The 107495-nt window shown below is 41.4% G+C and overlaps 2 protein-coding genes and 1 pseudogene across 9 annotated transcripts; 2 read left to right on the top strand and 1 right to left on the bottom strand.

Moving 5' to 3' along the window:
* Nucleotides 1-15525: 15525 nt before the first annotated feature.
* Nucleotides 15526-87054, top strand: Rnf111 (ring finger protein 111). Of its 8 annotated transcripts, none has more exons than XM_038321985.1 (15): nucleotides 18773-18834; nucleotides 19271-19350; nucleotides 48170-49059; nucleotides 54548-54674; nucleotides 58270-58433; nucleotides 59454-59648; nucleotides 64900-65219; nucleotides 67222-67474; nucleotides 70993-71341; nucleotides 73401-73553; nucleotides 75188-75314; nucleotides 79197-79289; nucleotides 81016-81111; nucleotides 82803-82930; nucleotides 85398-87054. In XM_038321985.1, exons 2-15 carry the CDS (start codon nucleotides 19277-19279, stop codon nucleotides 85513-85515), a joined length of 3087 nt encoding a protein of 1028 aa, XP_038177913.1. In that variant the 5' UTR covers nucleotides 18773-18834; nucleotides 19271-19276; the 3' UTR covers nucleotides 85516-87054. The 8 variants fall into 8 exon arrangements, with proteins under 8 accessions (XP_038177918.1, XP_038177919.1, XP_038177913.1 ...); XM_038321983.1 differs by having other exon boundaries at nucleotides 18778-18834; nucleotides 67219-67474; XM_038321986.1 differs by having other exon boundaries at nucleotides 18780-18834; nucleotides 67219-67474; nucleotides 82827-82930.
* Nucleotides 68217-68563, bottom strand: LOC119808837 (annotated as a pseudogene).
* A 3938-nt stretch (nucleotides 87055-90992) lies between the features above and the next one.
* Nucleotides 90993-106602, top strand: Ccnb2 (cyclin B2). The gene is made up of 9 exons (XM_038323003.1): nucleotides 90993-91110; nucleotides 93010-93138; nucleotides 93232-93345; nucleotides 100695-100865; nucleotides 100970-101128; nucleotides 103803-104039; nucleotides 104178-104318; nucleotides 105033-105143; nucleotides 106311-106602. The coding sequence occupies exons 1-9, from the start codon at nucleotides 91087-91089 to the stop codon at nucleotides 106419-106421; spliced, it is 1197 nt and encodes a 398-aa protein (XP_038178931.1). The 5' UTR covers nucleotides 90993-91086; the 3' UTR covers nucleotides 106422-106602.
* The last annotated feature ends 893 nt before the right edge of the window (nucleotides 106603-107495 follow it).

Raw genomic sequence — 107495 nt, 5'->3', positions numbered from 1 at the left:
ACTCAGAGAGTAAAGGTCCTTGCTGCACAAGCCTGGTAACCTAAATTCAATCCCTGGAACCCACATAAAGGTGGAAGGTGAGAACTGACCCACAAAGGAGTCCTTTGGTCCACATGTCTAATATGGCACATGCACTAACCTCCCATTATGCACACACAGAATAAATGATTTTTATTTGCCAGGCGGTGGAGGCACACACCTTTAATCCCAGCACTGAGAGGCAGAGGCAGGTGAATCTGTTGAGTTCGAGGCCAGCCTGGTCTACAAAGAGAGTTCCAGGACAGTGAGGCTGTTACACAGAGAAAGAAAACCTGTCTCAAGAAGGCAAAACAAAGCTGGGTGGTGGTGGTGGTGGTGCATACCTTTAATCTCAGCACTGGGAAGGCAGAAACAGGTGAAATTCCTGTGAGTTTGAGACCAGCCTGGTCTACATAGTGAGTTCCAGGACAGGCTCCAAAGTTACAGAGAAACCCTGTCTTGAAAAAACAAAAAAACAAAACAAACAAACAACAAACAAAACCCCCCAAAACAAAAAAGAATTTTGTTTATTTATTTACTTATTTAGACAGGGTCTTACCATACAGTGCTAAATGACCCGGAACTCACTAAGTAGACCAGGCTAGCCACAAACTCTTGGTAATCTGCCTGCCTCTGCCACCCTGATGTTGATATTAAAGGCAGATACCGCCCGGCAGTGGTGGCACACGCCTTTAATCCCAGCATTCGGGAGACAGAGGGAGGCGGATCTCTGTGAGTTCGAGGCCAGCCCGGTCTACAAGAGCTAGTTCCAGGACAGGCTCCAAAAAAAAGCTGCAGAGAAACCCTGTCTCGAAAAACCAAAAAAAAAAAAAAAAAAAAAAGAAAAAAAAGAAAAAAGAAATAAAGGCAGATACCAGCACACTTGGCTATAAACATATTTTAAAATAAAAATAGAAACAAAACAAAAGAAAAATCAGAGGTATAGAAAGCAATGGAGGCCCGGTGGTGGTGGCACATGCCTTTAATCCCAGCACTTGGGAGGCAGAGGCAGGCAGATCTCTGTGAATTTGAGGCCAGCCTGGTCTACAAGAGCTAGTTCCAGGACAGGCTCCAAAACTACAGAGAAACCCTGTCTCGAACTCCCTCCCCCCCCCCAAAAAAAAGAAGAAAAGAAAAGAAAGCAATGGAACACAAAGAAATAATAATTATAGCTGAGCCTAGTGGCCCAGTCCTATAATCTCAGCCACTCAGGAATTTGAGGCAGGAGGATGGTAAATTTAAAACTTGCCTAGGCTATAGAGCAAGGTTGAAGCTAGCCTGGCTAATTTAAAGAGTTGGAGGGGATAGAGAGGGATAGTGAATAAGAATAGATCTAAATCATATTGTGTATGGAATCATATTGATTGTAAGCATTGTAGCTTGGACGGAAAGGATCCTGGCAGTCGGGAGCCAACGAATACCACAGTCATTACAGCTCTGCTCTAGAGAAAGGTTATAATTTCAATTCCTAAACACCCTACCTTGACTTCTTCATGACTTCTTGATTTGTTTTGTTTTGTCTTTGTTTGTTTGTTTGTTTGTTTCAAGACAGAGTTTCTCTGTAGCTTTGTAGCCTGTCCTAGAACTCACTCTGTCACCCAGGCTGACATGAACTCACAGAGATCTGCCTGCCTCTGCCTCCGGAGTGCTGGGATTAAAGGCATGTACCACTACCACCCAGCACTCTTCATGACCTTTTGTCCCTCTTTTTTTTGTTTTTTGTTTTTTGAGACAGAGTTTCTCTGTGGCTTTGGAGCCTGTCCTGGAACTAGCTCTTGTAGACCAGGCTGGCCTCGAACTCAGAGATCTGCCTGCCTCTGCCTCCCGAGTGCTAGGATTAAAGGCGTGCGCCACCACCGCCCGGCTCAAACAAATTTTAAAGACTGCTGCATGTCTGAGTATATCAAAGAATTTAAAATATTTTCCTTCTATTCATTGACTTACCTCCACCCATTCAAAAATATTTACCTATGTCTCTTTCATGTTACAAGCTTCTCATAAAACTGGCATTTCTAGCTGTCAATAAACATTTACAAATATTGTAGCTGAAAAACCAAGCCTGAAGTCTGCACAAATGGATGCCACCTACTGAAAGGCAGGTGTGGGCAGGTGGGGCCCCTGAGCATTAGAATGTCAAGTATTTGTCACAGCTTGTCACACCAGCTGCTCTGGTTCTCCACAACTAGTTTAATCGGGTTCTCTGCTCAACTCCCTGCCCCAACTGCTAGCCAGTATTCAAAGGCCCAGGTACTATATTCTTTCCGTGTGGAGAGGTCTGTCCCCACCACAGAGAGACTTACAACTGCCCCCTTCCACTGTTTTGCGTCTTGGTCTGAGTCCCAATCCTCTCCCATGCAGCCAGGCAGCTACCAGGCCTTCTCTGGCAGGAATCTGCTGCTGACTTTCCCACCGCACTGCAGTTCACACGTGCTGCACCTCTTCTCTGAGTTCTCTTCCAGACATTCAACAGAGGAACTGGCTTCCTGATGACCTGAGCCCATCTCCTTGTGTTAGGTTGGTGCCTATTTAATACCCTTGTCAGGGTGGCACTGGGGATGATAAACACCTGTGGACAGTCGTCTGCCTTTGACTGAAGGGAAAGATTAAGTTAAATCACAGAATATTTGCTGTATGAAGATCCTTTTAGATGTACGTTTCTCAATTGTTCACAGGGGAAGCCATACCATGCACATGGGGAAAGTCAGAGAACAACTTTTAGGAACTGGCTCTTGCCTTTCACCATGCGGGACTTGAACTCAGGTCATCAGTTTTGGTGTTGAACACCTTTACCTGCGGAGTCATCTCACAGGCCCCTAGAGGTACACTTTGGCGAAAATAAACACCTCGCATTCTTCGAAAGGAACTGGTTGTTGAGACCAATAGCTTTGCTTCAGTAGGTGGCACCATTTCCCGGTTCAGCACTCCCACGTTGGAGACTGAGCTGTACCAACCTGTACAATTGAAATGAATAGGTTTCAGTGTTCACCATTATCAACATAAACACAAATCTCAAATCAACTGAAATCTCCAAACCGGTTCAAGTTTCTGAAGCATTGGTATAATGGTGACTTGTGCTCTGTAGGCTGGCTGTTCACTGATAGAACACTTCCCAAGCCTGCATTAAGATCCTGGGGCTCCTGTGTTGGATCCCCAGCACCTCAAAACATATTACCAGCTGCACTCAATACTAGAGGCATTCAGATTGAAGCTGTTAAGTAGTTCTTAAATCCCTATTGAGGGGGCTTGGGGGAGATGACTCTGTGGTTAAGAGTTTGGTCTAGTCTTGCAGAGAATCTGAATTCAGTTTCCAGCACTCATGTGGGCCGGTTTCTAACAACCTGTTACTCCAGCTCCAGGGGCATCTGATGCCTCTGGCCTCATGAACACTGCACATACAAAAATCCTTTTTTTTTAAATCCCCTTTTAGTAATTGTACATGGACAATTACAGTTCACTGTTCTTTCTCTTTTAACCTATTGCCCCAAGTCAGTCAAGATGTACTTTACATAATTAAATCAATACTAAGGCAATAACTTTTAATGTTTTTAGAATATTTTGCCTGGTCTATGAATAATAATAAGAAAATGCATAGGGGCATCTTTACTTCCTATTCGGAATTAAAAAAATTAATCAGTATGTTGATCACATGTGAAACTATAATCTTGACAGGGTTCATATAAACCTGACTAGTAAACACAAAATGTTAGAACTCTGAGGGCCTTTGCCATGTATGGAGCCTTATTTTTCAGTAATCAGAACCTCATTTTCTTCTAGTGAGCAGAGATGAAGACTTCAGAAATTATGGGTTTCAAAACCAGCATTGAAGAGCATGGAAAAGCACATAAAGCAACCTAAAGTCAAAGCTCAGAGTGAAACCTGTGTTGTTTTTGACTGACTTTAGGAAAAGCCACAGTGACTAACAGACTAAGCCACCTCTGAGAATGGTTTTCGGTCACCTGAGACTCTTCAGTCATGATTCTGGGCATTTGTCACCAATTGTGGGACTCTGCTGTTCTCTTTCATCTTTTGACAACCTTGCTTAAAAACACTTTCCTGGAACCAGCTGTCCTCATCTGCGCACAGAACAGCTTAATAACCAGAAATGTCTGGGGATGCATGAACTTTCAAATGCTTGTCTTCAAAGTTCCAGGCAGGCTTTTTGTCTAAAGGATGGGTGGAATAAGTGGGTAAGACAGTTTCACTATGCAATGTAGGCTGGCCTTGATCAGGATAGGATCTTCCAGCCCCTATTGCTTGACTACAGGGGTCACAAGTGTGTGCCACCATGTGCAACTAAAATTCCAGGTATTCTGTATCATTTCATTAGACCATCATTTGTGATGTTAGTTTTTCACCTGCCAAGCCACACAGTATTAGTTACTAATGAGTCATAATATCTTGAAGGCCATATTCAATGCAATTAGAGAGACCTAAAATATAGTAAATATTCTTAAAAATTTTATGTTGATCCACATTTGTGGCGCATGCCTTTAGCCCCAGTACTTGGGAAACAGAGGTAGGTGAATCTCTGAGTTCGATGCCAGCCTGGTATACAGAGTGAGTTCCAGTATAGCCTGAGCTAACAGAGAGACCCTATCTCAAAAATCAAAACAAAACTTCTATTTTGAGGTTATCATTATATCAAGCAGCTTCTTAATACAATTTACTAGAAGAAAATGAAAGACTGCCTTTGTCTCTATCTCTTTGTATTTACAATAAAGACCGTGTAGTGCTACATGAACTACATGGTCTCTGCAGTTAAGTAACCTAAATAAAATCTCATTTCTATATAAACAAACTTTTAGGGCCCAAGTAGAGAGCTCATTCAAATAAAGCACTTGCCATGCAAATATGAGGTCCTGAGTTCAATTTCCCAGCACCCATGTAAAAAGCCAGGTGACGTGGCACTGCCTGTAACCCCAGTATAGAGAAGACAGGCCAAAGGATCCCGGGACTCACTTGCCAGTCAGCCTAGCCTAATGGATGAACCCAGGATCGATGAGAGACCTGATTTATAAAAACAAGAAGGATGGCTCCTTCAAGGTTGAGCTCTGGCCTCCATGAGCACCTGCGTATACATGGACCCACACACACATGCCTAAGCGTCCATGTGCATACTTGTGTGTATACACAAAGGAGCTGGACTGCATTAGCTAAACTTGCAGTTATGGGGTCTATAATGTTCTTCTCAGCTTCAATTTCCAGTGCATCCATAAGGAATTTGTTGTGAATCACCGGCTATGTTCAGAAGCCCTTTGAGATCCTTCCCATCCTGTCCAAAGATTTCATGGGGAAAGTAGTTCTGTAAATACTCTTGGCAGTCTCCCAGGATCTTCCTATATCATTGCCTTGAATCACTAAGTTTGGCTTCACTGTCTTCATTAGAAATCTGACCACGTTTTTGGTTAATCTCAGCTGTAAAGTTATAAAGTATGCAGTGGACTTTGGGTACTCCCCCTGCCCCCATTCACTTTCTGGTTTTTGTTCATTTGTAGAAACTATTCATTCCTTTATTTCTAGTGACTCAGTATGTCCATGTTTATTTTTACATTAAGATTTTGTAATTGTTTGTATGTGTTTGGGTGTTTTGTCTGCATGTGTGTGCCTGCTGTCCAGAGGCCAGAAGAGAGCATCAGCTCCTATGAACTAGAGTTACAGAAGGTTTAGAGACACCATGTTGGTCCTGGGAATTGAACCCAGGACCCTTGGAAGAAGAGCAAGTTCTCTTAACCACTGGGCTATCACTCTAGCTCCATGTTTTTGCTTGTTTGTTTGTTTGCTTGGTTGGTTGGTTGGTTCTGTTTTTTTCAAGACAGGATTTCTCTGTGTAGCCCTGGCTGTCCTAGAATGCGCTCTGTAGACCAGGCTGGCCTTGAACTCACAGAGATCTGCCTGCCTCTGCCTCCCCGAGTGCCGGGATTAAAGGCATATGCCACCACTGCCCAGTTTTGCTCCACATTTTTTATTAATAATTTTTAATTTTGATTTTTACATTTATTCTGGGGAGGCATCACATGTGTAGGTCAGAGAACACTACTCAGAAATCAGCATCCCCCCCAAAAAAAAAGAAATCAGCATCCTCACCTCCATGTGGGCTCCAGGAATGAAACTTCCATTATGAGGCTCAGTGGCAAACCCCTGGGCCCACACGACACTGAGTCATCTCACTCCCTCCCCGATATTTCCATGTTTAGACCAAGCTCCTAAAACTCCTGCCTGAAATTAGACAAAGAATTAGATACTTATGGCCCATGAACTCAGGCTAATGTGTTAAACTTCTTTTTGCTGCAGTTCAAAGAATGAAGATTAGGGGGTTGGAGAGACAGCTCAGTGGTTAAGAACATTGGTTGCTCTTCCAGAAGACCCTAGTTCAATTTTCAGCAGCCACATAGCAGCTTACAACTGCCTGTATCAACAGTTCCCGGGGATCTGGACTTTGCAGACACTGCACACACATGCTGCACAGACATAAAAGTAGGCCAAACACCCGTGCACATAAAGATAGATAGAAAGATAGATAGAAAGATAGATAGATAGAAAGATAGATAGATAGATAGATAGATAGATAGATAGATAGATCATAGAGATAGATAGATAGATAGATAGATAGATAGATAGATAGATAGATAGATAGATGGATGGATGGATGGATGGATGGATGGATGGATGGATGGATGGATAGATAGATAGATAGATAGATAGATAGATAGATAGATAGATAGGGAAAGCAATCGGATTTGGCCTGGAGTGTATACAAATGATCCTGACCCTCCCACAGGCGATAACTTCAATTAATTGCAAGAGATTTCAAGTGATTTGGTCAAAATTATAGACTTGTAGTATCTTAGTAAAAACGATACTAGAATCCAAAGCTTATTTCTCATTACAGTTCAATAAATACTTGTGGAATACCAGCTTTGTGCCAAAGAAAGATATTTTCATCGAGTTTAGTGTCTTGGAAGACAGGTGAGCTCATATAAAGACTCTAATGAGTAACGCATGAACACAGACGGAAGAGACTGCAACAGAAGGAATGGTTACTGCCGGGGTATGCAGAGAGGAAGTGTAGTGCACGGATTCTAATTGGTATTAATAAATAAAACCTGGAGTCAGATATTAGGGGGTGAAAGCTGAAGCATCAGAGAAGCAGTGTGGCCAGCCACCAGAGAGATCCTTTACCTCTACCAATGCTCAGACCTAAAGGGCGATCCTGTCCTCAGACTGCAACTGTCGCCACCAAACCTCAGACTGCTCTGAGTTCCTGTCTTATTCCTCCTTATATTCCTCTCTGCCCAGCCATATCCCTCCTGCCTCCACCTCCCTAGTGCTGGGATTAGAGGCATGGGATCCCAAGTGCTGGCATCACCTTTGTGTGAGCTCTGTTTCTCTTTTAGATGGATTCAATCTCATGTAGCCCAGGGTGGTCTTATCTAACAGAGATCCCTTTGCCTCTGTCTCCTAAGTACTGGAATTACAGCTGTGTACCACCACTCTCTGTCCTCTAGTGGCTTAGCTCTGCCCTCTGGTCTTCAGGCAAGCTTTATTTTGTTAAAGCACAAACAAAGAATCACTACATAAGGGTGTGCTTTAGGGAGGAGGGCTTCGGAGATGGCAGAGGCAGATGACACATGGTGGCAGTGTGGAGGGAAGGGAAGGGTGTTTTCAGACCAAAGGGACGGCAGGTGCAAAGATAGAGGGATAGGAAATAAAGGCAGACATCCAGCAGGTCTGGAGTCAGGGAAGGGCAAAGCTTGAGTCTTCTTGGTTTGTTGAAGGGAAAGTGTCAGCTGAAAAAGAGGCAAAATCTCCTGGGGGAAAGTTTCCATGGAGACAAGTGGTTACTGATGAAATGAATTAGCCTTGGGTAGGAAAAGGGATACTCCTTGCACTCCAACCGGCAAACGTAACTGTACAAACAGAAGGTTGTTCATTTCAGGGAGCAAACCCAAGGCTGGGACTGGAATGCTGCGATATACATTGTGTTCACCTGTTTTGTTCTGAAAGACTTACAAGAAGTTTAAGAAGAGCACTGAAATCTAAATGGGGTTCTGGGTAGGATGGTAAGACCTGACATGAAAAAACACCAGAGAATCTGGACTTTGTTTGTCAAACTGGGGATTTAGGACCTGAAGATGATGAAGGGTTATTAGAGGATTTTAAGCAGTTTATTGTATCAGTTTTTGCTATGTCCTGACAGTTATTTAGTGTATAACTGATGGTGGCATGGGAGTATAGAGGAAAACCCAGAAAACCAGAAGGTGGCTATTGAATTTCAGGTGCGAGCTCTCTCCTTCCTTACTGGCGGTGGTGGTGGCGCACACCTTTTTTCTTTTCTTTTTTTGGTTTTTCGAGACAGGGTTTCCCTGTAGACCAGGCTGGCCTCGAACTCAGAGATCCGCCTGCCTCTGCCTCCCGAATGCTGGGATTAAAGGCGTGCGCCACCACCGCCCGGCCAGTGGCGCACACCTTTAATCCCAGCATTCCGGAGGCAGAGGCAGAAGGATCTCTGTGAGTCTGAGGCCAGCCTGGTCTACAGAGTGAGTTCCAGGACAGGCTCCAAAGCTACAGAGAAACCCTGTCTTGAAAGCAAACAAGCAAAACAAAACAAAAAAAGAAAGAAACAAACAAACAGCAACAAAACCCAAGCTGAAGCACCAGACCTCTGGTCTCAAGCGTTTTCTAATGGGGCATTCTGTTTCCTTTGTCTTCGTTATCTCTGCCACCACATCAGGGGCTATTCTGACGTGTGTGACTTTTGTTTGTTCTTTGTTTTTCAAGACAGGCTTTCTCCGTGTAGCCCTGGTTGTCCTGGGACTCACAGAGATCCACCTGCTTCTGCATCCCGAGTGCTGGGATTAAAGGCGTGCGCCACTATTTTGATGGGTTTTTTTTTCCCCTGTTTTTTGTTTGTTTGTTTGTTTGTTTGTTTTCATTCTTTGAGACAAGGTTTCTCTGTCTAACAGCCCTGACTGTCCCGGAACTTGCTTTGTAGGCCAGGCTGGCCTCGAATTCACAGTGATCGGCCTCCTCTGCCTTCTGAGTAATGGAATTAATGACATGCGCCAACAACCACCCAATTTATTCTGATGCTTTTAATCTGTGTTCGAATCACTTTATCCAGTCCGTCACTTCCAAACTTTCTACCGTGGTAAATGGCACTACCTCGTGATTCATAGAGAAATCAAGGACATTCAATGGGCAGGCTTACTTTACCCCCATAAGCAAACAAACCTAATTTCATTTATCTTATCACTTCCTCTCACCCGTTTCAGCAGAATGTCTAATTTTATGTATCTGAGAACCCATTATTCTCCAAGAATTATTGGGTCCATTTTCATTTGCTTCTTTTTTTTTTTACTTTCTCCATCAACATACCAAAAGGATTTTTTTTTTGACTCTCTATCCTGCTAGATTTTTCTTTTTCATTCACTATTAATTTAATGAAATAGTACCAATTCTGGTGTAACTAATGTTCAATACTTTGTATACTAGGAATTCTCAGCTGAGATGCTGACATCTTAGTCCAGATGACTCTTTGCTGTGTGAGGTACCCTGCCCACTGTTCAGTGCTTTGCACCTCTTACTAGATAATCAGTAGCATTTCCCCAGTTGTGACAACCAAAACCATCACTCAGTTTTGTCAAGTAATACCTGAGTGTCAAAACCACCTTTATCAAGATAATTTATGAAACTGGTCATGTTTACAGATCTCTTTTGTTGTTGAACCAACAGGCATCTCATGAATCCTTGATCACACATTTCATTGTTAAATTCCACTGCCTGTGTATCTCGAGCTTTCTCCCTTCATCCTAACGCATTCATTTCCTCTTGGAGTTTCTTTTCATCCTTCATTCTGTTTCCTCTCCCTTCTACTCTGGTCAAACTCATCAAAGGTATTGCTTCAGCTGTCAGATGCACATGCTAATGGATCCAAAGCTCCAACATTAGCCCAGTGGTCACCTGAATTTCAGACCTATGCACACAACAACCGAATGGAATCAACCCTTTAGGTAAACATTAGACACTTCAAAACTCTACTGGACAGAAGAGACAAATCTGCCTCTAATCTAAATTCCCCAACCCAAGAAACTGAGTTTTGTAAACCTGTCTTTCTTGAATGGCACGAGCACTAACCACACACCCATCACCTTAAACTCAGAAGAAGAGACTTCTGCATCCTTACCTACCATTGGCCACCATCTTTCTTCTCATTCTTATTTATCTATTTAGTCGCAGATCTTGTTTATATCGCTCTTCATAAAAACACAAACTTTTGTCAGAGAATTCATATTTTGTAAAATAGTGTGAATTATGTAATTAAAACCTTCCACTTTAAGGCTTCAGGCTTGGTTTCTTTTATTGATTAATCAATTAATTTTTTTCACAGCCTGATCAGTTTCCCCTTGTTCCAGTTCCTCCTCCCACACCGCCTTCATATACTTCCTCTCCCTTCCATTTAGAAAAATGCACGCTTCTCATGGATACGAGTCAGCCATGGCATATCAAGCTTTGGCAAGGCTAGGCATTTCCTCTCCTATTAGGGCTGAACTAGGCAACCAAGTAGGACGAAAGGGTCCTAAGAGCAGGGAACAGAGTCAGAAACAGCCCCTGCTCTCTCTGCCAGAAGTCCCACAAGAGGACCAAGCCACACAACTGCAACACATATGCAGAGGGCCCAGGTCAGTCCCATGCAAGTTCTCTGGTTGGTGGTTCAGTCTCCTTGAGCCCCCACGAGCCCAGGTCAGTTGACTCTGTGTGTCTCCCATAATCCTTCCTCCTCCAGTTCCACAGGATTTCCCAAGGTCTACCTAATGTTTGGCTGTGGGTCTCTGCATCTGTCTCCTTCTGTTGCTGGTTGAAGCTTCTCTGATGACAATTGGGGTAGGCAATGATCTCAGGTCCATAGATCTGGCCTGGACTCCAGTGAAGGAGCTGGAAGTGTGGGCTGGGATAGAGCCAGGGGAGGGGATCCCCATTCTCATTTCTATCATCCTCATCCATACTTGGTTGTAATCCTGGCTTGTCTCCTACCACTGCCCTTCCCTCCGTCCAGCCCACCCTCTACTCTCCACTGCGTTGTTATCTCTAGGACTCAATTCTGATCACCAGTGCTCAGATTATGCTTTTCTTTTTTGAGACAGGATCTCACTATTCAGACCAACTTTCCTTAATGGCTTTCCATAATTTTAAGTAAAAATTACACATATTAGTATTTTTCCTTTTTTTTTTAAATTTCAGATGTCCTCAATCTGCTTTTCTCTGTTCTTCTCACTCATCTTTGAGTTACTCCACAGTAAGTCAGTCAGTAGATCTTGGGAAGAAATTTGCTTGGTGCTGTTTCCAACACAGAATTCTCTATCTTTTTTTTTAAAAAAAAAAAAAAATATATATATATATATATATATATTCTTTAACTTTATTTTATGTACATTGGTGTGAAGGTATCAGATCTCCCGGTACTAGAGTTACAGACAGTTGTGAGCTGCCATGTGGGTGCTGGGAATTGAACCTGGGTCCTCTGGAAGATCAGCCAGTGCTCCTAACCACTGAACCATCTCTCCAGCCCCAGAATTCTCTATCTTACTACATGTGACTCTCTGCCCAGAGGTCTCTATTTGCTTCATGTAGCCATCCTTTCTCGTGCTGTAAAGTTTGTTTTAAAACTTACTTCCTCCAGGTTTCTCTGTCTTGTTCCCTCCTCTTGTTCTTACAGCAATCTAACACTCTCTAAGCATTTCCATGATAAGTATAAATGATGGACTTCCTTCTTGGAGCCTATGGAAACAGGGCAAGTTGGGTAGTGGTAATGTAGTTAGTACCTGCAGGGTCTATCATATAGCAAACATCAGAGACACCGGAAGTTTAGACATGCGAAAAATATGCAGAGGGTAAGGGTGGGTTTGAAATAAGACAGAGGCAGAACTGGAAGGATTTACCACTCAATTACAGGTAGGAAATCAGGAAGACATATGACAGCCAAAGATGAGCTCAGGTTTTTATTTGGTGCTATTGACAGACAGGAGAGGATGAGACAGTTGGGGAGCAGATACTATAACAAAGTATATTCACTCCTTTGGGGTATGATGCCTGTTTCCAAAACATATAATCATGAGGTAAAATTACTTTTTGAGTTACTGGAAGCGATAGTGAAGAGTTTCTTTTTAAAAGCAGGTGAATAATATTTAATAGTGTATTTTCTTGTTCTGGCTGTCCTGGAACTTGATCTGTAGACCAGGCTGGCCTCAAAATCAGAGATCCACCTGCCTCGGCTTCCAAGTCCTCGGATTAAAGGTGTGCACCACCACTGCCTGGCTAATAGTGCATTTTCTTTAACCAGTATCTTATGGTTTTGATGTGGGAAACACATGCATATGTGTTGCTTTTATTTTTTATTTTTAAATTTATTTTGCCTTCAAAAATTTCTCTATTCTTTAGCTGAACACGGGGTGAGGAGTATGGTTTCACCAGCTATAGTTAAAAATAGCAACAGCAACACCAAAAAAATTATTGTCAGTTTTTGTGCCCCACTATGATTGAATTTTCAACTGTGGCTCTGGGGATTGAGCCATGGACTATGCATACTAGAAAAGGTTCTACCACTGAGCCAAACCCAGGCCCAAAGCCATTGTTTTAAACCTGATGTCTGTGGCCAAAAGCTTGGGATCATTCTGTTTGATACTCAGGTGAATAAGTTTGTCCCTCTGTAGTTATGTCTCAGCTAAGGGTCACTCAGTCTTGATTGCTGCATTGGAAATTTTACCAAGGAGTTTCTTATAATTTATAAATATTTTTCCTAATTACTTTGTAGTTAATACAAACGAACATTTTTCAGTTGGGGGACAATTGTAAGTTATTCTCTACTTGGAAGACAGTAATTTTTGACATGTCTTTAGATGAAGCAACTGAAGTTAGAGAGAGAAACCTCTTTTTGTATCTGTGTAGTTTAGATGGTGTCAGTGTCCTTAACTGGAAACAGAATTCTGTGGTTGGGACTGTAACTCAGTGGTAGAGAGCACTTACCTCTCTGGGGTTCAATTTCCAGCACCATGTGTTGCTTTTATCTGTTAATGAATAAAGCTGCTTTGGACAATGACTTAGCAGAATATAGCCAGGCTGGCATATATATGGAGAGAGTAGGCAGAGTTAAAGAGATGCCATGTTGCTGCCAATGCCAGATGGAACCTTACCAGTACTAGGCCACAGCTTCGTGGCAATACATAGATTAATATAAATGGGTTAATTCAAGATGTAAGAGTTAGCAAGAAATACACCTGAGACATCAGCTAAACAGTGTTGTAATTAATATAGTTTCTGGGTGATTATTTGGGTCTGGGCGGCTGAGAAAGGAACGAGCAGTCTCTGTCTACAGGGTTACTATTGCTGTGAAGAGACACCATGATCATAGCAAGTTTATAAAGGAAAAACATTTAACTGGCTTGCTTACATTTTCAGAGGTTTAGTCCATTACCATCATGGTGCGACATGGTGGTGTGCAGGAAGACACGGTGCTGGAGAAGGAGCTGAGAGTCCCCTATCTTGATGCAATGGAAACAGGAAGTGGTCTGTTTCACTAGGTGTGGATTTAGCATATATGAGACCTCAAAGCTCTCTTCCACAGTGACACACTTCCTCCAACAAGACCACACCTGCTCCAACAAGTTCACACCTCCCATTAGTGCCACTCCCTTTGGGGCACCATTTTCTTTCAAAGCACCATAGCCAGAGTTTCTCAGCCATGATAACACGTTAGGCCCAGGCAGGACACACGTTTCAGTGGTAGCATGCATGAGGCCCTCAGTTTGATTCCAAGCACCACAAAAAGAAAAAAAATCAAACAAATGAAGAAACAGTTTTGGTATAGAGAATTTCACTAAAGGCAATCCTGTGCATATAGGTGGCATTGGCTGTATCCCTTTTTCCTGCTTAGATGACCACTCCCTTCATGTTATGACACAAAACATTTCCAGATTTCATTGGCCAGTGGGAAGGGGTTAGGCCTTTTGTATCTTGGCATGTGAGTGTTTCTGTGATGTGTAGCCAGAGTTCCTAGCTATTAAATACTGTGTTGGACTTGATTTCAGAATCAATTCACCTGAGCATTGAGTTCTTCTGATTTTTATTTAGTATCATGTGTGATTTGGGAATCATTTGTTGTGAAAACACCACAGACAATCTTGGTATCCATTAGTTTAACCCAACAAAGCAAAAACATTCCTTGAACATACAATCAAAAGTAAAAAGTGTTGGGCTTTTCACATATTTGGACTGTCGCTTTAAAAGTTGATGTAGCTGATACAAATGCAATGGTGCTTTATTTCAAGAGTTCAAGAGCCATACGTGGCACGTGTCTCTACCTCATTAAAGAATACAGGTCAAAAGCTTTAGGAAAGCCGGGCGGTGGTGGTGCACGCCTTTAATCCCAGCACTCGGGAGGCAGAGGCAGGCGGATCTCTGAGTTCGAGGCCAGCCTGGTCTACAAGAGCTAGTTCCAGGACAGACTCTAGAAACTATAGGGAAACCCTGTCTCGAAAAACAAAACAAAACAAAACAAACAAAAAAAAAGCTTTAGGAAGAAAAGGAGAGGGATGGAAATAGAGGTTTGAGATATCGTGAGTCAACAAGTCAAGGGCTCAATAGGCCAGGTGGCATTCTATGTTTTAAAGAGAAGCAATTAGGGGGACTTAGGAAATCTAGAACCAAAGCTCATTCATTTTCCCTCGTTTTTAATTTAAAAACATCTTCTTCGCTGAATATAGAGAACATGAGTGAATAGAATTATTGAAAAGCCGGCGTCTAAGAACTTTATATGAATTGTCATATTTGACCTTACAAGATCTTTTTTTTAATAGCATGTAAGGTTATCCTGGTTTATAAAGGAGGAAACTGAGAGTTAAAACGGTGTACTAAATCAGCTCTCTGACCGAAAGTCTGTCTGACTGCAGAGCGCACACTCTGTCCTTGTATCTTGTCCTCTGTAGGGCACACAATGAAACATTGGGATCTTCTTGCTTTGTGAGGCAAGGAAGAAGACTTCTTAGTATAAGCTCCCAGGCTATCAAATAGCACTCTTGAACTGATTCTGGAAACAATTCACTTGAACATCGAGATGTGATCTTTGGTTTTGGTATCATTTGCTGGGAAAGATACTCATGTTTTTGCTTTAAGAGAGCTGCAAGTGCAGTCAAGAAGGCGAAATTGTAATTTCCAGTAGAGAAAAAGTAACCACGATGTGGACAGAATTACGTTGAAGTGTTGTTGAGCCTGAAATCGCCGAAGAAAATTAACCCAACGAGCTTTTTTTTTTAACAGCGCTCATCTGGGCCAACAGTGCGAAAGCCAGCGCAAAGGGGAAAAGGCTGGGACACGGCAGGGGGCGGGTCCGGTAGCCGCAGGTCAGCGCACGCGCAGACAGACCGAAGTGAGAGGGCGTGTAGGTCCGGCGCGCTTGCTTTCCGAACTGTCGTAAAAGGCCCCGGTGTCGCGCTCGCGCAGTCGGGGAGGGCCGGGCCAGGCTGCGGCGGCGGCGATGGTGGCGGGGCGCCGGGACTGCGCGGCGTAGAGACGCCGGCCGTTCAGGGTCGCGAGGGCGCGTGGGCCACGATCAGGTGTTCCGAGCCGTGTCGGGCCGAGCCGGGCTCAGCCGCACGCTCGGCCGCGGCGTTGACAGACGCCCTCCTAAGGAGAGCCACCCGGCCCGTCTCAGCCAAGCCTTACTTGGCCGAGCGGTGTTTGCCGGCCCGCGCCAGCGAGCCCCGGACCTGGCCGCACGGGGGCTGCGGACTCGGGTGAGGGCGCCGGCGGAAAAGGGGGTGCGGGGGGAGGGGAGCGGCGCGGCGGCGCTTGCGCGCTGCGGGGGAGGGGCCGAGCCGTGGGGGGGGGAGAAAGAGGAAGGGCCGCGGCCGGCGGCCAGGGTCGGCGGCAGGGGGATGACCGCGGGTCCCGGGCGGCGCGGAGCGGCTCATTGTGTCGGGGTGAGAGTCCGCCCGCGGACACACCCACAGCCTCCTGTGCGAGAGTGGGTGAGGGGATCGCGCCCTGTCTCCGCTGCTCGCCGGCAGGACGGGGGCTGAAGGCCGAGGCGTGGGGGTGACAATGGAGTGAAGAAGGTAACCCGGGCAGATGCCGGGAGCCGCCCGGGGCGGGCGAGCACGCGCAGTCCGTGGAGCAGGAGACAGACGCGTCTGATATTGTGTGGAGTTGGCTGGTTAGTCATTAAAAAAAGATGTTTTCTTTATCCTGCCTAGATAATTGATCGCAGTCAGCAGTGGTGCGGTGGAAGCATCGGTTTTTGTACTGAGAAATAGAGGTTTGTCACCACACTTACTAGATTATAGGGCTTTTTGATAACGTCTCAAAGCAAGTGTGAGTTTTAGCGTTCGAAAAACAAAAAAAGAACAACCAGGAAGTTATAGCGCCTTCATCTAATTTGCTCATGTCTGTAGTTTGGGGTGACTCCATTGTACTGTTGAGAGCTTTCCTGTTCTTTGATTTACGTACAGAGTGAGTTTAGAACTCCCGAGTAGCGGCGAGCCAGCTGACAGAGGCTTCATTGTAAGAGTTCTGATAGCTCTTGAACCAAACTTCGTTTTGTCTTTAATTTTCGGTACCTCTTTCACCAAAACGAACAGAATGGGAAAAAGATGAACATCTCCTTGCCCGTTTGTGTTTGCAAAAACTATCTTGTGATCTTGAGTTTGTGTAGGCCTTCTTTCCATAATTCTTACTTTACTAGGCTTTATTAGAATCGGGATCTACATAAAAAAAAAAAAAGTCATTCGTATGAGTGTATGTCAGTGTGTGGGTCCGTGCGTGTGCGTGCAGGTGCCTTTGGAGGTCAGAAGAGGATCTAAGAGCAGCAGTTAAGGGAGGTTTTGCACTGTGTAGGTGCTGGAACCCCCATGTTGGGTCCTCTGCAAGAATAGTAAGCACTCTTGAACCCAAACCATTTCTCCAGCTTCGGATCTATATTTTGATAGTTTCTTACTATGTGCTTTTTGTTTTTGCTTTTTCTTTTACTAAAAACGTTTCTATACAAACTGGTAATTGTAGTATTTTGTTACATTGTGACATAGGTTGTAAGGAAACTCTTACTCTGAAGAGAGAAAGAAACAAGTTAGCTTTAAATATTACCTTTGTAGCAGGAGTGCTGGGATGGCTCAAGCCTTTAATCCCAATATTCAGAAGGCAGAGGAAGAGCTATCTCTGTGAGTTCAAAGGCTATCCTGGTCTACCTAATGGGTTCTAGGATAGCCCCAGCTACGTAAAGAGACCCTACCCTGTCTTAAATACCTACCCTGAAAATGTGTATTACTTTTGCTATTCCCTTAGGGTTTAACCATGGACAAGTTATTTCATTGTATTCTGATTGCTTGTCACCTAAGAAGAGTCTCTGTAGTATTTGAAAAAAAAAATAGGATATTTGTGAATTAGCCTGAATGACATTGGGAAATATTAACAAGACTAGCCAGGGCTGGGCGTCATATGTGTGTGGTTTCTTTTGTTACCTTTCCCCTTGGTCTCTGTCTTTTGGTCACTGTATCTTAGATGTTTCCCGAGAACTAATTGTCCTTCAGCTCCTAGACTCAGGGATCTTCCCGCTCTGGCTTTCTGAGGAGCTTAGACTGCAGGTTTCTAATTCTGTATTTGGGTCTAGATTTTGTGTTTTCACAAAAGCTTTTGATGAAGAGTGCATGGTAGCTGAGGTTATGTTCAGCAGGAACTTCATGTTTGTGAGAAATTGACATGTTTCTACTGATGTTCCAGGAGAACAGCAGTTACTTGCATGAAGCAAAGGAACAGTAAATTATTCTGCAGGTGCATCTGTGTATGTTTTTTCTTTCAAGTTGAAAATATGGAATAGAAAACTCATTCCATCAAGACAGCACTTTAAGTGTTTATTTTATATATGTATGTCATGGTAGGGAAGGGCTTTGGTATTATATTTTAGTTATGGCTTAGTTGTATGTACCCCTGCTTTGACCCTAACCTGGTGGGCTAGAACTGACAGTACAAAAATAATAATAATTAAGATTTGTTAGAATATGGCATTCATATCCTGAGCGTGACATTATCTTTAAAGAAGAAAACCCAAAACTGGTCTAGCCAGTGTTGGTGGCATATGCCTTTAATCCCAGCACTCAGGAGGCAGAGGCAGTTGGATCTTTGAGTTCCAGACCAGCCTGGTCTACAGAGTGAGTTCCAGGACAGGTCCAAAGCTACACAGAGAGACACCCTGTCTCGAAAAACAAAACAAAATCAACCAACCAAACAAACAAGAAAACAGGTCTAGAGACAGTAATGTGGGTTTTCGGTGTAGTGTGGTTGTTGTACATTGGATCTTTAAGTGTATAGTTAACTTCTTTGAGTTTATAGCTTTCTCAGTTAGTAAAATGAGTGTAAGATTGATAAGTGTTCATTTCTGGCCTCTGTTTTGGGGTGTGTGCGTGCCACACATAATAGCTTCTATTTTTATTTCTTTTGGTATTCACTGTTGGATCCCAGATCTCCAGAAATGCTCTATGGGGAGTATAAATGCAGTCATGATACATGTATGCAAATAAAAACCATACATATGCATTAACCTATGATGAAGCCATATTTGTTCTAGATGGTAATGATTTCTATTGGAGAAATTACTATAAGTTTTTTGTTTGTTTTCTGTTTTCCTGAAATTGGGGATTATAAGATTGCTTTAACCTGATTCTCATATATCTCAGGCTGGCCTCTAAGTCATGACACACTCCTGCTTTAGTCCCCAAAGTGACGGAGATTGAAGTATGAACTGCTATCCAGCTTTACCAATTTTTGCAATTTTCAGTAAGTTCTAAATACATGAATGTTCCCCCCCTTCTTCCGTCCCTCCTTCCTCTCTCCCTCTCTTTTTTTGAAACCAGGTTTTCAGGTATCTCAGGCTGACCTTGAACTCGCTGTAAAGCCAAAGAGTGTCTCGAATTTCTCTGCCTTTTCTCCTTTTCTCTGTCTGTCTTTCTTCTTCTTCTTCTTCTTTTTTTTTTTTTTTTTTTAAGGCAGGGTTTCTCAGTCTAGTCCTAGCTGTCCTGGACTCACTTTGTAGACCAGGCTGACCTCAAACTCAACAGAGATCCAACTGCCTCTGCCTTCTGAGTGCTGGGATTAGAGGCATGTGCCACCACTGCCTGGCTGGTGATGGCGCTTTTAATTAAAAACAACAACAAAAGCCCCCCCAAAAACCCTAACCAACAAAAGTCCCAAATAACATATTTTTTTCTTTCAGAAATGTATGATTATTGTTCAGCAAAGTCCAGAATTATATTTGACTGCCTTGAACTCTCTTCTCTCCCTTGTATCTCCCAGGTTGGTGCCCAAATTTCTACAGGTACTCAGAAATTGCTATTAGATGAAAAGCAAGTTAAAAGTGATAAAAACACATAGCAGAACTAATATTTTACACAGAGTCTGTACATGATTTTCTCAAGAAGTATGCATTGAATGTCTTATGCTGTAGGTATTGCCACTGACTGGTCGGCAAGGATGAAGGTGCTGTTTTCATGAAACGACCTTCTGTTGAGTGACAACCTCATAAATAGGATAGGTTGTGGTGAGTGTCTCAAAGGAATAAGATCATGCAGTAGAGAATGAATGGAAATGGGGTTCTTGTATGGACCGAAAGGTGGTGCAAGCACTTTTTAGAGGTAATCTCAGATGGGATAAGGATACTTTGTTTACTGATGTAGAAACATGTCCATAGATTTTATAGGTGGAGACTGGAGAATGAGTGAGAAAAGGAATGGAGAGCCAGGCGGTGGTGACGCACGCCTTTAATACACCAGCACTCGGGACGTAGAGGCAGGTGGATATCTGTGAGTTCAAGGCCAGCCTGGTCTATAAGAGCTAGTTCCAGGACAGGCTCCAAAGCTACAGAGAAACCCTGTCTCAACAAACAAAAAAACAAAACAAAAAAAAGGATGGAGATTTAGCTCTGGGGTCAAGTCCATTGAGTTGCTTGCCTTAATTTTTCAAGGCCCTGAGTTCAATAACCTCCAGCACTGAGAGAAAAAGAAATGATATGGGGGTTCAGTAGTAGAATTCTCATCTGTATCTGTACATGTGTGTACATGTACATGTGTATATGGAGGCCAGAGGACAACCTTGAGTGTTGGCCCTCAGATGCCGTATTACTCAGGGTTCTCAAGAGGTACAGAACTTACTGAATGGATCTGTTTAGTATAGAAAGGGAATGTGTTACAGTGACTTACAGATGTGACCCTGCTAGTCCAGCTGTGAATTTCTCCCAATGCAAAGTCCAAGAACCAGACGGTTGTTCAGCCCATGAGGCTGAAGGTCTCAGCTCATACTGGTGTATACTGAACGTCTTTTGTATACTCCAGAATCTAGCAGAAGTAGGCTTTTATGCCAGTGAAGGAATAAATTTGCCAGCAAGAATGAGGTCAAGCAGGCAAAGAACAAAAGCTCCCTTTTTCCATGACCTTATATAGGCTGCCACCAGAAGGTGTGGCCCAGATTAAAATGGATCTTCCCACCTCAAAAGATCTGGATTAAAAGTAGGTCTTCACTGAGAACATCTTAATTTAAGCAAAATCTCTCACAAATGTACCCAGACACTTGGGTTTTAGTTAATCACAGACGTAGTCAAATTGACATCCAAGAATAGCCATAACATATGCTGTCCACCTTGGTTTTTCTGGGATTTGGGAGGAGATAGAGGTAGGGGACAGGGTCTGTTATTGGCCTATCATTCAGTAGGCTAGAAGAGTTTTCAGGGATCCACCTGTCTACCCTCCCCAGCACTGGTGTTACTACAGAGTGTTTACATTATAGGCAGTTCCTGTAATCTCTTAGTATAGTTCACAGCCATTCTACCACCTGTACATGGGTGTTTGTTTTATTATTTATCTTAAATTTGTTTTGAGACAAGGTCTTACTATGTAGACTTGGGTGGCCTGCAGCTATGTAGACCAGACTAGCCTTGAATTTACAGAGAACTACCTGTGCCTCCCTAGTGCTGGTAGAAAAGGTTGTGGCACCATGCCCAGCCTTATTTTTAAAAATTTATCCATTTTTTCAAGCAATATTTAGTTTATTTTTTTAACCAACTGGATTACAGTTGGTTACATGTTATATATATATATATATATATAGTGCCTACATGTTATATATAACACAATCTATTTGTTTTTGCAAGGTGTGCGTTATTCAGTATTTTATTTATTTGTTTGTTTCAAGGCAGAGTTTTTCTGTAGTTTTGGAGCCTTGATTTTCTTAAAATTTAACCAGCACAACCTATTATAAGTTCAAAGCTAAAGCAGATAATAGGAACTGGCTTACCGCTGTGAAACCAGACATTAAGAGAATCATCAAAATGTATAGTATTTATTTCTCATTATTTTGGAAACTTTTATGTGTTAGTTTTTTAGGGTGTAATGCTATTACTTTTACAAATCTACTCAGTTTTACTTTTGAATGTATCATTAGTAGATAAAAGCTATATCTCAAAATTGGGATCCGTAGGGTGTGAAGACCTTCAAAAGCCAAAATAGCTAAGAACTGCTGCTCCAAAGTGAGCATCTTTAAAAATCTTTTCTTACATTTATTTATTTGTTTGTGTGCAGTGCATACGCATGCAGCATGGCAGACATGTAGAGGGAAAAACAACAGCGTCAGTTCTTCTATCATGTAGATCTTGAGGATTGAACTTAGGTCATCAGCATGAGCAACAAGCACCTTTACCTGCTGAGCTATCCTGTGTGCTCTGTCTTTTGGTTTCTTATGGTAAATGAGACTATGCTTCTTCATTTTTTTCCCCTTAGTGTAGTTAGTGGACAGGTGGGGGCAGAGCTTGGAGCCCCTGGGCCTCTTTCCAACATGCCAGGCAAGTGTAGCACCACTGAACTGTATTGGCTGCAATTTTTCAGTTATTTTTACTAGAACTCAGCAAACACCAATTGAATGCCTACTCTGTGTTCTACCTAACCTTTGCAGTAGAAAATAAGTGAAGTTTATAGGTGATTATAGAAATGAGATAGAGGAAATAGTGGTTGAAGTTAACTTTGTGTCTTTGTTTGTTTGCTTTTCATAAGCAGGTTAAAATTGTGATAACTCTTTAGAATTTGAAGTGGATAAGGCACGTCTCTTGGACAAGGAAGCAGCTTAAAGGGAGGAAGGGAGCATTCCAGGTACCTAGATGCTGTAGCAGTCAGTTCCTTCTGGAACCCCACTAGTCAGGAGGTGGTGGAGAGGGTGGGGAAAAAGTAGGGAACTCTGGGGACAGAGGTAGCAAGTTTCTTTGATTTCTATCTCTATTTTGAGAATTTCTATCATTTTGATGATATTTATTGCCATCTCTTGCTTTTTGTTGTGAAATTTTAAAGGATTGAAGAGTATTTGAAGTGAAGATTTGTGAATCATTTACTTTGTTTAAACCTTTTGTTTGTTTGTTTTGAGTACTGGGATTAAAGGTGTGTGCCACCACTGCCCAGCTCAAAATGAACTTTTGATAAATATGGTTGTTAGATTACTTATGTGATCCCAGGCTTTCTTTGAAAATTTTAGTGGTAAAATAATGTTTATAATATGTAAAAAATGCACTCTTTACATTTAAAGAGTAGATTGAATTTATAAAAACTAAACCTAATACCTAATTATTTAATATAGAATAATGTTTATTAATGAAAAATTCATGTGTAAATATTTAATTAGAGAACATAACACATTAAGTATTTGGTGATGTTTTCTTTTTAATTTTTATTGAGCTCTACATTTTTTTCTGCTCCCCTCCGTGCCTCTCCCCTTTATGATGTTTGATATGAAGTTACATTTCCTTTTAATTTTTTTTTTTATGGTTTTTCGAGACAGGGTTTCTCTGTAGCTTTGGAGCTTGTCCTAGAACTAGCTCTTGTAGCCCAGGCTGGTCTCGGACTCACAGAGATCCTCCTGCCTCTGCCTCCCAAGTGCTGGGATTAAAGGCGTGCTCCACCACTGCCTGGCTTAAATTTTTTTTATGTATTACTGTTTATGTGTATATGACACCTGTGAGTGTGCATATGAGTATATCACAGTGCACACGTGAAGGAAAAAGGATGACTTTGAAGAATAGGGTCTTCCACCATGCAATCCAGAGACAGAACTCAGGTCATTGGCTTTCAGCGAGCACCCTTACTCTGAGATGTCCCACCAGCCCCAGTGCACCACCCATCAAAGCCCACCAGCTCTGCTTTTTCTTTCATAGTTGGAACAAATCACATTTTAATTATAAAACACCAGATAAGTATAGTCCACTGTATGTAGGAAGATAAATGGCTTGAAACATTAGGATCTGACAGCACAAGATGCTCATCGCCTCAGAGACCAGCTCCAGAGCAGAACAGCCGTTGTGGGCATCATGACTTAGCAGAATGGCAAGCTCAGTCTATGTTTTATTCAGATAGTTAAATTCTCATTTTTGTGTGTAATGTCTGTCCAGTAGTATTCTCTCTGAACTAGTTTTCAGTATTCTCCTGTCAGAGCCCCATTTCTTAGTTTTTTTTTTTTAGAACATATTCTCTGTTTCTAGATTATATACTTTGATGGATTTAAACCATATATCTAAAATACACATTTTATCTAAACAGAGTAAGGATCAGTTTTTCTCCCCAAACTAGATACTGCATTCATTGAAGAGAAGGGAATTGTTTGTTTTTTGGCCCTAACTTGCGTTGAACTACATAGATCAGACTAGCCTTGAACTCATAGTTGACCTGCCTTCCTTAGTCCCCAAGTGCTGGGCTTAAAGTAGAGTACACCACCATTCCCTGTGTTGATTCTACATACCCAAGACCATCACCATGCTCTTTAATTAATTTTCTGGCTTTATTTTTATTCCAACCCTTTTTACCAGCTCAACCCCCACCCCACACCCCTCCCTCACACAGGGATTTTCTGTGTAGCCCTGGCTGTTCTGGAACTTACTATGTATGTAGACCAGGCTGGCCTGTAAACAGAGATCCCCTTGTCTCTGCCTCACAAGTGCTGGGATTAAAGGAGTGTATTGCTATGTCTGGCTTTTTTTTTAATAGTAATTTTTTAATTTATGTAAGTATGTTTGTTTGTTTCTTTGGGATAGGCTTTCTCTGTTGTAGTCCCAGCTTTTCTGGAACTCAGTCTGTAGACCTCAAGCTCTGAACTCTGCAGGAACTAAAGGCATGAGCCACTGCACCCTGCTGGTTTTTGCCTTTTTTTAAGGTGGATTTTGAGATTCAGCATTTGAGTGAGGTAGCCTAGTGTGAGGTAGGTAACTTAGAGAACTGAACTGTTTCTTCTCTCACCCCTAAAAGAGGAAAAACTGGAGGAAAGAAGGTTGTAGACTTTTTTGCTTAGATGATTTCTAAAGCGATTTGAATTTTAACTTTAAAAATAGCAACATTTTAGCTTTAATGCACATATATTGTTTTAAAACATTTACAGCTGTCTTTTGAGATAATATTTTCATTTTCAGATAAAGAACTTTAGATAGAGTTTAGAACTTGCTAAGATGAGACATGGTGGTGGAACTGCAGGTCTTAGTCAGTAGGGCTTGAGTCACCACGTCAGAAACCTTCCTTTTGGGAATTCCTTGTTTTTATATTGCTTTCCAAGGACTCAAATGTGTTTTTGTTTCTCATGGACATGGTCTTTATCCAGTAAGAAAGGAAGGCTGATGACACTTTGGGAGTGTCATCATACTTGATTATGCCGCTTCTTGGTGGTTGGCTTTTTTAGCCTTTTATTGGTTGGGAGGAACTTGATTTTTGTGTGCCAGCTTTTTACAGTGGACTTTAAAAATCACATACCTTACAGGTCAGTGAGTTTTGACAAATGTGTACATCCATGTAATGAACTGCTAGGCAGGAGTAAAATGGGTCATCATCTGGAACATTTCTTTGTAGTCCTTTATCCTCAGTCACCTCCGTCCCTAGACAGCCACTGGTCTGATGCTTTATGCCTAGTTGTCTTTGTTTGGTAATTCATGTGCTCAGTGTCTGGTGTTCATTCATCACATATTTTCCTTCTGGTGTTTTATTAACAATTGCAAATGCTGTAGAAAACAAGGGGGTTGTACATTGAACACCCAGAGTCTCTAATTAATTTGCTGGGTTTGTTTTTTCTTCAAATTTCTAGTCATCTGTCCATTCCTCTGCCAGTCAAGCCTTTTAATAACCTCTTTTGCAAAAAAAAGAATAACTAGATTTACTCATTTTATTTTATGTGTGTTTACACTGTATATATGTATATGCACCATGTGTGTGCTTCTGACCTTGAAAGAACTGGAATCATTGTGAGCAGCCAGCGTGGGTGTTGGGAATAGAACCCCATCTTCCTATAAAAGCAACAAGTGCTCTTAACCACTGAGTCATCTCTCCAGCCCCATCTATTTATTTATTTGTTTGTTTGTTTGTTTGTTTGTTTGTTTATAGGATCTTCCTGTGTAGTTCTTGAAATTTGGAATCCTTCTGCTTCCACCTCCTTGAGTGTTGGGATTATAGGCATATATCACCACACCCAGCTAATATTTCTTCTAAATTAAGTTGGCAGGACTTGGGCTTTAAGTCAGTCTAGAGTTTCTGCTTAGCACATACAAGGCCCTGAGTTTAATCCCCAGCACCACAGTAAGCAGAAAGAAAGCAAATTATAGGCATCTGTGCTATTTATTTCCCATACTACAGTTTCTAGCTGGGGGTGGTGTGCATGACTGTGATACCAGCATTGGAAAACTGAAGCCTGAAAAATGGCAATTTTGTACCTAGTTTTGGGCTGCAGAGCAGAACTTTGAAAACAAACAAACAACTTCCCACACAAATAAAAAGAACACAAGTTCATTTCATTAACCACGGTTGAATAGTTGTTGATATTTATTTGCCTTTAAACTTTACTTTCAGTGAAGTGTCTCATTTTTGTTTTTGCTTTTAAAGCTTTGTCTCTTCACTACACTGAGCAGTAAGTGATAGTAGATCACAGAGTGCCTGTTATTCCAGAAGGGAAACAAAGGCGTGTTTCTTCACAAATCTCCTTGGTATTTAGCTCAGTCTGCCTGGAATATGCAGTGTGAATAAAGGAGAGGTTTCACAAGGGATTTGCCCCAAATCTGAATTACTCTAAGTGAACATTAGTTTCAAGTGCTTAGGCTGATCTCATCCATTCTAGAAGTTCCTCTAGAGGGAGTCACACGTCTGCTTCCCTCAGCAAAGGTTCTGAGGTTTTACTATTTTGCTACACATCAGCATCTCACTTTATGTTCTGTCTAAAATTGACCATGAATAAAACTGTGAACATCCATATGCAAGCTTTTTATTCCCCCTTTGAAACAGGGTTTCTCTGTAGCTTTGGAGCCTGCCCTTGAACTCACTTGGTAGACCAGATTGGCCTCGAACTCAAAGATCTACCTGTTTCTGCCTCCCTAGTGCTGTGATTAGAGGTGTGCGCCACCACCACCCAGTTTATGCAAACTTTTGGTACGTGTGTTTCATGGAGTTGTTGGATGATAGGTTATATGTCTGTATAACTATTAGGAACCTTAGAGTGTGTAGTGTTTGATTATTCCGCTTCTTGGTGGTTGGCTCTTTTTACTTTTAGCCTTTTATTGGTTGTATAGTGGGAGCTTACTGCAGTTTTCATTCATGTTTTTCTGTAATTTAGAGATACTGCGCACTTTTCAGATTTTTTTTTACTTTTTTTTGCAGAAGCGTCTGTTTATATATCTTTTATCCATTTTTTTTTTTAGTTTCCATGAGTTGTTAGAGGTTCCTCTTTTTTTTTTTTTTTAAAGTTTTTTGAGTTTCTCTTTGAAACAGTTCTGTCTGTCCTAACTCCATAACCAAGCTGGCCTTGAACTCACTGATCCCCCTGCCTCTGCCTCCTGAGTGCTGGGATTAAAGGCATGCGCCACCACCACCCAATTGAGTTGTTTAAAGTTTTTCATGCATTCTCTCTCTCTCTCTCTCTCTCTCTCTCTCTCTCTCTCTCTCTCTCTCTCTCTCTCTCTGTCTGTGTGTGTGTGTGTGTGTGTATAAATTACATATACATTTATAATGTTCTCTTCTTTCTCAGTTCTTCACTGGTATCTCTGAAGAACAAAAGGTTTTGATTTAAGTGTTGCCTAGTTCATCAGTTAGAAAGAAACAGCGCCTTTTTTTGGCCTTAATTACCTGCCTTTTTTCTTGTGTAAGTTTTTATGGCACAGCTGTTAGGATAGATTTTGTGTTTGGGATGCAGATATTGAGACTCTTTTCTCCCATACTGCTCTCTAGTTGTTTTACCACTGTTTATTGGAAAGATTATTCCTTCCCTGTTGTCATTCTTGTTAGAAATTATATGATGGTATTTATAAGTATTTATAGGTTCTCTGTTCTTTTTTTTTTTTTTTTTGGTAGTTCTGGGGATGGAACCAGGTCTTAGACATGCTAGACAACCATTGAACCACAGGTCAAGTTACCCATCATCCTCTAGTGCTGCTGTAGCCATTGAGAGTATCGGTCAGTTATTTGCTGTTTGTTTCTACTCTTTGGTGTTTTAGTTTTCTTCCCTTCTCTTGCCTCTTTTCCATTGATAACAATGTATTTTAACTCCACTGTTGGTTGATTTTAATTTTTTTGATTTTTATTGAGCTTTACATTTTTCTCTGCCTCCCTGCCTCTCCCCTCCCCCTGGTTGATTTTAATTTTGTCTTTGTTTTCCATTTTCATTCACTTTGGGCTTATCCTATACCTTTTTTAACTTTATCACAGTCTGTCTGCCTTCAACGAATAATGGACTGTTATTTCATATATAATATAAGTAATTTCTGCTGCTCCAGAGGTTGAGGCATGAGGATCACAAGTTTGAGGATAGGCCCTGCAACTTAGGAGATACTGTGTAAAAATTAAAAAAAATAAGAAAGAGGGGGATGTATCGTGGTCGAGGCCAGCCCATCACTTTCAAGGCCCTCTTGTACCAGAGCTGCCAAAGTGAAGAAATATGAGGAGAAGTGTCTGAACCTTGTGCTAGCGTCGGCCTCTCACTATGACTTGGGGGGTTTCTGTGAGGTAACAGGAATAATTCTTGTGTGTTCTGAGGGAAATGCTAACAGTTCTTGTTAGTTCATCCTGCTTTTATACGTTGACAAGATGGTGCTGATTTTATTTGGTAAGCACTGGTTTTTGTTGGTTTTGTTTTGTTTTGTTTTGTTTTGTTTTTCGAGACAGGGCTCCTCAATCTCACAAAGATCCTCTTGTCTCTGCCTACCAAATGCTGGGATTAAGGCGTGTGCCACCACTGCTCTGCAGAGATGTTATTTTTATTTCTTTTTTCAGATTTCCTTGCCTGGGGTCAGAAGATGGCTGGGTTCTGTATCTATGTGGAGCTTGGTGGTAGTGTAGAAGAGAAGGAGTAGAGAGCTTCACATCTAGTGGATGCCTTCCTCTTGTTAAACTTACGTGCAGTTTTAGCTCTTTTGTGATTATGTAAGTCTTTATCTAGTCTTTCAAATGGTGAAAAGTTCCTTATGAGGGGTGTAGAGATGGCTTAGCGGTTAAGAGCCATGTTCTTCTGAGAACCTGGGTTCAATTCCCAGCGCCACATGACAGCTCACAACTCCAGTTCCAGGGGATCTGACCCTCACACACATCCTATATGCAGACAAAACACCAATACACGTGAAATAAAAATAAATACATTTAAAAAGAAAAGAAAATTACTTTATGAAGTCATCCTTTCTCTGCAGTAATCTAGATTACATTCTAGATAAGTAGCTGTTTGAAGTTGAATCCCACCTTTGAAGAATGTTACTTGTCAGGTGTTTTCTTTTTCATTCTTTCAGGTAACTTGTGGGTTTGCATATACTTCACCATTAAACATATGGTTCTTTCAGGGAACCTTTGTCTACAGAAAGTAGGCAGTTGAGTTTTCCCTTTCCTTTCATTTTGATTTTTTGGGGGGTCAGGTCCCCCCGAGAAATTCTTTTCCCAGAGGTCTGGCATTTAGACAAAATCCAGCATACCCTCAAGGGATTGACGATAGTTCCTACTTGCTGAAAGGAATTCTCCTTATCTTTGGCAAAAGGGGCCTGTGGCTCTTCCATTAACATGTGACTGTGGTGCCTATTAGCTGGTTCCTCTGTTCCTGCTCATAACATATCCCAGTCACAGGCTCCTTTCATCCCAGGTACCCTATTCCCTTATAAACCTGGAAAATCCCCCCCCCCCCCCCCCGCGTTGTTTCTCTCTGCTTTCCAGTGAGACAGCCTCAGCAGTTTGGAATAGTTTTTTCTTTTTCACACACTGAACAGCTAGTTTGGTTTCTTTACTGTGTCCATTTCACTCATTTTTGTCTTGCTACTTTGAATTCATTCTGTAGCCCAGGTGACCTAGAATTTGTGGCAGTCCTCTGACTGCAGCCTCCTAAATGCTGGGGTTACATGGCTCCCTTTCTTTTTCTTTTTTTTTTTTTTTTCCCTATGGAATGCTTTTTCTGGTCTACCCTCACTTTAAGGATTAGACAAGCTTCTAGGGCTGTTTCAGTACCTGTGTCTGCCTTAACACCTGCCTTACTAACTTTGAATTACCCACTGATAAGCCTCCTGTCTGCTAGGCTAGGATAGATAGAGTAAGGACAGTTCTGTCTTATATTTGTATCTATAATAAACACACAGAGCATATTTAAGGTATTCAGACAGTGTTTATTACAAAGTCACCTAAACAGTGAGACTGTATTTATTGTCTTAGTGCTCTAGAGGTGAGGTTCAAGATCAAGCAGTTGGCTGAATGGGAAAGGAGCTAGCATTTGCCAGGTTTCTCCTCGCACTTGCTCTCTTGTGCACTTGAGGGCGCTGGGTGAGGGATTGTTATCTAACTCCTGAATGGGAGAGGATGGAAATAGTTCACTTTCTTCTGGAAGAAAGATTTCTTTATGGAAGTCTGATATTGCTAGGGGTTAGAATCCAACACTGCATTATTTACGTGGTTGTCACATTATTCCAGCTTTGCTCTGCAGAACTTTGATAGGGGCTAAAAAAAAGTTTTTTCTTTTGTTTTGTTTTTTTCAAAGTCCTGTAGTCTGTGCTAGCTTTGAACTCAGTATGTAGGCAAAGGTGATTTTGAACTTCTGACCCTCCTACCTCCAAGCACAAGGATTCAAGGAATTTAAAACTGGGGTTTTGTGCATGTAGGAGAAGCATACTGCAACTAAGTTAGAGCCTCTAGCCCCAAGGATCACAAGGATCAGTCTTGTCTTTTTTTTCTTTTTTAAGAGTACGAGTAATAGCATGTGTGTGGGTACATGCATAGGTCAGAAGAGGTTCTCCCAGATCCTCTGGCTGTGAGACACCCTACCATGTATGGGTGCTGGGAATTGAATTTGAGTCACAGAGCATCTCTCCAGCCCCTACTCAGTCGCATGCTAAGGTGTTTTTGTCCATTTTGTTGGAGACAAATCAGTGTGGATACTGGCCTCGACAGCTCTTTTTACTTAACCTCAGTTGTGGGCCTATGAAGTTTGAATCTGGATATTTGCATGAGCTGTGGAGTCGGTTCAGCATCATGCATTCGTATCACACTGCTAGGTAGCATCAGTGTGGTAACTCTTCTGCTATGGTAAGTAGCTTTTTGTTTGTTCTCTGACATGGTCTCTCTGTGTAGCCTCAGCTGGCTTTGGACTCATTCTTTTTTTTTTGTTTTTGTTTTTGTTTTTTTTTTTTTTTTTTTTTTTTTTGAGACAGGGTTTCTCTGCAGCTTTTTTTTTTTTTTTTTTTTAGAGCCTGTCCTGGAACTAGCTCTTGTAGACCAGGCTGGCCTCGAACTCACAGAGATCCGCCTGCCTCTGCCTCCCGAGTGCTGGGATTAAAGGCGTGCGCCACTGCCGCCCGGCTGGACTCATTCTTTTAGCTGCAGCCTCCAGAGTTCAAAAAGTCACATTTTCTTTGTTTTCCTTTCTTCCTTTTCCCTTTCCTTCCTCCCTCCCTCTCTTCCCTTTTTTTCTTCCTTCCTTTTCTTTTTTTCTGAGACAGTCTGCTTGAACTCAGATTTGCCTGCCTCTGCTTCCTGAGTGTTGGGGTTAAAGACTTGCACCATTGTACTACAGTAGCACCAGTTTAGGAAGTAGCTTTTAAAAATCTCTGTGAAGTTTTTTATTTTTAAAATCTAGAGGATCAGCAAGATGTCTCAGTGGATAAAGAGGAACTTGCTGCCAAGCCTGAGGACCTTTGAATCCAGCATGATGGAAGGAAAGAGCTGACTTTTGCTAATTGTCCTTTGACCTACACACACACACACACACACACACACACACATACACACACACACACTAAATTTTAATAAGAATTTAAGTAAAAATTGCTAAGAAAAACTACAATGAATGCTTTCTTGTGTTATGGGTGAGTAATGAAAAGTTAGGCTTTTCTATTTTGTTCTTATTCTAAAAAAAATTGTCTTGGTGCCAAGGGTAACTGCACTGGACGATATAGTAGTTATGAGATTTCCTAGGGAATCATCATCATTAAATAATGGACGCTCTCTCTCCTCTGTGTCCTTCCCTTCTCCTCTTTTCATTTCTCTGTTTCTCCATTACTGATTCCCATAGGCTCTAGAAAGCTTTTTTCTTTTAATTATACTGAGAATGATGTTATGTTCATATGTGTATATATATATGATTTGTATTTGTAGGGTACACACACCATGATGTATGTGTAGAGGTCAGAGAACAACTTTAGAGTCAGTTTTCTGAGGATTAAGCTTGAAGCCAGAGTTGAAATAAGTGCCCTGACAACCGAATCATCTTACCACCCCTTTCCTTTGTTTTTTGTTAATACTCTATTTTTATGTGCATTGATATTATTGCCGTGGGTGTCAGATACCCTGAAACTGGAGTTACAGACAGATGTGAGCTGCCATGTGGGTACTGGGAATTGAACCCAGGTCGTCCGGAAGAGCAGAGCCATCTCTGCTCTTTCATCTCTGCTTCTGCCTTTGCCTCCTGAGTGCTGGGATTAAAGGCCTGCACCATTACACCCAGCTCACCCCTTCCCATATTTATTACTGAAGTTCCTTAGAAGTGACTTAGGGGTTAAGGCAGGTGAGGGGTGTGGCATCTTTTTCATTGTTGTAGTTCCATTTAATAGGAATTGGAACATTCTGCCTGTTTCCTCTTAGAAACCCTGTTAGACGTTCAGAAAGTAAGTGGACTGGTTTGTAAAAGAGTTTATTGTTGATTTTTTTTTTTTTTGTAAAATATGATTTGAAATATCAACTGCAGTTTTTTTTCTTTTTATAAGCTGGAGGGACAGCTGTGGGTGCTGGGAACTGAACTTATTTTTGGTTGTGAACCTAATCTTTAACGGCTAAGCCATCCATCCAACCCAACAACTACAGTTTTAAGAAAGGTTTTGGTTAGAACAATAGTTTTTTCTTGTCATGACAGTTAAAGGGAGAGCCGATAAATTTTACAAAAAAAAAAAAATTAGATTTTTTTTTTGCTTTCTCTTTTTTTGCCATTTTAAAATTCTATAGCTAAGTCTTTGCTACTAAGCCTTAGATTTTAGGATTTGTACATACTTAGGGTCCAGATTAGAAACTTAATTTTTTAAATTTCCTTTTTTTATTTTTTCTTTCAAAATGAACGATAAAGAATAAAAATGAACACGCTATTTTGACAATATAGAAGCCCACTTTTCTTTCTAGCATCCTGGTACTGGAAGTGGCAAAGAGATTATAGTCGCTCTTGCGTGCTAACCCATTCATTAGAGAGCTTTTCCCTGGGTGTCCTAACTTTCCTGCTCTCTTCCACCTTTCATTCCCTTAGTATTAGTTAGAGCTCCGTAAATGATGTTAGGACACGTGATCCTTCATTCGTTGATAATGATTCCTCCTACAGAAGAAACAAAATCAGAAAAACTCCTTAGTGGTTAAGGTTCCTGCCTCTCTGAATTGTTAGACCTGAATGGCCTGCCTGTTCTCTTACCCTTGCTTCAGTCTCTCTTGGACTTCATGGCTCCATGATGTTGGTACCTGAGTCTCTGTTTGCTGGATCCATTGTGTTCCTCCAGAGTGTAATTTTGTGCATTTTGGCTCATTAAAGTCAGATTCTGTTTGATAGTAAATTTTGAGCTTCTTAGAGTATAGGATTATTTTTTTCTCTTCTTCTTTGAGACAGTTTCTTTGTGTAGTATTGGGCTATCCTGGAACTTACTGGGGAGGCCAGGCTGGCATCTAACTCATAGAGATCTGCCTGACCTCCTGAGGCCCCACTGCCAGCTTTTTTTTAACATTACCTTGCTTTTCCCTCAACCCATATCTCTAGCACATGTTTTTTTGTAATTATCTGAATAACTGAGCACAGAAACATTTTCATTTTAAGTGGCTTACTGTAATTTGCTTCACACTGCAAAATTGACACAGTAGTTTTCACATCTGACAAAGGAGCATTCACTGCTTCAATGGGCTTGTTCTCTTTGAAGAGTTCTGTTGAAGCAGATCATGGTGGCATACATCTGTCATCCAAGGTAGGATTGGGAGTTTGAGGCTACATACTGAGACCCTGTCATAAATGAAATACTGTATGTGTGAACCATACTAAGTGTAGTTATGTATATTTTGAGATTTTTGTAGTAATTTAGCAGAATGGCAATGCTATTTATTTACATTATTGATAGAGAATTTTTTAAGTTCAAAATGTTAAATATGCAGCTATAAAGACTTTTAGCTCAGTGATAGTTTGCTTAGCATACCTGAAGCCTGAGTTCAATCCCCAGTACTAACACACACACACACACACACACACACACACACACACAAGCTGACTTAAGATAACCCTGTTTAGCAATGTGGTTTCTGTTACTTCTTGTAGACTTATATGTTATAGGCATGTAAAGTGAGCCATATTTCTGTATTTTATAAAAACATTAAGATGGGCATGGTGGTAATCCCAGCATTTAGAAAACAATAACAATAATGAATATATAAAATAACAATTACTTTAAGTTTACTTCTGTTACTTTAAAATAGAGCAGCCTTCAGCTTGCTGCCTGCCAGTTAACCAAAGTTTACATTTCAGTTTTTGGAACTGGAAGGTTAAAAAAAACAATAACAACAACAACAAAAAAACTTCACTGTGGTTTGTAAATTTAGAGCTTTGGACATTAGCAGGCAGTTACTTGAAGGGTATGGAGATTGTTTTTCTTACATGTTATTTTCTCAACTTTCTTTTTCCTCAGTGTTAGGAACTGCAGCCAGACACGGCCTTGAGATAGGTAAGCTCTTCCACTGAGTGAAATCCCCAAGCCTTACTTTTTTCAGAAGTTTTTTTTTTTTTTGCTTGTTTGTTTTTGTTTTGTTTTTGGTCTTACAGACAGTGTTTCTCTGTGTATCCTGGCTGTCCTGGAACTCTGTAGACATGGTTGGTTTTGAATTCAGAGACCTGCCTCTGCCTCCCGAGTGCTGGGATTAAAGGCGTGGACCATCACTGTTAGACCTTTTTAAATTTTTTTTAATGTATTTATTATGTATACAACATTCTTCCTCCGTGTATACCTGCACGCCAGAAAAGGGCGCCATATTTTTTAGTTCTTATTGACCCTTTTTTTTGACTAACACAACAGTAATAGTTATTGTACTTTTAATGATAATCAGGTTGTGTGAAATGGATTTTAATGATTACTCTTTAATATTAACATATCTAAAAATACTAATTTAGCTGTCATTTTCAATAAAAAACTCATTTTTCAATAAAAAAGCTGTCATTTTCAATTAAAAAAAGCCTGTCATTTTTAATAAAAAAGCTGTCATTTTCAATAAAAAACTGTCATTTTCAATTAAAAAAATACTAATTTAGAAACTGTGGACTCATACTAGCAATGAGATTACAGCCTGTATATTGTACAACAGTTTCCTCTGATATTGAAACATTTCCATCCTGCTGGGAAGCTCCTTAGGCAGGAAGGTAAACAATTCAATATGTATTCAGGCAGTCCCTGAAACTAACTAGATCCACAGGCCCCTCCCTGCCCTAGTAAACAATAAGAACTCAGAGTCTTCAGACAGCTAGAATGGCAAGGAAGACTTAGAGGAGAAAAGCTGCAGAGAAGATGTGACCAGACCAGCTGCCTAGAAAAGCTTTAGACTAGTTTCTTGGAAAGGACACTTTCCAACCTGTTGGCTGGACAGTGTGCTCCAAGTTCCCAGCTTTGTAAGCTGTCACCCATACTGGGGTAGGCTTTGGTGATGCAGCTGTCTTTGAATCATTTCTGCTCCTGTAAGTAACTCCTCACTCATACTCCTGTTAGAAACCTCAATAAAACTCATTGCTTCACCAAATTGGACTTTGGTGGTGTCGTCCATAATTTATTATTTTGTGGGATCCTTATCTGGAGTGAGTAGATGTGTGCGTGTGTGTGTGTGTGTGTGTGTGTGTGTGTGTGTTGTGTTCTCCAGGAAAAGTTTTGTCACACAATGATTGTGTATCCTGGGATCACATTGAATTCTCTATTAAGTTTTTGGGTAGTAGCGTAGTTTATATAGTTGACTTAGGTCATATAGGCTCCATGTGTCCCTTTTTGTTTTGGTATAATGTTTCTCTGTGTAGTCCTGACTGTCCCGAAACTCACTCTTTGACCAGGCTGTCCTTGAACTATAGATTCACCTACCTCTGGGATTAAAGGTTTTTGGCACCACCATCCCGCTTTATGTGTCTCTTATTAATTTTGGTAGTTTGATAGTAGTTATTTTACCCATGTTTGTGGGTAGTTTATTATTGTATGTTTTCTGACTAGCTGTTGTTTGTATATAAAGGACAGTTGGTGATTGGTTTTGACCATGGTAAACATACATACAATGGCCTGTTTTGTTTCCAGTTGTTTTTATCCATCAGTTTCCTGCAAATAAGAAAGTTTCCTGATTTTTCATTTTCTGCTCATCCTCATTTGAAAGATATGGCTTATAGTTCCAGAATAATATTGTATAGCAGTGAATACTCATTCTCTTCCTGACTTTGATTAGAATGCATAGGCATTTCAACATTAATCACTGTTTGCTCCCTCCTTCTCGCCATTCTTTCTTATTTTCTTTCTTTCAGATTATGATGGACATTCAAAATGGACCTGTGAGCAGGATCTAGCCAGTCCTCAGATTTACTATGTAAACTTGAAGCTTGAAATCTTAAAGGAAATGGAAAGCAATCTTGTTAGACTTTCTAAAGACATGGTTATTTTCTTAGAATATTTGCTATTAATTATAAAGTAGCATGTGCTGGCTGTGTGTGGTGACATGCAACTTTAATCCGAGCACTCAGGAGGTAGAAGCAGGCTGATCTCTGTGTTTTTGAAAGTTTGAAAATGTTTGAAACTGTAGAAAGTTTCAGGACAGTCAGAGCTACATAGGAAGAAGACCATGTCTCAAGAAACAAACAAAAAGCTATAATAAAAAAGTGTTGTGTGGTTTGGCTTAAGGGCTTAATACTTTGATAAAAAAGAAACTCACTTGGTTCCCTGCAGTTCTCTTTTATGCTTACTTTTTATGTTTTATGATATGATGGACCCCAACTATAAGATAAATATCTTCCTTAGACTCAGAGCCCCAAGATTGAATGTAGCACATTGGTGAATATTTAAGAAGTCATGTACATTGTTGCCCAATCTTGACTAATATAACTTTTCTCATCCTGGAAATACTGTCTGTCTCTTGCTGTCTTAGTGATGGATGTCGGGAGTCACCATGCTATTAATTACCCACGTCAGAAATTCAGCTACTTTTTTTTTTTTTTTTTTTTTTTTTTTTTTTTTTTTTTTTTTTTTTTGGTTAACCGAAAGGGTTTCTCTGTAGCTTTGGAGCCTGTCCTGGAACTAGCTCTTGTAGACCACACTGGCCTCGAACTCCCAGAGATTCATCCGCCTGTCTCTGCCTCCCAGCGTATGCCACCACCGCCTGGGTTTCAGCTACTATTTTTATACCTTTCCTTTTCTTATTAATGCAGAAAGAGGTCATTTAATACCTACTATGTGTCACTTAACTCTCCTTTTTGCTTGTTTTTGTTTTTTTTTAAGTAGAAGTTTATTGAGAAAAGGGTAAAGAGGAGAAGATAAATACAGAGAAAGAGGAAAAAGAGGCAAGGAACAGCCTGTCTCTTTAAAAGAGCAGTGGGAAAGAGACCTTTTTTGGTTTTTTTTGATACAGGGTTTCTCTGTGTAACAGGTCTGGCCATCCTGAAGCTCACTTTTTAGACCAGCTGGCACAAACTCAGAGATCTGCCTGCCTCTGCCTCCTGAGTTCTGGCATTAAAGGCGTGCACTACTATGCCTGGCTCTCAACTCTTTCTTTCCTTTTTATCTTTCTCTTCCTTTCTTTTTTTCCAGGTTTATTGAGTACACTACAAGAAGCCGCTAGCTTGACAGTAGTGAAAGTGTTGTCTGCTATTTAAAAACGATTTTTAACAGTTTTTTATGTATATGGATGTTTTGCCTGTATTTATGTCTGTACCATGTGGGTACAGTGCATTTGAAGACTAGAAGATGGTTTTGGCTACTCCTGGAACTGGACATAAAATTAGCTGCCGTATGGGTACTAGGTATTGAGATTAGGTCCTCTGACAGAGTAGCCAGTGCTCTTAACCACTGAGCCATCTCTGCAGCCATCTCTCCGTCTTTGTTTTTGTAGCCCAGACTGGTCTCAAACTTATAATTTCCATCTCTCTCTGGGTGCTAGAATTATAAAGTATGCCTCCATACCTAGCCTAGCTTGTTTTGTTCTATTGTGTCCTCCTTTTCCTTCATCTTCCCCAAAAGATGTATGTGTCATGTTGTCCAGGCTATCCCTGAACTTGTGATAGCCTGCCTCAACCTCTCCACTGTAAGTGGCTTATCTTAATCATACATAACCATTTGGCAGTAAGTACATTTTCATTGTTGTACAGTCCTCTTCCCTCTCTGGAAAATTTCATCTCAAGCTGAAACTCTGCTCATTAAACACAAACTTTTATTCTTCCCCTCCCCTGCCTGTCAAATTATTCTCCTTTCTCGGTGTGATTTGACTGGTCTAAGTCCTTCCTGTAAATGGAATCAGTGTTTGTCATTGGGCCTTTAAGGTTTGACAATATTGTAGCATGTGTCACGATTTCCCATTTAAGGCTTGCTGCTATTCCATTGAGTGTATGTGTCAACATGTTGTGTATCTGGTCATCTGCTAGATACTTGGGCTATTTCTACCAGAACTGAAATTACTACATTATGTGGTTCCATGTTACAGTCCCACCAGCAGTGAACAAATGTTCCAGTTTCTCCACATCATTGCCTGCATTTGTTATTCTGGGTTTATGGAATTGCTACTCCCAAAGGCATTCCCTTTGCAGTGTCATTGAGCATGTTCTCCTGTGCTTACTGGTTTTGAAGAGATGACTGTCAAGATGATTGTCCATTTTACAATCAGATTTTGTTGTGTTGTAGTTCTTATGTGCCCTAGAAATCAGTCCCTTGTCAGATAAGATTTGGAACATTTCCTAGCACATTGCATGAGTTGTTGTGTTGTTTTGTTTTATTGATAGCTTGTGTTGTGCCTTGTATAGGTTTTGTTAGGGAAATACCTGTATGGAAATTTGGGGGTGGGAGAGGCAGAGAAGACTGAGTTGTCAGACTGAGGTGGAAATCTGATTCTGAGTGAAGGACTTTGGGCAGGGATTCCAAAGTCTAAGGCAGTTGCAACATGGTCGCCAGGGTGCCATGGAAGAAACCCTGTGTTTCCTATTTACTACCTTTGCCACTCTCAGCTATTCAACAGGGCACTCAGTGAGTAGTAGTCAGTGGGTTGTGGCTGGAGGCTGCTTGTTTGTTCCTGGCAGCGCAGACCCAAAATAATCGAAAAGAAACTATATTATTTGCAATACTGTTTGGCCAATAGGTTAAATGTGCTTCTGGTTAACTCATATCTTAAATATTCCCATTTCTATTAATCTGTATATTGTCATGGATGTGGCTTAATGGCAAGGTTCCGGAGTGTATGTCTCCATCTCCAGCAGCAGCTACATGGCTTCTTTTTGACTCTTGTCTACTCTCTCGCTATATCTCTTCCTGCCTGGCTATATTCTGTTAAGGCATTGGCCAAAAGCAGCTTGCTTATTTATTTATTTATTTATTTATATCTACTTTATCTTTTATCATAACTAAGGAAAACTATAATTATAACCATCTATTCTTCAACTTCATCAAAGACTCCAGAAGTATACAATATTACCTAAGTAACAAGAAGTGCAATGTAAACAACTTTCAAAACTCTAGAATTGGAGACATGTCACTGCCTGGACAGTCACCCAGAGTTCTTCTGTAATGTTTCGTCATCCATCTTCAGCCTACAAGTCCATAGTTTCTGGCAGACTTTTCCATGAAGCAAGAAATTTGAAGATTTGTTCTGCCTTGCAATGGCAAAGTCCATTAGTTGTTTTCTTCTATGTCCTGCAGAATGTCTGGCAGACTTTTTCATGAAGCAGGAACCCCGAAGGACAGTCTCACCCTTAGGCAAGTTCAGCAGTCCATTATCTGTGGGTCCTACATATCCAGTTCACACAACATCAAACAGTCCAGACAAGAGCAGTTTCTTGACCAAATGGCTAACAAACTCTATGAGAAGAACTCTTGGATGTTCATCATCCTCTTGAAGTAGGTTGATGCTGCCAAGAGTAGATGTGTCTCATTGTCATAAAAAGTCCTAAGTTCTTAAAACAACTTAAATGCCATATTCCATAGGTCTTGAAGGTTATCTATCTAACTGAACATATCTCTATATATCTAGAAAACCTAACTACCATGACTACAAACTTGACTGTTATAGATGACTATTAACCTGTCTTTCTTAATTATACATTACTTTTTTAAACAAGCCTCACAAACACAATACCTTAAAAGCAGAAATATAAAACAAAATTGACCTAAAATTTGTATCAGTAGACCAAGATCCATACCAACGCAAAGTATTCATCTCTGTGGGTTATCTTCCTTTAAATGTAAATAAACATTTATAAACAATATTTGGGAATTTGGGCGTAGTTATCTCCAAACTACTGCCTGCTTTTTGTTGGGCAAAGTAATTTTGGAGGTTCACAGAGACCTTTTAGGGGGTCTTGGTCCATCAAACAACATTAGTCTGGAAGGAGTCCACAGGTTCTCATCCACTGAAAACAAAAGTAGAACCTCTTTTCCAAAACAACAAATTCTTGGACCCAAATTGTGAAATCAGAATACCTTTAAAATATATGTTGGTTAAACAGCCGATACAATGAAATGTCTCTCTGAACACAGACAAAAAAATTTAAAGAAAACACAATAATGTACATAATCTAAACTCTCTCTATATATTTCATCTTTATGTGACTGTTTTTATTCCTCTTAATCTATGACTGTCTGTATTCTCTTTAAAGACTTTACCTTGTTTTTTACTTTACTTCTTTTATAGCTGTCTATATTCTTTTTCTTTTCTCTCCCAAGCCTTTGTACATTTATCCAACACCGTGGCCCATCTAGAAGTTTTTTTTATCTGATTTGTCTTTATTGTGTATCTAATTATTTTCTGACCATAAGAGCCTTTTCTTAAAAAAAAAAAAAAATGCTAAGCGGGCATGGCTAGGACCAACTCTGCAGCACTACCTGTTGGCTTCATCCAGTCCAACATGGCAGGGGCATGTTCACTGTCTCTTAGCATTATTCCCTCTGCCCCAGATCCAGGGTCAGGTCACAGAGGGCCTGTGTCGCCATTAAGCAAGTTGTAGCACTCTGCTCAGAAACTACTTAAATGCTCCATAGCCAGAGCTCCCGAAAGAGTCAGAGCCTTTTGTGCTGGCAAACCAGGAAGCCACCTTTTTTTTTTTAAAGCCTTGTAGTAGTTTTTACTGCTAAAGCTGAGTCAGAAAACCCCTTAAAGGAGCTACATCTCTGCTTTCTGCTAACAAACAGAGAAAGAAGCTGTGTTAAACTCTGGATTTTTTTTGTGTGTGTGTGTGTGTGTGTGTGTGTGTGTGTGTGTCTAGAATTCTTTTTCAAGCTCTCTCAAGTTTTTAAGTGGATTTAGTTGACTACATTGGGCACCTATTTGTAGCTGGAGGCTGCTCATTTGTTCCTGGCAGCTTAGACCTGAAATAATCATACAGAAACTATATTATTTGCACTACTGTTTGTCTAATAGCTTAAGCATATTTCTGGCTAGCTCTTATGTCTTAAATCAACCCATTTCTATTCTGTGTATTATCACGTAGCTGTGGCTTACCAGTAAGGTTCTAGAGTGTCTGTTTCCATCTCTAGTGACAGCTACATGGCTTCTTTGACTCCGCCTACTCTTTTGCTATATCTCTTTCATTCTGGCTATATTCTGTTAAGCTATTGGCCAAAAAGCAGCTTCTTTATTAACCAATGGCAATAAAGCATATTTATAGCGTACAGAGGGGAAATCCCACCTTAGTGGGTGACCTGTGTGGCCTGGGCAGACACAGGGATAGATTTTAGATTTGTAGCTTTTTTCTTGTTTGGAAGCCTGCCAGGCACACACTCCTTGTTGCCATAGAACACCCAGGAAAAACACTCCAAAGATAGGACATTTAACACAAGATCTCAGTGAAGGGCAGATCAACAAAGGCCCAACCAAGATTGAAAGCTTTGTCACAGGTAAGAAAGAAAGAAGAGCAGTTTGACTGTGGTGGTGACTGAAAGGGGAAGCTAGTAGGAGCTGAAGATGGAGCATGAGATCACTCAGGAAAGAGTTGCAGCTTTATTTTTTTGGAATATTTATAAACCACTGAAACATTTCCAGTGAGGGAATGGAATGTGATCTGATTTATATTCTTGGAGTTCATGCAAGTGTATAGAAAAGGACTGTTAGAATGAGAAAACTAGGCCTCTTTAGCAGGGATCCAGGCAGTTCATACTAATTCAGCTAGGATGACAGCAGAAGGTGCTTCCTGTGCAAAGGTCAACAGAACTGTGGTGATCCTGGATTTTATGAATATTGTGTTTTAGTGTCTAGTGTCTCATTGTTTATCTTGTATGTCCTTGCTTTGTAGAAGTAGTGACCTTTTAATTGTTATTCTGTCTCCAGTTTTGGCCTCTTTTGATCCCTATTTTCATATTGTGCTACTATATGAGCCATTGAAAATGTAACTGTAATGATACAAATTTCAGTTTAAAGTTTTAAAGGTTTAGAATGTCTTGCCTCTTCTTGTTGGCTACCTGCATTTATCCTCTTTTTAGTTACTGTTAAAGTAATAGGGCTCCTTCTTTAAGCCTTGCCAGTCTCCATCTCTGCTCTGACTTTCAGTATTATCTCCTTTGTGTTTTGTGGCCTATATTTGTCTCTTCTCCATCTGTTATTTCTTTGTGGGTCAGTGCTATTCCGTTCTTGTGGATTTTGGCTCTTGGAATGTGGTTATGCTCATCAATGTCTCCTGAGTCCTTCAACCTCACCAGAGTAGACTTTTTAGAATTAGTGATTTCAACAAATGCAGTTTTTGTGTTGTGTAATTTTATCCTAGAGGAGTTTTGATGCTATCCTGTTTCTGTGCTATGAAAACAACACTCTAGGGTCTGGAGAGACTGCTTTAGTGGTTAAGAGCAGTGCAAAGAACCCAGGTTTAGTTCCCAATACACACAACCATCCATAACTCTAGTTCCAAGAGATCTGATACCATCGTTTGACCTCTATTGGCATCTGGCAGACGTGCAATACACATCTGTACATATAAGCTGTGGTGGTTTGAATAAGAATGGCTTCCAGCCACGTGGTGGTGGCACACGCCTTTAATCCCAGCACTTGGAGTCAGAGAGAGTTTGAGGCCAGTTTGGTCTACAAGAGCTAGTTCCAGGCAGGCTTCAAAACTACAGAAAAACCCTGTCTCGAAAAAACAAACAAACAAGAAGGATGACTTCCATAGACTCACAGATTTGAATGCTTGGTCATGAGGGAGTAGTGGTACTTGACAGGAATTAGTAATTGTAGCCTTGTTGGAGTGGGCGTGGCCTTGTTGGAGGAAGCATGTGACTGGGGGTGAGCTTTGTAGTTTCAAGTGCTTCAGCCTGCCCAGAGTCTTCCTTCCTACTACCTGCTGATAGAGGGGTAGAACTTCCCACTACCTCTTCAGCACCATGTTTGTCTGACCGCCCATATGGTGATAATAGACAAAACCTCTAAACTGTAAGCCAGCCCCAAGTCAATTCTTTTCTTTATAAGAGCTGTGTGTGGTCATGGCATTCCTTCATAGCAGTAGAACACTGTCTAAGATACAGTCCAAACACTCAGTGAATGAATGAATGAATGAATGAATGAATGAAAAGAAAATTGCCCTCTTAGAGCAATTCTGAGTTGTCTGTAATGGTTTATATATTCCATCTTGATTCCTATGGTAAAGGATCCAAATGAATCTTTTATTATAATTTAACTATATTGTCTTTTTAGGAGAGGTTGCTAAGATCCTTGATCTGTTTTTATGTTCTCTTTTTTGTCCTAACCAAAAAAAAAATAATAATAATTTGACACAGCTGGGTATGCTCACTCATGCTTGTAACCCCAGGCAGGAAGATAGCAAGTCCAGGGCCAGCCTTGGCTACATTGTGAGACCTTGATGGAGGACTCTCATTGGCTAATAAAGAAACTGCCTTGGCTTTTTGATAGGGCAGGATTTAGATAGGTGGAGTAGACAGAACAGAATGCTGGGAAGAAGGGAAGTTAGACAGACGCTATGACTCTCCTCTCTGAGACAGATGCCATGGAGCCAGCCACCAGGTCAGACATGCTGAATCTTTCCCAGTAAGACACCGCCTCGTGGTACTACACACATTACTAAATATGGGTTAAAGCAAGAGGTGAGAATTAGCTGATAAGAGGCTGAATCTAATGGGCCAGGCAGTGTTTAAATGAATACAATTTGTGTGTTGTTATTTCGGGGCATAAGCTAGCCAGGCAGTCGGGAGCTGGGCGGCAGGAACACAGCCCGCTGCTCCTCACTACAAGACCTTGTCATAAAACAAAAACAAGCTGCATTTAATAACAGTTTTCTGGGTGACATTTCTTTTTTGCTGTTAGGAGGTTGCAAGTTAGTTATTTGCTAAATATTTATGAAGGTTCTTACCACCCTTTTCATAATTGAATGTATTATTTAATTCTTAAATTTCTATCAGAAATCTCTTGAGGACTTAATTATAAGCGCTTCGAAAATACAGTTTAAGAGTTCAGAGTGGATGGGTGGTGGTGGTGCATGCCGTTAATCCCAGAACTCGTGAGGTAGAGTCTGGGGAATCTCTTGTCAGTTCAAAGTCAGCCTGGTCTACAGAGTCCCAGGACACCTAGAACTACCCTTTCTTGGAAGAAAAGAAAAAGTTCTGAGTGATATCTTTGGGGAAATATGTTACTTGCTAATTACAGTTTTGATGTCTGGGGACAGCTAAGTGAGCAGTTGTCTCCAAGTGTCGTTAGCTGTAGTGACAGCATTGGATAGCAAGAGTGGGTCTGTCAGGCAATTGATTTAATACACTCAAACTGGCAAAGTCTAAAGCAACTGCCTGCGTTCAGAAGAGAGTTAGAAATTTCAAATATCATTCCACGTAAGCAGTATCCTCGGGACGCAACTTTTTCACTTGTATAAGACCATATTTTAAAGCATTAGCCATTTAATTCCAGCACTTGGGAGGCAGAGGCAGGGGGATCTCTGTGAGATCAAGGCCAGATTGGTCTACAAGAGTTAGTTCCAGGACAGGCTCCAAAGCTACAGAGAAACCCTGTCTTGGGGGAAAGAAAAAAAAAAAAAAAGCAGCATTAGTGTATCTAGTTCATTTTCTGATTTTCTAGAATTTTTTTTTTTGTTTTGTTTTTTTGTTTTTCAAGACAGGGTTTCTCTGCAGCTTTTTTAGAGCCTGTCCTGGACCTAGCTCTTGTAGACCAGGCTGGCCTCGAACTCACAGAGATCCGCCTGCCTCTGCCTCTGCCTCCCGAGTGCTGGGATTAAAGGCGTGCGCTACCACCGCCCGGCTAAAAATCTTTTTTAATAACTATGTAAAACTGTATCTTTAGGGCTGGGATGTGCTCAATTGATAGAATACTTGTCTTTTGTCCCCAGAACCTGGGTTTGACCCCAGGCACTGATGCTTAAACCAGGTGTGGTGACCTGGGGATTTGGGAGGTGGAAGTTTAGGGTTCTCCTTGTATACATCATGAGGTTGTGGCCAGTAAGTACCTGAGACCCTAAAACAAAATAAAATTTGCCAGTAGTGGTGGCTCACTTCTTTAATCCCAGCACTCTGGAGACAGATATAGGCAGATCTCTTGAGTTCAAGGCCAGCCTGGTCTACAGAGCAATTTCAGGACACCCAGGGCTACACAGAGAAACCCTGTCAACTGAAAGACCCCCCGGTGTGGGTCTCTCACTCAAGTCTCGATAACATGAACCCCCCCCCCCCCCCGTAACTCACTAGAGACTGTCCTTGCTGCAATCACACGAGGTTTAATCGACAAGACAAAAACCAGTGCACTGGGGCCCAGACTCATAACCCATGCAGGGGAGGAGTTTGACCCCGAGTGACCGGGAGAAGGTTAAAGGAAAAAACCATAGCCCAGTAATCTGAAAGGGTTGGGGGGGGGGGGCGTCACAGAAAATTCTGAAAATACCAGTGATGACCACAAGGGGGCAACTCCCTGTTTCTCAGGATTATACTCAAGATTACAGTCTAACTTTATCTTCAGTTAGTTCTTGAAACTGAACAGGCTAATCCTAGATTTCTGATTCTTCTCTCCCTGCTTAGATTTTTGACTCTATTTTTTCTTGCTAGGGGGGTCTGGATTTATCCAGGTCTTTCACAACCAAGGGCTGGAGAGGTGGCTCAGAGGTTAAGAGCACTGGCTGTTGTTTTTTTGTTGTTGTTGTTGTTGTTCTGTATACAGTGTTCTGACTGCATGTATACCTGCAAGCCAGAAGAGGGCATCAGATTTCATCACAGATGACTGTGAGTCACCACGTGGTTGCTGGGAATTGAACTCGGGTCTGGAAGAGCAGAGGTCCTGAGTTCAATTCCCAGCAACCACGTGGTGGCTCACAGCCATCTGTGATGAGGTCTGGCGCCCTCCTCTGGTCCTTGCTCTATGTTTGCTGTGCCGACACTAAAAGTACTAGTTGTGTCAAGCTTCTGTTGGAATTAGGTTCTCATTAGAAAAAGGATAGAAAGAGTCATAGGAGAGAGAAGCTGTATTTCTATTAGTTAACTAATGCCAAAAGCATCTAAATATACAGGAAGTATTTATTAAAAACGTGTTAATATCAAAGGGATGACATGAACTTTTCTGAAGATAAATGAGTGACTGTCTACTCATCCTAAATGGCATCAGCGATAGAAAAACCAATTGAGCTGTGGCTTGGTGAACCAGTGTTTTAACTGGATTTCTTAGGTGCGCAGGTGGCTACACTGCAGAAGCAGTCTGTCTCCCAGCAGCAGCTATTTCCTGTCAGCTCTTGGGGAAGTCACCCCACCCTGCAAATCCTGGGGTGGGGTGACTCAACCTCTGTTTTAACAGTGGTTTTCTGTAAACTCTTGGGAAGAGGTGGGCCTCATGAGTCCCTTTCCTTTGATGAGGGAAAGTTAATGACCCAATCTTGTATAGTCTTCTGGCACTCAGATCTGCTGGCAGTTGAAGAGGGCAATAACCATGTTATGCCTTGAAGGCCGTATTTCACAACACAGGTGACTAGTCTTTGGAATTCTTTTTTAGTTGAGGCTGGGTGTTGAGCTGTGGGGGTCTCTTGAAATAGAGTCTTGTTGTGACTGGCTTTGTATTCATTGTTGCAATACTCCTGCTTCAGCCTCCAAAGTATTGTGATTTGATGACTTTATTATATTTTTTCTTAGAATTTAAATTACATTGAAATTTTAAGTTTTTACTGGCATTATCAATTATCTACAAGATGGCTTTTGTTATGACATTTTTATCCGTGTATATATTGTATTTTGATCATACTCACATCTAGTTCCCCTCTCTTGTGTCTTTCCTGCTCCCCTCCCATTGATCCCTTTCCTCTTCCCAAGTCGTTCCTCCTTTACATTTACATCTTTGTTGTTGGTGACGGTGAGCTAGAGTTTTGTTAAGAGTTGCTAACAGAAACATGAGTAAGGGGGATTATTTACAGGAGCATGGACAATTTATCAGTGTCTAGACCAGAGAAGAAAATGCCTCCCCCTCCCCCAGCAACCGTTGACTACCTATAAATCCTCAGGAGTGTAGCCTCCCCAAATTTAGTTTTAAATGATGCTAAAACATTGTAGATATTTTTCAGTACCGTTTGATGTTTTGATAAGTTTGTTCACAGTGTAATATTTCAGCTAGGTTAGCATATTTGCCTCCACAGACATCTTTCTTTAGGGTATAGTTTTTAAAATCTTCTCTAGCTATTTGAAACACACAGTGTAGTATCATCTGGAATCTCTTATTGCACACTATCACCCAAACTTGTTATTTGTATATAACTGTGACTAGTACTTGCTGATCAGCCATCCCTTACCTCATCTCTCCACCCCATTCTCTAGTCTTTGGTAACCTTTATTCTGCTCTCAGCTTCTGGGGGATTAAGATTTTTTCTATCTCACATGTGAATAAGTTCATGTAGACATTGCTTTTCAGCCTTCGTTATTTCACTCAGTGTAATGATTTATAATTTTGTCCAGGTTATTACAGGTAAAAGGATTTCATTTTTTTTTTTTATTGGGCGAATGGCATTCCATTGTGTATCTACTATATTTTCTTCGTCTTGTCATTTGGCTACTGAGGTTGGTGTTGTAGTGGATGCTGGTGTGACTTCAGCAGAATGGTTTCCTTTGACTGTACCCAGTGGCGGCACTGCTGGCAATGCACATGGCAGTCTTTTGAATTCTAATTCTCTTCTCTAGTTTAATGAAGTAAGCTGAAAGGAAGTGTTTGATTTTGACCAAATATACTGTATTGTGAAAGCTAGCAGGAATATTATAAGGTCCATTTGGTTACTATAAGTTGTTGAGTAGTGTATGCTAGTTAACTGTTTCTGAAAGTAAGGGTAGAAGCAGAGGTACTAAAAGAGTGTTCGGTGAGAAAGTTAAGTGGCTGGCTTACCTTAGTCATGTTGTGGCTACTGTAAGCTTTAGTCACTTCTGTAGCACATACATACTGAGTCCTTTCAATGTCTGGCTTGTGTCTTCTAGGCCTTCCTTAAAGTTTCCCATGTCTCAATGGACTCCTGAATATAACGAGTTCTACACCCTAAAAGTGGCTATGAAGAGTGGGACTCCTGATGTGCCTACAAAACAGGAGAGTCTGAAGGGGGTCCTTCTGCACCCACAGCCCTTAGGGGCCAACAAGAGCTTCCCTGCAGAAGTGGAGATGATTAACAGCAAAGTGGGGAATGAATTCTCTCACCTGTGTGATGATTCAAAACAAGAGAAGGACATGAATGGCAACCAGCAAGAACAAGAAAAAAGTGGTGTTGTGAGGAAAAAGCGCAAAAGCCAACAGGCTGGGCCCTCATATGTACAGAATTGTGTCAAGGAAAATCAGGGAATCCTAGGGCTGAGGCAACATCTAGAGACACCAAGTGATGAAGATAATGACTCTTCCTTCAGTGAATGTCTGTCTTCTCCCTCATCTAGTCTCCATTTTGGGGACTCTGATACTGTGACTTCAGATGAGGACAAAGAAGTCTCAGTGAGACATTCCCAGCCTGTTCTGAGTGCTAAAAGCAGAAGTCACAGTTCACGGTCCCAAAAGTGGCCTCGGACTGAGGCAGAGTCTGTGTCAGGCTTGTTGATGAAAAGACCTTGTTTTCATGGTAGTGCACTGAGGAGACTCCCATGCAGAAAGAGACTAGTGAAGAGTAGCTCCTCTCAAAGGACACAGAAGCAGAAGGAGAGGCTGCTGGTGCAGAGGAAGAAGCGGGAGGTGCTGGCCCAGAGGAAGTATGCGCTCCTCCCCAGCTCCAGTAGCTCCAGTGAGAACGACCTCAGCAGCGACTCTTCTTCCAGCTCCTCAACGGATGGAGAAGAGGACCTGTGTGCATCTGCCAGTGAGAACCCCAGCAACTCCGCTGCCCCCTCAGGTGAGGAGGCTGGAGCAGTAGATGCTGTGCCATTGTGCTTCTACCATGTTCTCAAACAGGTTCTCTTAGCTTTCATCCTTACACAGTATAAATAATCAACTGTTAAACTGTGACTAATTCCAGGATGCTTACAGAATTTCTTGTGACAAAAATTAAGTCAGAATTAATTTTGTATGCTTGTAAATTTTTTAACTATTTTATTTATAACTTGATGACAGTAACAATGATGTTGGTGATGATTATGAGACAGGATTTTACTGTGTAGTCCTGGCTGGCCTGGAACTCACTATGTAGACCATTCTCTGGGATTATAGATGAGAGTCCCAATGCCTGTCTCATAATCAGATTAACTTTATTCTTTTTTTTTTTTTTCTTTAAGACAGGGCTGTCCTGGAACTTGCATTGTAGACCAGGTTGGCCTTGAAGTCACTTGTCTCCGCTTTCCTAGCCACCACACCCAGCAAGGTTAACTTTCAAATGAGTTGACTTATGGCCCATGCTTTTCTTTATTACTCTTTTAATATGTTTTACTTTTGTGATCTCTTTTTTTTATAGGTAACTATTATTTCCCCCATGTTCAATCCTATTAAGAACATTTATAATTGCTATACAAGTCTGCTTAATCTTACTTTTCATTTACTATGTTCTTGTTTACTGTTTTTTGTTTTGTTTTGTTTTTTGAGACTGCCTACTTGTTGTGGGTGTCCTTAATATTCTTGATCTTTGTGTTTTAGCTTCTAAGTGCTAGGATTTCAAAGCCAATAATGTGCCACCATACTAACTTTTCAAGTTAGTGGTTCTTGGAGTACACACCTTTAATCCCAATGCTTGGGAGGCCAGAGGCAGGTGAATCTTTGTGAGTTCCAGGACACTCTGGGCTTACCTAGTAAGAGCCTGACCTCAAGGAACAAAATAAACATAAGTTGAAATGTTTGAGTGGTTTTGTTATTTAGTTTTTACATTTTGGGGCTTGAACCCTGGTCCTTAACATGTTGTAAGCAAGTGTGTACCTAGAGTGGTAGGGCTCATTTTCATCCTGACAGTGCTAGTAGAGTGCATGATCATTTCCATGTGTGCCATGTGTTCTCCCATTCGACCTCACCTCCTTTCTCTCAAGCACATGCATAGAAAAACTATATTTAAGTAGAATAAACTTGTGTACATACCACTCTGGAGGTGAGTATGTGGTGTTTGCTCTTGTGTACAAACAATCTTGATAATGCAGTTCCTGCAGTTATAATTTAAAAAGCTGTTGTACTGACATTTGAACTGGTAAGTCTGAACTAAGATCGGAACTAAGGTTAATTTCTCGAAATTAGGAAATTGGGGGATCAGGAAAGGTTTTTTTTTGGCGGAATGTGTGTGTGTGTTTGGAGGGGTCGGGTCAAGCCTGAGTGTTGTTTCTTGGGAATCTTGTTGTGTCTTTATCTTTTGAGACAGGCTCTTGCCGGGATCTGGGTGCTCATGGATCCTCCTGCCTCTGCCTCCTGTCACTGGGATTTATTTTTTTAAAGACCATGTCTCTTGGAGGTTGGAGAAATGGCTCAGTGGTTATGAGCACTGACTGCTCTTCCAGAAGACCCAGGCTCAATTTCCAGCACCCACATGACAACTTTCAACTGTCTGTTATTCCAATTTCAGGGGACCCAACACCCACACCCATGGCAAAACACCATTGCACAGAAAATTTAAAGAAAAAAAACTGTCTTTTATTTATTTAGATTAATATAGCACATTTCTATCTTTCTTCCCTTTAAACCTTCCCATATACATCTTCCTGCTGTCCTTCAAATTCATGGCCTCTTTTTTTTATTATTGCATGCATATTTGTATATTTTTATATATGTATACACACACACACACACACACACACACACATATATATATATATATATTCTTAAATATGACCTGTTCAGTCTGTATAATGTTACTTGTGTGGCCATTTTCAGGTCTAACCATTTGGCACTGGACAACCTCTACTGCTCCCAGCTTAACTCAGTTGCCTGTAAGCAACTCAGTTGTTGATGTAGGTTTGATACCCTGTGGGCTTTTCCCGTCTATGTCAGCATGTCCATTGTTTCACCCTTGAGTTATTTTTTTTGTTATTATTATTATTATTATTATTATTATTATTATTATTTTGACATGGTGGTAGGGCTCTCACTTGTCTCTGCTTGCATAGCACTTTAGTTTCTGAGCTTTTCCCAGCCCTGGGAGAGCTTTGCAGAGGTCTAGGGAAGATTTTCAAGTGTTGTGACGGATGTCCCCTCCCCTCCCCACTCCGCGATTTTTTTTTTCCTCCCTGAGACGCTTTCTCTGTGCAACAGTCCTGGCTGTCCTGGAACTTGCTTTGTAGATCAGGCTAGCATCGAACTCGCTGGGATCTGCCTATCTCTGCCTACTGAGTGCTGGGATTAAAGGTGTGCACCACCGCCACTTGACTAGAACTTTCCCTTTTTGTATGATGATGAGCCTGCCAAAGGTTCAAGCCTCCAGTTCACTGTTGAAACCTGCCATTTCCCTCCATTTTCCTCCTTCTTCCTTCATATTATTTAGTCAGCATTTATTCTTTCTTTGTCATGTTTCATTTTTTTTTCAGTATTGAATGTTGCTTTGAAAAGTGTCCACTGAGCTCATGTGTTGCCGGAGAGTTGCATGGTGGTCCTTCCTCCATGTATCAGAAAAGAGGAGAGCACTCAGGGTTGTTTTACTCAGTTGGTCACATTTCTCTCATGTGGTCAGAATGTTAAGACTCTGACACTGGAAGCAGGAGCAGCAGAGCCCAGTGTCTGTTTTAAATCATGACGTGGGATGATTGGTTTGACATTCAGTTCAAGAGCTTGTTTTAGGAAATGAAAGTGAGCACCAGTGTGTTTATGGGGAGCATGCAAGTATGCTCAGCTGTTCTTCCTGGCTGATACTCTGTAATTATTGATGCACTTATGTCCTGTCTGTCTTGGTAGTAGTAAATTACTTCAACTACATTGCTTTTGGAAATTAGCACTTTTTGGAATTAGCTACAGCTCAGTGGGTAAGAGCATAAGCTACTGTTGTGATGACCTGGGTTCAATTCCAAGCATCCACATAGACTCACATAGACTCACAACTCACTAATTATAGTTCCAGGGGTTCCAACACCCTCTTTTGGCTTCCTTGGGCACCAGTCACATACTTGCATACATATAAAGAGAGCACTCATAATATAAAAGTAAAAATAAGCAAGCATGTGAACATCAATCATTTATCAGGGGAAGCATAAATCCTAAAAATTAAAATGAACCCTGACATTTTTTATTTCAAGGGAAATTATTTTAAAGTTGTTTTTGGGTTTTTTTCTGTTTTATTCTTTCGTTTTGCTTTCCAAACAGAAACAAAACAAAACAAGGCCTGGAGAGATGGTTCAGTGATTAAGAGCATTGATTCCTTTATAGAGGACCTAGGTTCAATTCTCAGTAGCACGTGACTTACAACTGTATATAACTCTGATCCCATGGGATCTGACTCCCTTTTCTGGCCTATGCAGGCAAAACACCTATTCCTGTAAAATAAAGTAAGTTTAATGCACACAATACAGATTTATAAAAACACTAAAAAGTATAAAATAAATTTTCAGAGTTCTCATAATTAGTGTTCAGAAGTAATAACTGTTAAGTTTCTCTCTAGCAGAAACTATGAAAATATGCAGAGATAAATAATGAATGTCTTTTCATATCAGTATGTACAATTACTTATTCAACAATTGTACAGTTCCTGTGCTTGGATGTTTCATAGTTCAACCAGCTCTTTTTGATGAATATTTGCAATGTAAACTTGTATACCTGTGTAATTATATCTGAGTTAACATTTGAAAGTGTGTCATAGTTTATATGTTACTAGCTGCTGTGCCAAGCATTCCCACGAAAGTTGTGTCTAGTTCCTCTGCTCTCAACAATGGATGACGCCGTGAAGGTGGTAGTAACTCCAGCCAGAGTGCAGTTCTAAGAGTTTTATGTGTCTCTCATTTAATCCTGTGCTTTTCTAATTATAGCTGGTACATTTGGAGAATCATTTTAGAATGGCTTATAATTCAGAAGAAACTGAAATATTAATGGGACTTCTGTATTTAAATTTCCACTCTTTTTCAAAGAATTGAGTTTCTTGCATTCTTTGGAGGTGTTCGTGTTTAATAACGTCAGCTTTATTGGCTGTAATTTATATGTCAATTCATTCACATGTGCTTTTTAAATCTTAAGCTGTAAAACTGTGACCACAGTGCAACATTAGAACATTTCTGTTAATTCTGTTACCTGCCTTCTGCTTTTTTAACTTTCTGTTTCTGCATCTCCCCTCAGTCTCATGCAGCCTTTCTTCATTTTTCCAAATAAGATTTGCCTTGTTTGGGTGTTTTGTTTAAAAGAACCATAATATGTGGCCCTTCCTATGTGCTGTCTGACTCAGCATAAAGTTTCAAGATTCATTCCTGTACCAGCAGTTAGTTTCTGCTTGTCTTGCATATGCCTTATCCAGCTGATGACATTTGAATTCTCATAGTTGGCTTTTTTGAATATGTTGTCATGAACAACTGGGTAAAAATCCCTCTGTGTGTGTATTTCTTCATTTCTGTTGGTTATTTTATAAAGTGAAAGAAGCCAATCATAAACAGTCAGTGTGTAATTCTAACTATGTAAGTCATCTGACACAATCAAATATTTTTTTCTCCTTTTTGATTTTTTTTTTTTTTTGAGACTATGTTTCTTTGTGAAACAGTCCTGGCTGTCCTGTACAGTCAAGTTCTTATGCACAGTAGGATTGTGCTAGCTGGGGTGTTGGGAGGTAAGGGAAGGATGCCTTTCAGTTGCAGGGTGAGCAGGAGATTGTTTCACAGCAGTGGGATAACTGCCCAGTGCAGATGAACTTGCCCACAGTGACCATGGCTCTTAAATGCCACACTCCATTTCTCAGCCTTCACGGTAAAAAATCCCACTGCCTTAATTTCAATCACCTACCAGTACAGATGTTAGCTAAAAACTCTAAGTTGTGTGGGTAGTAAGGTTTCTGTCACGGTTATGAGAGTAAGAAATAACATTTTCTACTTGTGAGTTCTTCCTTGCTGCTGTATACAGTGTCCTGATTGGCACAGCTTCCTGTTATTCCTTCAGAACTGTAGAAGGAATGACAAACACCGAGTGAGAGCTCTTGGAATGTGGTTCCAGTTCCAAGCTTATGCTCTTTATGCACCCTCAACACTTGGTACTCATTCCTACCCCAAGTACCCTCCACTACCAGCTGCTCTTATTCCCTTTCCTGTCTTTTGCCCTACACTTAACATTTCTGAAGTTGTGGCAGTTTTGACTCGGCTCATCTGTTGATTCTTGAACAACAAAAAAGAAATGCTGTATAACTCTCCATTATTTTCATATTAAGTTAATAGTTTTCAAGGTCAAGGTAAAACTTTTGTCTACTGGTTAGCCTACACATGCCTCTTAAATGGTTTGCCTTTTGTTTTCAGGAAGTATTGATGAAGATGTTGTGGTGATCGAAGCTTCCTTCACTCCCCAGGTCACTGCCAATGAAGAAATTAATGTTACCTCAACTGACAGTGAAGTGGAGATTGTTACAGTTGGAGAAAGCTATCGGTGAGATTTTTATCCCTTGTAAGGACCTGGAAGAGCAGCCAGTGCTCTTAACCTCTGAGCCATATCTTCAGCCCTTTATACTACCTTTTAAATGAACATACTTTAATGTATTTGTTACCCATTCCTTCCAGATTCTCAGCTTTATTATAATTGTTACTAGAGTACGTTTTAAATTCAGGCTACATTAAATTCACCTGGAGAAAGTAAGGATCACTGTTGCAAATATTCTATCCCTTACCAGCAGACCTAGAGTCTTAGGGGATATACTATTTTTATCATTATCCCATTTGCTTTAAATAAAAAGCAATTTTACTTAATATTTTTAAAAATGTGGTTTAATTTGTAATGCCGGAATTCATGAACTATGGAGTTTAGCTGTGAGTAATATATAAATATTGGGTATAATTCTGAATTTACTTTTTGATATAAAAATAGCCCTTGTTATTTGCTTATTGTTCCCATTGAAATGCATGAAAATTGTGCTATTGTGTTATGGTGTAGTAGGGAGGCCGCTTATTAGTTTCCTGGCTGCCAAGACTTCCGAAATAACTGCACAGAAACTGTATTATTTAAATCACTGGTTGGCCAATTACTTAAGCATATGTGAGTAGAAAGAGCTAATTTGTTTAGATAGATATCTGTAGATGCCATGCCTCTTTTGTAGAATTACTTCTGACACCATGGCCCCTTGTCTAAAAAAAAAAAATATTTTATTTACCCTGTGCTTAAGGTGATGTCAAATATTAGTGATAAAGAATTGCTTATTTAATACACCAAGCTAGTCTGTGGATAAATATTAATGTCTTTAGATGTTCATTTGAGGATTGTGTATGCTTTTCTACTTTCTACTCCCATTAGAATATGGCTCCTCATGGCAGGAAAGTTATTTTTGGTTTTTTTCTTTTATAAAGAATAATATTTTAAAAAAATGTGGGGATTATTTTTTGTATAGTTTTTGCTTGTGTGCATGTATGTGCTGTGCCAATCAAGGCTAAAAAATGTCATCTGATTCCCTGGAACTGTAGTTACAGAGAGCCACTAGGACAAACTCATGTCCTCTATAAGAACAGCTAGTCCCCTTAACAGTTGAGTTCTTTCTCCAGTCTCATCCCCTCGATTGCATTCTAAGTGATTTCTTCAAACTGAGGAAATTTGCACTTTACAGTGTGTGCCATAGGCTGTCACAAGTATCCTGCCACTGCTCCAATTCAGTTTTTGGGTGTTATCTCTCAATTATTAGAGAGTAAGACTTGTTTTCCTTGTGGAATTGGAAGTGCTTTCACCAAACAGAAATATTTCTTCAAGAGACAGTGATCTTGAAATGAACCCAGTCTCATGATCCTTAGGTAGTTTCCTTTTATTCTCTGAGGTACAGTTTGCCATGGTTGGACTGGTTCTTGGCCCTTCCTGTGTAAGAGAATACTGTTTTCAATCTTTCCTGTTAGGATTTGACAGTTGCCACTCTTATAGTGGCCTGGAAGACCTCTGCGACATTGTTACCTTGTGTTTGGACTTAGGCTCTGTCCCATAGTCTGTCTGCCAGGGTAGATGTGGAGCTGCCTGCTATTGACGGCTTCCATACTCACCGTAAATTCTGGGCTTCTCAGTAATTGTTAATTTTTTAACTTAGATTATTTTTATTTTTTACATTCATTTTATATGTGTATTTTGTCTACATGTTTTTATGGGCATCATGTGTGTGCCTAATCCCCACATAAATCAGGAGAGGATATTTGATTCCCTAGAAGTAAAGTTGCTGTGAGCAACCGTGTAAATGCTGGTATTAGAATCAGGGTCCTCTACAAGAACAAGGAATGGTTTTAATTTATAAGCCATCTCTCCAGCTCTAAGATTATTTTGTGTGTGTGTGTGTGTGTGTGTGTGTGTGTGTGTGTGTGTGAATGAGTATGTGCACTTTAGTCAGGTACTCAGAGAGGCCCAGAAGAGAATGTCAGTTCCTTTGGAACTGGAGTTACAAATAGTTGTGAGGCACCTGATGTGAATACTAGGAACCAAATTCGGATCCTCTGTAAGAAATGCAAGTTCTCTTAACCACTGAGGCATTTCTCTAGCCCTTTCTCAAAAAAATTTAATGGAGATATTTTTTTTGTTTTAGATTTATTTATAATGATGGCTCATAATGTGAAATGCTTTCTCATGCATTATCTTTGGTTAGCTTGTCTTAGGAATTGCCTTTGTATTCCTGTCTTTTCAGAATTTTAGGTTTTGAATTTATTTTTAAACTTTTGGGCTCTAGCATTGATAAGGACAATTTAGCCCACTTTAAATTTGATGTTTTTTTCTTAATGGTGACACCCCTGCTTAACCTTGCATATTAGTGGATCTGGCTCATGTTTGCCATACATGCTGATGATAAACTTACAACACATGTAGTTTATGCTTTGTCTGAGCAGGTGGAAAAGACAAACTCCATAGCAACTTTTGGTTTATTTGCCCTCTCTTCTCTGTCTCTGTCTGTCTCTGTCTCTCTCTCTCTGTCTCTCTCTCTCATTTGTTTATTGAGACAGTTTTTTTTTTTTTTTTTTTTTTTTTTTTTTTTTTTTTTTTTTTTTTTTTTTAAACATAGCCCTGGCTATCCTGGAGCTCACTCTGAAGACCAGGCTGGCCTTGAACAAGGCTGGTCCGCCTGACTCTGACTCCCAACTGCTGGGGTTAAAGGCTAGTGCTACCAACACCCAACAGTTTGCCTCATTTTGTAAAAACAGATTCAGGCCTGGAGGATTGGCTTAACCGTTAAAGGCTAGACTTATAACAAAAAATAAAAGAGCAAAACAGATTTAGTTGTTTCACTGAAGCCTTAGGTAGGGTAAGAATATTTTCACCATCCCTAAATACTCTTTCCTCGTATTTTTTGAATATTTGAATATTCATCATATTTTGAATCCTTAAAAAACATTTAAATGCCTGCGAGGGATTGAGAAAAGTACAGTGCCATTCACTTAAGGTATTTAAGGTTGTGAGTCAATGCTTAAAGTAGTTTATACGAGTAATGCTTTTTGTGACTCACAAACTCATAGACTAGCTAGTGACTTCATCTCTGCCAACTCCAGGAATTCTCTCTGCTGTCTTCTGTGTATTATGTTAGGATAGGACCAGAAGCTTGGCTTGGCACAGGGTTCCCAAGGTTAAATTCTGCAAACCTAACCTGGGACATGATTATACAGACATGACTGTGTGTATCATATTTGGGGTTTGTGTGTGTGTTCCTTTATTATAATGAATACCTTGGGACATTCCTTGCCATTTATGGTAATATTTATAATCCAAGTGAATATTCAAAGCAGTGGTTACTAAGAACAGCGTTCTGATCTTTTCATATACTTGAATGGTTGATCTGATAGCAACATCTCTTGTCTGCTTTGGTCATCTTGTTGGTGGCACCTTCATTCAGTGGTTTATTGACTGCCTGACATTGCATTAGTCATTTTTTTTAATTCAGTGACTTATTTCTTGGGAGAAGTCGTGTATGAAGAACCTAAGTGCTTTATAAGAAAAGCTTGTGAAGTTTTAGAGCGACTGAAAAAAAGCCCATCCTTCATTTATATTTGCTAACTTGATGTTGACATCTTTTAAGGTCTCGTTCAACCCTTGGGCACTCCAGATCTCATTGGAGCCAAGGTTCAAGTTCGCATACAAGTCGGCCACAGGAACCTCGAAACCGTAGTAGGATCTCTACTGTTATACAGCCCCTGAGGCAGAACGCAGCAGAAGTTGTGGACCTTACTGTTGATGAAGATGGTAAATTGGAGTTGTAGCTGCTGGGTTATGAAGAGAATTTGATAAAATATCTTAAACGACCATTTTGTTATCATATGTTTGAAGTTTACCTCATTCATAATTTAATTTTTATGAGAAAGTATTAATCAGTGTTACCACTCTTAAAATCTATATTCATTTACATTTATAAAAACTTTCAGAAGTAAAGACATCAACATAAATATTAAAAGTTATAGCTAAAGTTATAAAATTGGTTTCTGTGTATAAAGAGTGATAATGAGGTGCATTATAAATGATCACAGTTTGTCCTAATAGTTCTTTGCAGAAACACCTGTTGCCTTCTTAGTTTTCCTGGTGAGGACATGGAGAGTAGTTAATAACAGTGTTGTCATGCTGTGGTCAAATCAGAAGCACTGGCTGGGCAGCCTGATCTTGGGATTATGCTGTGCCAGAGAGTGCACTTGATGGTTTGATAGTCTGACCACATGGCCCAGCAGTGGAACTTGGACTTCGCTCTCACTCTTTGTGATACAAATAGAGCAGAAAACTTAGGTACTGGAAACTGTTTTTCCTCTTAGTTCTAGGGATCAAACCTAGGGCCTCATACATGCTAGGCAAGCACTGTACCACTAACATACACTCCTAGTCCTACTAGAAAGCTTTGGGTATCTGTTTAACTAGATTAAATAAGCACATGTTGGGGTTTTTAAATACAGTTCTTATCTTTCAGTGACATTTTAGTTTGATGTTGCAGTGAAGTTTCATGAATGCTTTCTTTACTGTGTGTTATACTTACTAGAAGTTTGTTCTTAATGCTTGTATCTTTATTTTAATCATTATCATAGTGGCATTAACTTGTTCAGGTGTGGGGAATGTTCCTATAACCAACACTTGACAGTCCATGATAGAGGAATTCTAAGACCAGCCTAGCTATGTATAACAAGAGACTGTCTCAAACAGGAAAAATAAGTTGCTAATTCAAATTAAAATCCATTCTTTAATCTGCTTTGAAAAGCTAAGTTGGTGTTTTGTGTTTTGTAGAACCTACTGTAATACCAACCACTTCTGCCAGAATGGAATCACAAACTACTAGCGCTTCCATTAGCAATTCCAATCCATCTACCTCTGAGCAAGCCTCTGATGCTACTTCAGCTGTGGCCACTAGCCAGCCTTCCACAGTGTCAGAGACTGCAGCTACTCTCACTAGCAATAGTGTGGCTGGTTCTTCTGTGGGCGGTATGTAAAAATGTTGGTACTCTTTCACGGTGTCACTGAGTGTATTCTTAGACTGTGCGGTACTCCTGTGAGCAAATCATTGTGTTTTATAATTACACTGTGATTTAATACTTGAATTTAATGTGTTGTATGTCACCAAAATAGTTTAGCTCAACTAAGAGAACTTGAGGAAAACCAGGTGGCTGATAGGGAACTCATGGACAGCAAAGCAGAAGGTAGATAAATTGAATTTCATCAAGACTTAAAGCTTGTGTATCAAAATAATATCAAGAAAGTGAAAAGTCCATAGAATATAAGAAAAATTATTTGTCAGTCATGGCTGATAAGGGTTCTAGTTCCCAGAACACATGAAGAACTATGAAATAATAAAAATAAAACAACCTAATTTTAAAATAGACTAAGGATTTGAACAGATAGTTTACAAAGGCCAGTGAACAATGAATCCCATGCACAGTTGATTAATGATATGAGATTAAATCAATGTTGACATACATGGTTGCATCACACTTACACGGGTGTCCATAATTTAAAAAGAACAAACAGAAAGAGAGTCATCAGAACGGGTCATAGGCAAAGAAATTGGAACTCTGGTGACATGCTGGTAGAATGCAGGAAGATAGGCAGCTGTGAAGACCTTGACTGTTCCTTGTGAAGTTCCAGCAGCTATACTCAGGCATATTCTGAAATTAAGATGGGGGATAGTTTTCAAGATTTCAGTGATGTCATTTATTCTACTTTTGTTGTCCCTCATTCTTCTGGCATTATAGATAAGAAACATTGCTTAACCCACAGGTCAGAAAGAACTCTGTTTGTTTGGCTTGAGCCCAGGACCTCAAATATACTGAGTGTGTTTTCCATCACTGAGCTATATACCCAGCCTAAAGAGTTTTGTATTTTTATCTCTGATCATAGTATTTGTGTTTCAGTTAGCAGTTATATTGCTGGCTCTCTTGCTTGCTTAAGGCAGCTTGATGTCTGTCATGGACAGTGGTACAAACAGAAGCTTTCTAATAAGTACAAATCAATAGATGTTATAGCTCATAAATTGACTATATCACTATTTTTAATGAGAGCACTTTATTGTGTAAAATACATTTTGCTTTTAATTCTGATAATATCTCTGAGTTTCATTGAGCAGTCTGGAAAATTACATAATGGCTAGATTCAGTAAGACTTTCTTTTCTGGAAAATTAAAGACAGAATTGAGAACTATCCATGGAGAGATTTTCCAAGGATGTCTTTCATATACAATGTTCTCTGAAAAGAAATGTAGGCAGAAGCAAAATGGACTTTAATTTATTGAGTGCATATTTTATATATATATATAACCATATCTTTAAAAATGTGTATGAGTGTTTGTTCTGCATGTATGCCTATCACCATGTGTTTACCTGGTACCCATGGAGACCAGAAGAGGTCATTAGATATCCTGAAACTGGAGTTATAGACAGTTGTGAGCTGCCAGGTATGCTGGGAACCATACCTGGGTCTTCTGGAAGACCAGTCAGAATTCTTAACCCCTGAGCTATTGCTCTGGCCCCTCTTAGGTGATTTTTTTTTCTTTTCTTTTATATGATTTTGTTATCATTTAATACTTAAAAATGCCTTGGTATTGACATTGCATTTCTCAATTTTATATGAAATCTCAAAGTTAAATATTTTGATTGGGATCAGTAGCATCTTTCTTCATTCACTTCTCTCTAGTAGTGTTAGTAGTCATATTCCTACTTCCATTTCATTATCACCCTAAGCTTGCTTTAATTAATTAATTAATTGATTGATTGATTGGTTGATTGATTGATTGATTAATTTTTTATTTAGTTTTTTTTATTGTGGCAGGGTTTCTCTGTAATAGCTTTGGCTGTCCTATGAACTCACTCATGTAACAGGAGTTACATGCTGCTTGTCATCCCAGCTGCCCAGCTAGCTTAATCCCTGAAATAATCACAGAAATTGTATTAATTAAATCACTGCTTGGCCCATTAGCTCTAGCCTCTTATTGGCTAACTCTAACATCTCGACTAACCCATTTCTATTAAATCTGTGTATCACCGTGTGATTGTGGCTTGCTGGCAAGATTCTGACCTACGTCAGTCTCAGGCAGGAGATTCATGGTGTCTGCCACTCTGCCCTTTTCCCCAGCATTCAGTTTTATCTACTCTGCCTACCTAAGTACTGCCCTATCAAAAAGCCAAGGCAGTTTCTTTATTCCAATGAAAGCAAAACATAGAAAGAAAAACCTCCTACACCTTTCCCCTTTTTCTGTTTAAACAAAAGGAAGGCTTTAACTTTAACATAGTAAAATTACATATAACAAAATAGTTATCAAGCAAGAATTACAGTTACAGTATTTATATCTCTTTTATCATAACAAAGGAAAACTATAATAATAACTATCCATTCTTCAACTCCATCAAAGACTCCAGAAGGATATAATATTACCTAAGTAAACAAAAAGTAAGCAACTTTCAAAACTCTAGAAATGACAGAGACATCTTGCTGCCTCGATAGTAACCCAAAGTTCTTTACCGTTGGGGCATCCATCTTCAGCCTACAGGCCCATAGTATCCAGCAGACATTTCCACGAAGCAGGAAATTTTAAAGACTGTTCAGTCACTTTCTTCTGTGTCCTGTAGAATGTCTCGCAGACTCTTTCATGAAACAGGAATCCCGAAGGATCATCTCACCTTTAGGCAAGTTTAGCAGTCATCTCTCTATGGGTTCTTCATGTCCAGTTTATGCATCAGTCCAGGTGAGAGCAGTTTCTTGCCCAAATAGCTAACCAACTCCATAAGGAGCCTCTTCGATGCCCATCTTCCTCTAGAAGTAGCTGGTGCTGCCAGGAGCAGATTTGTCTCATTGCCATGAAAAACCCTAAGTTATTAAAACATTTTAAATGCCATATTCTGTAGTCTTTGAAAGATATGAAGAATGCCTATCTAACTGAAATATATCTCTATATATCTAGAAAATCTAACATGACTATAAGCTTGACTATTATCAATGATTATCCATTAACAACCTATATTTCCTAAATAAACATTACATTTTTAAAGTGATCTACACAATCACAATACCATAATCAAGAGCAGAACTATACATTTAACAAGATTGACCTTAAATTTATATTAATAAAGCAAATCCATATCAATACAAATTATTCATGTCTATATCACACTCACTTTGTACAACAGGCTGGCCTTGAACTCTAAGAGATCCACCTGCCTCTGCTGCTTCCCAAGTGCTGGGATTAAAGGCCACCACCACTGCCCAGCTATAGCTTTTGTTCATGTATTATGTATGACTATTTGTTTTAGTACTTTCTAAATGTTTCATTTTTTTAGGTATTAACTTCACCGTAGTCTCTGAAAGTTCATTTTGATATTAGACTATACTTGTCATCTTTGAGACAGATATTTGTCCCAGGACAAATTGTTCTGCAGAAACCTGATGGGAATGTCATTTCAATTTCTACTTCCCATGTGTTTCTCTGTTTTATACAGATTTTCAACCTTGAATCACTTAAGCCAGTTAAGTAGACTCATATCCAAATTCCTAAATGGTGATGACCAGGTGCCATGAAGGCTTCATCCTCCTCAAGTGTTGTGTCCCTCAAAGTAGACTGTTGGTAGTAACTCACCTCGGTGTCACGTTGGTTCTCTTTCCCCTCCACAGTTTTCTAAAACTCTTTCCTTTTTCTCAGGGCTTTCATCCTACTTGGGAAGGAAATTAAAGAATAAAATTCTTGGGCATGTGCTCCTACAGCACCTGATGTTAGCCTTTGTAAAAGCCTTTGTGTCTTCATGCCTGCAGTTCTTTCCAAGTGCCTGTTCCACTACTAATCCACTGTCAGAATCTCAAGTCTGTGTTCTGTCTCTAGCAGAACATTACGATCCCTTTGTCTTTGGAATCTTCACCAGTTCCATTTCCTAGTACCTGTACAGGTACTCCTGAGTTGTTTGTGTGTACTTAATATGAGTTGTTTCCATTCTATGTTTTTCTTTTATTACTAAAATATTTACTTTTTTATATTGTGTGTGTATGTGTGCACACGTGCATGGTGAATATGGAAGTCTTGGAGCAACTTGGGGAAGTCAGTTCTCTCCACAGTATGGGGTCCAGGAATTAAACACAGGTCCTCAGACTCAGTGGCAAGTGCATTCACCTAAGCACGCACTATACATCTGGTGACAATCTTCTTTTCTTCTTCCCAGGCCTTTCCTTGGCCCTTCTGTTCCAGAATTGCATTGTTTACACCCATCACCAGGAAGTTGATGACTTTCATCCTGTGATTTTTTTTTTTTTTTTTTTTGAAACACCATTCTCCTTGTTTTAAACTTTATATCTAACCATTCTTGGACCTCTCCCCCGGACCATTCGGGGGTCACCTTCAAACTTAACCTTCCATACTCAACACAGCTCACTTCTATAGCCTGTGCATGTGCTTGAATTATGCTTCCCATCTGTTGTATTTATATGTTCAGCAAATAATCATTGAGTTGATACTGTGTTATCAGGTGTTTTTCTCCCACTAGGATAAGACAAATCTTCATTCTAGCATTCTGTGTATGACATGTGTCCCCTCCATTATAGAACACATAATAAAAATAGTAATAATAATAATAAGATTATAAAAATAAGCAAATGAAAAGATTGGCAGATAGTGGTCCAGTCAGATATTCATTCACTGAGGTGGACGGCCTCAAGTACCCAACAGTCTGCAGTGTGGGAAAGTGATTGGAAATACTGGCTGGAGGGATTCAGAAGATCTTTTCCTTTGTAGCATAAAGTATAAGAATTCACATGCTATTTCTGAAAATTTATTGATAACAAGTATTTAAAAAAATAATCTCTTGTCAGATTTATACATCATGATAGATATGCACCCTCTGAAGAATTTGTATTTTCAGAAAAGTCATAGTGGAGACTGCACAGAGTTGCATACTCTGTATTGTTAAGCATATGGCACCATCACATTCATATTTATTTTAAAAGTTACATCGAATGATTGATTGTGTATGTTTATGTGTGCATACAATTCAGATGACAACTTAAGGTAGTCTTCTGTCCTTCAACTGTGTAGGTCCCAGGGATATAACTCAGATGGTCAGACTTAAGCAGCAAGTCTGTTAATTCACTAATGAATCTTACCGACCCACTGTCACATTAAATTCTTACTTACAGATTAATACACAGTACTTATTTTTGTCACGTGGTATTTGATAATGATTTGCATTTGTTTCTGTTTAAGATGACTCGAGGAGAACTACATCCAGTGCTGTTCCGGAAACGGGCCCTCCTGCAATGCCAAGGCTCCCTTCCTGCTGTCCCCAGCACTCGCCATGCGGAGGGACTTCACAGAGTCACCACGCATTAGCACATCCTCACGCAAATTGTTTTCAGCAACATGGCCACCATTTTCAGCATCATCACCACCATCACCATACTCCCCACCCAGCGGTCCCAGTTTCTCCTTCCTTCAGTGACCCCGCTTGTCCTGTGGAAAGACCTCCTCAAGTACAGGCTCCTTGTGGTGCAAACAGCAGCTCTGGTTCCAGCTACCATGACCAGGTGTGTGGGTTTCACGCATAATTTTCTCTCTTCTCCCCCTCCCCCCCCACACTTGTGTTGCCTTCAGAAAGAGTTCCCAGTGATGTGTGTGTGGTGCTATCAAAGTGAGTATGTCTATAAGTCATATTCTTGAATGCTAAAAGGGACTAATTTATTGTGAATTTTTCAATCTTGGTTTATAGAAAGTTTAAATTATTACAATTCTGTTCACTTTAGAGCAGTGTTTCTCAACTTGTGTGTCATGACCCCTGTGTGAGGTGGGGGCGGGGGTAGGACGACACTTTCACAGGGTTTGCCTGAGACCATCAGAAAACACAGATTCCTAACAGTAGCAAAATTGTAGTTTTGAAGTAGCAATAAAAATAATTTTATAGTTGGGGATCACCACAACATGAGGGTAGCAGCATTAGGAAGGTGAGAACCACTGATTTAAAGGAAAGGTTGGCTTAGTTCACAGTTGTCTCATGTTTAACAGTCTGGTACTAATAGTATAAACCCCAGAATCACCCTTTCTGCCTCTCTAGGGCTGAGGTTATAGATGTGCACTTAACTTGTCATGTGGTTTCTGGAGAAATCAAACTCATAGCTTCCTAGCCACATGTGACTCTTTGGAAATAAAATCGTCAGTGTGTCAGCTCGAAGACAGGTATATTAACCACACCTGGCTTTACTTTTTTGGAAAGCTACAAGTGTACTGAGCCTAACTGATAGACAACATCTTTAAATTACCTAAGAGTCGGGGGGAAAAAAGGCAATTCTTGCTTTAGAATTTGCTTTAGAGTAAGATCCTAGTATTCGCTTGGAATTTTATTTGGGGAGAAGTTGTTTTTTAGAGACAGTGTTTCTTTGTGTACCTTTGGCTATCCCGGAACTCACTTTGTAGACCAAGCTGGCTTCCATCTCCCAGATCTGCCTGTCTCTGCCTCCAGAGTGCTGGGATTAAAAGTGTACCACTATATTCCAGCGATTGATTAGGGTTTTAACTAGCACATAGTTGTGTATATTCCTCTATGTGGTAATTTGATACATGTATATAATGCATGGTGATCAACAGAATAGTCTGCATGTCCATCACAAACAGTCATCATTTCTGTGTAGGGAACTAAAGACTTTTGTAGTGATTCTGAGCTACTCATTGTTATTAGTGAAAGTTACCATAGTGTGTACTTTGGACTTTTTAAGTCTTGTGCTTTGAGGGGAGAAAATGTTAACTTTTCCTAACTCACTATGTAGATCAGACTAGCTTCTAACTTACAGAGATCCTCCTGCCTCTGTCTCCTAAGTATCACCATGTCTTGAGTTCTCCCCCCCCCCATAAGAGTTTTAGTTTAATGTTATAAAATAATGCGAAAGTTTGGACACACAGGTTGTTCTAATAGCAAGCAACTGTTCAAGGAGCACTAAAGTTCTGATTAGAGTTTTAGAGGAAAGCAGGTCTGCTTTCAAACCCTCTTTTCTTTTGGTCTCAGTTGTGCATAATATAAGAAATAAATCTTTAAAACTTTTTCAAATTATTTTATGTTTATGTATATATCCCTACTTGTCTCTGTGTACCACATTCATGCATATGTTCAGGGAGGTCATAAAAGGAGCATCAGATCCTCTAGAACTAGAGTTTCAGGTAGTTGGGAACTACTTACTGTGGGTGCTGGGAATCAAACCTAGGACTTCTACAAAAGTATTGTGTTTTTAACCATTGAGCAATCTCTTTAACCCCCCAAAAATCATACAATAACATATTAGTTAAATGTTTATCTTGTATCTTATATGTCATTTAAATAGAGCTGATTTCACATTTTATGTGTAAATATGCTGATTTTAAAGTTTAGGCTTTGTATAGTATTGTCTTTGTGTTTGATTTTTCTCATACAAAGAATTACCATTTCCAAATTATTTGAATATCTGGTTTTCCTAGAGAGTACCAGGGGTATTTTGTCATGTGACATGAAATATTTGTATAAAACTTTAGAAAGGTAAACTCTAATTGTTCTTTACCCAGCAGGCATTGCCAGTTGATCTGAGCAGCAGCGCTCTCAGGACTCATGGAAGTGGGGGTTTCCATGGTGCATCTGCCTTCGACCCCTGCTGTCCTGTCTCTTCTTCCCGAGCTGCAGTCTTTGGCCACCAGGCTGCTGCTGCCCCAACTCAGCCTTTAGCAATAGATGGCTATGGTTCAAGCATGGTTGCGCAGCCCCAACCCCAGCCACCTCCACAGCCTTCTCTCTCATCATGTCGGCATTATATGCCACCTCCTTGTAAGTATGAATCTTATGGGCAAAGAAATAGAGTATGTAAATGAACCTTGTAATTCCTCCATTGAATTAGAGTATTTGGCTTAAGAATGGGAATTACTTTTTTCATACAGTTGTCTGTGAAGTTGAGATGTATTGAGTGGCACCTTATATTCGTAAGCAAGGAAGTTTTAAGGTATTTGACTTTAGTTTTTAAGAGTAACAGAAGAAATGTGAAAGTTTTGTGATATTTCTAGGCACAATAAAGGAAATTTTATTCAAAATTCCGAAATTTTATTCATAGAATTCTGAGTTAACTAAGGCATAAGAGAGGGCTGTGACAGAGTGACTTGCTATTTGGAAAACGAATTGTCTGTTCATTTGTTAAGAGCAACTACAACTACTTGGCATGGCAACTGTAAGGAAATTGGAATCCATTAGATAGCTTGAAATTGATAACTCTCCTTGGGCTATATAACATAGTACCTTGATTGAGTCTTAGCTAATTATGAAGTTGAAGCTTAACAAATACTTGTAGTAAATACAAAGTTAAGCAGTTTTCATACTATAAGTGACAAGTAGTTCTGTTTTTTTTAAATCAAAATTTCTTTTATACAGAGTATAATTGCATTTATACAAGGTATTATAGGTAAAGTGTTGTATTCATAAATAAGCTAAGTGAAAAGCTATACAATAAAAGAAACATCAATGGGGCAAATATAAACATGAATGAAGATTCTCCTGGTTTCCCATGTTTCATTGAGCATCAGAACCCACCAGTCTGGCTGGGCAACTGTGGCACATGTTTTTAATCCCAGCATTAGGGAAGCAGAGGCAGGCAGATTTCTGTGAATTTGAGGTCAGCCTATATAAACTGTCTATACAGTGAGTTTCAGGACAGATAGAGTTGTTTACACAGAGAAACCCTGTCTTGAAAAACCTAAATAAAACCAAACAGCCAATCTTTTAGTCCTTTTGTTGAACTTTATTCTGTATCCACATTCTCTACATCTCATTGGATCCTTGAATTTTACTTCATTTCCAGTGTGACACTCTCCGCAAGTATATTATTGGCTGCTGCTTTGGGGATTGAATGTCTTTCTGGGTGTCCATTGTTAGTGCCACCGCAGCTTGAAGAAGCTTCCCTTCTCTGTGGCAAGTGGAGCTTTTAGGAAGCAATTTCAAAAGGAAATTAAATTTTAATGTGTAATTGATAGGCATCTATATACTTAAACAGATTTTTCTGATTGGTAAGAACACCCATAAGCTTCCAACGGAAGATGGACTATGGTGGTGCATGCTCTCAATGCTGGCACTTAGAGTTGGAGGCAGGGTAATTGGGAGGTTAAGGCCAAGTTGGGCCACAGAGCAAAACTTTCCTTCCGCTTCAAAAAGAATAAAAACTGCTGGACATTGTGGCACATGCCTGTAATCATAGCACTTGAGAGGTTGAGACAGAACAATATCTTAAGGTTGAGACTATTCTGGGCTGCCTAGTGAGACCATGTGATGAGAAGTATGGTGGTGCATACCTTTAATCCCAGCAGTTGGGAAGCAGAGGCAGGTGGAGCTCTGTAAATTCGAGGCCAGCCTGATCTACAGAGCAAGCTCCAGGACAGGCTCCAAAGTTACAGAGAAACCCTGTCTTGAAACACACACACAAACACACTTTCCAATGAAATGAAGTTTGGACTAAAATCCAAGGTTTCTTATTTCTGATTTTTTTTTTCTTTTTTCACTGTGTTGATCAGCTTGCTTTGAATTTAAGATTCTCCTTGCTCAGTCTCACCTTTCTAGGAGCTGAGATTGTAGATGACACATTCTGCATCTTTTTTTAAATGTCAAGTAGATGTAGGTTTTTTGGTAAGAGAGATGAGTATTTCAACAATGACTTTGAAATATAAAGATTTTTATTGAAGATACGAGAGAGAGCGTCTTGCTAAGGGCTTACCTGTCTGTAGCACAGGATGTGACACGAGGTGTGGAAGGCGAGGGCAGCAGTGGAATGTTTCACACTCGTGTTTAGGAGACTGGGGCTCCTTTCCTCTGCACAGCTCTCTGACAGTAAGTCATTAGGGAAGTGATACATGTTTAGGAAGTAACTGCACATGCTTGAATTCGAGCACACAGGAGGCCGAGGTGGGAAGGTTGCAAGTTTGAAGTCAGTTTGGATTATGTAGCAAGGCACTGTATCAAAAACCAACAAAAAGTTATAATTAATGGAAAAACATTTTCATTTGTATTGTTGTGTCCTGTAGTCTTCCCCCTCTCCAGTTTCTGGACAGGACAACTAACTGGCTACAGAAAAGCAAAAACTCATTTGATAGGAGAATAAAGAAAATTTGGAAAAATGTCTATACTTTTTATTACAAAATTTTCACAAAGACAAATAGTACTTTAAATAAATAAGAAAATGCCAAATAAACAGTCTAAGAATACAAACCAATAATTCTGGGGAAAAAAAACAAGTGGTTAGAAAATAAATTATTTTTCTTATCATATTTTTTTTTTTAAAAAAATGTGCATTGGTGTTTTGCCTGTATGTCTGTGTGATGATGCCGGATCCCCTGGAACTGGAATTACAAACAGTTGTGAGCTGCCATATAGATGCTAGGAATTGAACCCTGGTCCTCTGAGCCATGTCTCTAACCCCTTACGTTTACTTAAAAATTTTAGGCCCAGCACTCAGGCGGCAGAGGCAGGCAGATCTCCAAGTTAGAGCCCAGCCTAGTCTGCAGAGTGAGTTCTAGGACAATCAGGGCTACACAGAGAAACCCTATCTCGAAAAACAAAAAATGTAGGGGCCTGGAGTGATGGTTAAGAATGTATACTGTTCTCCAGAGGACCCAAGTTTGGTTCCTAGCACCCACGGCCACTTTTTTTTTTTTTTTTTTTTTTGGTTTTTCGAGACAGGGTTTCTCTGTGGCTTTGGAGCCTGTCCTGGAACTAGCTCTTGTAGACCAGGCTGGTCTCGAACTCACAGAGATCCGCCTGCCTCTGCCTCGTGAGTGCTGGGATTAAAGGCGTGCGCCACCACCGCCCGGCACCCACGACCACTTATAATGTAGCTCCAGCTCCAGGAGTTCCAGTGCCCCCTCGGGCCTCCATGGGCACCTAAACATACAGCAGTCATAAAGACACACACACACACCCCACATGTCTAAGTAAAATAATGAAAATTAAATCTTTTATTAAACTCTAGGTTGATTGTGTGAGGTCAGTTTATACCTGTGTCTTATAGATGAGTAAATTATGGTAACCTTTAGGAAGGGTGTTTTATCAGCAGCTATTTGTATTTAAGGTAATTTTTCTGATACAAAACTCCTAAATTTTACTGTAGATATGGTCTGAGAGTGCTTGCGTGTGGGGAGGGGGGAGCGAAGAGGGAACAGCACATCGGGATGTCATCTCAGCATTTATCAGTTTTTATCAGGGTATTTTTTCCAGAAATTTTAGTTCAGTCTCATAATAGATTGTTGTACATTGTAATGCTGTTAATGAAGTTGATCTATATGTATTGACAGGAAACACTTTTCTTGCAGATGCTTCCTTAACAAGACCACTGCACCATCAAGCCTCGGGTTGCCCTCACTCTCATGGAAATGCCCCTCCTCAGACTCAGCCTCCCCCTCAAGTGGATTATGTTATTCCTCATCCCGTACATGCTTTCCATTCTCAGATATCTTCTCATGCAGCATCTCACCCTGTGGCGCCCCCGCCCCCAACTCATTTAGGCAGTACAGCTGCACCCATCCCTCAGCATCTTCCTCCAGCTCACCAGCCGATTTCACACCATATTCCAGCCCCAGCACCTCCAGCCCAGAGACTGCACCCTCATGAAGTGATGCAAAGGATGGAAGTTCAGAGGAGGAGGATGATGCAGCATCCAACGTAGGTCTCATGGTTTTAAGGAAATTGTGCTTCATGTTCCTTTGATCTTTCACATATGAAATCTTTTGTGTTTTGAAACTAGATTTCACTGTACAGACCAGACTGTTCTTGAATTTATGAACCTCCTTCCTTAACCATACACCATTATACCTAGTGGGTTTATGGTCGCGTAAAACAAGGCAGCATTACTATAGAAAATCTTTAGTGCACTAGGAAATTACCTCTTTTGTTGTTCTTGGTGGTGGTGGTGGTGATGCTGGGCATTGAATCCATGGTACCTTGCCCCTAATTGAGAAGTGTCTACCACTGGCTGAGCTTTATCCCCAGCTGGAGAATTGCCAACCATAAAATAACTTTATTGTGTCCTATCCTGCATTGTATATGTTGACCGTGTGAGTGTCTTCAAGCAAATAAGTCTGTGTTTCTAATGATTGATATCAACTTTGATTCTGAAGAACAAGATTGAAAAATGTCTAAGATTTGATTTGATTTGATTTAGCATGTTATTAACAAGAGGAAAGAATAGTAATAGAACTTTCTAAAACTGGATGGGTGATGGTGGAACATGCCTTTAATCCCAACACTCAAGTGCCGAGAAAGGCAGATCTTTATGTGTTCAAGGCTAGCCTGGTCTACAAAGCTACTTCCAGGACAGCCAAGGCTACTCAGAGAAACCCTGTCTTTAACAAACAAGAAGTTTCAAAAACTGACATAGAACCTGGCAGTGGTGCAACATGCCTTTAATCCCAGCACTTGGGAGGCAGAGATAGGCAGATCTCTGTGAGTTCAAGGTCTACAGCATGGTCTACAAGAGCTGGTTCCAGGACAGGCTCCCAAGCTACAGAGAATCCCTGTCTTGAAAAAAAACCAAAAAACAGAAACTGACATGGAATCTTGGGGTATAGCTCAGTTGGGAGGGTGTTGCCTGGCATGCTTGAAGCCCTGAATTTAGTACTCTGCATTGCATAAGGACTAGGCATGATACCCTACTTAGAGGTGGAAAGTAAAGGAGGATCAGAATTCTATTCAAGACCAGCCTGGGCCACATAAGCTCCAGTCTTAACAAAGTCTTATTAACCTTCTAATAGTGTAGTCCCCCATATTTATAATACGAAAATGTTTTGACAATTCAAGATTTGGTATTCACAATCATCTGATTTATGAATTATTAGGATATTGGGTTGTGGCCCAATACACTGTCAATTTTTGTAAATAAAGTTTTATTAGAAAACAGCTTAACTTTTTTTATTCACATATTGTTTTACATTTTTGGCATGGCAAAGACCTACCTGGTTAGTTTTTTCGTAGATAGTATGACTATAAAACATACTGATGTTTTAATGGTCAGCCTTTATAGAAAATGTCAGTGAAGCCAGCCAGATGGCTCAGTGGGTAAAGGTGCTTACTGTCAAGCCTGAGAACCTGAGCTTGATCTCCAGGGCTACATGATAGAGTGAGAAAACAGATTCCTGCAAACTGTCCTTTGACCTGTCTCCAAGGTGTGGTGTGTGTGTGGGGGGGAACCCCTCGTATTCTTATTAAAATGATTGAATTTTTTTAATGATTGTAGCAAAATAAAATTTTCTATTGTCCTCTTTATGTGAAGCAGCTAACTGGTTTAAACACACTTTTTAAAGTTTTATTTCCATTCTGCTGTTCTAATTAAAATACCTATTGTAGAAGTTGTAAGAGAATGCCTAAATTACCATTTTTGTGGAATGTTTTCGTTTTGTTTTTTAAGGCAGGATCTCACTGTGTAGCCTTGGCAGACCACAAACTACTTTTGTAGACCAGGCTAGCTTCAAACTTAGAGACTTAGCTGCCTCTGGCTCCCAAATCTTGGGATTAAGTGCTTTCACCACCGTACCTGTTATTAGATTGGAGATAGTAGAGTAAATGAGCAGTAAGTTTGTGTGGAGAATTTCATGTGTTTTTTAATTTAATAATTTTATGGTACATGTTTATTAGTATAAATTTCATCATGATTATTTATATATTTTCATAATTTTAACAAGTTTTTTTTACATTAAGAAATAACCAATTATTCAATTATTTCCAGTGGTCTTTTTGTGTTCTGTGTTTCCAGGCGGGCACATGAACGTCCCCCGCCCCATCCACATAGGATGCACCCAAACTATGGCCATGGGCATCATATTCATGTGCCTCAAACCATGTCCTCACATCCTCGCCAGGCTCCAGAGAGAACTGCCTGGTCAGTATTTTACTTATTTCAAACCGTGCTAAGCAGCTTCTGGTAAAACTGGGGAGAAATCCCTTATAGTGGAATGCATATCACAGAGAGCAGCTGTGTGGAGGGACAGTTCTGCTGGGAGGAACTGTCTGGGGAGTGAAGTCTGGAAAGGCAGAGGAGGATCTTGAGTTCTGGGGAGGGAGTCTCCAGAAGCAGGAAGACAGCTGTTGGTTTTGTTTCTTTTGTGCCAGGTAATAACTGTGTGGACTGGGGACATTGCAGAATGATAACTCATGTTAATTAGTGTATCCATACCTCAATATCCATCAGTTTTCTATGATGGCATTTAAAATCCCCCTCTAAACAGTTTTGAGTGTATATCTATTGCTTTCTACTCAGCCGTGAGGAGATGCTGTAGAAACCCAGAAGTTAGTCCTGTTGAAGTGAATGCTAGCATCTGTTGATTATAGCCTGTGTTCCCGTGTGCCTCTCCTTCCTAGCCAGACTCTTCAGTTCTCTACAACCGTGTTTGACTTTGACAGATTCTATATATAGTTGGGAGGACTTGTATGTGGAGTTTTCCATCTAGACCTCCAATCAGCTCTGCCCCACCAGCCACTCCCAAATAACCACAGAGACTTAATTATAATTGCTAAGCCTATAGCTTATGCTTGTTTTTAGCTAGCTCTTACAACTTAAATTAACCTGTCTGTTCATCTGTTTGCTGTCCCAAAGCTCATTTAACTTATCTATTTACTTCCAATCCTATGTGTTCTTTGCCTCCTCAAACTCTCTTGACTCCATCCTTCTCCCTAACATTTTCTCTGCCTCAAAAATCCTGGCTAGCTATTGACCAATCAGCTTTTTATTAAAAATGAAAACAACACATCTTCACAATATACAGAAGAATTATTCCACAGCAAGGAGTAGAATATTTCTTCTGTATTTCTTCTGTTTTCATTAGTGTCTGCTAAGGTCGGACTCCTGATGCCATCCTGCTTGCCTGACTTCCTTATCTACCTCCCTTGTCATGGTTATGTTTGTTTCATTTGCAGTGTCCACCACTGAAAAGAGAAACCTAGTTTGTTTTGGAGAAGAAATGGGTTTTCATTACACTTTCATTCCGATTCACTTGCAGTCATTGCAGCAGCGCAGAGTGGGAGTAAGCAAGTGGAGCTCCGTTAGTTACCACATCTGCCTGTCTTGTGGGGTCACACTGCCCAAGGTTTTAGGTGTAGAAGCTCTTGTAATTGTCACTGACACCAAGAACCCAGCAAACAAAAGCCCGGGGAGCATGTGTCACATTCTGATGAACCAACAAAGTCAGCTCTGTTGGTATGCTCCTCGAGGAGAGCCAGGTTGATGAGAAGGGACTCTAGGAGCCACTCTGTCTGTCTTGCTTTTATGACTGAGTGAAACTGAATTAAAAAGCTTTTCTGCTTATACTCACAAAATGGAGCTTTTTGAACATTTATTTCTGAAATATACTTGAAGTTATTAGTAAAATTTGGGGGAGAGGGTCTGAGTAACATTTGCCTTAACTTTATAAGTAAAGAAACTTTATAAGTAAGGATTATTGAAATTGCTTCTATTTCTCTTGGCAGTAAAGAGACTGTAAGGACAGCACAAAGATAACTGCTCTTGCTCTTTATTAGGGAACTGGGGATTGAAGCTGGAGTGACTGCAGCTACCTTCACGCCTGGCGCACTGCACCCTCACTTGGCCCATTATCATGCCCCTCCTCGACTTCATCACCTACAGTTAGGAGCACTTCCTTTAATGGTAAAATGGGAATTTTAAACATTCTGATGCATTTGCCTTCCAAAAGTAACTTTTTATTCTAAATTAAATATTGTATTAAAATATTTCGGTACAGTAGATACTTTGCTAGAATTTAGAAATCATTCCACTAATTTTGTACTATGAAAAGATATTAGATATATTGAAATCTGAGTCTGTTGTAAAAATATACTCTTGATGTACAAAATGCTGAGAAGTGAACTTTTCCGCACACCGATTGAGATGAACATGACCTGCTGTCACTGAGCCACGTGCATCGGTGAATTTGCCATCAGTGGCTTGGGTCTGCTTTGATGCCATCATGCTGCTGTTGCTTCTCACTGACAGATGCAGATTGTGTTGCTACAATGTTGAAAAAAATCACTATAAAACTAACTATAGATGTGAGGAGAAAAGGAAGTTCTCTGTTGTACAGAAGGCACTGTAGAGAATCCTCATTGTCCCTTGTCCTAGGCTTCTGTGAACTTTGGGGTGCCATTGCAGAGGTTGATACTGGTCAGGAGCTGTCTTAATAGCACCAAGGACTAAGAGTCCACATAAGCTTGTGTCTCCAGATATACCAGCTAGGGTAGCTCAGTGCCAGCATTTGCCCAGCACTTGTGAGCCTATATGCAGCACCAGAGAGATGGGGTAGGGGGGGAGAGGGTTAAAGGAGGAGTGGAGGAAGGAAGGAAATAAAGGAGAGAATGAGAACACAAAGCTGCTTCAACAGGAAACTGGGTCTCAGCAGCCACAGAAGGGGAGTTTGTTGTTGCTCTTGTTTTATTTTGAGACAGGGTCTCTTTGTGTAGCCTTGGCTGTCCTTGCACTCAGTATGTAGACCAGACTGGCCTCAGACTCAGAGATATGCCTGCCTCTGCCTCTCAGCTGAGATGTTTTGATTATATTTATGCTTTTTGAGTGATTTAATCTGATTATACTTGAAAAGGACACATCTCAATTATGGGAAAAGCAGATTTCGAGGTGGAAACTCCTTTAAGTGCTGTGGTAGAAGAGTAAAGTTTAGTAAGTTTCTGAAATAAAAGTACTGGTAGACTTTGTTGACAGATTCCCCATGGGAGACCCTACCCTTTCTGAAGAGTGGATGGGAGGAAGGTGGGAGTGAGCAGGAGAAGTGGAGGGAGGGGAAACTGGGTTGGTATGTAAAATGAAAAAAAAAAAACTTTCAAATAAAAAAATTTTTAAAACTGGTTTTAAAAATCCACTGGCAGATGGCAGGGAAAGCACCAGGACACAGTGTAGTGAGTGAGGAATTCTTAGGCTGGCTCCAGGTTTCTAGTTGGGTGAAAAAGTGTAGTGCCTTTCGTTGTATTGGAGAATGTTAGATGGCTTGAAAAATAGTAGATGAGATTTTAGACCTACTAATCTGAGATAGCTGTGTCCACTAAGAAAGATATCTAGGCTAAAGATATGTTTTTGAAACCTGACAAGTTGTCATTCAGTGCTAAGGAATCCAAGGAAGAGGAGTGGATTTGCAGAGTGTATAAACGGCAGGAAGGTGAATGGATTGGAGAAACAGCATTTAGATGGCAGTGTCCCTCAGTCAGATGACAGCTGCACAAGTGAGAAGCAAAACTAGAGTATTCTCATCAACACATATGGTCGGTAGTGCCTTATGAAGGAATAAAGCTTGGCGAGTATTGATATCGTAATGGGTTTGTCAGTGGTTAACAGTGAGAAGTGGAGATGGTTATGTTTCCTCTCCTTTCCTCTCTTCTCCCATCCCCTTTTTTGACATGGCAAAACTGAACTCAGGGTCCTGTGCTCTCTAGGCAAACACTCTACCACTGAGACATACTGCTAGGTCTTGTGGGACTTTTTCAAAAAGATGAGAACTTGCAGACAGTAACTATACAGTACTTGTAGCTTGCCTATGAAGGGCAGATTTAGTATAAATTCCAGGATTAAGAGCATTGAGGTTTGGAGGAACAAGAAACATTTTGACTTGACAGAAAGCCAGTAGAAAGAACAGCTTGTTCAAAGAGAGAAATGAGGAGTAGTCAATTAAGTATGGACCAGGGTGGGAAACAGAAGACTAAATTTGAGTAGGAGAAAAGAAGGTAGAGGAAAAAGACAGGGAAAGGTTTTTGGAAGGAAGGTTTAGAATATGTGGAGGCAAATTTCTTTCTAAATTGCTTAGAGGATGTTGTCAGTTACTTCCTGTGCTCTTGGTTGTAAGTGAAGCTGCGGGTAACTTAACAATGTGCCATGAGAGGCTGGGAGGGTACAGATGGTTGTGGGCCACCATGTGGGTGCTGGGAATTGAACTCAGGACCTCTGGAAGAGTGGCCAGTGCTCTTAATCTCTGAGTCGTCTCCTCAGCCCCTATAAGTATGTTTTGATTCAGCACAGGCTGATTAAAAATAATGCTGGAGAGCCAGGCAGTAATGGCGCACATCTTTAATCTCAGTATGCGGGAGGCAGAGGCCTTGAGTTCCAGTTAGGGCTACACAAAGAAACCTTGTCTTGAAAAACAAAATAAAACAAAAAAACAAAAACAAATAATAATAGTAATGTTGGAAATAGTAAAGAAAAAATTTTAAATGTTGAATTTTTTTTCAAGACAGGGTTTCTCTAGCTTTGGAGCCTGTCCTGGAACTAGCTCTTGTAGACCAGGCTGGCCTCGAACTCAGAGATCCACCTGCCTCTGCCTCCTGAGTGCTGGGATTAAAGGCATGTGCCACTGCTGCCCAGCCGAACAAAACAGTTTTTTAAAAAACCTGTTACACGTAGGCAAGAATATTTTATTCTTTATTTACTATTGAGAGGTTATCATGGTCATATGAAATCTTTAGTTTCTTAAGTTTGTTTTCTACTACTAAGAAATCATAGGGCTTAAAAAGCTTAAATATACATAAGCATTTCTTTGTTTTGTTTTTGAGATAAGGTTTTTCTGCACAGCCCAGGCAATTCTGGAACTCTCTACTTATACCAAGTTGTCCTGAAATTCACAGAGATTCACCTGTCTCTGCTTCCTGAGTGCTGGAAATTAAAGGCGTGTACAACCACGCCTGACCTTTTTTTTTTTAAGTGGGGTGGACAGAGTATATTTCGCTGTTGCTCAGGCTGACCTTGAAACTAGACCTAGCCTCAAGCTGCCTTAGCCTACCTCAGCCTTCTGAGTAGCCAGGGCCAAGTATGTCTCACCATACCCAACTATATGCAAAGTTCATGTAAGAAATTTGTTACCTCATGAAATAGCAGTTTTCCTTATTTCTTTCAGCCATCTTTTCAGAAATGAGAGCTTGTGTTTTAAGGGACACCTAACTGTTCCTTTTAATTGAATGTGTAGTTAGAGTCATGTTTGTGATATTTTTGCTTGTGCTAACAAATAAAGCTTGCCTGAAGATCAGAGTGCAGAGTTAAGTAACTAGTTAGCTATAGAGGCCAGGCAGTGGTGACACACCTTTAATCCCAGCATTCAGGAGACTGAAGCAGATGAGACGGTTCTCCATGAGTTTAAGGCCACCCTGGGCTACATGAGATTGAATCTATCTAAAAGAGAAACAGAGCTCACACAAAGGTGATGCCAGCAGTTGGGATCACATGTCTTTAATCCCATCACTAGGGAGCTGGAGACAGGAGTGAAACAGGAGCTCAGATAGAGTCTGAGGATTCATAGAGAGCAGTCAGTCTTGGGTCTGAGGTAGAGGGAAGAACTATAGTGACTGGCTGCTTTGCTTCTCTGCTCTTCTTCATTAACATTTGTATCTGACTAGATTTTTATTATTAAGAACAATTAGAATTCGTGCTACACATGTTTGTCTTTTGAGTTGAGTTCATTACTTGAATGGATGTTGAGTATCTTCAATGTTAGCAGTAAAATACGAATCTTAATGACTTCATCTCTTGTATTAAAAACAGGTTCCTGACATGGCAGGCTACCCTCATATCCGTTATATTTCTTCAGGATTGGATGGAACATCGTTCAGAGGTCCTTTCAGGGGCAATTTTGAGGTATGAAGTAAAACAAGTGACGATATTTGCCATTGGATTTTTAGTGTAGAGTTGATTAAGTAGAATGGCCACTGAGGTGAGAATCAGAAAGCAGCCAGATATCTGATTTTCAGGGACTTACACAAAGATTTATGAAGAGTATCTTAAAAGTCAAAACTTAACTGTTTAAAGACATTGAATGTGAATATCTTAAAGACATTGAATGTGAATTATCTACCATAAAAGAATATATAAAGTTTATTAAACTGGTTATGGTGGTACACACCTTTAATCCAAGCACTTGAGAGGCAAAGGCATAACCTTGTAAGTTGTGGGTTTTTTTTTTTGTTGTTGTTGTTGTTCTTGGTGGTGGTTGGTTGGTTTTGGTTTTTTGAGACAGGGTTTTTCTAAATAGCTTTGGAGCCTGTCCTGGAACTTGCTCTTGTAGACCAGAGTGGCCTCCAACTCAGAGAAATCTGGCTGTCTCTGCCTCTTCAGTGCTGGGATTAAAGGTGTGCGCCACCACTGCCTGGCAACTTTGTTTTATTCCAGCCTGGTCTACCTAATGAATTCCAAGCTAAGTAACACTACATAGTAAGGCCTTTTCTTATAAGAACACAAAAAAGGATCTGAAGAGATGGCTTGGTGGTTAAGATCACTGGCTGCTGCTCTTCTAGAGGACCCAGGTTCAACTCCTAGTAACCACATGGTAGCTCACAATTGTCTGTAATTCTGGTTTCAGAGGATTGACTCAGTACCCTCTTTTGGCCTCCTCAGACACCAGGTATGCATATGGTACACAAAAATATTACACACAAAACGTCCATACACATAAAATAAAAAACATTAAAAACCTACCAAATCAGTAAAATAGCCAATAAAGAGCCATTTGCATATGTTTCTTGGTAGAGAAACAGTCTAGAGAAAGGAAAGCCAATTTATGTGCAGGTGAAGATCTCATTTGTGGTTGGATAACTTAGAACTGCTTGATGTAGTGGAAGGGATTCAGATTCTGCAGCCATGTGCACATCCAGACTTCTGCACTGCCACATGGTTACAACCTGATTTACAGGATAGTGTTGCATTGCCAGCATTTATAGTATTTATATTGCACGGTTATGAATATTTAAATTTGTTGCCTTTGTAGTATTGATCATACTCTATTTTTATTTTATTTGTATTGTTGTTTAGCTTTCATGTTTGATCTTGGAGTTACAGACAGTTGATTGTAAACAGACATTTCTCTCGTGCTCACCTGTTCCCAAATATCCAACATCCACTTCCTAAATAATTGAATTGGAGGCTTTTTAATATAAATTATGAATGTTTGACTGATAGCTCAGGCTTATTATTAATTAGCTCTTACGTTTTAAGTTAACCCATATTCCTTACTTACGCTCAATCACATGGCAGTACCTTTAATAGCTTGGCACATTCATCTTCTGTTCCCTCTACATCTGGCTGGTGACTCCTTGACTCTTCTCCTTCCCATCATCCTTAGATTGGCTGACCTGTTTGTACTTCCTGCCTAGCTACTGGCCAATCAGCCTTTTATTAAATAAATTTGAGTGACAGATCTTTACCAGTGTACAACAGGATTATTCCACACCAGTTGTTAACTGCCATTTAGGTACTCGGAATTGAACTCTCGAAGAATAGTGCTTCTAACCGCTGAGCCACCTTTCAAGCCCTGACAATACGGACAATAGTCATTGTGGTTTTAATACTATTTATGTTTCACTTTCAGGAACTGATTCATCTGGAAGAAAGATTAGGAAATGTCAATCGTGGAGCATCCCAGGGAACAATTGAAAGATGCACATATCCACATAAATATAAAAAGGTGAGGATTGTTATAATAAAAATGGAATCTTATAGACCCTTGATTCTGTAATAGCAACTGTATTACTATTGAAGTGATTTCCATAATGAAATTTATCTGAAATATAGTCTGAAATCTCTTCCTGTACTCTGGTCTTCCCTTTTCGGATGAGAAGTCATTGATTTCTTAAATGTTCTTCAAGATACTTTAGTGCATTTTATTATACTCACTTTTATAACATTTATATATAATATTTATATGTATATGTTGTTTCTTCCAGTTAAAAAAGAAACCTATAGGGAAACAGAGAGGAAGCTTTGTGCACCACTTTTTTTTTCCCCCAAGACGGTTTCTCTGTAACTTTGGATCCTGTCCTGGAACTTGCTCTGTAGACCATGCGGGCATCGAACTCAGAGAGATCCACCTGCCTCTGTCTCTTGAGTGCTGGGATTAAAGGTGTGCGCCACTACTACCCGGCTGTGCACCACCTTTTATTAGCTCTCAGCTCTTTGCTTCTAGTGATAGGTGTTACTATGTAGCCCAGGCTAGCGTTACATTTAAACTTTCCTGCAGCAGCCTCCAGTGCTGGCATTATAGGTGTGGCTGCCTGTCTCATCTCATTTTTAGTAGCTTGTACAAAATTCCATCATATGGTAATATTACAGTTTTTTAAAGCTATCCTTTTACACCTAATGTGATGGCTACACCTGTACTCCCAGCATTCGAGAGCCTGAGGCAAAGAAATTGCTGTGATTTGAAGGCCTGCTTGGGCTATAAAATATAGCAAAAACAAAACTGGGCGGTGGTGGCGCACGCCTTTAATCCCAGCACTTGGGAAGCAGAGGCAGGCAGAGCTCTGTGAGTTCGAGCCTGGTCTATAAGTGCTAGTTCCAGGACAGGCTCCAGAGCTACAGAGAAACTCTGTCTCGAAAATCTCTCTCTCTCTCTCTCTCTCTCTCTCTCTCTATATATATATATATATATGTATATGTATATGTATATGTATATGTGGTGGTGGTGGTGGAGGAATCCCAGCACTTGGGAGGTTAGAGGCTGGTGAGTTTTGAGACCAGCCTGTTCTACAGATAGCGATTCAGGACAACTGGGGCTATTACACAGAGAAATCCTGTCTTGGAAATTCAAAATAGCTAAAACACCTAGCCAGTTTTTTTTTTTTACTGATGCCTAGTTCATATTTCTGTATTGTTCATATTATGTATTTGGAAATTCCAAACTAGATGTGAAATAAGCTGTTCATAGTGAACAGATAATGCTCAGTGCTGTACAGAAAACAATGGAGCTTACTATTGGTATTTTAAATGTTTTCTAAGAGTGTCAGTCAGGCATTACCACAATTGTATCTTGTTTAAACTAAATGCTATAAATTAGAGTTAACTTAGAGATGCTTGAAATAATCATTAGAAGAATAATTTGCTTAACTGTGTTAAAATAATAATTTTGCAAATTATCATTGTCACGAAATAACATTAATAGGGTTCAACCTAGAGAATCTCTTACATTTTGACTTTGCTTTTCATGCTCACTTTGAGGAGTCAGTAATTAATTGGTAGTCACTTAATCCATCTGTTAATTCATGACTGTTGTGTAAGAAATAAGTTACATATGAATATGTGGTCTTTTTTGTTTTTGTTTTGTTTTAAATAAACACAGACTTTACTCAGTTGTTCAATAATGTCATCTCTGCTAATAAGGTAACAACTGATTGGTTCTCACAGAGGAAACTGCACTGCAAACAAGATGGGGAAGAAGGGACTGAGGAAGACACAGAGGAAAAGTGTACTATCTGTTTGTCTATTTTAGAGGAAGGTGAAGATGTGAGGTAACTAGATATTTCTTATTTAAAGTCCACTCTTAAATAGAAAGGACTGGATTATGGCTCAGTGTCAGTCCTTGTCTAATTGCACAGCCATGGCTTTGTTCCTCAACACAGATAATTGATTCACAAATAGATCAATGGGTCTTAAAGGGCATTAATTTAAAAGTAAACTGGAATGCAAATAAAGATTATGCTCTGTAAGCAAAAGGATAAAAAGGATCAAAGTCATGGAGGGGTGTGCACTTCCGCTCTGGACTCCACCAGAGGCTGCATGAGGGAGCTTCTGTAGTAAAAATTTGTCTTCTGTAACACTTTCAGGAGGGATTTTGCTATCTAGATTATAAAAGGTCCGGATCATCTCTATATACTCTATTGCCAGCATTCTTCACCCCCCTCTCCCCCTTTGTTTTCGGATTTTTTGGTTTGGTTTGGTTTGGTTTTGGTTTTCTGAGAGGTTCTTGCTAGATACCACTGGCTGGCCTTAACTCTCGTGGAGGTTTGCCCCTGCCTTCCAAGTGCTGGGATTACAGGCTTGTGCCTCTATGCTCAATATAACAATACTTCCTTTGTGATTTAGTATATGTTCTCATCCTGACCTAATATTATTTGAAGGCATTTTTTTGTATAGTTTGTAAGGTAATTGCTTTATAATCTATATTTTTAAAACAGTAATTTATCCAGGCAGTGGTTACACACGCCTTTAATCCCAGCACTCGGGAGGCAGAGGCAGACTTATCCATGTGAATTCAAGGCCAGCCTGGTCTATAGAGCAAGTTCCAGGTTACACAGAGAAACCCTGTCTTGAAAAACAAAACAAAACAAAAAAAAAACCACTACAAACAAAACCCAATAATTTAGTATTATATCAAGTATAACAGCTATGGGTAATAATTTTTTCTGTTTCTAAGGATAATGTCGTCAAACTTGGTTTTTCTTCTAGATAGGATTACTCTGTGTAGCTCTGGCCGTCCTGGAACTTGATCTGTAGACCTCTCCTGGCTCATCATACATCTTCAGCTAGTGGTTGAGAGAGGAGAAAGTCACATTATTGTCAATTACACTATGTGATAAGGTTTTTTTTTAAAAATCCTTAAAAGTGAATTAGTAATTTTCTTACGTGTATAAGTGTGTTACCTTCATATAAATTTGTGCATCATGTGCATGCAGGTGTTCAAGGAGGCTAGAAGAGGGCATTGGATTCCCTGGAACTGGGTGCTGGGAATCTAATCAAGGCCCTCTGGAAAGACAGCCAACACTCTTTGACTGTTGAACCATCTGCAGCCCCTGTGGGTTTTTTTTTGTTTGTTTGTTTTAAACATCTGTTTCTAGTGAAGGCATATAGCTATTGAATCAGTCTCTTAACAGTGTTAATGATAGTGTCCAAGAAGGAAGAGAGCACTTCTCGGTATTATCTGTGGAAATATTAGGCTATGAGGGCATGATTAACAGCTTTTAATAGTAAGTAGTAGAAAGTTATTAAGCAGCAACTTCCATCCTACCCTTAAGTTTGAATTTAGTGTCACCCTATATTTACTTTGCAGTTTCTGTTGGCTACTCGGTGTGGTATTCTGAAGTGAACATCTTCCTTTAACCCACTTATAAAGCAATAGCATTTTCTTAAGTGGGTGTGCTGATTTTCCTCTGAAAATAATATTCCTTACCTCAAGCATGTACTTCAGCCTAACGTATAAAGATCCTTGGGGTTGAAGTAATGGTACATGTTATAACATTCTTTAATTCCTATAGCACAGCAGTCTCCAAAGCTTTTGGAAGACAGTTAAATATATATTTCAAAGAATCTTCACAAGCATCATAATGATTTGATATTTAAAGTATTTGCAACATCATAAAACAGGGTATTTTCATCTACCGTGCCTTGGCTGCTCATGTTAAAGACAAAACTAGACTAATTGCCAGTCTTATTCTTTATTTGACAGTTCTGAGTTGTATATATTTTGCCTCCATAGAAGTGTCAGTTATTTATCTTGGTAACTCATATATTGTCTAAAATGCCATTTTTATAACGAGCAATTCCCCTTAGAGATGACAGGTGTAGGTGTGTGTGTGTGTGTGTGTGTGTGTGTGTATCACAGTGCACTTTTATAGGTCAGAGGACAACCTAGAGTGTTGCACTCACCTTTGAAACGGGGCTGGCTCTGTTTTTGTTCTCTGTTGTATACACCAGGCTACCTGGCTATCCAGCTTCTGGGAAATTTGTTTCCATCCTGTATCCTGGATTACAGATGTGGCATATGCCACTGTATGCTGCTTTTTATGGGTTCTGACGATGTGAACTCAGGTTGGCAGACTTGCATAGCAATTACTTTGCCTGCCGAGCTATCCTGCCAGCTCTAGTCTTTGTGCTTTTAACATAAAGATGCTTAGTGACTTCAAAACACTTTATTTGCAAATCTGTTCCCCATAAAATTGTCATAAAATTAATTGTTGCTGTTTACTTCATCAATGATAGGCGCCTTCCATGTATGCACCTTTTCCACCAAGTGTGTGTTGATCAATGGCTGATCACCAATAAGAAGTGCCCCATATGCAGAGTGGACATCGAGGCCCAGCTGCCAAGTGAAAGTTGACACCGTATTTCAGAACTCTTGCTGTCCCTCTCATTCCCATTCTTCCTGGTACTGCAGTCAACCAAAGATGGCATGACTTACCTGCGCAGATCTGGAAGCCTTGAACTCGGAGTGCTGACTCTGCTACATGGTACAGCTACCGCTAGACCTACAACTTATGTACACAGTTGATTTTGATGTATTTATAAAAGCTTTTGTGGTTTTTTTTTTCTAGATTTGACATTTCTTCCTGTATCATTTTACTGTATTTTTGCATGATTCCTTGTATTGCATTTCTTTGCACATATTATGGGCTTGTGACCCTAAACTTGCAGGCAAGATTAGCTGCTTTAGTAAGTAGTATTTTGTGGTCTTTTTGTTGTTTTTTTTTTTTTACATAGTACCTTGAGAATTATGAATTTTTTATCCATTACTAACCTTTAATTTAATCAATCATGTACTTTAGTTTAATGTATAAAGATCCTCTAGAAAATGATAATATTGTGTATTAAGACATTCCTTAATTAAATTAGGACAAAATGGCTGCTGTATATTTACAATATGGAGTTCTGAGTTAAGTACCACTCTTAATACTGGGAACAGAATGCAACCCATGTCAATCAGATGCCGGTGGTACTCACATGACCAGAGTGATCAATAGGAATTTTCTTGGTGTATCCTTTCTTCCAGCACAGTGCAAGATAGAGTTGCTATTGATGCCGTACGTTCAGACTGCTGTTCTGACCCTGTTTGTCTTTCTCTATGCCATTTGGAACTTTATTCCCTAATCCAGTTTTTGCTGCTGTGAAACAGCTTTGATGAACACTAAATATTAATTTGAGTTAGCTGGATTGTATATACTTGCAGATTTAAAAAAAAAATAGGGAAATTGAAAAAGACATGTAGAATTTTGTTAGGTCTTCTGCTAAGCACGAATAATTAAGATATCTGCTTACATTAATTTTATAAAGTCATTCAGTCAGGATTTAGGATTCAGTCATTGGCAGGTATCTATGCATTCGTAGAACTTCTAAGGGTCCCAGGTTCACTTTTAAGGGATTTTTTTTTATAGTTTAAATAAAGTCAGCTGAATCTACATGTCTCTTGTTTTCTTTCTCTCTAAACTTGAAAACAATAAATCTGCAGATACTGTGAGGCACAGATTATATTGTCAGGCTACTGTTGGCTATGGTTATAGACACCCACTTCAGACATTACCAAGAGTCGATCACTGATTTAAAAATTTTAATTTCTATAGTTAAGATTTACAACATAATATAGAGTAAAAGTTAACATACTAACATTTCTCCTTTGGAGAAAGTTTTAATCCACTTCAGGATGCATATTATCGAGATACTTTCATATACAGGATAGCCTAATTTTATTTGTTTAAATATGCTTAATATGCCCAAGATTGCAAATGCATCCAGTCAGTAATACCACTGTCTGTATGTGGAAGACATGTTCCCATGGATCATATGTGAAGATGTCAATAAGCTTGCATTAAGCCACCTGCTTTGTAAGTGGATTGATTAATAAATAACTTATATTTCTATTGTCTTTGTGTTTCATAATTAGTGTTTATAAAATGGTTAACTTTGGCCATCTTGGAATCAGATCCATCTAACTGATATTTGCATAATCTGGTGCTTGTTTTCATTCACTTTTGCCTTTTATATTTCTAAATATCACAATAAGTAATATCATTAATAACATGTGTCTACAGAGTGTGCTTTCTGATGGAGGGTTGATAGAGTTAAAAATATACTTGTGAGCCAGAGTGTAGCCTGATGTTGAAAAATTTCCAAACTCCAGGCATCCCGAGTTCAATGCCTAACACTGCAAAAAGAAGATAAAAGAAGTACATTTGATTACCAGTCTACTTTATGGAAGGTCAGGAAAGAGTGGGACAGTGACCCAGGTCAGCTTCCTCTCTGAGTAAAAGCCAAAAAGTAGACTGATGTATATAAGACTGCCATTAGAGAGCCTGAGTCTGTACAGGGAGCTGAGAACATAGAAATGAAAAGGAGGAGTGTGTGTGGAAGGATGACTCCATGATTAAGAGTGCAGACTGCTCTTCCAGAGGGCCTGAATTCAGTTCCCAGCATCCATGTCAGGTAGTTTGCGGGCTCCAGGGGGATCTAACACTTCTGGCTTCCGCAGGAACTCATGTGTGCACACTTACACATATACATATGTACATACATACATACATATTTATTTATTTGGTTTTTCAAGACAGGATTTCTCTGTGCTGCCGTGTCTATCCTAGAACTCTCTCTGTAGACCAAGCTAGCTTCCAACTCAGAGATCCCCACCTGCCTCTGCCTTCTGAGTGCTAGGATTAAAGCCATGTGCCACCACTGCCTTGCCATACACATTTTAAAAAAAAAGTTAAAATGGAAAGAATTCCATGCTATGGGTTCCTCTACTGTTTTTCAGAACATGAAAGCATAGATTTCTCTCTCACTTTATATGTGGTTTAAATACATACCTGTTGACCTGTTTTATAATTGCTGCTAATTCATTTATATGTTTGTTTTTTAAGGCAGGGTCTTACTATGTAAACCCTGGCTTAGAACTCATGTAGACCAGGCAGGCCTCAAACTCACAGAGATTAACCTTCCCTCTGCCTCTCAAATGCTGAAGTTTTTCACTATACCACACTCCAAGATGCAAATATAGAGTGATAAAAATAAATCTTAAAAAGATAAATTATTGCTTTAATCCCAAAATATTTGACCTTTCAAAGCAAATGCTAACATTTCTCTTGCACCATGTCCAAGCAACTAGTCACTAAATGGGCAGGAACAGTTCTCTTCTGCATTCATAAGGATGTTACTCTCTATTGTCCTACAGTCACAGAAGACTCTGGGCTGTGTGCCTTTTGCTTCTCCCCTCATAATCACAGCGCAGTGTGCGAGTCGCTGCTGAATAGTGTGCTGTAGTCAGCTACTGCAGAAGGGGAGAAATGATGCCCTCTGCCGTAAAATTACATTTGTATGTGGTGGTGGGGTGTGTGAGTGTATAGAGGCTATAGTTCATCATTGGGCACCCTCTTCAATTGCTTCCTGTTAGCCAGAGCCATACCATTTTGTCTTGTCTAATGTTTTAAGTGAAGGTTTCTTGCCAAGGCCTTGCTCTGGACATAGTGTCTTTTGTAGGTAAGCATTCTCTGACTGGTGTCAGGACTCCTCAAGTTTCTAGTTGCATGTAATTCTTGCTTCTGTATTGGATAAACATATCCTTAAGACTCAGTCAAATGGTAAAACATCTGGAAATGGCAAATTCAAAACATGTACCAAGACAGCATTGAGAATTCAGATTTTAAAGAGATCCCATGTTTCAACCATTATAATATGTGTTTGTGAAATTGTGGCCCTGTGAGAAGACCAGAGGACATAGATGGCCATCCACAAAAGGCTTATTGTAGGTCACAGAAATACCCTAGGTAAGTATATCTTTTATGTATTTTGTGACACGCCTACAAGTGTGGTTTCAGGCACTTTTCTTTGTTCACAGATGCTCAGTTTGGGTAGGGCTAATGGAGTCTAGCTCTCGTCTTTCACTGTGGTCTTCCTGCGACTCTATTCAGCTTGGGAGCAGTACTGGAATGGACTGTCTAGTAGAGCCCAGCTTAGACATCTGATGCTTTTGTTGGGAGGTTGAGAAGAGTCCCTCACTGTCATTTTTCTAGCAAGGGATAACTAGACTTTACACCATGGGCCAGGAATCCTGAAACTGTCAGGCCTCCTAGAGCCTGGGGCTGAAGTGTCCTCCATTTTTGTCATTTGTTGGTCAAGAGAATATCAAGGCTAGCCAAAATGGGGGTGGGATAGAATAGGCCTCAAACCAAGTTTGGCCTTTTTAAATCTAACACAGTAGGGCCTAGCCATGCAGCTCAGATGGTAGAGTCCCTAGCACTTAGGAAGCCCTGGGTTCTGACCTGAAATGTCATTTAAACTAGGGTTGGTAGTGCTTGCCTATAATCCCTCCTACTCTGTAGGCAGAGGCAGGAGGATTAGAAACTCAAGGTCCCCCTCAAATTAAGGAAGTTGTAAACCAGCCTAAGATACAGGAGACCCTGTTGTAAAGTTAATTACAGCAATTTAAATCACAGCCCATTGTTTTGTTAAAATGACTCCTTTCATTTAGAGTTGGGGGGGGTCTCACTGTTGCCCAGGTGGTGCCGAAATTATGAGCTTAAGGGGCCTCCTGCCTTAGCCTTCTCAGTAGCTGGAGTTACAGGCATGTGCCATAGTGCAGGCTGCTGAGCACATTGTCTTCCTCAGCTCGATCCAAAACTTCACAGGAAGAGAAGCTACTTGTGACATCTGTGATGTCAAGGATGGTGGCCAGAGGAGTCAGCAGCCACAAAACTTTCACCTCCAGAAGCAGGTATTTGAAATGGAATATAAACAGCTATTTCTGCTCCTTTGATTTCCCCACATCCTTGTGTAATTTAGGGCAAGGGAAAACTCCACCAGCCTGTGTTCCAGGTGGGAGGGACACTGGTTCTTCCTGTCTGTAGACTCAGATTGGAAATGTCAGATAACAGATTTGAGTAGAGGGGAGAACCAATCCTGATCAGTTACCCTTATTTAAGACTCCAACCACAGTGTTTGTAGTTCCCAAGCAGAAGAGACTTGAACTAAAACAGTGATGGAGCCTGATGGGAGTCACATTTGACATGGAGCCCGACCTTACGTCGTTCTGCTGCCTTTGAGCACTGAACCATTTTCTGTGTTTTGATTTTCTCTGTGCTGGGAATACATCTTCAGGACTTTGCACATGCATCATACAACTAAGCAACAGCTCCCCACCTCAGCCTTCTTTTTCTGTCTTGACCACCTTCTTTTCTCCAGGATAACATTCTGTTCTTTGGCCTCTTCTCTCACTGTTCACAGCTTGTGACACACCTTATTTTTCTTCTTGAAACCTTGCGCACATTAATTACACTGTCATTTGATAAATACTTCCGAGTCTGGCTGGTATTAGCGTGTTGATACTCACACAAATCACTTTTAGTTTGATTTGTGCCTCTGCTGGGTATCCGTTGCACACGTTGGATTCTCAATCGTCGCGTAGCTCTGAACGACCTGAAGACAGTGACTCTATACCCCAAGCCAAATTCCCAAGTAGATGTTTCCGGAAGAGGAAGCAAGGTCAGAAGTAGCATTTCGAGGATATTCACTAGAGCCCACTTCTGCCCACCCAGAACAAACTTCTAAAGACATCTGTCCGTAGGTGAGCTTTTTTTGTCAAATTTTAGATTAGCTTTTCCAATGGGAGAAAAAATTATCTCAGGGACAAGATTTAAAAAAACCGTAGGCAAGGAAACAACAAAGCCTTGCCGCCTCGCTGGTTGCTATAACAAGCAAATAGGAGTCAGCCAATCAGTGTGCAGAAAGACCTCCAGGCCCAGCCAATGGGGAGCGCGCGCCGTGCGTGCAGCTGCCCAATGGGGCGCGAGCGGTGCGGTATTTGAATCGGCGACCCGGCCGTGAGTACTGAGCGGCGAGACCCTGAGACGCCCAACGGCGCCGCGGACTCCGGTGGCTTCCCCAGTCCGCACTTCCCAGCGCGACCCTCATGGCGCTGCTCCGACGCCCGACGGTGAGTGCGCCCGGGCTGCGGTGTCCTGCCCTGCCCGGTGGCCCGGGAGGCTGCCGGCGAGGCCTTGGCAGAGCTGTCTAGAGGCAAGGGCCTGGGGTCCCCATCGCTGTCACTGCTCAGGGCTGCTCTGCGCTGGGGATGAGGACCGGGAGGAACCGGGAAGCCGTCCAGTACCATGTTTCTGCTTTTCACATTTTTTCACAGTTTGCTTTGTGTGAACTTCCCATTGGCATCTGCACACTGTCTTCCAGGCCACGTTCATTAAAATGTGGGTTTGTCCTCTTAAAAACAAAACAAAACAAAAACCCACCCAAGTGGAAGAGTGCAAAACTTGGACCCCAGTATTGCAGATGGGGGGGAAAGGGGAGACGACACGTACAAATTCATATTTCGAGAATTAAAATATTACTAGCTTTTAGGCTGGAATTGTACCTGGGTCTACTTTACCTTGTTGAAAACTAGAGGTGCCAGCACAGCTGGCTGCCATTATCCTGGCTAGTTAAAAACTGCCAATTCCTCTTCCATGTGAATTTAAACCTAGTCTTCATTACCAGGCTTTAACCTGGAAGACGGTGAACTTTTAAACACTTTCTGAAATTAGCAGTGGAGTGCTGGCAAGAAAGATTCGACATCGTCGCTTAGGGAATCTAAATCCTAAAAATTGATGAATATAAAGTCAGAGTTCGAGTCTTATAGATCTAACTCCCACTAACAAGTAATTTTTGTCTAATTGGTTCTTTCAAGTTATTCAATACTTAAACTCGTTCTGTTGGGATGAGCTAGGGTTTTGCCTGGCTTATCCTGAGAGGTCAGTTTACCCTGCCCCCAGTTGGGAGGTATTTCTCTGTGGCCTTGGAGCCTGTCCTGGAACTAGCTCTTGTAGACCAAGCTGGCCTTGAACTCACAGAGATCCGCCTGCCTCTGCCTCCCAGGTGCTGGGATTAAAGGCGTGCACCACCACCGCCCAGCCATGAAATATTTATTACTTCTACAACAGAGTAAACTTTGGGGTGTGAGTAACAAACCTTGTTTTGTTAACTGTCAGTAGTTTTTTCCTTTTTCATACAGTTGTATCTCTCCCGTTTCATTGCAAATAACTTTAACTCGAGAGAGTCTGTGCTATAAAAAGCTGTGTTTCTGTAAAAAGCCCATCTCTGTAGGTGTCATTCTTATTCCTTGACTGGTATTATAATCGAAAGCTACTGTAGGTCTGAGGCACAGGTGTTTTAAACAACCCGACCTGTTATTAACTAGTGCTATCAAAGCTCTTTATCATTTATGGATATACTCTGCGAAGGGAGGTTTCTAACTAAATGACCACAAGGATCGCTTGACGAGAGACACAGGTTTCTGAGAAGCAATCACTGAGGTGTGGAACCTTGACATCTCTTAAAGACTGCTTGAATATGCAAAGCAGTTCGTAAGAGCAGTAGGGAGATCTTTGTCTTACAGGTAAGGTAGGTGGGGGATTTGCCCAATTTTAGAGTGATACTTCAAATAGCAGTTTTAGATTTCCTAAAAATGCACCTTTTCCCTTTAAAATGATAACCCTTTATTTATGTGCACTCATACTCTTCCATGTATATGCAGTACACTGAAATCCAGGGCAGGGCATCAGACCCCTGGAACTAGTGTGACAGGCTGTTGTAAGCTGCCAGTGGGTGCTGGGGTTGTCTGCTCCAGGAGCAGCCAATGCTCTTAACTTCAGAGAGCCGTCTCCAGCGCCGCTTTCCCCTTTATAAATAGAGTGCAGTCTGTTCACCTTTTCCAGAGCAATTCTGGAGTATCTGACATTAGGTAGGTGGGGATTTTTTTTTCATTTTCTCTGTATAACCTTTTGTTTGTTTGTTTGCTTATTTGTTGTCGGTTGTGGGTCTTTTGTTTCTGTTTTGTTTTAAGGTGTCCAGTGATTTGAAGAATATTGACACAGGAGTTAATCCGAAAACTAAGAGCCATGTGACTATCCGCCGGGCAGTTTTAGAAGAAATTGGAAATAAAGTTACAACCAGAGCAACCCAAGTGGCTAAGGTAACGGGCGAGGTGACCTGTGTGGAGAGCCACGCTGTATAGGGCCTGCACTGGTTGTCTTGCCCTGCTCACTGGTTTTTTTTCCCCTTATAGAAACCTCAGAACATCAAAATACCAGTTCAGCCCCCCAAAGTGACAAATGCCAACAAACAGCCGAAACCTACCGCTTCTGTGAAGCCGGTGCAGATGGAGACGCTGGCTCCGAAGGTAGGAGGGATTGAACTTACCTGCATGCATTTCCATTCTTTAATTTTAATGTCTCGAGTATGGGTATTTTTCCTCCATGTATGTCTGTGCACCACTTTTGACTCTGGTGACCTGAGAGGCAAAAAGAAGACATTGGATGCCCTGTAACTGAAGTTACAGGAGGTGTGCGCTGGCATGTGGGTGCTGGGAATAAACCTGGGCCCTCTGGAAGAGCAGCCAGTGCTCTTAACCGCTGAATCATCTCTCCAGCCCCCAACTTGGTGGGTTTTATTAAAATAATGCACAGTAGGAATGACCTTCCTTACCACTGGAAACCCACCACTCTGAAGCCTGAAACTTACATAAAAATAAGATAATCCCTTAATTGTACATTAATTAATGGGGGTCTCTATAACTGAGTAACTCAGCTGGACTCAGAATGCTAAGGGAATTGGTGGCTTACCCATTTCCCATAAGATCAAATGTATGCATGCTCTCATATAGAATTTCTATTAGATAGACTTTGTTGTAGTGACAAGCTACGGCAATAAGCATTTCATTGTATCTCTGTCTCTGAGTGTGTGTTGTATGATTTCACTTCAAAGCGAAACTTCAGATATTCTTGAGAAATCCCTATATTGAGCACTTACTGTGCACATCCTGTTGTGTTAAGGTTCCAGCAATGTCTTGTATCAGGAGGCATATCTAGGAGGGACCTATGTTCCCTGAAACAAGGTTAGCAATCTTAGGGGGTGTCATTAATGACTTGAGGCATCACAGTGTCAGGTGGCTGGGAAGGCCACAGTCTCTGGAAGACAACTCAAGAAGGGCCAGATTCTAAGGGACTCTGTGGCCCAGGGCTACTTGGTTCTCAGAGGGGTGTGTATGTGTATGTCAGAGGATAATCTTAGATGTTGTTCCTCAGGTGGTATGGCTTTTTTTTTTTTTTGGGAAAGGATCTCACTATATAGCCCCAGCTGGATTGGAGCTCATAGATCTGCCTGCCTGCCTCTGCCTCTCAGATGCTGGAATTAAAGGCATGTACCATCATGTTAGGCCTGACAATATTTTTCCTCTCTCCTTTTCCTCCTTACAGGGTGTCTCAGGGGGCTAGGAGCTCACCAAGTAGGCTATGCTGATTGGTCAATGGGCCCGCTAAGATTTGTATGTCTCAGACTCCCTAGCACATGCCACCACCACTGTTAGCTTTTATACTGATTTGATTCTGGGGATCAAACATGGATAAGCACTTTACCCCCTGAGCCATCTCCCTAGCTTCAGTGGTGATTCTGAGAAAACTTGACAGGGTTTGGATGAGAATAACCCCCATAGGCTCATATACTTGAATACTTAGTTCCCAGTTGGTGGGACTGTTTGGGAAGGATTGGGAGGTGTGGCCTTGTTGAAGGAGGTGTGTAGTTAGGGGTTCACACCATTCCCATTTAGCTCTCTCTGCCTTTTGTTTGTGGACTAAGATGTAAGTTCTCAGCTGCTACTCTAGCACCATGCTTGCCTGCCTGTTGCCATGCTCCTTGTCACAATGGTCATAGACTTTAGCCCCCTGCACCTGTGAGACCCAAATTAAGTGTTCTTTTTCTATAAGTTGCCTTGGTCATGCTGTCTTATCACAGCAATAGCAAAGTAACTGAGACAGCACTTTTTTGTGATTAAGGGCAGCAACAACATCACAGCACAAAGATACAATAGGCTGGGCTGGAGAGATGCTCAGAGGTTAAGAGCATTGGCTGCTCTTCCAGAGATCCTGAGTTTAATTTCCAACCACATGGTGACTCATAGCTATCTATAATGAGATCTGGTGCCCTCTTCAGGCCTACAGGTATATATGCAAGCAGAATATGCATACATAATAAATAAATCTTTTTTTTCCCCCGAGACAGGGTTTCTCTGTAGTTTTGGAGCCTGTCCTGGAAGTAGCTCTCGTTGACCAGGCTGGCCTTGAACTCACAGAGATCTACCTGCCTCTGCCTCCCGAGTGCTAGGATTAAAGGCGTGCTCCACCACTGCCCAGCTTAAGTAAATAAATCTTAAAAAGTGCAGTAGGCTTATATAGAATCATACATAATCCTTTAGTCAAGGGGTCTGCAGGTCTACGCTATGTCAAAGGCTTGTCTGAGGAAGCAGGAGATAAGGTTGGGAAGAAAGTTGCAGATTGATTTGTAGGCCTTAGAGTCTGGACTTTATCTCTCCAATGTGTGTGTCTTTCGATGCAAGATCTCATGCCCTCAAACTCTGTGTGTCCTAGGGTAACACTTCTACCTTGTCAAGTCCTGGGGATCACAATGAGTACTACCATGCCCACTTTGTGTTCTGAAGATCAAACCTAGGACCTCATGCACATTAGGCATATGTTTGCCGACTGAACCACATCTTTAGGCACCCCTTCTTAAAAGTGTTGCATTTAGTGTGTGTGTGCACATGTGCATGTGGCGGTCAGAGGGCAACTTTCCAGGGTGGCTTTTCTTCCTCCATGTGAGTTGCAGGGTTAGGGTGGCAGCAAGTTCCTTTACCCCTCTCACAGGAACCATCTTCCTCCTCCTCCATCCCTTCTCTTTCAGGGTCTTTCACTGTGGCTCAGGCTGATCTCAAACTCAGAGTAGTCTTCCTGCTTCTGCCTCCAAGTGCTGGAATTATAGGCATATGTCAAGCCCATGCCTGGCCAATGAATATTTATTTGATAAAAATAATTTTTTTTTTGAGACAGGGTTTCTCTGTAGCTTTGGAGCCTGTCCTAGAATCATTTGGTAGACTAGGCTGGCCTCGAACTCATGGAGATCCGCCTGTGTCTGCCTCCCAAGTGCTGGGATTAAAGGCATGTGCTACCACCACCCAGTGAACAGAAATAATCTTAACTGGGAGATCCATTCAACATATTTAATGAGATCCTATACAACCATAAATATGAATTAATATGGCATTTAAAGATGTAAAAGTGTTGGGGACATTAAGTGACAAAATCAGATTATGATACTATGTAATGTGAAAAATCAGATTTGCTCTTTTTCTTGGGGGTGTTTCAAGACAGGGTTTCTCTGTGTAGTGCCGGCCTGCCTCTGCCTCCCAAGTGCTGGGATTAAAGGTGTATGCCTTCCCCCAGCTCAGATTTGCTCTTAAAAAGCATGCATTTATGTAAAATTTTAATTGACGTTTTATTTTTGAATATTGGCTTTAAGAATTTCAGGCTTCAGGGTCAAAGGTTACAGCTCAGTGGGTGGAGTGTTTGCCCAGCCTACATGAAGCCTAGGTTCAGTGCCCAACACTGCATGAGCTAGTCTGTGGTGGTGGCCATCTGTAATCCTAGCAGGAGGATCAAAGTTCAAGGCCATCCTTGGCTACTTATGGAGTTCAAAGCCAGCCCAGGATAAATAATTCAGGCTTTCACAAACAACTAAAGCAAAGAAGAAAGGCATCTATCAATCAAGATGGCAGTAGCTCAGCTGTAGATGCTGTGCTTAGCATGTAAGAGCCCCAGGGTTTAGTCCTCAACATTGGGGAAAAAAAAAAAAAACCAGTATTTATAAAAGAAGAAAGAAAATATTGTTTCTTCCTGTGACCTTCAATGCTCCCCTCACTTTGGTTTCCTTTTTTCCATGGCTCGAGGCCCCCTGTTTCAGACAAAAAAGGGGCTAAGAGCCCAGTCCATGTAAAATCCCTTCCAACTTCTCGGGACTAGAGAGATGACTCCACGTACTACTCTTACACAGGACTGGAGGACTTCGTTCCCAGCACTGGTGCTGGGTGGCTCACATAACTTAGTTTCCAGGAATTCAACCAATTCAACCTCTTCTGGCCGCTGTGGGCATGGCTGTGCAGACCCCCCTCCACACACACACACGTACACACACACGTACAAGTATAAACAGTATTTAAAATACCACTCATTAGAGGGTGTGCTGGGTGTTGCGACTTAGACTCACCATCAAGGAGCAGTTAGTTACTGCCACTCAGACACACTGACTTCTGATTCACAGTAGCGAAGGGACCATGGAGCCCACAGTGTCTGCACGAGAGCCTCGCCTCTTCGAGCCTGGCCCTGGCTGTTACCTGCCTCTTTGCTGCCACTTTACAGACCATCTCTGGAGTTGTACACACACCAGTGGAGCGTAGGGTTCTAGTAACTTCCCTAGAAAGCTGTGGATCCCTGTGTCCGTGAAAGCTGATGCTCCCAGAATCCCAGGTTATAAACCTGGAGGGGGAGCAGCTTGCTGTGTGCACGAGGCAGCTGTGTGCACGAGGCAGCCGCTTCTCAGATGGCTGAGACCTAGGCGTTCACAGCAGTTCTCACACAGCATTTGGTGTGCGTGGGGGGAACGAGGAGGGGGCGACCAGTGTTTTTTTCTGAGCTGGAAGGCCTCAGTAAACACTGACTAGTTTGAGGAAAGAAGGGTATTTGCTGCAAATTTGGGCAAGCATGGGCAAGCATGGGCAAGCAAGATTCCTAGGGCCCAGACAGACCAGGCAGCTAAGGATCTTGGGAAGTGTTCTCCATTCACAGCAGTACAGAAACAGTGTGGTAGCAGCTCTGAGGGCAGGGTGGGGGTGGGGGTGGGGGCAGTTCAAGGTCATTGAGTTCAAGGTCAGCCTGGGCCATAAAGAAGGAGAAAGAAAATACACAAAACCTGTGAGTGAATGGAAAATAAGCGCAGCTCTCGGCCTTTTAAGTAAAAGGAGTAAAGCGCAACAGCTCTAAAGCTGGGCGTAGACAGACAGGACACAGCTAAGCCTCCTTGCTGCCTAGAGACAGTCTTGGTAACAGGTTCTGCTCCACCACTGCCCAGCTCTGAGGGAACACTTGTTGGAGCAGTTCCTCATGGAGCCCCTCCCTGCCGCACTTCTCCATTGCATGGAGGTGTGGCCCGGAACCCCAGCACTGAGGCAGGGCGGTAGGACTGTAAGGGCCAGGACAGCCCTCTGCTTTTCACAGGCAAGACCCTGTGTCAGCAAACAGGGAACAAGGCAGCAGCGTGGGAACCACCATCAACACCTGAGCGCTCCCTGTGACAGCCCCCACCTAGCCCTCCATCCTTCCAAATAAAGGGCTCCTGAGTTAAGTCAGATGGCACTTCCTCAGCTGGTCTTTTCAGTTGTCCATGGCTTCTTTGTTAGTCTAGTTTGAAGGTTTTAACTTGCATATTACTTCTGCCATTTTTAAATTGCTATTAATTTTTAAGGACAAATTTTGAGTTGCTGACCCTAACAAGTGATGTTTAAATTTCATGTTTTTATTTATTTTTTTAACTGATGCATAAAAATGGCACTTATTCCTGCATGATCATTTGACCCTTTGAAACACACACACACACCAGGCAAATGAAGGTTAAACTTTTATCTCCTGCCCCATTCTTACTGGCGAGACCTTTAGAGGATGGGCAGCATGCTGTGAGATTGCTCTGAGAGAAAGACAGAGGGACAGCCACTCAGTAACACCATTGGCTGTATTCAGGATAGACCTACTACAGCGGGGTCTCCGCTTTAAGAGTTGGAACCCTTTCAGCTCACAGGCTGGGGTAGCTGTAGGGCAGAAAGGGGACTTTCTTGCCTGTTTGGCCTGCAGCTGACCATCGTTAAGGGTAGCTGTAGAGATACAGTGAGTGCTGGATCAGTGGGGGGGGGGGGGCAAGAAACTGGAAAAACAAGTTGCTTTAGCTCTGGAGCCAGAGTACTTTAGTCTCAGGACTTGACAGTGTTCAACTAAAATGGAGAAGCTTTAGCAGGGGGTGGTGGTGCATGCCTTTAATCTCAGCGTCTAGGAGACAGAGACAGGTGAATCTCTGTGAGTTTGAGACCAGCCTGATCTACAAACTGAGTTTCAGAACAGCCAGAGCTGTTACACAGATAAACCCTATCTCAAAAAAAAAAAAAAAAAAAAAAAAAAAACAGAACAAAAACAAAAGAGAGAGAAGCTTTTCAGTATGGGGTGGCCTTGGCTAACAGCAGGACTGCTCTCTATGTTGCCCTGCTGTATAGCAGCGTACCTCTGCACTCCCATGACCACTGCTCCTGGCTCCACCCCTCTGTACTCTCTCAGGTCACTCAGGTGAGGTGACCATCATCTTATTTTAACTACTATCCCTACAGAGTTGAGGCAGGCTCCCGCTATGTAGCCTAGGCTGGCTTTAGCGCTGATCCTCTAGTGCCTCACACACTGTACAGAGGATGGCACGGTGGGCCCGCAGCACTTAGTGACGAGTCTGAACAGTGATGGAGTCCTTGAAAGGGTCACGCTTACCCAGGAATCTGTATCTCATTCGTTCCGAATCTCTGAGGTTTGTAAATGCTGAGTAAGTGGCAGGCATACCTGCTTAGCCTTTGTTGGTCTGGACCTTCACCTTCGTATATCGCTAAAAAGGCCGATCATGTTTTGAACTGCCTCTTCCCTAACCCTCCACCTCCTGTTTCCTACTCTGACTAGAAATTATTAATCTTCAACTTAGTTAAAATTACCTATGTGGTTTTGTTTTAACTTTTTGTTATTTTTGAATCATTTTCTCACTCTAGCGCTGTTAACCTGGAACTTTCTAGCTCAGGCTGGATTCCAGTTCATGGCTATCCTCCTGCCTTACCCCTCCACCCCCAGTGCTTAGACTGCAGGCCTGAGTCAGCACGTCCAGCTTTTAACCCTGATGGCTTACACGAGCTGTGCTCTGGGTTTGCATTTTGTTCCCGTAATATGTATTCTTCATGGTCTAGAAGTCAGTCCTGTTCAGCACTTTGAGAGGGGCCGCTTATTCTTTTCAAACAGTAGTTTATACTTCATTATGAAATATTTATTTGAGCCGGGTGGTGATGGGACACGCCTTTAATCCCAGAACTCAGGAAGAAGAGGCAGGTGGATCTCTGTGGGTTTGAGGCCAGCCTGGTCTACAGAGCAAGTTCCAGGACTGCCAGGGCTACACAGAGAAACTGTCTTAAAAAACCAAAAGGAGAAAGAAAACATTTGTTTGAACTGCATAACTTTTTAATTTGTGTGAATTTACAAATAACCACCCTGTCAGCATAAGTACATAAGATCCAGGCCGCATCCCTGCTAAGCCTATGTCGTCTCCTGCTTATTCAGACTGGAATAAGCCCTTCTGCCTTCTGCTTGCCAGGGTCTAAACTTAGAGGGAGTAGTGGAAAAGCAAAAACATGATTGCAGGGGAGGTTGCTGCCGGGGAGCCATCAGCTCCGGTGTTCTCTGACCTCCGTGGTCTCCCACATTCATTTCTGAGCACCCGCTGTGTGAGGGCTCCCTTGTGAACAAAGTAGTTAACTAGACACAGAAGCTCGCGGGACACAGAAAACAAGCCTGTGCGAGATGCAGGGGTAGACGCTCCAGCAGCACAGTAACTCCAGTCTTCCTACCGGAGTAGGACCCTTTGCCTGCCCCTGAGGATGTCTCCATGAAGGAAGAGAACCTCTGCCAAGCTTTCTCGGATGCTTTGCTCTGCAAGATTGAGGACATAGATAACGAGGACTGGGAGAACCCTCAGCTCTGCAGTGACTACGTGAAGGACATCTACCAGTATCTCCGGCAGCTGGAGGTGGGCAGGCCTTTATGTCTGGGTTGCACTAGCAGTGTGGACCTTAGCAGGGATGTGGGGAGGAAATGACATTAGCGTGTTGAACTTTTGAATTGCCCCAATAGGTTTTGCAGTCCATCAACCCGCACTTCTTAGATGGAAGAGATATAAACGGACGTATGCGTGCCATCCTGGTGGACTGGTTGGTCCAGGTTCATTCCAAGTTTAGGCTTCTACAGGAAACTCTGTACATGTGCATTGCCATCATGGACCGGTTCCTACAGGTGAGTGCAGCCGGGGCCGTGGTGCTGGCTGCCCCATGAACATGGCATCGATGCTTCTGAAGCAGAAAGCTGAGCTGGGGCTCCCAGGAAGGAAAAGACTGGCAGCCTAGCAGAAATGCCAGAGTTTCAGTTGCTAAAATGGGGAAGCAGGCCAAAGGTGTGAGGCCTTTAATGGTGCTGACCAGCTCTGGCAATCCTGTTCGCCCCAGGACACACATTCACAGTATCCTTTCCTGAATCTGTTTTTAATTTGATTTGCACATAGGTAATGGAAGTCTCTTGGGGGATGAACCTCAGGTCTAATCCTGAGGTCACTGTGTGAGGTCTTGCATGTATACCTTGTATTACAAGCTTAGAGGTAGTTTTGTCTACTAATTTCAGTACGTTTATGTTTGACTACAGCTTGTCACATGAGGACAGGTATTTTGGGCTAAAGAGTTTTGGTTTATGGGTCCTGCATAGCTGTGGTTGTTTATTAGGGAAATAAACCATCACATGGCACAGAAGTGAGCCGAAGCCTCTGGTGCCATTGATGCTGGTGTTCCAGCCCTGTCCACACCATTTTCACTGTCTGATGCTCTCAGTGTCCATGTTCCCTCATCTCAGAGCTGAGGGAGAGAATCTTGGTTTCTCTGTGGTAATTGTCCTAGCTGTCCTTGAACTCACAAAGACCCACCTGTTTCTGTCTCCCAAGTGCTGTGATTAAAGGTGTCTACCACCACCGCCCAACTAAGAATCTTGATTTCTAACTAGCTGTGGTAATGAATCACCATAGAAATGCAAAAAGAGGGTTGGAGAGATGGCTCAGAGGTTAAGAGTACTGTCTGCTCTTCCAGAGGTCCTGAGTTCAATTCCCAGCATCCACATGGTATCTCACAGACATACAGAATGAGATCTGGTCCCCTCTCTGGCATATAGGCATACCTTCAGACAGAACACTATATAGATAATAAACAAATAAATCTTTGAAGAAAAAAAAAAGAAATGCCAAAAGAGGCCAAATCCTTCCCAAAACAAAGAGCGGGGATACTAGTGTGGAGCAGACTGAGAACCCAGAGTATATCAGGAGGAATGTAGGGAGTGGCTGAGACCCTAGAGTTACCTTTGAAATATTCATCAGCTGTTAATGCACAAGATACTGAGTGCCTAGCAGAGGTACCAGATGTCTGCTTTACCTGCAGGCTGCTGCTGGAGTCCCACAGCTTTGAGCCTGCTAGGCAAAGCAGCCACTCTATCATCTGGGATCCTAGGGCTGGGAGTGGAGCTCAGTGGGAAACAGCCAGGGTGTTATTTATCACAGCACCCTCGCAGACAAAGACTGACTTAAAAGTCAATACTCATAGTATATGGTTAGCCCAAGTATACAGATTCTGCTCTAACGATATGGTGATAATTATCACTTAAAATAATGACTGAGATACTTTCAAATCCTAATAGATTGAGTGGTTCTCAGTATACTCACTGGGCAGGAAAATACAGTATTATCTTGTATGTAGACTTCCAGTAATAAAAGCAGAAGCAAGAAAAGCAAAGTCCCAGTTAAAAAACTAAAGGGGCTGGAGAGATGGCCCAGTGGTTAAGAGCACTTGCTGCCCTCCCAGAAGACCTGGGTTCAATTCCAAGGGATCTGAGACTGTCACACAGACATACATGTAGGAAAAACACCAACACACATAAAGTAAATAATTTCTAAAAACAAACTAAACTCTTTTACTTGTGTGTGTTTGGGGTATGGGTGTGTCATAGGATGAAGGTAGGAAAGACAACTCGGGGATTGGTTCTCACCCCTGTGCCACATGGGTTCCAGGGATTGAACTCAGGTCATCAGGGCAGCAGGTGCCTTTACCCACTGAGGTGTCTCTCTTCCCCTCCTTACCTCTTTTTTAAGAAATTTACATTTACTGGGGCTCAGAGGTTAAGAGCACTGGCTGCTCTTCCATAGGTCCTGAGTTCAATTCCCAGCAACCACATGGTGGCTTACAACCATCTGTGATGAGATCTGGTGCCCTCTTCTGATGTGCAGGAAGAACACTGTACACATAATAAATAAATCTTTTTTCAAAAAAAGAAGAAGAAATTTCCACGTACTTAGTGTGGCAGCCCCCGTGGAGGTGAGAGACAGCTCTGAGAGCTGGTTCTCTCCTTCCACCTTGTGGATGCCGGAGCTCAGGCTCAGATCCAGGTGCGGTAGTCGTCAAGCCTTTACCGCCGAGCCATCTCACCAGTCTGTTTCAGGAAGTTTAAAGCACATAGTTTAGTTCACTGAGGTTTTCCCCCCAACTCTGAAGCATTGGGGAGAGATTTTTGTATGCGTGTGGCAGTTTGTTTGAACAAGAGGCTTTTCAAGGTGGTTGGTGAGTGTACTTTGAGTAGGGAATATTTCAGCCGCCATTCAGTTCTCACTTTTGCTGTGACTTGCAGAGCACACCAAGTACAGGTCAAGACCGTGCAGACATTTGGGACCACCACCCAAATCTCTGGCGTCAGGTCCTCTGGGAGGACCCAGTGAGGTGGTGTGTTGGAATCTTACCGCTATGCCCCGCGCAGTGATTGCTCTTACCGCCACGGTTCAGGTCTCCTGTGTCCTGCAAGAACTTGGTTCCGTCACACCATCCACCCAGAGCCCTGGTGGAATTGATCAGTGGTGACTCCGGATGTGTTTGTTTTCAATCAGGCTCAGCCTGTCTGCCGGAAGAAGCTGCAGCTGGTTGGGATCACAGCTCTGCTCTTGGCTTCCAAATATGAGGAGATGTTTTCTCCAAATATCGAAGACTTTGTTTATATCACAGACAATGCTTACACCAGTTCCCAAATCCGAGAAATGGAGACTCTGATTTTGAAAGAGCTGAAATTCGAGTTAGGCCGGCCTTTGCCACTCCACTTCTTAAGGCGAGCCTCCAAAGCCGGGGAGGTGAGTGCCACTGTCTCCGGGAAGATTGGCTTGTGCTCTTTCTCTCCCCAGCACATCCGAGAGAAGGCTCCTGTAGACAGCTTCTGGTGGGAAGTGAGTGGGCCGAATGCGGGTGCTCAGTGTGCTGCTCTCTCCTAGGTTGACGTGGAACAGCACACGTTAGCCAAGTATCTGATGGAGCTGACGCTCATCGACTATGACATGGTGCATTACCACCCTTCTCAGGTCGCAGCTGCCGCCTCTTGCCTGGCTCAGAAGGTGCTGGGCCAGGGAAGATGGGTGAGTTTAAGGGAGAAGAAGAAGGCTGCATTTGGAGCCCGTGTGCTGTGAACTCGGGGCCCTGGGTCTGCGAGGCCTGTACTTTACTGACACAGTCCTTCTCAAGTCTGAATTTCACTGTACCGTGGTCGGGCCCGCAAGCTTCGGCTAGCACTGCTGACCCGGCTGGGAGGCAGGTGCCACTCTGGGGAGAGGGCCGGTACTCTCTCGTGTATGTGTTTCACTCTGCCTTCGCCCAGCAAGGGGTGGAAGGATTCTTGTTGCTTGGAGCGCCCTCCAGACCTGTGCAACTGCTCTCAAACATGTTGTGAGCACTTGGTCTGTTAGAGCTGAGCGCCTTTTACTGTCCTAAACTAGCCTTGTCTCGGGGACAGAGCCATGCTCTGTGGCTTGGTGCTGGTGAAGTGGTTGGGCTGGACTGGGTTTTACAAGGTAAAAATTTCCCCGCTTTTTTTTTTTTTAATTTTAAATTTTAGTCATATTTTGGGATGGACTCCAAGCCCTCACACATGCCGTCAGAGCTGTATCTCTAGCTGTTATCACTTGATACAGGGTTGCACTATGGTGTCCTGTCATCCCTAAACAGTCGCTGGGATACAGGCCTGCACCACCAGCCCAGCTCGCTCACAGCTCTCACACAGGAGACATGGTGTGTATTCTCCTAAAGGGAAGGAAGCATTTGGGGGCCCTTCATGGCTTCTGCTTGTGTTCCAGAATTTGAAGCAGCAGTATTACACAGGATACTTGGAGAGTGAGGTGCTGGAAATCATGCAGCACATGGCCAAGAACGTGGTGAAAGTCAATGAAAACCTCACCAAATTCATTGTAAGTGCTGGCATCCTGAACTCGGGAAGCATCGATTCTGGGCTGTGTGTGGAAGTGTGTTACTAGCAAGCATGATGCTCTTATAGCATAGGCTCCAAGAATGCAATATACTGATTGGTTAACCTTGGCTAGCTAAGTAAGCTTGGTGCCTGGTCAGCCAGCCCCTGCATTCCCACACTTGCATCCACATCCTGAGCAGGCACACAGCAAGCAGGGAAGACTGTTTGCCATGGAGCTGGGAAGAGAGGGCTCCCTCTAGTGGCCTCCCGTTCAGCTCATTGTTACTCAGGGCTGCATCCAGGCCTTTTGAAAAGGCTCCTAGTGAGTGAATATAGAGAAGGGAGAGGGACCTATGCCGGGAAAACGTGGGGCGGTGGGGCGTGGGGTGGGGTGCTGTGCCGGTGGGGCACAGAATACCCCAAGAGGCCAGTGACAGAACAAAGCATTTGTTGCCCTTCCTGCATGACCTCGCTGGCACGCAGTTCTGGTGTGACTCTGAACTGGAGGCACAGTGACTGGGATTTGTGAAGTTCTAGCTGCCATACACGCTTAACTTTTTAAGACAGGGTGTCTCTGTATCCCTGGCTGTCCTGGAACTCACTTTGTAGCCCAGGCTGGCCTCAAACTCGCAGAAATCTGCCTGCCTCTGCCTTTCGAGTGCTGGGATTAAAGGCATGCGCTACCACCGCCCGGCTTAGTTCCATTTTTAAAAAGCATGAGTGTTTTGTCTGCACATCACATACATACCAGGTGCCTGTAGAGGCCAGAAGAGTGGGTCTAATCTCCTACGGGTGGGGTTATAGATGGTTGTGGGCACTGGGAATTGAATTGGGGTCCTCCTGAAGATCATAGATCCACCCCTCCGGCTCCCTTTTTCCAGTTTGTGTTGTCAGTCCCAATATCATTCACAATGACAGAGTGCCCTCACCAGTCAGATAGCTCCCAAGAGGGCCTCTTCCTCGGATCTTGAAACTATGTCACTGCTGTGTGCCTAGCAGGGCTGGAGGAGCCCGCTTGGTGCAGCTGTTATAAGGGGAAGGCCCAGGGACCGTGCGTCATCAGCTCTCTGGGATGGCGGAGATGGCAGCCATCGCCCTCCCAGCTGTAGGTTAGACTAGGTATGCTGGGTGGTCCTGAAACCTACTTAACCACAACTGCCTTCTGCAGGCTGTCAAGAACAAGTATGCCAGCAGCAGGCTCCTGAAGATCAGCACGATCCCCCAGCTGAACTCCAAAACCATCAAAGACCTTGCCTCCCCTCTGTTGGGCAGGCTCTAGGCAGCCGGGCCTCCATCATGCATCTGATTGTACATACTCTAGTTTTCTTCACAAAACATCTTCTCAGACTCATTTTTTATGTATTGAGGGAAATAAAGCTATTGATTTTCTTTAGGAATCCTGTGTATATTTGTATACTCTATACTGAAGAAATGTAAAAGGTTTACCCGAACTGTGCTTTGTATTGAGGAAGAATAAAGCTATTGATTTCCTTAAGGTATCCTGTGTATATTTGTATACACTGAATGGGTCTAAGCAGCAGATAGGACTTTATCCCCAGAGGAGTCTTAGCTATTGGTCTGTACATTGGGAATGGGGATTGACAAGCATTCCTTTTAGAGTCTTCAAACTTTATAAGGTCATGGGTGATTGGCAATGAGCACTCAGATCAATCCAATAGGAGTATCTGCTTTTACCTAACCCAAGACAGTCACTGGCTAGACTTGGGGGTGAGCAACAGCTTGGACAGCCGTATCCACAATCAGCTGCTTGGTGCCTGTAAATGGAGGGGCAGCCGCATGACACTTAGTACCTTGTTTTCCTTTAGGCCCTGCTAACAAGACTCTAAACAAAGGTCAATTCCTGCAAGTAAATGTCCCAAGAGATATTGGGGCCACGCCTCCTGACAGAAAAGCCTTTGAGTCTCTGATGAGCTAACTATGCCTAGTGTTTGAGAAGGAAGCTGAGTGGTGACATCAGAGGAATCTTGGAGCATGAAGTCTTGGTCTGCGTGCTCTCCACTCTCATTCTCTATTCTGCCTGAATGTGCATATTCAGCCTGTCGACAGGGAGCAGCAAGTACTGTCTAGTCTGTTCCAGGAGGAGTCTGGAACCAAGTAGCAGGATTTCCACAGCTGCCCACTGCTCAGTCCCCTGCCATCTCCCATTTCCTCCTTTAGTCTTCCTTAGGTCCATGTTGCCATCTTTCCCTGGCCACAGGAACTCAGGACCAGGTCCCCTATAGCTCCATTTTGATGCTGCCGGCCCTTAAAACACTTGGCTTGCACTAAGAACCACTTGTGAGCCACACAGCTCCATGAGACACCAGAAGCCCCATTCACGGAGCTCACCATA

The sequence above is a fragment of the Arvicola amphibius genome, chromosome 3 (assembly GCF_903992535.2).
Source record: "Arvicola amphibius chromosome 3, mArvAmp1.2, whole genome shotgun sequence".
Classification (NCBI taxonomy): Eukaryota; Metazoa; Chordata; class Mammalia; order Rodentia; family Cricetidae; genus Arvicola; species Arvicola amphibius.
The sequence above is the reverse complement of the archived record's forward strand: the minus strand, read 5'-3'. Positions and strand labels throughout refer to the sequence as shown.

Excerpts from the sequence above, each read along its gene's own strand:
- Rnf111 (XM_038321983.1), top strand. The coding sequence starts at position 19,277 with ATGATTATTGTTCAGCAAAGTCCAGAATTATATTTGACTGCCTTGAAC. Across the intron at positions 49,060-54,547 it reads CAACTCCGCTGCCCCCTCAG|GAAGTATTGATGAAGATGTT; the intron begins GTGAGGAGGCTG and ends TTTTGTTTTCAG. Across the intron at positions 59,649-64,899 it reads GGCTGGTTCTTCTGTGGGCG|ATGACTCGAGGAGAACTACA; the intron begins GTATGTAAAAAT and ends TTTCTGTTTAAG.
- Ccnb2 (XM_038323003.1), top strand. The coding sequence starts at position 91,087 with ATGGCGCTGCTCCGACGCCCGACG. Across the intron at positions 91,111-93,009 it reads CGCTGCTCCGACGCCCGACG|GTGTCCAGTGATTTGAAGAA; the intron begins GTGAGTGCGCCC and ends TTTTGTTTTAAG. Across the intron at positions 100,866-100,969 it reads AGTATCTCCGGCAGCTGGAG|GTTTTGCAGTCCATCAACCC; the intron begins GTGGGCAGGCCT and ends TTGCCCCAATAG.